At 53.0% G+C, this 134,021-nt stretch overlaps 8 protein-coding genes, 1 long non-coding RNA gene and 17 other non-coding genes across 30 annotated transcripts; 19 read left to right on the top strand and 7 right to left on the bottom strand.

Moving 5' to 3' along the window:
• The first annotated feature begins 990 nt into the window (after positions 1-990).
• On the top strand, positions 991-13,116 carry MMP25 (matrix metallopeptidase 25). The gene is made up of 10 exons (XM_026485574.4): positions 991-1,316; positions 1,703-1,835; positions 2,783-2,924; positions 3,000-3,292; positions 7,617-7,793; positions 7,886-7,970; positions 8,149-8,231; positions 8,515-8,667; positions 8,739-8,996; positions 9,106-13,116. Exons 1-10 carry the CDS (start codon positions 1,227-1,229, stop codon positions 9,375-9,377), a joined length of 1,686 nt encoding a protein of 561 aa, XP_026341359.1. The 5' UTR covers positions 991-1,226; the 3' UTR covers positions 9,378-13,116.
• On the bottom strand, positions 3,449-8,490 carry LOC113245430 (uncharacterized). 2 transcript variants are annotated; one of them, XR_006408245.3, is made up of 5 exons: positions 8,131-8,490; positions 7,634-7,788; positions 6,594-6,960; positions 6,292-6,499; positions 3,449-5,266 (listed from the first exon to the last, which is right to left on the bottom strand). It is a non-coding gene; the product is annotated as an uncharacterized LOC113245430 (long non-coding RNA). The 2 variants fall into 2 exon arrangements; XR_003312694.4 differs by lacking the exon at positions 8,131-8,490 and having other exon boundaries at positions 6,594-6,982; positions 7,634-7,721.
• Positions 13,117-14,027: 911 nt separating the features above from the next.
• IL32 (interleukin 32) lies at positions 14,028-17,603 on the top strand. Of its 2 annotated transcripts, XM_026485575.4 has the most exons (7): positions 14,028-14,131; positions 14,245-14,287; positions 15,848-15,886; positions 16,039-16,098; positions 16,483-16,509; positions 16,687-16,746; positions 17,201-17,603. In XM_026485575.4, exons 2-7 carry the CDS (start codon positions 14,273-14,275, stop codon positions 17,513-17,515), a joined length of 516 nt encoding a protein of 171 aa, XP_026341360.1. In that variant the 5' UTR covers positions 14,028-14,131; positions 14,245-14,272; the 3' UTR covers positions 17,516-17,603. The 2 variants fall into 2 exon arrangements, with proteins under 2 accessions (XP_026341360.1, XP_044235033.1); XM_044379098.3 differs by lacking the exons at positions 14,028-14,131; positions 14,245-14,287 and adding an exon at positions 14,948-15,523.
• Positions 17,604-20,893: 3,290 nt separating this feature from the next.
• On the bottom strand, positions 20,894-24,504 carry ZSCAN10 (zinc finger and SCAN domain containing 10). The gene is made up of 4 exons (XM_026485164.1): positions 24,222-24,504; positions 23,458-23,522; positions 23,223-23,280; positions 20,894-22,455 (listed from the first exon to the last, which is right to left on the bottom strand). Exons 1-4 carry the CDS (start codon positions 24,472-24,474, stop codon positions 20,894-20,896), a joined length of 1,938 nt encoding a protein of 645 aa, XP_026340949.1. The 5' UTR covers positions 24,475-24,504.
• A 12,616-nt stretch (positions 24,505-37,120) lies between these two features.
• ZNF205 (zinc finger protein 205) lies at positions 37,121-47,205 on the top strand. Of its 2 annotated transcripts, none has more exons than XM_026485577.4 (7): positions 37,121-37,226; positions 40,008-40,145; positions 42,962-43,175; positions 43,491-43,582; positions 43,972-44,092; positions 45,624-45,722; positions 45,977-47,205. In XM_026485577.4, exons 2-7 carry the CDS (start codon positions 40,089-40,091, stop codon positions 47,041-47,043), a joined length of 1,650 nt encoding a protein of 549 aa, XP_026341362.1. In that variant the 5' UTR covers positions 37,121-37,226; positions 40,008-40,088; the 3' UTR covers positions 47,044-47,205. The 2 variants fall into 2 exon arrangements, with proteins under 2 accessions (XP_026341362.1, XP_026341361.1); XM_026485576.4 differs by lacking the exon at positions 37,121-37,226 and adding an exon at positions 39,260-39,376.
• A 6,531-nt stretch (positions 47,206-53,736) lies between these two features.
• Positions 53,737-59,652, top strand: ZNF213 (zinc finger protein 213). Its single transcript, XM_026485578.4, has 6 exons — positions 53,737-54,730; positions 55,874-56,385; positions 57,109-57,232; positions 57,416-57,486; positions 57,690-57,813; positions 58,834-59,652. The coding sequence occupies exons 2-6, from the start codon at positions 55,987-55,989 to the stop codon at positions 59,568-59,570; spliced, it is 1,455 nt and encodes a 484-aa protein (XP_026341363.2). The 5' UTR covers positions 53,737-54,730; positions 55,874-55,986; the 3' UTR covers positions 59,571-59,652.
• A 295-nt stretch (positions 59,653-59,947) lies between these two features.
• LOC113245433 (caspase-14-like) lies at positions 59,948-70,379 on the top strand. 2 transcript variants are annotated; one of them, XM_026485580.4, is made up of 12 exons: positions 59,948-61,871; positions 61,957-62,097; positions 62,202-62,397; positions 62,509-62,597; positions 63,478-63,585; positions 63,713-63,880; positions 64,436-64,658; positions 65,013-65,129; positions 65,546-65,620; positions 66,122-66,228; positions 66,836-68,914; positions 69,875-70,379. In XM_026485580.4, the coding sequence occupies exons 1-11, from the start codon at positions 61,797-61,799 to the stop codon at positions 66,947-66,949; spliced, it is 1,413 nt and encodes a 470-aa protein (XP_026341365.2). In that variant the 5' UTR covers positions 59,948-61,796; the 3' UTR covers positions 66,950-68,914; positions 69,875-70,379. The 2 variants fall into 2 exon arrangements, with proteins under 2 accessions (XP_026341365.2, XP_044235095.1); XM_044379160.3 differs by lacking the exon at positions 63,478-63,585.
• Positions 67,783-67,855, top strand: TRNAR-CCG (transfer RNA arginine (anticodon CCG)). Its single transcript has one exon. It is a non-coding gene; the product is annotated as a tRNA-Arg (tRNA).
• On the top strand, positions 69,387-69,459 carry TRNAR-CCU (transfer RNA arginine (anticodon CCU)). The gene has a single exon. It is a non-coding gene; the product is annotated as a tRNA-Arg (tRNA).
• Positions 70,380-77,769: 7,390 nt separating the features above from the next.
• On the bottom strand, positions 77,770-77,842 carry TRNAK-CUU (transfer RNA lysine (anticodon CUU)). Its single transcript has one exon. It is a non-coding gene; the product is annotated as a tRNA-Lys (tRNA).
• A 1,095-nt stretch (positions 77,843-78,937) lies between these two features.
• TRNAP-UGG (transfer RNA proline (anticodon UGG)) lies at positions 78,938-79,009 on the top strand. The gene has a single exon. It is a non-coding gene; the product is annotated as a tRNA-Pro (tRNA).
• A 3,158-nt stretch (positions 79,010-82,167) lies between these two features.
• On the bottom strand, positions 82,168-82,240 carry TRNAK-CUU (transfer RNA lysine (anticodon CUU)). The gene has a single exon. It is a non-coding gene; the product is annotated as a tRNA-Lys (tRNA).
• A 2,990-nt stretch (positions 82,241-85,230) lies between these two features.
• On the bottom strand, positions 85,231-85,302 carry TRNAP-AGG (transfer RNA proline (anticodon AGG)). Its single transcript has one exon. It is a non-coding gene; the product is annotated as a tRNA-Pro (tRNA).
• A 222-nt stretch (positions 85,303-85,524) lies between these two features.
• TRNAK-CUU (transfer RNA lysine (anticodon CUU)) lies at positions 85,525-85,597 on the top strand. Its single transcript has one exon. It is a non-coding gene; the product is annotated as a tRNA-Lys (tRNA).
• Positions 85,598-88,775: 3,178 nt separating this feature from the next.
• Positions 88,776-88,847, bottom strand: TRNAP-UGG (transfer RNA proline (anticodon UGG)). Its single transcript has one exon. It is a non-coding gene; the product is annotated as a tRNA-Pro (tRNA).
• A 1,350-nt stretch (positions 88,848-90,197) lies between these two features.
• TRNAK-CUU (transfer RNA lysine (anticodon CUU)) lies at positions 90,198-90,270 on the top strand. Its single transcript has one exon. It is a non-coding gene; the product is annotated as a tRNA-Lys (tRNA).
• A 3,937-nt stretch (positions 90,271-94,207) lies between these two features.
• On the top strand, positions 94,208-94,279 carry TRNAP-CGG (transfer RNA proline (anticodon CGG)). Its single transcript has one exon. It is a non-coding gene; the product is annotated as a tRNA-Pro (tRNA).
• A 6,240-nt stretch (positions 94,280-100,519) lies between these two features.
• TRNAR-CCU (transfer RNA arginine (anticodon CCU)) lies at positions 100,520-100,592 on the bottom strand. Its single transcript has one exon. It is a non-coding gene; the product is annotated as a tRNA-Arg (tRNA).
• Positions 100,593-101,403: 811 nt separating this feature from the next.
• On the top strand, positions 101,404-101,476 carry TRNAK-CUU (transfer RNA lysine (anticodon CUU)). Its single transcript has one exon. It is a non-coding gene; the product is annotated as a tRNA-Lys (tRNA).
• Positions 101,477-104,930: 3,454 nt separating this feature from the next.
• On the top strand, positions 104,931-105,002 carry TRNAP-UGG (transfer RNA proline (anticodon UGG)). Its single transcript has one exon. It is a non-coding gene; the product is annotated as a tRNA-Pro (tRNA).
• Positions 105,003-106,340: 1,338 nt separating this feature from the next.
• Positions 106,341-106,412, top strand: TRNAP-AGG (transfer RNA proline (anticodon AGG)). The gene has a single exon. It is a non-coding gene; the product is annotated as a tRNA-Pro (tRNA).
• Positions 106,413-110,198: 3,786 nt separating this feature from the next.
• TRNAK-CUU (transfer RNA lysine (anticodon CUU)) lies at positions 110,199-110,271 on the top strand. The gene has a single exon. It is a non-coding gene; the product is annotated as a tRNA-Lys (tRNA).
• Positions 110,272-110,746: 475 nt separating this feature from the next.
• Positions 110,747-110,818, top strand: TRNAP-AGG (transfer RNA proline (anticodon AGG)). Its single transcript has one exon. It is a non-coding gene; the product is annotated as a tRNA-Pro (tRNA).
• Positions 110,819-113,485: 2,667 nt separating this feature from the next.
• Positions 113,486-113,558, top strand: TRNAR-CCU (transfer RNA arginine (anticodon CCU)). The gene has a single exon. It is a non-coding gene; the product is annotated as a tRNA-Arg (tRNA).
• Positions 113,559-119,938: 6,380 nt separating this feature from the next.
• Positions 119,939-120,877, top strand: LOC125283445 (olfactory receptor 1F1). The gene has a single exon (XM_048224914.1). The coding sequence runs from the start codon at positions 119,939-119,941 to the stop codon at positions 120,875-120,877; it is 939 nt and encodes a 312-aa protein (XP_048080871.1).
• Positions 120,878-128,343: 7,466 nt separating this feature from the next.
• On the top strand, positions 128,344-129,279 carry LOC113249936 (olfactory receptor 1F1-like). Its single transcript, XM_026491376.2, has one exon. It carries the CDS (start codon positions 128,344-128,346, stop codon positions 129,277-129,279), a length of 936 nt encoding a protein of 311 aa, XP_026347161.2.
• Positions 129,280-134,021: the final 4,742 nt, after the last annotated feature.

Here is a 134,021-nt window from a genome sequence, read left to right on the forward strand (position 1 = left end):
ACGTTGCCGGTCCCTGGATCTTGGATTTCCAGCCTCCAAAAATAAATGTCTGTTGTTTCCGGCGCGGAGTCCGTGGTATTTTGTTAGCGCAGCTGGCGAGGACGCATACAGGATTTCAGTGTTTTAGTTTGTATCTCCTGCTCGCCAATTCTGCTCATTATTTATTTTATCTAAAACGCAGGGGGCCCCATCGCTGCCCTGCTGCAGACAGAGCAGCTGGACTCGCACGCACCTCGCCGCTCGCGGGGAAGTCCCCCCCACCCTCCCATTCCTCCCCGTCCTTCTCCTGCTGCAGGGCCTCCTAGCGCTGGGCTTCCCCGGCGGGGGTGAGGCGTGGCTCTGCGGGTCCCCAGGTCTCTGCGGGATCCGCTCCCGTACACCCCCTCCTCTGTCCCGCGCGTCTAGCACCCGCGGAAGGGGGCGCAGCCCACGGGGCTCGGGGAACGAAGGCGGGGAGCCGGGCAGCCGCACCGCGCACACCCGGGCGCCAGCAGAGCCGGGCGAGGAGGCGGCCTGGGACCCCGCAGAGAAGGGAAGCGTCCCAGCCTCCGGCTGCCGGCCGCGGGGTCTCCGGGAAGGGCGGCGGGGGGAGGGGCGCCCCTGAGCCTCCCCTCACCCGCCGGGCTGCTCGCCTTGCAGAAAGCAGAAACGAGAGCCGTGCCGCGGAGAGTCCCAGCGGAGCCGGGTTCTGGGAAGAGAAACTTGCGGGCGCGGCCGGGGGACCGGAGGCGGGGGCGCTTGGCAGGGGTTCCTCGCCGCCCCCCGCCGGCGCCGCCCGCGCTCTCGGAAGCCGGCTCCCCCCTGCTCGCTGGGCGTCCGAGGGCTGGGGCATTCATTGGCCTCGCGGGGCCGCCGGCGCTCATCGGCTGCAGCAGCCCTGCCCCGCCCGGAGGGAGGGGCCGCCCGTGCCGCGCGGGGTCCAGCGGGGCCGGCCCGGGACCCAGAGGCCGCGGCCGTGCACCCGGAGCCTGCACCTCCGCCCCCTCCCGCGCCTTCTCAACCCTCCCGGGATCCGCAGCGACCCCCGGCCCACCTGGGCCCTCCGCTGGACGTCTCCGGGTCCCCTGCATCGTGCCTCCCAGGGTCCCGGACTCGCAGCGCGGCCCCGGGTCCCCCCGCCCACCCCTCCCACCTCGCGCAGGGATCCCCGAGCTTCTCCGAGCCCCGGGCCCCCTCCCCCAGGTCCCCAGAGCGGCCCTGGGCAGGCCCCCTCGAGCCCTGCGGGCATGCTCCGGCTCCTGGCGCTGGTGCTCCCGCTGCTGCCGCCGCCGGGACGCACCCGGGAGCCCTCCGCTCAGGACGTGAGCGCAGGAGTGGTGAGTGCCGGGGTCTGCGGGCTCCTGGGATCTGTGGGGTGGGGGTGGGGTCCGGACGGGGCTGGGGGCTGATTCAATTGTCCAAAGAGTGACTGGGGATGGGGCCTGGGGACCCAGATTCTTGGACCCATCAGGTTTGGGTCTGGGATTTGAAGATCTGTTGAGGGGTAGGGGTGGGGAGGTGGAGGACAGGACAGTTGGGTCCGAACACAACCCAGGGCTGGAGAGCCCGGACTTTGAGATGGGCAGCAGGCAGTCACTGGGACTGGGCCCCCTGGGCTCCAGCTGCCTGGATGCCTGGCGAGAGGTGGGGCTTCCAGGATGGTGGTGGGAAGGGGGCATCTCTCCAACTCATCCTGCTTCAGGGGTTCCCTCCTATGGTCTAGGACTGGCTGACCCGCTATGGCTATCTGCCACCACCCCACCCTGCCCAAGCCCAGCTGCAGAGTCCTGCAAAGCTGAGGGATGCTATCAAGGTCATGCAGAGATTTGCTGGGCTGCCTGAGACAGGCCTCCTGGGTAGGTAGACCCCCACCCCTCCCCAGCCCCGCCTCTGCACCCAGCCTGATCATTAGCCAGCAGTATCTAAACCTCAGCACGCACCTGAATCACAGGAGCTATGAAATGCTGGTCTTGGGGCCAAACCCAGGAGATTCTCAGGCATTCCTTTTTCAATAAATATTTACTAAGAATCTCTTACGTGTAAGGCCATTTCAGGCTCTGCTGGTGCAGTGATGAACAAAGCAGAAAAGGTCCCTGCTCTCATAGGACATACACACAGATCAAGAACAAAAATATGCAAGATAATTTCAGATAGTGATTCGTGTTTTGAAGAAAATAAAATGCTGGTCAGGGCAGATCCCTCTGAAAGGTGTCCTGGGGTGAGAGGAGCTCAAATGACACAAAGAACTCAAAGAACACAAATAGGAGGGGCCAGCCATTTGAAGATGTGGGAGTGTCCCAGGGAAGTGCAAAGGCTCTGTGGTAGCCACTAGCTGGTGTGCTTATAATGAGAGAAGGATTGAAGGCCGGAGACCCAGCCAGCCTGGGGGCTTTGGACTTGAGGATGTGGTGAGGACTAGGGATATAGGGTGTGAGGTGTGAGTAAGCAACCTCCCAGGGGGCTCCGGCCTCAGGGAGAGGAGCCTGCACTGCAGCCCCCTTGGCTCCTTTCTCCAAGTCCAAGCACCAGGGCTCAGGGAAGCAGGACCCCCAGAGTATGGCAGCCCGCCCATCCAGGGCCAGGTGAAGAGTTTAACACTGCCCTGAAGAGCAAGGTCCTAATTTGACCTGAGCTGGCTACCAGAACTGGATAGCCTGTGTTCAAATCCAAGCTGCGGGGCCTCCTTGGGCCAGTTGTTTAACCTTTCCGAGCCTCAGTGTGTCTGTGTAGAAAGGGAGCTGGTACCATGATCAGAGCAGGTTGTCCTGCTGCTGATCCCCTCCCCCTACAACCTTTCCCCCAGACGCGGTGACGATGGCCACCATGCAGAGGCCCCGCTGCTCCCTGCCCGATGTGCTGGGGGTGGCAGAGCTGGTCAGGCGCCGCCGGCGCCGCCGGTATGCTCTGAGCGGCAGCATGTGGAGGAAGCGAACCCTGACGTGGAGGTAGGTCCTGGTGCACACCCCACCCTGGCCTGCCTGCTGGGCCCTGCGTGGAATGGCTGCCTTCTCTCTCCCCAGGGTCCGCTCCTTCCCCCAGAGCTCAGCACTGACCCAGGAGACGGTGCGGACCCTCATGCACCATGCCTTGGCCACTTGGGGCATTGAGTCAGGCCTCAGATTCCAGGAGCTGGTTTCTCAGGACCCGGCGGAGCCCGACATCCTCATCGACTTCGCCCGGGCATACCACCAGGACAGTTACCCCTTCGACGGGCAGGGAGGTACCCTAGCCCATGCCTTCTTCCCCGGGGAACACCCCATCTCTGGGGACACTCACTTCGATGACGAGGAGACCTGGACTTATGGGTCAAAAGGTACAATCTCCCTATTCTGAGAGGTCCTTTCCCCAGGTCTGTCTGTCCTTAAGAATTCGGTTTGAATCATGTGTCGATGGGGCTGTATCAGTTGGCCTTCTCCGGAGAAACAGAACCAGTAGGATGCACGCGCGCGCGCGCGCGTGTGAGTGTGTGTGTGTGTGCACGCAAAGTGATTTATTTTAAGGAATTGGCTCACAGGATTGTGGAGGCTGACAAACCCAAAATCTATAGGATGGGCCCAGAGGCTGGAAATTCAAGTGAGAGTTGATGGTGCAGTCCTGAGTCTGATATCTGCAGAGCAAGCCAGGTGGCTGGAAACCCAGGCATGATTTCTGTGTTGCAATCTTGAGGCAGAATTCCTTTCTCTCTGGAAACCTCAGGTTTTGGTCTTCGGGCCTTCAACTGATTAGACAAGGCCCACCCACTATGGAGCATGATCTGCTTAATTACAGTCAACTGATTGTAGATGATAATCACATCTACAAAATAACCTACACAACAACATCTAGACTGGTGTTTGATGAAACAACTGGGCACCATAGTCTGGCTAAATTGACACAAAAAATTACCCATCACTGAGGCCTCTCAGGCCTTCAGCTCTGAGCTGCGGACTTAGGTGAAAACAGCTCCTTGTGGCAGCTGAGTCAGAAGAGTAACCGGCAGTTGCTACACACGGTGACACAACTTGGGGGAATCCTAGCAGGAAGTCCTCCAGCCTGTTGTGCTCAGAGGAGAGACCTACCCAAAGCCTTTGACTGACAGGGCTTCCTAGAAGTGGTGGCTTTGTTCATCCCACATGTGTATACTGAGGGCCAACTAGCACACGAGGTCCTGCTCCCCTGGGGTATGTGGGGCAGGGAGGACGCAGAGAAAGGCGCAAGCCAATGAGCTACCTGAGTCCAGGGTCATCAGGGGTAGGAGCACAGGGGGACATCTGGGGCTGGAAGGCTGAAATGTGTTGGGAGCAAGACTATAGAGGACAGATGGTGTGTTGCATAACACAGAGGGCTGTGGAGGCACGGGGACAGAATGGGGAGGGTGGGAGAAGGGAATGGGAGCCAGGGAAGGCTTTGCATTGTGGAGCTGCCCCTGGCTGCAGGGTCCAGGAAAGAGATGGTGCTGGGGGGGGGGGGGGGGCAGAGGACAGTTGAGACTTTGAGGGCAAAGACTGCGATCTAACCAGACCCTGGGGGCAGAGAGGATGGGGAGGAAGGGGTGATGGTTAGGCTTCTGACTTGGGCCCCTGGAGCAGGAAGAGCAGGCTCTCAGATGGCAAAGGGGAGTTCAGGTTGGCTGTGTATTTGTAGCGCTTGTGGGCCGTTCAGTGTGGGCAGAACATTCGCGGTCGAGCGCCTCGTTCTAGAACTGAGACTTCTCGGACTTAGGTCAGGTTCCCCATAAGTGAGCTTGAGATGAAAGTTCTTGTGCAAGCAGTTTTTCAGGGTATGTTCTCTTTCTCAAGAGAAAGGGAAACAAGAGCGGGCTGGGGAAAGCAGCTAAGTCAGGATGCGGTTTCTGCTGAGAGGAGCCTGAGCCCCAGGGCTGGTCCTGCCTGGAGGCAAGGGGTCCAGCTCTTCTAGTCACTTGGCAACTCTCCATTGGCTGTGAGCTGCCACAGGGAGGCTGGCCAGGAGGGAGAGCTTTTTCTGGGGAAGGAGGGAGCCAGGGGATGGGCACACAGGCTCTGAATTAGGCAAGGTGCCCATAGCATCCACAGAAGTGAGGCTGTGTAACGCAGCATTTAAGCATGCCGGCTTGAAGGAAACTGCAGTCAGGGCTCCTCCGCTGCTGCGATGTGCTCAGTTTCGTCGTCTGAGAATGGGGATTATAATGGCACCTGCTGGCAGGTACGCTTGTAATTCACCTCCAGCTGTCAGCACAGGGCCCGCACACAGTAGCACTCCGCTCGCTGCCAGCTGCTATGAGCTGGGCCTGGTGGCGCTCAGGGGTTGGTAAGTTTCCGGGAGGAGACTGTAGAATGGAAAGGTCAAGCACAGAGCTGTGGAGAGCCCCGCAGTTAAGGGGAGGGTAGAAAGAGAGGAAGAACCAAAGGAAATGCAGAAAGAACAGGCCCACAGGTGACCAAAAACAAGAGTGAAGAAGGAAGCAGGCAGCAGTGGGCAGGGCAGCAAGCCAGTCCACTAAGTTATATGGGCCTGGATCTGATCATCCGAGGACAAAGTGACCTTGGCGCCTACAGACTTGGTGGATAGGGGAGGGGTCCCAACCACGGTGAGGTTAGGCATGAGAGGGGCTGAGGAAATGAAAAATGAGTTTAGACCACTCACCACAGAACTTGCTAGGGAAGGAGAGGTGTGTGGATGGGGGCAGATAGGTACTGGGGTGGCTTAAGATGAGGGAGTCTTGAGCACTTGGTGATGCTGGATGAGCCAACAGAAAGAAAGAGATGGGGGATGGATGCATGGATTCATGCATGGATAAGTGGATGGATGGATGGATGGATAGATGCACGAATGGATGGATGGGTAGACACATGGGTGCAGGGATGCAGGGATGGATGGAGGGGTGGGTGGGGCATTGTCCTTGTCCTTGAGGAGGTAAGTGAAGCAGGATCCTTGCACAGGACAGGGCAGGGCAGGAGGCAGGAGGGGAGCATGGGGGAGGTGGAGCTATCTGCCCAGGCACGCAGGAAGTTACAGATTGCATCGGATGGCCTGTCTTGATGAAATAGGAAACACATTCATCAGCATTTGTCACCTAAGAGTTGGGGGCCAGAGCTGGCGAGCATCTTGAGGGGCTGTGGGCCTGGAATTGAGGATAGTGGAGAGTGCAAAGGAGCTGTCTGTTGAGGTCTAGAGCAGAGCTGAGAGGAGGTACTGAGGAGCCCGGAAGACTGGCTGCTGGGGAATCTCATGGGCTAGGGCTGCAGTTGTGTGTCTCGCCCCGGCTGCAGAGCGTGAGAAGGGTGCAAGGAAGGGTGCGGCCTGAGGAGACGCAAAGCAGGGGAGGAGGGGTGAGGGATGAAGGAGATCTACCTGATGTAGACACCAGGCTTCCTCCAGTTTCTCAGAAAAAGGCCTCAGGGCAATAAGGAAACCCACAGTCAACGACGAAATTCATCAATACATGTGCAGTTTGACCAAGACCGCCTGAAGTCGTGCTGAATGGCAGGACAACACGGCCAGAGTACTTGGCTATACTGCCATTTGACTCGACCTCCTTGTGCCTCAATGACAGTGCCACCTGTCAAATGAGGACAGAAGGAAGAGGTTTTATGAGAGGAGAATGAGGGCAAGTACTTGCTACTCTCCCTAAGACTCACTCACGCATCTCTTACACTTTCATCCAGCAGCCCTTGGGGCTGAGAGAAATGTGCTTTTCGGATCACCAGGTCCCTTCCAATAAACCCACTTTCAACAGTGATGGCCTGAGTTAGAGATTTCCATGCAGCAGATCAACATCTGTGGAGATGGTGCCTCCTAGGGCAGCTGCTGCCTCTCTTGCTGTCTTGCTCTCTTGGCCTCTCGGCGGCTGGAGTAGGAGCTGGCAGGTGGATCGATGAGGAGCTGGGATTTGGCCAGCAATGGGGAGCGTGAAGAGGCTCACTCCTGGCACCCAGGCTGGTCCCCAAGGAAGAGGCTGTGGTCAGAGAGGCTGGGAACGAGGCCGGCCGCCAGGGCCAGCAGGCTGTGGTCTGAGAGTGCCTGCCCGAGGAGACGGATGGAGCTGCAGAGGCAGGGAGGCAGCCGGGACCTCAGGGAGGCAGGGGAGGGGTGGAGGCTGTGGGAAGGGGAAGATGGGGGAGGGTGACCGAGGACTGAGGGGAGGGGGGCACTGAAGGGGTGCACATGGAAGGAGGAGGGAGCACCCTGGGGGTGGGAACAGGGTGAAGGTCTTGAGAACCCAGGCCAAGGAGCCCATGGGTGGGGAGTTCTGACCACAGGCTGGAGCGGGGAGGAGGGAAACTCCAGGGACTGGGGCTTCCTCGAGAGAGAAATACATGCACCCCCAGGTTCCTGCTTCCCCCAGAGTGTTTCCCTACGCGCAGGCTTCCCTGCCTGGGGGCCAGCGCTACACCAGGAAGGTCACCCCTTCCTCTGCCCTGACTGTCTCCTCCTGCCCCTTCCTTAACCTCTTCAGCCCCGTACCCAAGTTTCCAGAACTGCCAAACAAGGCTACTCAAAAAAATCTACCAAATAAGTGAACGCACACAGGCAGGACAAAGTGGGTCACGGAAGGGTCTGGGTATAGCCATCCCCGGAGGGTCTCCTGGTTGCTCCTGTCTGCTGGCAGGCCCCACTCCAGGGGGCCTGGTGCGGGGCAGGGGCACAGCTCTAGCCCAATTTCCCTCCTTCCCCAGACGGTGAGGGGACTGACCTGTTTGCTGTGGCTGTTCATGAGTTTGGCCACGCCCTGGGCCTGGGCCACTCCTCAGCACCCAACTCAATTATGAGGCCCTTTTACCAGGGCCCAGTGGGCGACCCGGACAAGTATCGCCTGTCCCAGGATGACCGCGAAGGCCTGCAGCAGCTCTACGGTACAGGGGTTCGGGAGGGGTGGTTGGCCCTGTGGCCTCTGCCACAGCAGGGTCAGGGAACTCACGCCTCTCCTCTCCGACTCTCTCCACAGGGAAAGTGCCCCAAACCCCATATGATAAGCCCACAAGGAAACCCCTGGCTCCTCCTCCCCCACCCCCTGCCCTGCCCCCCGACAGGTGAGTCCCTCTCCAGCTGTATGATGGGGGAGGGGGGGAAGGCCCCTAACCCTCGGTGTGGTCCTTGGTGAGATGGGCACGATGAGAGTCCCTACCTCACAGGACTGTCCGAACCGAGGTTAAGCAGAAAGACCAGGAGCCGGGGCCCCTCTCTGCTCACCTCTCCTTCCCTTTGTAGCCCCTCTCTTCCCATCCCTGACCGATGTGATGGCAGTTTTGACGCTATCGCTAACATCCGTGGTGAAATCTTCTTCTTCAAAGGTCAGTCACTCCAGATCTCCCCTGGCCACATAGAGTTGGCTTCCTACCCCCTCAGGATGACCCACCAAGCCTGTGGGGTTCCCCAGATGCGACTCTCTGTGCTAAAAGCACAAGGCAAGGTCTGGGAGAGCTGACTCCAGGGTCACTGCATCCTTGAAACCCAGACGGCCTTGCTGGGCCAGCGGCGGGAGAGAGAGCCAGCACTGTCTCCCCGCCCCGAGCTCTGAGGCAGAACACCCCTTGCCATCTCACGCCCCCACGCCCGCCCCTTGTTCCGCCACAGGCCCCTGGTTCTGGCGCCTGCAGCCGTCGGGACAGCTGGTGTCCCCCCGGCCCGCCCGGCTCCACCGCTTCTGGGAGGGGCTGCCCGCCCAGGTGAAGGTCATCCAGGCCGCCTACGCGCGGCACCCGGACGGCCGCATCCTCCTCTTCAGCGGTGAGTGGGCGCCGGGGCGCGGCTGGGCCCGCGCGGGGGGCGCGCCTGCTCACCGGCCGGCTCCCCCGCAGGCCCCCAGTTCTGGGTGTTCCAGGACCGGCAGCTGGAGGGCGCCCCGCGGCCGCTCACCGAGCTGGGGCTGCCGGCGGGAGAGGAGGTGGACGCCGTGTTCTCGTGGCCGCTGAACGGGAAGACCTACCTGATCCGGGGCCAGCGGTACTGGCGCTACGACGAGGCGGCGGCGCGCCCGGACCCCGGCTACCCCCGCGACCTGAGTCTTTGGGAAGGGGCGCCTCACGCCCCGGACGATGTCACCGTCAGCAACACAGGTGGGAGAGGGTGCGGGGGGGCTGGAGGCCTGAGGGTTTCGGAGAGACGGGGCGCCGCGGGAGGGGCAGCCTGAACCGGCCCCCGAAGTGTCTCCTCCCTCCCCCGCAGGTGACACCTACTTCTTCAAGGGCGCCCACTACTGGCGCTTTCCCAAGGGCAGCGTCAAGGCGGAGCCCGACTCCCCCCAACCCATGGGCCCCAAGTGGCTGGACTGCCCGGCCCCCAGCGCTGGCCCACGCGCCCCCAGGCCCCCCAAAGCGACCCTGGAACCCGGGACTTGCGATTGTTCGTGCGAGATCAATCAGGCCTCAGGGCGGCCGTCGCTGTCCTTCCTGCTGTCCCTTCTGGCCCTGCTGGTGGGGGACGTCGCCTCCCGTTAAGGGGGACGGGTCTCCCACCGCGGGTCTGTGTGTGTGTGTGTTGGGGGGGGGCTGAATCGCCGCGGAGGCGCGTCCTCTGTTCCCAGGGGCGGGACTGCGGGGACGCAGCTGGGAGCATGTGGGTAGAGCTAAGCCCTGGGGACCGGGGACAAGCGGCTGGCGCTTAGACTGGACCAGTCATGCGCTCGGCGTCGCCTCCCCCGCCCCCACCTGCACGGTTACTTTTCCCGCAGGAAGCTCCTCTTCTCGGAAACGCTGGTGTTTTTGGGAGCGCAGCGGCCAACTGCCGCCTGCCCCCGCCTGGCAACGCGGGCCCCCAATGGCGGTTCTGGGCTGTTGGGGCTTTAGAGGAATGTCCTGACTGGGGAACTTAACTCGAGGCTCTGTCTCCACCCTCTGCTCCGAGTTTCCCAGGACTGTCCCACCCTGTCCCGCTTCCATGACGTCCTCAATGCCCCAGGGATGGGGACCCCAGACCCAGCCCTGAAACTACCCCTGAGCACCCATGGGCGTGTCCCATGTCTTGGGTGACATCAGTGGCCACCCAGATGACCCTCCACAACCTAAGCCCTGTGGACCTGCTTTCTGGTCACCACTCTGGACCCAGTACTGTCCCCGTTCAACAGAACACCCTCCTATCCCTACAGATCCTCTCAGTGCCTCCATATGAGTGTCCGCCACTTCCTTCAAGGAGAACTCGTGGGCTCTCCTCAGTTCCACGCGGTGGGAGGATGGTGGACTCAGTTCCCCTCAATCCAGGGCCACTGCTTCCTCAGCACCCTGGGTGAGGAGTGGGTGGGCCACCCCATTCACCCCATGCTCCCCGTGGAATTCATGATCTAAACCAGTGCCTCTGGTACTATACTTCTGGAATATTCCACATCAGCATCACCTACTGAACTTAAAAATGCAGACCTCACGCCCTCACCCTGAATGAGGGTGGGGGCAAGAGTCTGCATTTGAGTAAGCTTGGGGGGTGGGCAAGGGAGCTGGGACAGCAGCTGTCAACCCTGTTGTGTGGTTTTCCTGTGTCTCGGCCATGTTCTCCCTCCTAGGGGCCAACCTCTTCACATTCTTGGTAGAGTCAAGTTGATGGCCCTGGTCTATGAGTGGAGCAACTTAGCAACTATTTCTTGGGTTGCCATCCAGCCCACAGTGCTGCCTGGGGCAGGGGCCACGGGCGGAAGTCCCTGCATGCAGGGAGATTGCCTGTCATCAGTGGGTCGCAAGGAGCTGACCAGTAGGAGGGCAAAAACCAGAGGTCTTCAACCAGTCCTGACCTGGGAATCCTAAGCTGCCAGAAAACCAGAAATCTGGGCCTCTGTCAGGATCCCTTCAAAATACGTGGAGGAGGAAACTTTGTGTTTTAAAAGCTTATGAGCCCCAGACAGGAGGACAAGGAAAATGATTGGACGGAAAGCCCTTCATTGCTTCTGTGCACACACGGACCTGGGGTGAGTTTGGCAGCAGGAACTTGACAGACCTGAATCGCTCTGTTTTGTAGAAGAACTTGGGGCTCAGAGTTGATGGGCACTGGGGTGGCAGATGGAGAGAAAGACTGCGGGAAGGAAGCAGAGAGAGGAACCCTAAAGTTGGCTAGGGGAGCTCAGAGGAGGAGCATCCAAGCTGAAATCTGGGGCTCCTGTCATTCCTCCATGGAAACTTCTCCAGCCTTTAAAAATATACTAAGTATGCTATGGAAAAATGCCATGTCAAATTGATGAATTTTATTTTTAAAATGGTATTGTCCCATAATCAAAATGTAAAACATTTGTGCTTCAAAGGACACCCTAAAAAATGAAAAGACCGCCCACAAAATGGGAGAATACATTTGCAAAGGACATATCTGATAAGAGACTTGTATCCAGAATATATAAAATACTCTTATATTTCATAACAAGAAGATAAATAACCCCGTTTAAAAATGGGCAAAGGATCAGAATAGACATTCCTCCGAGGAAGATATACAAGTGGTCAACAAGCACAAGAAAGATGTTCCACATCACTAGTCCCAAGGGGAATGCAAATCAAAACCACACCGAGATACTGTTTCACACCCACGAGGGTGGCTAGACTCAAAACAACATCATCGTAAGTGCTGGTGAGGAGGTGGAGAAATTGGAGCCCTCACACACTGCTGCTGGGATACAAAATGGTGCAGTAACTTTGAAAAACAGTCTGGTGGTTCGTCAAAGAGGTGAAAACATAGTTACCGTATGAGTCAGCCATTCCACTCCCAGGTGTTTACCTAAGAGAAGGAAAAACCTATGTCCACGCAGAAACTTGCACACATGTTCATAGCAACAGGATTTGTAATAGCCAAAAGGTAGAAACAACCCAAATGTCCCATCAATAGGTGGACGTATACATAAGGTGGCATACTCATGCACGGAATATTATTGAGCCATAAAAAGGAATGAAGTTCTTTTCTTCTTCTTTTTTTAAGATTTTATTTATCTATTTGAGAGAGAGCACACGGCAGAGGGTAAGGGAGAAGCAGACTTCCTGCTGATCCAGGAGCCCACTGCCCCCGGGATCATGACCTGAGCGGAAGGCAGAGGCTTAACTGGTGGAGCCACCCGGACGCCCCAGGAATGAAGTTCTGATTCATGTTGCCACCAAGATGGATTGAAAACCCTGTGCTAAGTGCAAGGAGCCAGACACAAAAGGTCACACAGTGTGACCATTTCCCTGTGATTCCATTTATGTGAAATGTCTAGAACAGGAAAATCTGGGGACAGATAGTAGATGAGGGGTTGCCTAGGACTGGTGCAGGTGGGGTTTTGGGATTGGGGGGTTCCGGCTAAGGGGTATGGGATTTCTCTTTGAGGTGATGAAAATCATACGCTTTGGTGGATGAATTGCGTGTGAATTATTTCTCACTAAAACTATAAAGAAAATGGTACACTTCGCAATGAAACACAAAATGCCTACAGATGGTGGTCCTTGTGAGACAGTCATGGAGAGGCCAAGTGTCCCATGGGGTCGGGGAGCTGGCGGTGCCCTGATGAAGCCCAGAAGTATTACTTGCAGGTGAAGCAGGAGCAGCTGTCTTCTCTCTTCCCACCTGGAATTTCAAGATGGCTCAGGGAAAGATCTGGACTCCTAGATGTGCAAAAGGAGTTTCAGGCCATTGATGGGCTCCTAAGGGGCAAGGAGATGCCGGCCGGGGTCTAGTGAAAGCAAGTGAGACTTTCACCAAGGAAATGTGCTTTATAGTTCTGTCCTTCTGGTGGCCCCCCGGGAGCCCAGGTCCTCTTTGAGGATGTTAGGGGCTGAGTTGTATCCCACAAACTCAAGTGTTGAAGTCCTAACCCAGCACCTCGAAATGTGACCTGATTTGGAGATAGGGGCTTTACAGAGGGAATCGAGGTAAAGGTCATCAGATGGGCCCTAACCCAGTAGGACTGGTGTCCCTATCAAAATGGGAGATTAGAGGACAGACTCACATACAAGGAGATCGACTTGGACATGAAGATGGCTATCCGCAGGCCTGGGAGGGAGGCCCTTCCCCCAAGGCCCTCAGAAGGAACCACTGCTGGGGCCCCTGGGTGGCTCAGTCGTTGGGCGTCTGCCTTTGGCTCAGGGCGTGATCCCAGAGTCCTGGAATCGAGCCCCAGATCAGGCTCCTCTGCTGGGAGTCTGCTTCCTCTCCCACTCCCCCTGCTTGTGTTCCCTCTCTCGCTGGCTGTCTCTCTCTCTGTCAAATAAATAAATAAAATCTTAAAAAAAAAAAAAAGAAGAAGGAACCAGTGCTGACACCTTGATTTCTACTTCCAGCCTCCAGAAGTGGGAGAGAATACATTTCGGTGGTTTAGGCATCCAGGTGGTGGCACTTTGTTGTGCCAGCCCCGGGACACCAAAACAGAGGGCAGACAGAGGCTGTGCTGAACTGGGAGATAGGGGTAAGGGGGGAGCTGGGGGTGAGGCTGTGTGAGTGGAACCGTGTGAGGAACCACTGGCCTGGACCTGGGAACACCCCCACCCCCATCACACACAGGTGCCTGAGGGTTGCAGGACCGTGGAATCCCTCAGCCCCAGGAGGGCTCAGGATAGCCTGGTCCGCTGGGCCTAGGCCGACAGCAGGCCAACCTCAATGTACCCTGTCCCCTGGCAGGTAGGCATCGCCTCCAGCCACCCCGCAGGGGCGCATGGGGCAGTCTGCTCAGGTGCCCCACCTGGTGGGCCCACCCTACAGGTCTTGCGGGTCATGCTACACTCTGGGACAGGAGGTTCTTGGAACCTTCTCTGGACTTTGGAGCTGAGATACACTCCGTTCCAAGTGACCTGGCCAGCATTCCTCAGGACCTTGATCCCTGCTTCCCCCCCGCCCCTCAGCTGGATGACTACATTTTCCACAGCTCAGGGAGCCTCTCGATCTGCTTTCCCAAGTCTGGACTTTCCCGCTGCCCCTCCCCCATATCAGGCTGATGAGGGTGGGGAAGAGCCTGTTTCCAGGCTCCGACATTTCTGCCCTAGCTCAGAGAGTGGAGCGGCCACAGCCAGAGCCATGCCCACCCCCTCCCAGGCCCTTCAGTCTGTCTGTCCTTTGCTTCTGTCTCTGTCACACACACACACACACACACACACACACACACACACACACAGAGCCCCACATCCTGCCTTTGGGGCAGGCTCCACCCTCCCCCAACCCGTCCCTTCTCCCTCCTTCCTCCTCCCCCCTCCCTCTTCCCTCTTAAAAGAGCGACTCTCTCTCTGGAGCAGAAACCTCAGCTGGGAGCATCTGTGAGAAGGTGATGGCTCAGTGGAGGCTTGGGGACAGAGCTGCAGCCAAAGGGACTTTGTTGGGGGGGCGGGGAGGCTGCTTCTCTGAAGACTCTTCCTTACACCTGTTCCTCCTCCCTAGGTCACAGCCCCTGGAGCCCTGAACAACCATGTGCTTCGCCAAGGTGAGGGAGAGCGAGTGGTGGGGGGCCGTGGGCCCTGGATACCATTTCCGCCCTGTGGGTCCCCCTTCTCCCACCTGCACTGGCCCTGGACCTGCTGATCCCTCCACATGCGCCTGGCTCTGTCCCATTCTCCTAGGCCAATGGGGGAGTCCCCTGGGGAAGCAGGGGGTCTGAGGCACTCAACAGGGCCCCAGTCTCATAATGAGCCTGAGCTTGCTTGGTCGAATGCTCTGCCATCACTGTCCTGAAATTCTGAATAATTGTTGACAAACAGCTTCACAGTCTCGTTTGCTTTGAGTCATTCACTTTATTATTATTTTTTTTAAGATTTTATTTATTTGTCAGAGAGAGAGAGCACAAGCAGGGGAAGCGGCCGGCAGAGCAGGCAGAGGGAGAAGCAGGCTCCCCGCTGAGCAGGGAGCCTGGTGCTGGTGCCGGATGTAGGGACTCGATCCCAGGACCCTGGGATCACGACCTGAGCCGAAGGCAGAGGCTTAACTGAGTGAGGCACTCGGCGTCCCTGAGGCATTCACTTTATAGAGCAGGTCCTGGTTGTGGGGCCAGATTTCCTGTCCGGGGGTAAATCATAGGGGGGGCAGCTCTGTGTGTGTGTGTGTGTGTGTGTGTGTGTGTGTGTGTGTGTCCTGAGGAACCGTGTGTGCTGTAGGACAAGGGGGTTACTCTAGGAGTTAGACCCGACATGTTTGTGGGGCAGCTGGGGAGGGCCAGAGGAAGCACCAATCCCAGTAGACCCTGTATGCCCTGGAAACCAGGGAGGGGTTGGAGGGGCAGTGCTTTCCTGCAAAGTTTTAAAATTCCTCTCAGGTGCCAGGACCTGCAGCCCAAGACCTGCATCAGCCTCGGTGTCCGCTCCTCCCTTTTGGGGTGCCTTGTAACCTCCCCCACCCTACCCATTCCCCTGCCCCAATTGTAAGGTTGACCAGATGCTCCAGGCCTGTCCGGGACTAGTGACACTGGGATTATGCAATGACTCCAGGCTCAGTGGCCAGGCCCTGTCTGGGAGGGTGAGTTGGAGAGCAAACTGTTCCCACAGGCCAGCTGGGTATTTCTTTTGCCCTATATCATGTGACACTGGGCTCACAGGATGGTGCCATCACTGACTCAAAAAGTATGTAGACCGATGCCCCACAAAGAATGTTTGCCCAGGGCCCTGCACATTCTGTGCTGACCCTGCCTGCCTAGTGACACGAAGCCAGCACCAGACTGGGCCCTAAGGTAGAGACTCGTGAGGGAGGCTCTGGGGTACCTCGCACTTCCGTGGCTGAAGCCAGGAGTCTGGGCAGGGGAGGTGGGGCTTCAGAGTCAGGAAGAGCTGCAGGCTGCGGCGCCCCAATCCTTCCCTTGGCCAACCGTCAGCCGGGACGGAGAGCTCGCGTGGAGGTAGCACATCCGACCCTGCACTCTGCAGACCTGTGCTCCTACGTGCAAGTGTGCGTGTGCGTGTGTGCGTGTGTGTGCGCGCACGCGCACACACGAATACAGCAAGTGGTGGGGGGGCAAGGTCAAGTGAGCCTGAGTAGATCACTGTTACCTCCACAGACAGGCAGAGGTCCTACTGAGGACTTACGACTCAAAATGGTAAGAAGCTCTTCCCAACGCATGGCTGGGGGAGGGCGGGGCGGCTGGGTCTTGCTGTGCGGTGCTGAGAGCATCCGGCCCCCCTGGGACCCCGGGCGGCGGTGGGGAGGATCAGGCCTGCCTTTCTACCTCTGCCTCTCCTCTCCTCACAGCACCAGATGGTGGACAGTTTCTGTAATAATCATCAGAATCAACCAGAAGGACAAGAACAGGTGGGTCACTGTGCCCCCACTCCCCGGCTCTCTACAGTTTGGCTTGGGTGGGTGGTTTCACGATGCTGCTGGTGATGGGGAAGATGAAGATGCTGCCCCAGGGTTGCCCATGCCTTCCCCCGACACGTCCTCACGATGTGTTAATCTCTCAGCTCACACCTGAGTGGCAGGTGTGCGCACAGGTGAGGAATGCGGAGGCCCGGGGAGGCTTAGTCCAAGTCCCTGGGCATATTGATGACAGGGCAGGGATGCCAGACACCTGGGCCCCCGGCCCCAGCTATGGGGGCTGGCCAGCAGGGAACAGCGCGGGGCTCGGGGATGAGACCGAATGTGGGAGAGACGGGGGTGGGGGGTGGATTTTAAACAGGTCATTTTCCCCCACAGGAGCAGGTAGCGCTGCTGCAGCTGGAGGTGAGTTCGGCATTGCCCTGCCTCCAGAGCCCAGTCCGCAGAGCGGTGCTCAGCCTTGTTGTTGGGTCTGGGCTCCTGGCTCCCTGCTGACTCACCTGGACCCACGGAGGTGGCAGGGGACTGCAGACTGCAGCAGGCAGGAGCAGGTCTGTAGCCTCCGCGCCCCCCTCTCCCCAGGACGACTTCAATGAGGTCTTGCTCGACACCGTGGATCTGCACTATCAGAACAGCAATCAGGTGCGTGCGAGTCGCCCATCTCGGCCCTCCTTGCTTCCCTTCCCACCTGTTCTCTCTTGATTTTGGTGTTGCCATGTATGGTGTTGCTGAGTGCAGGGGGAAGGGATGCCCCCCCCACAAGACTCGAGACTTGGGAGATGGCGACCTCCCGGCACCGGCCTCCCCGCCCAGCACACAGCGGCCAGAGCCCCCACCCGTGCTCTCAGTGCCGCGTCTGATGGGCCCTGAGGGCCAGGTGCGGGGCTCCAGTGCTGGCCATGGAGCACACATGCACGACCATGGTGGTTCATGCCGCGGAAAGGAGGTGTGAGGGAGAAGTCTGCGCGTGTGCGGAGCTGTTGGCAGGACAGCGGGCAGCTTCTGTCTGCGGGCATCTGGCTCCCAGATTCTCATGAAGGTTGGGAGGCCTCAGCCTGGGCAGGACCTGAGCAGCCCTCCATCCCCGTCCCTGCAGGAATCCGCTCCGTTACTTCCTGAAGTGCGGCAGGAATTGCGCTCCAGGGTCCGGAGGTCCTCTGTCCCTTCCCTGGAAGATGAAAGCGTGGAGGTCTGGGATCCCAGGGAGTCCTTTTATGACAGAGCCCTGAGGTTGTTCCAGAGGCTGCTGTGCTGCCTGCAGCAGAAGTGGCAGGCCGTGCTGGCTTGGGTGCGGAGGATGGTGGCTGCTGGCATGCAGGCCCTTTGCAGCGCCGTGGAGACCGTCTGGAGTGTGTTTCAGGATTTCTGCTCCTTTGTGGCACAGGTCCTCAGGAGTGCCATCCAGGCCTAGCCAAGCTCCCCTCCCGCCGACGGGTTTCCGGCCCAGGTCTGCCCCATTGCTCTGCTATGGTGTCTTAATAAAAGTTGGTCGAACCCAACCAAGTGCCTGTGGTGTCGGGAGCGGGGGCGCCGGTGGCTGGGGGGGCATGTGTCACATGGACCCGGGCTGGGGTCCACCTGACCTCTCTAAGCTTTATGTGGGACACCGGTGTCCCGTGTGGTCGCGGACTTGTGGTGAGGGCTGGAAGGCGGATTCCCCGCATGATGCATAGTAGGGACTCCATAAATGCTGCTCCCAGAGCAGTAGGGAGCGCAGGCCTGAGGAGTTTCAGCCATCTTTTCTTCTCCTTCGCTGGGCCACAGAAGCTCCTCAGTCAGTGGGGGAGGGGCAGAGAGAGACTCTTTCTCGAGCAGACTACTGGCTGAGCGTGGAACCCAATGCCATGCGGGGCCTGACCCATGAGATCATGACCTGATCTGAAACCCAGGCACCTGAGTCGGAGGCTCAGCTGACTAAGCCACCAGGCGCCCCTCTTCCCTTCCCCCAGGCGCCCCTCCCCCCACTGACTTCCTGCTTCAGGCAGCTGCACACGGATTTTGCATTGGGAGTGTCTGGCCTCAAACAGCAGCTGTTGAGGTGAAGTTGAGGAGGGGGTTCCAGGGGCCCCCGACCTAAGAACAGAGCAGGAAGGAGGAAATGGGCCTGGGGCAGGGGGCCAGGGTGGGGGCCCACTGTCTAAGAAGGAGGCCGAGGTGGGAGAGGCATGTGGGGAGAACTTGGGAGCTGGGAGGCCTCAAGGACTGGGGGCATTTCTGTGAGTCAGCAACCCCCTCTCCTGTCCGCCAGCTTCTTCACACCCTTTTGGATCATAGGAATAAACTCTTGATTCTTACAAAAATCTCCTCCCTGGGGGCCACCTGTGAAACCATACCCTGCCCTCCAGGAGAAGGAGTTGGGGGAACTTCTTGGCCCTGGCCTTTTCTTCCTGAGGCAGAAGGCAGCCCAATATGGGGGTTCCTTTCTGCAGAGGCCCGTGGCGGCCCACATCTTCTTTCGCTTGCGGGGGATCCTTCTGATAGCCTTTTACACTGGAAGGCCCATCTCAGGCCTGAGTCCCCAGCTCCAAGGGGCCACCCAGTCCAGGGCCTGCCCCAGTATTTACTTCCCTTTGGCCATGCCCTCTCTTCCCACTTCCTGTCAGCCTTCGGGTTGTTTTAGACCCTAACCCTAACCCTGCCTTTTCAAGTGAGCCTGTTTCCAACTGCCACTTGTGACTTCTGCACTGATTTCCCTTGAGAAAACCCTCCTGTGCTGAAGCCGTCAGGGGCTTTTATGACCGCATGGCCCCATCAAAGTTACCATCATCCAGAGCCTGGACAACTTCTAGGCTCTTCTAATTTTTCTTTAAAGATTTTATTTATTCATTAGAGAGACAGAGTACACGAGCAGGGACAGAGGCAGAAGGAGAATCAGACTCTCTGCTGAGCTGGGAGCCCAATGTGGGGCTCTATCCCAGGGCCTGGAGATCATGACCTAAGCCGAAGGTAGACGCTTAACCATCTGAGCCACCAGGGCGCCCCTTCTAGGCTCTTCTGGTTGGTTTCTCTGGTCTTGCTTCTTTTAAGCCAAACCTATTTAGCACCAAGGTCAAAATAATTTCATTGCAGAATGAAGTAACTCCCTGCTTAAAACCCTCCCCTCTTGCCATCATAAATATACTCTGACCTTGGCCTCTAAGGCCCTGTGTCTTCAGGTTCCTACAGAGCTCCCTTCGGGACAGAATTCTTCAGCTGCCTGCTCAGCAGCTCAGGGCCTTTGCACATGCTGTTCCCTGTGCCAGGGATGCCCTTCTCCTGGTTCTTCTGTGGCTGCCTCTCCCTTCCATTTCAGGCCTTGTTCTCCTCAAGAGCCCAGCACATTCCCTAGTACACAGTAGGTGCTCAAGAAATAATAAAGCCTCCAAATGCTGTGGGTTCTCCCAACTCCTTATTCTCTTAGTGGACTAAGAAAATGTCCTTGAAATTTTCTTCTCTGGGGTCTTCCACGAGTCTTATTTGTTTTGTGACATCCAGTGACTCTTGGTACCCTACCTAATCTTCCTCCCAACCCCCCAAAGCATAGACCTTCCCCAGGCTCAGGGCTTCCCACTCAATTGTGCCCAAGAACCATCTCTACTTTCCCAGATCGGGGAGCGGATTTTCCCCAAGTCCTATGAGCCCTTGTTGACAAGTTTACTTCATGTTCGCAAGCATCTGCTACACAGCAATTACATGCCAGGTTGGAGGGACAAAGAGAATTTAAAAGAGTGTGGGTAAAAAAAGCCACAGACAGAAGCAGGAAGGGTGTGTATGTCCTCTGCAGCTGAGGAGGGCTGTTTTCTTTCCTGCGGTCTTCACAGAAGTCACATGATTTTAAATCTGTCCATTAGTTTGGAAAAAAACAATCTGTTCTCTAGAGTGGAGAACAGGCCAAGATTGTCTGGTAGGTAGAAGTGGGGAAATCAGGGGCGCCTGGGTGGCTCAGTCATTTAAGCGTCTGTCTTCAGCTCAGGGCATAATCCCGGAGTTCTGGGATCGAGCCCCACGTCAGGCTCTTCTGCTGGGAGCCTGCTTCTTCCTCTCCCACTCCCCCTCCTTGTGTTCCCTCTCTCGCTGGCTGTCTCTCTCTCTGTCAAATAAATAAAATAAAATCTAAAAAAAAAAAAAAAAAAAAGAAGTGGGGAAAGCCCCCCAAACAGCTCTGGGTGTACAGGGTTCGGGGTCATGAGGGGTCTTCAGCTGACAGCCCTACTTAGCCATCAGGCAGGTTTCATCTGCTGGCACCTTCAATTAGAACTAGTTACCCACGTTCCAAAAACAAGATTTCCCGTAAGAACTCAGAATCTGGGATTTTAAATTTTATTCTATTTTAATTAATTCGAGCAGTCACATATGGCTAGAGATACTGTATTGGACAGCACAGGTTGGGGCACACTCCAGTGAAGGAAAAATTCCAGGGTGGCACTCCGTGGCCTTCATAATCACAGCTGGCTCTGACATTTGGCATCCCTCTGACACCCCCCCCCCCCAACTCTGGGCCTTTCTGTGGTGTACATGTGTGGGTGGGACTCTCTCTGGGCCTGCTTCTATCTAGAGTATGTGGAAGGAGCTGGGGTGTAGGGAAGGGGAAAGGCATCCCTGTCACAGTGGTGAGGGTAACACAGCGTTTTGGTGGATCTCAAAAAAATTAAGGAGTCGTTTTCAAGAGGGCTGTTTCACTTTAGGTACTTTGAAATACAGCCCTGAGGCCAGGGAGAGATGCCTGGGGGTGGGGTGGGGTGGGGAACTAACACAGTGGGGGTCCAGGACAGCGGGCAGAGGCTCGAAGGCCCAGGGGATCCGGGTGAGGCTAGTACAGGGTCTCCCGGGCGTGGGTTCGCAGGTGGCGCAGCAGGTGAGAGTTGCGGCTGAAGCTGCGGCCACACTGTGCGCACGAGTAGGGCCTGGCCCCGGTGTGCACCAGCATGTGGCGCAGCAGATTACAGCTGCGGCTGAAGCTCTTGCCGCACTCCCGGCACTCCTGGGGGGGCTCGGCCTGCCTGGACGCCGCCTCGGTCCCCGCCCCCGCGTGAGTGGCCAGGTGCCGCTGCAGGTGCGCGTTGCGCCGGAAGCTGCGGCCGCAAGTTGGGCAGCCATAGGGCCGCTCGCCAGTGTGGCTGCGGCGGTGGCGGGCCAGGTTGGAGCTGTTGCGGAAGCGGTAGCCGCAGGTGTCGCAGGCGTGGGGCTTCTCCCCGGTGTGGATGCGCTGGTGGCGCGCCAGGTGGGCGCTCTGGCTGAAGCCCTCGCCACACTCGCTGCAGCGGCAGGGCTTCTCGCCCGTGTGGCTGCGCCGGTGGCGGGCGAGGTCCTGCGTCTGGCTGAAGGTCTTGCCGCACTGGGTGCAATGGTGGGGCCTCGGGCCGCCGTGCGTCAGGAGGTGGCGGGCGAGACCGGCCCGCCGCACGAAGCGCTTCCCGCAGTGCGGGCAGCTGTAGGGCTTCTCGCCCGTGTGCACCCGCTGGTGGCAGACCAGCTGCGAGCTCTGGCTGAAGCTGCGACCGCAGACCTGGCAGGAGAAGGGCCGCTCGCCCGTGTGCACGCGCCGGTGGGCCCCCAGGTGCTCGCTGCGCCGGAATGCCTTGCCACAGTCGCTACACACGTAAGGCCTGCGCTCGGGGCCCGGGCGCACGCTGCCTGAGCACTCGGAGCACTGGTGGCCCTTGTCCTTGGCGTGGATCCGCAAGTGGCGCTTGAGGCTGGAGCGGCGCTGGAAGGTTTGGCCACAGTGAGAGCACAGGACGACGGTCAGCTCGCGCGCTTCGGACTTGGTCTCGGGGACGCATGGGGACTTCTGGTCCTGGGCGTGTGCCAGCAGGTGCTGCATGAGGTTGGCCCGGCGCTGGAAGCCCTGACCACACTCGGCACACAGAAAGGCGGGCTCAGAGGAGTGAGTCTGAAGGTGTTTGTTCAGATGTGAGCTCTGGCGGAAACGGTGGCCGCAGAGGTGGCAGGCGTGTGGCCGCTCGTCCGTGTGCGTGCGCATGTGCAGCTTGAGGATGGAACTCCGGCCGAAGGTCTTCCCGCAGCACTGGCACCGAAAGGACCGAGCGCCGGGGTGAGACCGCAGCTGGTGTGCCTCCAGGCGGGCCAGCTCTCGGAAGCTCACCCCGCAGTCTGTGCAGATGAATTCCATCTCTGGCTCTGACCTGGGGGAGTCCCCAGTCACTCTGACTTCCAGAATGTCGCTCCTGCTGGGAGGGGACCCTTCTTCACCAGTGCAACTCACTTCAGGGCCCGGCCCCAGCAACTGAACATGGGGCTCTTCTGCCACCCCAGGACCACCTGCCTCAGACTCTGTTGAGACGGCAGCAGGCCAGGCCACCACTTTGGGCTCCTCTTTAAACTCCTCATCAGGGGTTCTGTTTTCAAATCCTGGGAAAGAAGCAGAAAATGGGGACGGGCAGGTGTATTCTTAGAGGCTCCCAGGAATTGCCTAGAACCTCAGTGCCTCAAAGCAGAAAGAAACCCGGGATCCTGCAAAGCTGGTGGGTGGGCAGGTGAGGGTAAAAACCAGACAACATAGAATTTACCATAGTAACCACTTTGCTTTTTAAGTAAATTTTAAGTAGGTTCCACGCCCAGGGTGGAGTCCAAACTGGGGCTTGAACTCATGAGCCTGAGAGCAAGACCTGAGCTGAAATCAAGAGTTGAAAGCTTAACTTGCTGAGCCAGCCAGGTGCCCCAGTGACTACCCATTTTAAAAGCTCTAAAGTTAATGGGGCTGATGATTAGATCAGACACAATGAGCCTTTAAAATAAATGAATGAATAACTGAACGAAGGAAAAAATGAATGAGTCCTCATCAAGATAGCCCATTTTCAAAAGATTTTATTTATTTATTTAAGACAGACAGAGAGAGAGAGAGAGAGAGAGAGAGATCGCACAACCGGGAAGAGGGGCAGAGGGAGAAGCAGGCTCCTCTCTGAGCAGGGAGCCTGAGGTGGGGCTTGCTCCCAGGACCCCAAGATCATGACCTGAGTGGAAGGTGGACACTTAACTGACTGAGCCACCCAGCTGCCCCCACATAGCCCATTTTTAGCCAAAGAGGCCAAAAGTCAGGTAGGATCCGAGCTTCAGGGACTAGTCCTGAAACACAGAGAAAGAGCCTTCGGTGGTTGTAAGCTGGAAGGGCCTCTTACCCAGAGGGTGTGCGGGCCAAGCCTTCTTTGCTGGGACGTCTTCAAAGGTCAGGGACTCCTGTAACGAAAGGATGGGCAGAGACCCTTGGTGAGAGAGGAATGGAGCTCTGTGACTTGAGGGGGGACAATGAGTTTTTAAGGTTTAAATGAAGGAAGATACGGATTTGCTACAACTGCAGAGGCCAAGAACATCCGGGGCAGAACAATCTGGAGTGAGGGTACTGGTCCAGCTCACCAGCACAGCTGCCAGCTCCTGATCTCGGGAGTTTTCCTCCAGCCACAGGACAGGGCCCTGGGGGACTGACAGCATGGGGCGGGGGGGGGGAGAGAAAGCTGTTAGAAGGCAGACTTACCCTCCATGTGGCTACAGGGAGTGCACCCAACGCTAGGGCCCCAGGAGAGACACTGGCTCTCTCCCATCCCTGTCAAAGAGGGAGGCTGCCTGCGTCTCAGCCCACGCTCACATATGGTGCCCCCCAGCTCCCACTTTCCTGGGGCACCAGCTCCTCACCAGTCTCTTGCATGGCCTGGAATGTCCTCTTGGGACCTGGGCTCAGTGGCTGCTTTGAACTTGGGGGATGTCTCCAGGTCTCCAGCTCAGCGGGCTTGGAAGGCCCTGGCTGGGATGGTAGGGGTTCCTTCGGTGGTTCCAGGGCTGGAGGTCCTTCTGAAGGCACTTCCTTTTTGGGGCTGTGACTGGAGACCTGGGAAGAGCCCCCCTGTTCCTCCAAAGTGATGTCTGCACGGGGACAATTCTTGCCAGTATTAAAACTGAAATCCTGTTCAAAATACATCTATGTTAGGCAATGGACAGGACAGGGGATAGTCCATGTCCTACTGACTCCCAAGGGAAACGCGACTAAGGAAAGGTGAGAGTCAGAGGAGTGAGGAGGTTAAATAGGAATTATCGGGGGGAGGGAAACAGAGTAAATTCTCATGGGGCACTAAGTCCCTGTCTCCCTACCTGCTGTCCAGCCCCCCTGGCCAGCACCCTCTTACCAGCGGCCCCACGGTGCTGGACTCCCTCTGGACCCCCTCCAACAGCAGCACCACCTCCTCGCCGTCCCTGAGCTGCTGGCCCTGCAGCCGAGCCAGGAGGTGAGGGGGCAGCACGCTCAGGAACTGCTCGAGCACCAGCAGCTCCAGGATCTGCTTCTTGGTGTGCAGAGCCGGCCGCAGCCAGTGGCTGCAGAGCTCCCGGAGCCGGCTCAGGGACGCCCTCGGTCCCATGTCCTCCTGATACTGGAAGCATCTAAAGAGCTGGTGGGCCACCTCGGGCCGAGGCCTGGCCTGTGCAGGCCTGATGTCCTCCTGACCAGCAGCGTCCTCTTCTTCCAGTTTGACCGCTCCAAGCTGCTCTGGCTCTCGGGCAGCCGGGACGGGCTCTTCAAGCATCCTTCAGCTGGGGGGGGGGGGGGCTCGCTGTAGCTGGTCCCGCTCTCGGGTCGCTCCCTCTCTGCTCGCACCGGTGCTGTTAAGAAATGCCTGAAGATGTGGCCTCCAGAGGAATCCTTTCTCTCATCAGTCACACATAAGGGCCCAGAGAGCAGGGCAGCCCAAGGCCCCAGGCGGACCGAAACACTACAAGGCAGAGAAGCCCGAAAGTTGTGCCGTTCTGGGCCCTCCTGCAGCATCTAGAACTTCACAGAACTTCGCCCCAGTGATCACAGCTGGCCTTCCTGAGGCAGGACAGTTGTTTCCCTGCCTCTCGACACTGTGCCACGGGTAGTGTGCGACACCAGCAAAGATGCGCCCTTGCCAAAAACGTTTCGTGGCAACACATCCAGCTCCACTTCAGACCCTTGCACTGCAAGGAATAGGAACAGGTGGGGCTGGGGGCGTGGTGGATAGAGTGATGGTGTTTAAGGTACAAACTTGTATTAGGAGTAAATAATCCACAGAGATCTAATGCACAGTATAATGAATACAGACAGTAATACGGTGCTATAATTATGTAATGTGGTAAATATCACTCCACTGGCAATCGATTTACCACATATGAATGTATCAAAGTAACATGCTGTATACCTTTAAGGTACACAAAGTACATGTCAAATTTATTCAATTAAAAAAAAAGAATGGTTGGCTCGGGGGCGCAGGCAGTTGACCACCCGACTCTCGGTTTCGGCTCAGGTCATGATCTTGGAGTCGTGGGATGGAGCTCAGCACCTGTCGCAGAGTTGGCCTGTGTTTCTCTCCCCTTCTCCCTCTGCTTCTCCCACTCGTGCTTTTTTTCTCTCTTTAGAATACATAAGTAAATAAATCTTAAGAACAAACAAACAAGTGAAACGATCCCTCAAGGAAACAATGGAACATATTGCAAATTTGGAATATGCCAGCGAACTGTTTCTTTAGTGTTATTTTAAAAAGCGCCTGCAGGGGGAGCATTGCTCTAGAGGAAACTAACAGCCGCACAGGCAAAGGAATGATGAGCCTTGACTGGAGCTGGATGTTTTTATTTTATTTTTTAAAGTATTTTATTTAGGGGTGCCTGGATGACTTAGTCGGTTAAGGGTCTGCCTTCGGCTCAGGTCATGATCCCTGGGTGCTGGGATTGAGCCCCCATCTGGCTCCCTGCTCAGCAGGGAGTCTGCTTCTCCCTCTCCCCTCTCCCTGATCATACTCACTCTCTCTCTCAAATAAATAAATAAATAAATAAATAAATAAATAAATAAATAAATACATTTTTAAATGTTTTAAAAGATTTTATTTATTTACTTGAGAGAGAGAGAGAGAGAGAGAGAGAAAGAAAGCATGAGCAGGGGAGGGGCAGAGGGAGAAGCAGGCTCTCCCTGAACAGGGATCTTAACATGGGGCTCGATTCCAGGACACCTGAGCTGGAGGCAGCAGACGCTTAAGGGACTGAGTCGCCCAGGCGCCTCTGGAGCCCGATATCCTTAAGGGGGGGGGGGCGATTGGAGGGGGGAGTAGAACGCTCTAATAAAAGATGTTCTGCAGTCAGCTGGGGAAATTGGAATATTGATGGGGCACTAGATAATGGAGATGACTTAATTTCTGAGATAGGTTTCCAGTTTTGTAGGAATTTGTAGGAAATGTCTTTATTCTTAGATGTTGAAGGGTTTGGAAGTAAAGGGGCATGAGGAGTCAGCCATATTTATGGATACGAAAGGCAAATGTGGCAAAGAAAAATAATTGCTGAATCTGGGAGATGGGTGTATGCATGTCTATTGTGTTGCTCTTTCTTTCATTTTTAAAGAACTAGTTATTTATTTATTTATGGGGGGAGAGCAGAAGAGGGAGAGAGAGAATCCTCAGTCAGACTCCCTGCTGAGCCCGACACGGGGCTCAATCCCATGACCCCGAGATGATGACCTGAGCCAAAATCAGGAGTCAGCCGCTTATCTGACTGAGCCACCCAGGTGCCCCGTTGTGCTGTTCTTTCAGTGTCCCTGAAAGTTTGACAGTTTTGGAGATAACAGGTGTGCATGTGTGGGCGAGGGTGGGGGGAGTTCATGCATGTGATTTCTCCTTGACCAGACATCTGGACTCTCACTTTATGGCTCTGGAGGTTGGCTCTCAGCAGTCAAGGCCAAGGCCACCCAGGTGGTCAGTGCAGGGCTGAGCACCTACCTGGTGTCCCAATCTCATCTTCCGGTTTCCACCAGAGACAGAGAGCCGGAAGGGGTGGCTGGGTCTCACATGAGCGACTAAGGCTTACCATTTGGAGAAATTTGTGACAGATGTGTTCCCACGGCCAAAGTGGCTCTGCCCATTTCAGAGGGTACACTCTTGGGTGCTGGGTGATGGGGAGGAGACACAATTGTTTCTCTTTCTTTCCTTTTTTTTTTTTTTTTTTAATTCTAGATTCTTCCTTGGTCTACCCCTCTGCAAAGTATCCATCCCCAAGTAGCAATAAAAAGTGTTAACTGGCCACTAGGGGGCAATGGTTCCACAGACGGACAACCTCCCCGGCTCTCCCCAAGCCTGCACCAGCCCCTCTCCTGGCGGAGGGTTCCGTGGGGCTACTCACTCTTTCCTTGTGGGGCCACCCAGATGCCCAAGGAGGTAACCCAGCCCTGGCAATGCAGCCAGGGAGAAGTTGGCCAGGCCGAGAGCTTTGGACAGTTTGTTGAGACCCCTGAAGCTCCTGTTCAAGGGGGGGAGTGAGGTGTGGCAGAACAGAGGAAACTGAGTTTTAAACCTGGCTGAGCACTTCCCACCTGAGGAGGAGGATGGGGATGCTGAAGACCCAGGCTTCCATCCTGGCCACCTGACCAGGCTGGCGCTCATCTCTCCAGCCTCCCTCCCCCTTCCTGCTTCTCTCCAGTCTCCCGCTCAGCCGCAGAGCCCACATTCCTTCTCGCATTTGGCATCTGACCCCGCATGGGCACTTTCCACCCCTTGGCGCCTCTCCTCAGGGACTCCACAGCACACCAGCAACCTTTCTCTCCCTGTCCACTGTCACGCTGTGCCACAATCATGGTTGAGTGTGCCTCTCCCCTAGGCAAGTAGGAACGGCGTCTTGTTCAGAACCATTCCCCTAGCTCCTGAAGGGGCTTCAGTGTTTGTTAGCACAAATAGCGAAACAAGAACGATAAGGCCTACCTGGAAGTCATGCTTACTGAGGAATGCATGCAAAAATGTCAGGTGCAGTGTTCAGGAAAACGGGCTTTTGTTTCATTATGTTTTGGCATGAGCAAAATAATAGAACCAATCACGGGCGATCATCAGTCTCCTTGCAATAATAGCAGGCAGGCGCCTAGCGCTAGTATGCGCGGGCTCTCGGCTCAGGGTTGCTTAGTCCCACCCCAGCCCACGTGGTAAATTATAATTTCTCCATTTGACAAGGGTGAAGACCACGCTTGGAGAGGATAGGTGACTTGCTCAAGGTCACACCTGGTGGAGCCAAGATTTTCTTTAAGGTGAGAACACTGACCTTGACCACTATACAAAAGCTCAGAAACAGAAAAGCACCCAATTTCTCTCCCTCCCTGTGCAATTTGCCTAGTTTTAGCCAGAATATCACAGCATGAATCGGGGGGCAGGGGGGAAGAGAGAGATTCCAAAATTCTAGCCCTTGGGCCTAGACACACACAAGGGCCCCCAGAACCTCCAGGTGAGATCTTGCCAAAAGGTTTGAAAGAGACGGAATTTAAGGGAAGTTGGCCTGAGAGCCTCTCCCTCCCCCCTCAGTCTCCAGGACAAAAGCTCTGTTCATATGCACATCTGTGGGGGGTGGGAGGCCCTTCAGCCCTCCAATATTCAACCAGCTTAATCTGGAGCCCAGAGAGGTGGGGAGGCAATGGCTGGACCTGCCCAGGGTGGAGGTGCTGCTGCAAGACCCACCTGGAAAGCAGGAGATCCCAGAGCCGGGAGCCTCGGCCGGGAACCCTCCCTTTCTCCCTGCACTCAGCTGGCAGGAGATAGACTGGCTTGTTTTTGTTCACCAGGCTCCCTTGCCGGTTTTGGGGTGAGTCGCTGAGGCCGGCCGGTCCACCCGGGGACACATGCAGCCTCCCCTGTGGGAACAGCAAGCCCAGGCGACGGGAAGTCCCAGCACCCTGCTTGATGACCCCCAGCTGCAGGCCAGAGTAGCTGGCGCGGGGCTCCCAGCATAGACGACCCACATCCTCCCGAGACTTCTTTCCAGTTTCCTAATCCCCCATGCCATCGCAGAGGCCTGGGGCCCCCTTTTCCCTCCAAGCTGCCAGGAACTCCTTAGATCTGCCCTGGCAGCCTGCGCCCCAGGCTTCCCTGCAACTCACCACTCGGGTCCCCACTCCAGAGGTGGACGTGCCTGGGGTTCTTTGAGGGCCCCAGGGCCAGAGCCAGCCTCGGCCAGCCTGGGAAAGGACTCCCGGAAAACCGAACAGGAAGTTCCCTGCTCTAGTCCCATCCAGGTAATGAGGGGGCTTCCTAGAGTTAACCCTTAACCTCCCAGTTTGGGAGTGGGGTGGGGAGGGGTAGGGGGCGGGGCCAGAGAAATGAGGACTGTGGCTGATCCAGGCTCCAGCCTAGGACCGAGAATGAGTGTAACTACCCCTCCAGGTAAGAACTGCCCCCCTCCTAATCAGGACTGTGCCTGTTCTCTTTGGGCAGGTCTGTCAGCCTGTACTTTCTGGGGGGACCAGAGCTGCCATTTTAAAATGCCTGTTGTGCGCTGGGCTCTTTGCTGGAATTTCATTCATGAGACAAATCTCTGCCAAGGGTCTGCTGTGTGCCAGGCACAGTTGCAGATGCTGAGGTAAACAGGACCTCAGATGGCTTACACGCAGGTGTGCCTTACACGCAGGTACGCTGCACCAGTCCCAGGGTAGGAAAACAACAGGACCACGTGATGGGGGAAGAAAGCCCGCCACCAATACCACCCAGGCTCTTCCGGAAGAATCTTGCCAGGTGGCTTTTGTCCCAGCTTTCCTGAAGAGAAAGCAGGGCCTTCCGGGGGCGGGGGGATGTGACCTTCCCACTGGCCTTGAGCCCAACTCGACCTCCAAAGTCAAGGCTTTCCCTTTGCTCTAAGATGTCTTTTTGGGTCGTGCGCTTGGCTGGTCACAGTCCGGAGGGCGCTTTCTTCAGGGGCACCTGCGGTTCAGAGCCCGTGGGCACTCTCGTGGCACCACCTGTCCTGGGCACCCAGGGCCACCTACTCGGTGGCCGGAGGCTCAGCGTTGGCCAGCCCTCAGCCTCGGCGGTGGATCGGTCGGGGCCAGACCCTGCGCTGGCTCCGGCTCCCTCTGCCGGGTCGTTGTCTCCCTGCACTTGGGACCTGGGCTTTCTTGTTCCTTTGCATTCATCGTCTAGCGTGGGCCTCCCTGCACCACAAGCTCTCCGTGGACAGCGGTGTTTCCCATGTCTGCGCGGATCCTCCACACCTAGCCCAGAGCTGGCGTGTGTCAAGACGAACGAAATGGCTTAGCAGCAGGCTCGCGAGGCCCGCCGCCCTCGGGGGTGTGCAGCGTGCCCAGCCCCCGGAGCTCCACCGCGTGGACTCTACTCGCCGCCCTCACCGGCAGCGGCTGCGAAACCCCACCTACCCGACCAGGCCTGGTAACCCGACCCGGGGGCGGAGCCTGGAAACCCCCTCTCCTGTGCGGGGCCCGGTAACCCCCACCCGTCGGGCTGAGGCGCCTCCCACACACCCAGGTCTGGACTCCCCCCGGCGGGTCCCGCTCCCGAGACTGACCAGCTCCCGGTGGCTATGGCCTTGGAGGTCGTGGCCATGTCTGAGCCGTGGCAGTGGGCGCGGCGCACTGCGGGCAACGGGCCCGTACGGATACGGTGGAGGGGACCCGCTGGAACGTGCGCTCCCCGGGTAAGGGTCGGAGTGCGCAGTGAGGGCCTGGGGGAGCTGGCTGAGAGCGCGGCGGGAAGGCTCGGGGTTCGCTGTTAGCACTGATTTCCAGGCTTCCGACTCAGAAGTGATATCTTTGCTAGAAATGTGTCAGAAAAGCAGAGACCGGCTTGACCAAGCCACCAGAAATAGCATCCAGGCACAGGGGCTGGCGCCTGCGTTGACACGAGAGCAACACTAACTTTTGGTCTCCTTCGTTCCAAAACCCCTGCCCGTGCTTGGGCTTGGCCAGTAACCCCGCTGCCGGCCCGCCGCATGCGGGCACCATTCATTCATTCGGGAAATGTTTGCGTCCCCCCGTGCGTCTGTGCTCTCCCTGCCCCTGGACACCCAGTGCTGAGTGGAGTGGACACGTGCTGCCCCCGTGAGGCTTCCAGTCTGGGCAGCACCGGGTCACCGAAGCTGGGATTCCTTCTAACTTCTATTAACCAAAGTGACTTTGCAGAGAAAAGGGCTTAATGAACCTTTAAGTCCCTTCAAGTTCTTCCTGATCTTTGAAAATACACTCCCCTCTCCCAGCGTTACCTCCTAAACAGATGAAAGTTATTGTGAAGTTGCTGGACTGTTACCTATTTCCACAAGTGATAAACACACCTCCAAAGGAAAGACTTTTACTAAAAATCTACCTATTTGAGGTATATTTCAGTATCTCCTAAAATTTTGCAAATGCACACAAACTATTCTAGGTGTTACCTTAGAATTTTTTTGAGTGGTTGATGTCTAAAAAAAACAAAAGCAAAAAATCTAACTTTTTGTTTTTGTTTTCTGATTTAATAATTCTTTTTTAAATTTCTGTAAATATTTTATTTATTTATTTGACAGAGAAAGAGAGAGACAGAGAGAGCACAGGCAGGGGGAGCGGCAGGCAGAGCCCCTGAAGTAAAAAACTTAATTAAAAAAAATATTATTAGGGGCTCCTGAGTGGCTCAGTCAGTTAAGCATCTGCCTTTGGCTCAGGTCATGATCCCGGAGTCCTGGGATCGAGCCCCACATCAGGCTCCCTGCTCAGTGGGGAGCCTGCTTCTCCTTCTCCCCCTGTGTTCTCTCTCTCAAAAATCTTTTAAAAATAGTTTTTAAAAGTTTTTAAATTTTAATTCCAGCATAGTTAACACACAGTGTTATATTAGTTTCAGGTGTACAGCAGCTTATCGAATGTGAGGAAATTTTAAGGCTACTGTCAGCCAGTTAGAGCACCTGACGGACGGGAGTCTTCCTCTCTCCTCTTTCGTCTTTTCAGAGATGGCAAAAAAAAAGACAAGTTTTGTTTATGGATTTTTTTAAACTATTTTTATTTATTTATTTTTATTATTATGTTCAATTAGCCAGCATATAGTACATTATTAGTTTTTGGTGTCGAGTTCAACGATTCATTAGTTGCATATAACACCCAGTGCTCATCACCAAAAAGACAAGTTTTTCTGTATTTGCTGTTTCCATCGAATTCGCCCATTTAGAATAATTCAGGGCAGTGGGAGGAATCCTCCTCCAGCTCTGGGAAAGATTACTATAAAGATGTCTGTTATCTTTTATTAAATAGCCTCTGGTTATTCCAGTTGCTCAAATGCCTGTCCCCAAATCATGTTAGGTAACATCTTTCCCTGTAGCTGGGAGCCCAGCGTTTTCCTGCGGTGCTCACAGTGAAGGATTGCAGGGTGTGGAGGGCACAGCCCTCGCTGAGGACCAGCCCTGGGACAGAGACACTGGGGATGGTGAGAACATGAGGTGAGCCTTGTACCTGACCCCATATTTCTTTGGTGTCTGTATATTTGCGGCCCCCAAGCCTCTCGTCTGGTCTGTCTCACTGGCTCCAAGGGTCGGGCTACGGCTCAGCCTTGCCATTTGCCGCCATCCGTGTGCCTTCAGCATCATTTAATGGAATCCTTTCTCTCTGCCACTCAGAGTTCCTCCATGGCTTCCCCCCGCGCGGTCGAGCTACCTGCAGGCAGCTCACCCCCGGCGCCCCTCCGCAGTTACATCTCCCGCCCTCTTCCTTCGCCCTTCAATCTCCGAGCACGCCATCTCGATCCCCCTTCACCACCCTGGCCTGGAAAGGATGCTCTCGCCCCCACCCCCATTTCATTCGGAAATGTCAGTCAGTGGTGTCAGTCTCCTTGTGGAAACTACTTCTGCCCACTCTTGCAACAGCATCTGTCCCCTCTGTCCCCTCTCCATGCACTCTTGTTCCCTCCTGGCTCATGCCACAGTCTCTGATTCACTTGTCGTTTTTTTGTTTGCTTGTCTTTCGTCTGTCCCTATGCGGGACTGTCAGCCCCAGAGCGTGTCTCCGTGGGTCACGGGTTTCCCAGTGGACTTCTCAGTGGGTTTGATCTTCTCCTCCTTCCTTATCACCTGTCTTCTCTTTCTCCATTTCTCCCGTAGTCTCTGCTCAGCCTTCTTCACCAGCCTCAGCTCCTTGGTCACACCCTTGTGGAAGCCTCTACCTTTGTGTGGGGGCTGGATTTAATGATTCTCTTCTAATAAACAGGATCGAGTAGGAGTGAGGGGGTGTCACTTCTGACATTAGGTGGTAAACGGACTGTGGCTTCCTCTTGGTGGCCCTCACGCGCTCTCTCTCTCCATGTCCTGCTGGCTCACGCTGGGGGAGCCATGTCTGAGCAGAGGCCCTTGTGGTGAGGGACCAAGGCCAATCAACTTGGACCCTCTCCCACAGTCAAGCAGATGACTTGACCACAGCTGTTGACCTGGAGCTGGAGGCACCCAGCTAAGCCCTGTACGGTACAGAAACCATGAGATAATACGTATTTGAAGCTACAGTGTTTTGGGATCGTTTGTTACACAGCAGTAAATAACTAATACACTTCCCTTGCTGGGTTCACAGCCCCCGCGGCCTTGATAGCCATTCTCAGTACCAATATCCCTGTATTTGTATTTCGTTTCTCGACTCCGTGCACTTGATCTTGCTACCTGGACATCTCATAAATGCCCCAAAGGCTTTGTGTTCAAGGCCAGACTCAACGCAGCCACTTACAAGCTCCATGCAGTGGCTCTGTCGCTGGTCCCCGGCTGCGTGCGCAGTGCCCGGCACATAGCAGATCCTCACTACGTGTGGGTCCAGTGAGTCCTCCACATCAAAGATTCGTGTCTCTGGTATTCTCTAGTGTGGTGAACGGGACAGTCCATTTAGCCACTCAAGTCAGACACTGGGATTTATCCCGGATCTTCTCACTTTACCTCATTCTCACATCTTGTCAGTCTCCAAGTTCCGTAGGGTTAATATTCTAAATATTTTTCAAATCTGCCTATTTCTCTACTTCCACTGCTTGTCATCATCACCTGCCAAGGTCACAGCAATGGCCTAACTGGTTTCTCTCTCTCTCTCTTTTTAAAAGACTTTATTTATTTGTCAGAGAGAGCACAAGCAGGGGGAGCAACAGGCAGAGGGAGAGAAGCAGGCTCCCCCCTGAGCAGGGAGCCCGATGTGGGACTCCATCCCAGGACCCCAGGATCATGACCTGAGCTGAAGGCAGACTCTTAACTGACTGAGCCTCGCCAGGTGCCCCTAAGATTTTATTTTTAAGTAATTCCTAAACCCAAGGTGGGGCTCTAACACAGAACCCCAAGATCAAGAGTCGTATGCCCTACCGACTGAGCCAGTCAGGCACCCCAAGAAATTCTTCATCTTGCTTACTCCACAGTGGGAGACCCAATCCATGTGTTGCTTGTTTCCTGAATGCTATTCCCGGTTGCATTATTTGTTCATCCCACCTACCTAGACAGTGGGTGGTCTTCAGGTTGGGGCTACATGTAGTAGTTCTTGTATGTCTCTGGTGACCATGGATGTGAGTCACTGCTGGTTTCTACCCAGGATGTGTGGGTGTTCAGTGTTAGACTATCCTGCCACACACTTGTCTGGAGAGCTTGCGCTGTTTCCCCTCCCACCATCTACAGATTCATCTTGTGTTTCTTGCCCTGATCGTAGGATCAGCCATTCTTCCAAAGGCCCTGATTCTTACCATTAGCTGATATTTTTTCCCCCACATTATAAAACATTCATGAAGGGCTGCCAGAGTGGCTCAATCAGTTAAGCATCTGACTCTTGATCTCAGGGTTGTAAGTTCAAGCCTTGCACTGGGCACGCTCAGCGTGGATTGGAGCCTACTTTAAAAAAAAAATTCACAAAAATTGAATTTTTGAAAACATAAAGTAAAAACAAATGGAAACTCTACATTTTTTTTTCACACCCAGGGAAGTAAAAATAATATGGCAGATTCTGTGCGAGACCACAAGACCTGTAGAGGGAGTCTGAGGGCTGGGGAGTGGGGGAGGGCGAGTGCAGCAGGATGAAGGGCTGTGCCACTGCCATTTGCTCCTGTGAGGGGCCCTTGGTAAGGGTCCTCCGGAGCTGAGCCAGGCAGGATGCCTTCTGAGTCCCCCTATCCCCACCTGTTTCAGGCTTGCGTGAGTGAATGTAACCTGAAACTCTACCCAAGACTGGGGGACAAGGTATGAGATAGGAGGTGGCAGCTGCAACAAAGGATATTTTGGGATGATGACACTCTCCTGGTTTCCTAAAGATGTACCAATCTCTAAAGAAAAAGTAACTTAATTCACTCTAATTTCCACACCAAAGGACCAGCTGGAGTGAGTCTTGAGCTATCCAGCCTAGTTTCACTAGAGTGTCCCCTCCCTGCCTGTCCTGTGAGCTGCCTTTAGCACCCAGTAAAGACAGTGTTCTCGAAGTTGGGACGTGGGTGCTCGGGGAACATATCCAGTCTATCCTATTAAGTTTGGGGGGTTTCTGGTCTTGGAGTCCACAGCTTGCCTGGCTGAGGCTGAAGCTGCTAGCCTTGACAATAGTGCAAGGAAGTGCTCGGTGTTGCTGCCTAGGAAGAAGCCGCTTGGCTTTTTCTGGAGCTTGCCCAGGGCAGGAAAAGGCCATTTCTGCTGTGATGGGCGGGCTGCCGGGTCAGCCATACGAGGGAATGTGCGTGCCATAGCTAAAACTCCAGCGCGGAGACACTTGACCAGACTCTAGCAAGGCTTCCAGCAGCATACGGCTAGGATGACCCCAGCCCTGCCCAAGAAAGCTCAATGCTGCAGGGAGAATCTAGTGTTTGTTCCAGCCAACAGCTGACCTCCCTTTCTCAGAGCATTTACTAAAAAGGGTTTATTATTGCGAGTCTGTGTCCCTTATAACCGAGAAGCACCTGTCATGGGCCTGAGAGCCATTCTCTTGGAAGGACCTGGCCTCTGTCTCCCTTCTCCGTGGGAGGCTAGACTGCTGACTTCCATAACTGCCAGCGGCACACCTCCTGGCCCGGTCACACCCACACTGACGGGCTCCCTGTGACTGTTCACGACCCTGACTCTCGTGGGCCCTGCTCTCCCCCTCCCTCCTTCTCCCTTTAACACCCCAGTCACCTCTGCACAAACCAGACGGAGCTCAGCTCTTTCCCCTGCTGTCAGCAGTTACCGAATAAAGTCTGCTTTCGCTGCTTCGACGAATGTCTGGTGTTTTGGTTTTGACACAGCATGCTTTTTTCCTCTGTGTTTTTTTATATTGAACAAGGTACGTGTCACAGAGGGGGCAGGTCAGCAGCATATGCTATACTCCCGTTTTTGAAACAAAATTCAGAACAGGTGAGTGTCGGGGGCCGGGGGGCAGGACAGGGCGCCGGGCCCTCGCGCAGACAGCCTCAGTTTCCCCACGGGGGACGCCGACTCGAGGGTTCGTGGCTGTCCTCACCGTCCCGGCTGTGTCCGCGCACGATGCCCACGGGCGGGCGCCGCGAGAGAGCCGGGAAACCGGAAGTTGAGATGGGGCAGCCGGACGGGAAACGCAGGAACACCGGCCAGAGGCGGGCGGCAGCCGCGTGACCCTCCCCCTCGGCGGGGCTGTCCCTCGGGGGCGCGGACGAGAGCGCGCAGGTAAGGGCGGGGCCTTGGACAGGCGCACGGGCCAAGCCGTCGGGCGCCAGCCAATCACCGGTGGCTCCCGTGGGCGCGGGGGCGGGGCGGCGTCGTTGCCTGGGCGACGGGCGCCCGCGTCGGTGTTCGGCCGGCTGGGGGCTGGACCGTGCGGGCTCGTGGGCGTGGGGCGCGGGGGCGTCCCGCGGCTGGAAAGCCGGGCTCGTGCGGCCGCCTGGCGTCAGGGCACGGGGCCTCGGGCTTGCCTCGGCGGTGAGCGGGCCGCTGGCCGCGGGGGCGCGCACGCCCTGGTCTCAGGGGCCCTGGGCGTTCTTAGTTATTTTCTTTAAAAAATTTGTATTCCTGGGGCCACACCTATCTGGTTTCCCCACCTGTCTGCTTTCCTTTTTTTCCTTTTCTCGTGGTTAACATTTGCTCTGCTGTTTACTCAATTATTTCTGTTTTTCTTGGCCTCTCTCACGTTCCTTTATTTACCCTTCTCTCCTTACCGCCAGAGCTCTGCATTACCCTGTCTCCAGCCTGGCTGAACGGCCTTAATTAGTCCACGCCCCCCCCCCTTTCTTTTTAAACATTTTTTCCCTTACATCTGGTGATTCTTTTTTCTAGTTTTTATGATTCTGAGCGTTTTTGTGGGATCGGAATCAATTCTCAGGCCAATCCCTGTGGGTAGATCATGATTTATTTACTGCCAGTGACCTCTTCTCAGGCTCAGTGAAGCCGCCAGATGCGGGAGGCTTTGCCCCGTCTGAAGCTCAGATAAGCGCCTCCACCCATCGTAGTTATCCTTGTGACAGGCCGCTGAGGTGAGTACCTCCCTGAACTAACCGGTGGCCCGCGAGCTAGACAGCAGGGGTTTTCTGCTGAAGTTGTATGGAGTTCTAAAATTTTTTATTTGAATCATCAACGTTTAAAAGTCGGGATATTTCACATATAAATCTAATTTTTTTTTTTTTGGCTTCTCTTGAAAAATCTTCAAGCTCTGGCAATATTGAGCCCCCAGCTGCCCCCTTTGAACAAAATAGGATTTCTTGAGGCCTCTGCGGCCCCTCCCCCACTACCAGCTTGCACCCAAATCACTGGTCATTTGTGGTGCTGCCTGCTTGCTGGAGGCATTTAGGTTTTTGGTCTCTGCTTTCCTTGGTGCCTTTCTTCTTTTAGGGACTGCAGTTCCCACACAGCAAATGTGAACACCCTTCCTCCTAGACCTTCTCAGTCCTAGAGCCAGCCCTGGACGTGTTTCCTCTCATCTCCAAGAAGGGGCTAGTGTCTCAATATTGAGACTTCATTTGGTCTAGTTTAGGTGATCTCGTGGGTGGGATCTAAACTGCTGGGCTTCCCCAGCATCCCTGAAGTGGCCTTTTGTCTAGTAGAGAAACATTGGCCCAAGAATCAGGACACACCCACTGTTTTGGTACTCAGTGCACACCTGGAACTGACGTGGACTGACATGGCCCACCTCAGGAGTGAGTCCCCTTACTCTGGACACATGTTCCTTTTTGATGGAGAAACATTCACACACTGAGTAGTTGATCTTTTTCACAGCCCCCTGTGACTTCTCAGTTTATAGCTCTCTGGCTTGACAATAGTATTGACTTTTGCTACAACTCTGGACATCCCTCTTTACCTTGAGGATTAAAATGCCTGGAAATCCTGACCAGAGGCAAACCCCAAGGGTAATATTTTTTGTTTATCAAAGTGACAGTAGGATAGATCAGAATCCTAAAACATGTTTAACTCCAAAAGCAGAGTTGCACATTCAAAATGCTGCAGGGGCAAGTGGGGACTAAATGCAGCTATGGGACAGCAGCCTCCAAGTGTGGGGAATAGGGTTGCCCGATGTTCTGATTTTTCAAGAAAATTGATTTTATGAGACCTTTACTAGTTGTTAAATGTTGGAAAACTAAGTTTTAAAGAAGTTAAACCCCTGTGAGCCCACACAGCACACCTGTAGGCCGGCACAGGGCCAGGTGTGCCTGTCTTTCTGGGTGATTCCTGTGTCAGAGGATTCTGATGGCGGAAGGCCACGGGCTTGGGGAGGTTTCCCGGAATCTGACTCCAGAGCTGGCCCCACTCATCTCCTGAGACCCATCCCCTGTGCCCTGCTCAAGGGGGGAGATGGGTTTTTCACCGTAGAAATGAAGCAGTCTCTGCCCTCCATTTTGGGAGCCTCGGTTCTCAGGGTCCGAAGGGAAAGCCAAGACTGCACGGTGGAGTCTGGGACCCTACTGATGGCTGGGTCAGACCCCGTTACCCCTGTACACTCCCCAGCCTCGAGACAGAGCTGGAGAGAGGAGGTCTAGAGGAATTAGATAGGTCCCACATCTTTTCAGGGTGTGGGGCACAGGGGTGGGGGTAGGGGGGAGTTCCCAGGCCTCTTTCCTAAGTTTGCTCTTAGGGAGACAGAACTCCATGCTAGTCTTGGGGACAGCCCAGAGGACCTGCTCACCAGCCTGGGGGCCTTAGGTGAAATCCAGGAACGTCTCCACGGAGACACTGTAAGATCTTCAGAAGCCCTGAGTGTCGAAAAGGACCATCGTGCCCCTCTACCCGGGAAAAGTGCCCTTCCTTCTGTGAGAACAGTTGTAGTGCTCTCTTTGAAACGTCCAATGTCAGCATCCTTCTACAGAATTTATTTCCCCATTTTGGCGTCCCTGCTTTGCTGGTATCACAAGTGCACGCCAGGTAAAGCGATCGTGAGCTGGCAGTGCAGATCTAGGACTCGCCTCCCGGCCGAGAGCAGGTGCAGCTCCGCTCAGGACCCCAGACCCGGAACCCTTGAAGCTGGGAACCCTGTAGGGCTGCAGCTGCGTGGGGAACGGGATCTGGGAGGGACTTCCTGTTGTCCCTAATCCCAGTCTCCACCCGGCTCCCCGGCCCGGTGCTGGCTGTGGAGTCTCCCTTCCCAGGGGAGGGGGCCCCCACCACCCGAGGTGCCCCCTCCACCTCCACCTCGGTGAGAAGGGCACTGGGGAGGGTGCCTGGATCCCGAGATCCATGCGGGTGGCCGGCTGGCAGGAGGGGACGGGGTCAAAGGTGGACTGCTTAGGCTGGTGGGGAGAAAAGGGGGCCTGGACCCAGGTTCGGGAAGGGGAAGGACATGGCCCGTCCGGGCCCGTGGGCAGGATGGACCTGGCGGGAGGTTGCATCTGCAGGCTGCTCAGATTCTGGATCCCAGGCGGGGCCAGTCACGTTGAGCCCTGGGTGTGTGTGTCTTGCGCCTGGGAGACAGTGGGGCCTCGATTCTCCCGCTGAGCTGGCTGTGACGGGTACGGCCACACCCAGCACCTGTTTTGTAGGATGTCTGCAGACCTTTGGGCTCCTGATGGCAGGAGACAGATTCCCAGTCAGCCCTGGCTTTCCCTAACCGGGCTGCTCTGAGATGCAGAATTCTGGCTTAAAGTGACAAAACAGCATTCTGTTGAGTGAGGGACCAGAAAACATCAGAGAGAGTGAGGTGGTTGGAAGACATCTAGGAGGTTTTATTTCTGATTGGGACTAAGGTTGGATCTGGTCCTGCATGGGGATTTTCACAGTGCTTTAGCGGTGCCCAGGAGACGCTGGCTGATTTCTTCCTGCTCTTCCAGGCTCCTGGCCAGAAGCTGGAGGGGGCTTGGCCAACGAGAGGGAGAAACAGTTCAGCTGTGCTTTCTACCTCTGAGATAGAAATGTCTGCAGACGGCGGAGGCACCCGGGCTGCCCAGGACAAGGAGAGAGCTCGAGAGGTACGGACGGGGCGCTGGGTGAGGGACGCATGTCCTGGAAGGACTCGGAGCAGGAGGGGATTTTCAAGGCAAGGTGACTAGACCAGTGGAAGAGTTAGGCTCGCTGGGGTGCAGGGCTGGTGGATGGGGGTGATGGGAAGTGTTGAAGAGACGGTGGTACGACAGGAAGCGCCTTCAACCTGGGAATCGACAGCTACCAAACCGCTCTGCTTTGCCTGGCGAGTTCAGGTGTCAATTGGCCAGAGGCCACACAAAATAGCAAGGAGGCTGCATGGGTGTCCTCCTGGTGGGGTTGCTGTCTGAACAGTGCCCAGAGCATGCAGGGAAGCCTCAGTTTACCCTCCCTTCTGCTTAGGACCCCGTCTCCACTCTCTCTGGCTCTAAGTACCTTGTCCTTCATGTACCTGTTGCCCACGTCTGTAATTACAACCTCCAGGGGGTGGGGGGGAACCAGGGCCAATGGGCTTGGAATCAAAGGAATATGACTCAGCTGCAGCCAGGTGTGTGACCTTGGGCAAGTCCCCTGCCTCTGGGAACCAGGCGTGTCATCTATAAAATGTCCATCATGCGCCAGTTGTTCCCACCTGTCTCATCCAGGTGGTTGGGAGGCTCAGAGGAGGTAATTATTGTAACATGTAACATATAACACCCACAGCAACTAGAACCTGGGTCAGAGAAGCCTATAGCACCTCAGCTAGTATTTCCAGGGGTTGTAAGTTCAAATACAAATTAAGTGCAGATCGTCCTCGATTTAGGATGTGGTTCCAACCTAATAAACCCATTGCGAGTATCAGAAGTCGAAAATGCACTTAACACAGTAACTTACTGAACATCATAGCTTAACCTGCCTCCCTCAAACGCACTCAGAACACTCGTGTCAGCCTACAGTTGGGCAAAATGGCCTCACAGAAAGCCTATTTCACAATGAAGTGTGAAGTTTCTCATGTATTACACTGAATACTGCACTGAAAGAAAAATACAGTCAGTGTGTCGGTCGTTTACCCTCATGACCGAGTGGCTGACTGCGAGCTGCGGCTCCTGCCGCCCGGCATCCCCAGGGAGGACCATGCTACAGATGGCTGGCCCAGCGGAAGATGCAAACTCATAATTGGAAGTACGGTTTCTACGGAATGCGTATGACTTTTGTACCATCGTAAAGTTGAGAAGTGGTTAAGTTGAGCTGTTGTAAGTCAGGGACTGCCCGTGTTAGTTGTCCCGTTTTCGTACCATAGAAGCACAAAGGAGTGTGAGCACTGTTTGTCGTCCCTTCCACTATGCCCTTGTAGTGCCCGCTGGGCCTCATACGTCCCTGACATTCTCTGCTGCTGTTGGATTCTGTCAACTCACACAGCAAAGTAGTAGTAATAATTATTGGCACCACTCTGTGTTTATCCAGAATGTTCCAGAGTGCACAGCTCTTTCTCACAGGTTATCTGTGCATGAGGCCGAGCAGCTGAGTCTCAGGGGCTCCCTGGCCTGAGGGTCTTTCCCTTTGAGACCCTGACATAGACGGAGGTTGGGGGTGGTGCAGGGAGAAGCCTGGCCAGTCCCTGTGCAGTGAGTGGATGACACCTGAGGCCTCACCAGGGGCTCCCAATGCAAAGGGAGTGGCTTTCCCAAAACTCTTGAGGTTTGTGGAAAGGCAGTGTGTGCTCCGGGTTGAGCAGCTAGTGAGGGGCCGGCCTGGGTTTGAGTCCTGGTTGCCTGACTCCAAAGCCCCTTCCTCACCGTCCCAGGGGGCTAGATCGGAGGCTGGTGTGAAGAAGTGGGGACCGGGTAGGAGGACCCTGGAAGTGCCATTGTGGGTGGTGCTGAAGGGTGAGCTGGGAGGTTTTCCTTCTGTTGGACCGAGGTGGACACGGGCCTTGGTACAGTTAGCAGTACCCTTGGGCTTTTTTCTCCAAACCCAAAAACTCAACTTCTTTGACCAAACTGAGTCAGGCTGGAAATGGCCCAAGGCCACATGCTACCTCCCTGTCATCTCCAAGAAATGGTGGCCCTGGGGTAGACTTGTGAGTCATGTGCCCTTGAGTTCCACTCCCGGCTGAGCGCTCACGGGCTCTGTGATCTTGGGTTGTTGTCTGATCTCTGAGCCTGGATACATCGGTTTCCTGTGTCTGTGGAACAACCAGAATTTATTCCCTTAGTTCTGGAGGCTTGAAACCCCAAATCACAGTGTTGGCGGGGCTCCCTCCCCAGCCTCTAGGAGGACAGTCCTTCCCTCTCAGCGGCTGGTGGCTCCAGGTGTTCCTTGGCTTCACCCCAGCTCTGCCTCCCATCTTCATGTAGCTTTTTCTGGGTTTCTGTGTCTTTTCCTCTTACAGGGACACCCGTCATTGGATTTAGGGCCTAGTCTAAATGCAGGATAATTTCATCTCAAGATCCTTAACTAATTACATCAGCAAAGACTTTTTTTCCCAAATAAGGTCATGTTCTGAGATTGTGAGCAGACATGAAATTTGGGGGGACACTCTTCACTCTGCTGCACTCGGTTTCCTCAGTGTTGAACAGTAACAGTCCCCACTGTGGTGGGAGGTGTGAGGCTGGACTTGAGAAGAGGTGTCTGCTCTGTGGGCACCCGGCCAGCCTGCCCCTGGCCTGACCTCGAGCCTGCCTCCCTTACCTTGCTGCCCCGGCCTTGTGGAGGTAAACCAGGGATGTGGGGGTCCCCAGGGCCAGGAGAAGGAAGCGAGGCCAGTCCTTCGAGCTTTGCCTGGCATTTGGGCATGTGTGGCCCCTGCCAGGACCCTCAGGTGTGGAGCTCGGCTGTGTCTCCCGTTCTCCGCCCAGGTGCTGATGGGGGCTGTCATTCCTAGGTTCCAGGTCGTGGGCATCCTGGTCAAGAAATGCTTTCTGAGTCGGAGGAGATGGTGCCTTTGGGAGGTGCTCGGGAGTCACCCCACATCAAGACAGAGCCAGAAGAGTCACACCCTGAGGGGGCGTCACAGGGGGATGGCGCTCCAGGAACGCCAGGCTGGCTGTCCCTAAGCCAGGGCTCTAAGGAGAAAGCTCTATTCCTGCCTGGTGGAGGTGAGAGGGATGGAGAGGGACGTGGAGAGAAGCGCTGTGTTGGGTGGCAGCTGTGGGGAGAGGCGGAGGCTCACAGCATAGGTGGGGAGGGCATGAGCTCTCCTGCCATGGAGATGCCCGGATGGCTGCCCACCTGCCCCTCAGAGGCCACTCCTGCATAGCCTCCGAGCCTACTGACTCCCGCCTTGGGTCAGGTCGGGGGTGGAGTTTGAGGCAGCAGTGGTGTCCCCGGTAAGCCAGGCATGAGTCCGCTCGGGGAGCGGCAGGGCCCCGCAGGATGAGGTGGCCGCACTGAGGATCTCTCTCCTCTCTCAGCCCTCCCGTCCCCCCAGATCCCTGTGCTCTCTCGCGAGGGGAGGACCAGGGACCGGCAGATGGCTGCAGCGCTTCTCACCGCCTGGTCCCAGGTGAGTGTCCCTGTTCAAGTGCAAGGCTGGAGGAAGAGCACAAGGATATGGAGGGACAGCATCTCAGATTGTGCGTCATCGTCTGGATCTGAGCGCCGGACCCGAGGGTGGGGGCCGGCGGGGGTGCGTGGAGGTCCCGAGCTTTGGCTGCAGTGCTGGAATGGGTCCTTGTCTTTGTCTCGTCTCTTCTGTTGTACACAACTGCTTTGTTATTGCGCCCCTGCAAAAGCCACCCTTGGGCGGCTGTCCCGCTTCACCATCAGATGCGAGGGCAGGCCTCACTCAGGGCAGTGGGTTGGGGCCTGGGGGGTCGCCCTCCTCTTGGAGCCATTGAGCCCCTCCAGGGCATCCGGCCTGCCCTGGAGAGTGGGTGTTTTGTGTTGTTGCAGATGCCGGTGACCTTTGAGGACGTGGCTCTGTACCTCTCCCGGGAGGAGTGGGGGCGGCTGGACCATGCGCAGCAGAACTTCTATAGGGACGTCCTGCAGAAGAGGAACGGGCTGTCCTTGGGTAAGGGCCCGAGGTTGTGCCGGGGCGGCCACTTCCCAAGGCCCGATGCCAGAACCGGGGCCGTCCCGCCATCACCTCTCTCCCCGGGGCTTAAGCTCCTTCTCGTTGTTCATCTGGGCCGCTCTGTCCTGTAACTCCTTCCTGGTGAAGGATGTGTGCTCTGTGCTGACATGGGGACCAGGAGCCAGGTGTGGCTGCTCAGCACCGGAAAGGTGGCTGGAGCTCCTGGGGTTTGTATTTTATTTCATTTTAACTGGCTCAGATTTGAATTGCACTAGCCCCACGTGGCACGTGGCTGCTAGGCCGGGCAGCGCTGACCTCGAGGTGCTGCCCCTCGGTCCTTCTACAGTGCTTAGTCTGCTCCTCGAACCCCACCTGAGAGGTGTGTGCGCAGAGTGCTTGGCTGCAGGGCGGGGCTGCCTGCGGGGGGACGCGGGGCCTGGTGCCAGCTAACCTCTCCAGGCCCTGCGCTGTCCCACCTACCCCGAGGGGCCTGTCCTCCTTTCAGAGGGGCCTTGGCTCCCTCGTTGTTTCTCCTGGTAAATAAAGTCCCAGCACTCTGACTTCTCTGTTTCAGACCCTGCTTTTGTTGGCAGAATTTAGTAGGAGGTCTTATGGAGAACTCCTGGGGCTCATTCACTCATCCGTCCAGTCTGTCTGTCTGTCTGTCCGTACGCACCAGGGGCACACTTGCTAGTCCAGGGGAGCCGGGGGCTCGGTCACTCCGCCCTTGACTTCGGTGGTGGGTCTCAGAGTCAGGATGGCTTACTCCTTTAATTATCCCAGGTTTTCTCACCACCCATCGTTAGCACTCCCCAGGGCCCAGAGAGGCAGGTCCAGGCAAGTCCTGGGACATCAGAGGGAACTCAGCACCCGTTTGCAGCCCCACGGCGAGCCTCACAAATGTCCTAAACCTGGTGGTGGGTCCAACACATTCCTTCCCTCCTGCAGGGTGTGGATCAGGGCATGGAGGCTGGGCCTCTGCACTCTCACTGACTTGACCAGAATCCCCAGGCCCTTGCCCCAGGGGACCTTGCCAGGGGGCTTTGGTCCCTGACTTCTGGGTGGCTGGCACCCCTGGCCTCTTCTCCCAGGCCCTCCCACTGGGTTTTGCTCCACCCACTGCCCCTCCCCCAGGAACCCTTTTTGCCCCTGGCCTGGGAAGGTACAGGACTGGAGACATTGCTGGGCCCACTGCTGGGGGCCTGTGTGATGAGGGGGTGGGGGGTTGTTGGCAGCTGACCTCCTGGCCCGTCTCTTTGCTCCTGGTGCTCGTTCAGGGAGATGAGATGGAGCCCAGCTCAGCCTGGAGAGAGTATGTCTGGCAGTTACCCTACAGTGTGCTTCCTACAGAGGGTTGGACGCCTGACCCCAAGTGATTTTTCAGCTTATGTTGTTTTATCCCATGTTTGCAGAGCTGACTCCCTACTTCTGCCTCTTCACTTGGCAGGTGGGGGCGGGGGGTGTCTGTTGCTGTGCAGCCTGGAAGTTCCGCGATTGAGTGCAGCATCTCTTGTCTCTTTTTGGCCAGGATTTCCCTTCAGCAGACCTTTCTGGGCCTCCCAAGGACAGGGCAAGGGTGAGACCTCGAGCTCGTGCCGGCAGATGGGAGATGAGGAGGAGATGACAGGTACGTGCAGAAGTGGCAGGTGGGCAGGCGCCATGGCACGGGGCAGTGGCGTCATTGCTGCCACTCCCGGGTGCCCCTTGTCAGCACGGGCTGTTTTCTGGGGTGCAGACGCGTGCCAGGGGCAGGGCTGCCAGCTTCCTGTCCTCTCCAGGGGGTGGCTTTTCCGTCCAGGATCCTCGCTCTTATCTCCTTTCCAGAATTTCCCTGGGTCCCTCACGGAAGTCTCTCTCTTGCTGGAAACTCTCTTTCTCTAGGAGCCATTGAGGTGGGCAAGGAGGAGCCGGCCCCATCCCTGGCAGCCCTTGGGGACGTGAAGTCTTTCAGAAGCAGGGTGGGGAGAGCCCAGGGGGATGTCCTGCAGTGCGGGCAGCAAGCAGGCAGAGGCCAGAGCTCAGGGCCAGCCAAAGACGATGGGCAGCCGGGTCCCCCGGAGGAGAGACAGGCGAAACTAGCCCCGCCCGACGCCAGCCTCACCAAGGCCCAGGAGGGCCACCTCCCAGAGAAACCCAGAGAGGAGCGGACGGGCACCCCCGAGAGCAGCGAGGAGGGCCTGGCCCCCGACGGTGACGCCAGCAAGAAGACCTACAAGTGCGAGCAGTGTGGCAAGGGCTTCAGCTGGCACTCCCACCTGGTGACCCACCGGCGCACGCACACGGGCGAGAAGCCCTACGCCTGCACGGACTGCGGCAAGCGCTTTGGCCGCAGCTCACACCTCATCCAGCACCAGATCATCCATACGGGCGAGAAGCCCTACACCTGCCCCTCCTGCTGGAAGAGCTTCAGCCACCACTCGACGCTGATCCAGCACCAGCGCATCCACACGGGCGAGAAGCCCTACGTGTGCGACCGCTGTGCCAAGCGCTTCACCCGCCGCTCGGACCTGGTCACCCACCAGGGCACCCACACGGGCGCCAAGCCCCACAAGTGCCCCATCTGCAGCAAGTGCTTCACGCAGAGTTCGGCCCTGGTCACCCACCAGCGCACCCACACTGGGGTCAAGCCCTATCCGTGCCCCGAGTGTGGCAAGTGCTTCAGCCAGCGCTCCAACCTCATCGCCCACAACCGCACGCACACGGGCGAGAAGCCCTACCATTGCCTCGACTGTGGCAAGAGCTTCAGTCACAGCTCACACCTCACCGCCCACCAGCGCACCCATCGCGGCGTCCGGCCCTACTCCTGCCCCCTGTGTGGCAAGAGCTTCAGCCGGCGCTCCAACCTGCATCGACACGAGAAGATCCACACGACGGGGCCCAAGGCCCTGGCCATGCTGATGCTGGGGGCGGCGGGGGCTCTGGCAGCACCCCCGCCTGCTCCCACTTAGGAGCCCAGGAGGAGGGGTGGGCTGTGGGGGAGGTTCGAGGGCAGTGTGAGAAGGGGCGTGGGAAGGGAGTGGGAGGTGCTGGCATGGGGTGGGGCATGGCAACACAGGAGTGAGGGCGAGGTGCGGGCACGCTAGCTACGAATTAAAGGCCTTGGAATTCCAGCCACAGCTTACGCTCTGTCTTGTGGGGCCCTGGTGGTGAGTCTGAGGTGGGGGCCTCCAGGGTCAGCCAAGTCAGCATGGCTGAGGCGTCTCTGAGTCACTGCTGTTGGGCCTTGGGTACTCTCCTTCCCAGCCTTGACCTGACTTGGGGCCATTCCAGAGCCATCAGGACCATAAGTCTACCAGCAAAGTCTTCTGGGCACGGAGAGGTTTCCAGACCTGAAGCCAGCCAGCCACTTCTGAGGCTGTGGATCCCCTTGAAGGGTCAGCCTGCTACTACTGCTGCCATTACCGTTGTCCCCGGGGCATTGCCCACTGAGCCCAGGACCCTCCTTTGGCTCTTCTATTTGGGAGCTGGAGCAGGGCTGAGCCAGCTGGGAACTCATGCTCTTTGTCTGCAGCCCTCACTGTCTCTTGTCTCACGCACTGGAGGCCTGTTTTGTGACTGGACATTTTCCATGTGTTTCCACTGGGACGCAGCCATAATCCAGTGAGGATTCCTCCTTTACCAGGGACCACTGTCCCTCCTGGTGCCTTCTGAGGCTGCCGCCAGCAACCTTTGCTACTTTTTACTTCCTTGGCCTCTTTGTACATGTCCTTTATAATTTGCCCTACCTGCCCCTGTCTGGCTTTTTTACTCTTGGCCTTCTGTTTTTTGACCTCTGTACTTCTGTTTCCCATTTTCTTTTTTCCTGGGGTGGGATGGGCTCAGCCTGCTGCTTATCCAAGATTTGCATCTCGGCTCCTAAGATGACATTGGGTTCTGACACCAACTGACCTTGGGGACATCTGCATGTGGGAAGCCGTTGAGACTCCACCTGCCTCCCTGGATCAGGGGGCTGGCAGGGTGGCTGCAGCCCCAGCTGGCTCCTGGCTCCCAAGGGAGTTTGAGCAGGAGAGGGGACTGATGATAATAATAGCTGCCAGTCGAGCAGCTGCCTGGCCAGGTGTGGGGCCAAGTGCCACGTATATGTTGCTTCTAGTCTCCACAACTCTGAACAGTGGACTCCATCCCAGTCTTACAGATGAGGAAACAGCTGAGAGAGAGGTCCAATAACTTAGCCAACAACCAGAAAGCTGGAAGCTGGGGTTCAGGTCCGGGGATTTCATTGTGTAAAGAATACCCCTGTTTCCATGCACCCCAATCACTACTGTCTATTGCATGTTACGAGGTGGGGGCTGTCTAGAAAGAGTAAGACAGACTGTAGACTTGACCTTCAGGGCTGCTGGACTCAGCCGGAGATGGCAAGTTGGGGAGCACGTCATCAGCCAGATGCCAGGCAGCTGCTGACTAGTGGGAGCCCAGGCAGAGCTTGGTTATGTCTGGCAGGTCTCAGTGGGATCTAGGGTTGGGTTGCAGGCAGGACTGGTTGAATTAGATGGCTGTTTCTTGAAGACGTGAGAAAGCTGTTTCCTCCTTTCAGCTTGTCTTCATAGCTCCGGTCTCTCAGTCAGAAATGGTATTTCTCAGTTGGCTCAGTGTAAGGGACTGAGGGGGGGGGGGTTGTTCGCATAAAGCAGGCTTGCTGCTTCCAGGAGCTTGTTTTCTGATAAAAGATGCAGGAAGGACACTTGCTGTAACAGTACTGGGAGCTTTGGTCACTTGGTACACGCTTAGCCCAGAGTACTTATTTGCACAGTGGGTATTCATTTGCTTCCTTGCCTTTTGGCCAGTGTGCCAGGACTTGAACCACTCAGAGATCTGTCGAGTGAGCCAGGGTATCATTTAAAGACTCTACTCTGGCTTCTGAGGAACTTAGAGACCTGGAGAAACTGTTCCCCTTTTCATAGCACCATGGAGAGGAACATGATTCCAAGGACCCCATGGGTCTCAGTCCACTTCTCCCTAGAGACCCATCCAGAGGCCACCATTCTGGGATAGAGCTGGCGAGAACATTTTATGAGCGGACCTTGGGAATTTAGGAAACATCTGACAAGAACTAGGACCGCGGAGGTAGTGGAGATGTGGAAGGGCCTAGCGTGTGAGCCTGAAGGGTGTTGTGGCTTGGTGGGTGATGGAGACGTAGCTGACTGGGCGGAGGGACACCAGGGAAGGGTCTTGGTGTCTCTGGCCTGCCTCCTCCCGCCGTCTGCTGACACCTGACCTCCCAGCTTCTTGGCCTTGGAGAGCCCCACCTGGTTGCTCACGCTTCACCTGCGCCTGCGCCGTCAGAGGGAGGGCGAGGGCAGAGGCGGGGAATCTTCCCGGTGGGCTGCCCACCCGCTCCCCGTGCGGCCCCAAGGCACAGCCCAGGTCCTTGCAGCAGGGGCTGAGGGCCCACTGGCCCTGCTGCCCTCCCCGGGCCGGGGGCGTCTCCCGCATTTGGGTGACTCCACGGGCTAGCGAGGCGCCTCGCAGCGAGGAGGATGGGCTTCCGGAAGGCCCCGCCCCACCAGCTCCGCCTTTCGCCGATCGGGGGCGGGGCGGGGCGAGGGGCGGGCTCCAGCAGAAGCAGCCAATCACGACTCATATTCTCCCCACCACTCCCCAAGCTGCACGGTTGCCAGGCAACATCCGAAAATCTCCGCTAGACGCTTTCTCTCTTCCCCTCTGCCCGATGGCACTTGCCGAAGGGACCAACGACGCGGGGCTGGACTCCTGACCTCGCCAACCCCCTAGCCTTCACAGCCGGCCCTGGGCCTACCACAGAGATGCCAAGCCTCCTGCGGTTCTAGAGGGGCGCGGGCGAGGGGCGGAGGGCCCCGGCCAGAGCCGCTTCCGGTTTCGAACTCCCAGCGCCGGCACCTGGTTGCTGGCTGGGAATTCGAGGAGCCCGATCCTGGCAGCCACCTATGGCCCCTACACACCTCCCGCCGGCGCTCTAGCACCTTCCGAGCCCTGGAGCAGGGCCTGACAGTGGTGCTGGGGAGAGCCGGGCGCGGGAACGGCCTGGAGGGAGACCGCGGGCCTCTTGGGGGCCGGGGGAGCCGGGGAAACTGAGGTAGCCAGTGCGGGGGGAGTGGGGGTGGCTCTGTGGAGCGTGCGGAGGGAGGGAAAGGGCGGGGAAACGTTAAGTAGAGGCTTTGCTGAGTTCACTTACTCGTTTTTCAAATACGAAATGAATGCCTGCGTTCCAGGTTCTTTGCTAAACATTGAGGACTGCGCGATGACAAAGCCAGACAAGATCCTCGCCCTCACGGAGTTCCGGTCTGGTGAGGGAGACTGATAAGCAGATAAGTGACACAAACATTGCTTTCAAGTAGTGACAAGTTCCAAAAGAAATGAACGGGTGAAGCGATGGAGGATGTTAGGAACGGAGTGTCAGAGAGGCACCTTCAAGGCGGGAACAATTTTTTTTTTTTAAAGATTTTATTTATTTATTTGACAGAGAGAGAGGGAACACAAGCAGGGGGAGTGAGAGGGAGAAGCAGGCTTCCCGCTGAGCAGAGAGCCTGACACAGGGCTTGATCCCAAGACACTGGGATGATGACCTGAGCCAGAAGCAGATGTTTAACCAACTGAGCTACCCAGGCACCCCCCCTTTTTAAAATATTTTATTTATGATTTTTAAAATTTTAATCAAATGGGAATATTACGTACAAGTTTATATTGATAAATTTGAAGTTGTAGATGAAAGGGATGGTTTCCTAGAAAAATTACCAAAATTTAGTCAGGATGACATGGAAATCTGAATATCTAATATCCTACAAGAGAAATTATAAAAATAAATATTTTTATGTTCTATTTTTAAAGCCTTATTTGTTTTTTTGAGAGAGAGAGAGAGAGTGCACAAGCGGGAGGGACAGAGGGAGAGAGAATCCCAAGCCGACTCCATGCCAAGCGCAGAGCCTGATGCTGGGCTGCTTTCACGACCCTGAGATCAGGACAAGAGCTGAAACCAAGAATCAGTCGTTCAACTGACTGAGCCCACCCAGGTGCCCCTTAGGTTCATTTGTTTGTTTGTTTGTTTTTAAAAGATTCCATTTATTCATTTGAGAGAGAAAGAGAGAGCGCGAGCGCACAAGTGTGTGGGGGGAAGGGCAGAGGGAGAGTGAGAAGCTGTCTTCCTGCTCAGCAGGGAGACCGATGTGGCGCTCCATCCAAGGACCCTGGATCATGACCTGATCTGAAGGCAGATGCTTAAAGGACTAAGCCACCCAGGTGTCCCCCTTATATTCTATTTTTAATGAAAAAAAACTCCTAGTAAGCAGTAATTTAGTTAGGGCATACACTCTGTTTGTAATAGAGGTTCAAAATAGCAGTGGCTTAAACATGGTATCCATTTCTTTCTCACATCACTGCCTGGGTATAAATCCCAGTTTGGTGGCTCCACAATCCTCAGGAATCCAGGCACTTCTGTCTCATTGCTTTGATACCTCTGGGTGTTACTCTCGTCCGCAAGGTCCACGCCACTATGTCCAAATTTCTTTTAGCAGCTGGGAAAAAGAGAATAGGAAGACAGGACACATCCCCTTCTAGTAAGATACATACATCACGTCTGCTCACATCACATTGCCTTCAATTTAATTACATGGCCATGGTTAGCTGCAGAAGAGGCTGGGAAATCCTTATTCTTTTTTTTTTTTTTTTAAGACTATTTATTTACTTGAGAGAGAGAGAGAGCATAAGCTGGGGTGGGAGGGCAAGGGAGAGGGAAAAGCAGACTCCCTGCTGAGTGGGAAGCCTGACATGGGGCTTGATCCCAGTACCTTGAGATCATGACCTGAGCTAAAGGCGGGCACTTTAAACCGACTAAGCCACCCAGGCGCTCTTACTCCTTATTCTGAATAGCTATGTGCCTGTTGAAAAATTCTTACTATAGAAGGAGAAAACTGATACTGGGAACAGCTAGTAGTCTTTCTGCTGCAAATGAGAATAGATACTCCTTAACATGAGCATGGATCTATATCAGGGACAAACAATGGATAATTGTAAATCATTAAAACTATTTTCATTAAGCAAGACAATGATGCCTGTTGTCCTCAACTTTTTACATTGTTTAGAGAGTTCTGGACTAAGACTAAGAAAATAATGAGTATAAATTCTGGAAATGAATATAAATTTTCTGGAAAGAAAATTCTGACTTTTTCATTATTTATAGATTCTATTTCCTAGCTAGAAAAATAAACTAAAATACTTTCAGAAAGAAAAGAAGTGTTATTGGATGGTCAATTTCAACGTAATCGTATACAAATAACTTGTCACTACCTGAACTGCCCAATAAAATATATGGTAAGTGTGCCAGTTATTAATTTGTTATTTCTCAGCCCACTGTACACACATTTTGTCCCACTTTGTGGTACTAGAGCCTTTCTCCTTTGCTAGCCAACTTTATGTGAGTCTTTGCCAACAGAGGGCGATGGGAAGAACACTGTAAATCCGCACCTAGAAAAAATGGACTATCAAGTTCCTTTTTCCCTGTGCAGTTTTCCACGGGGCCAGTAGAGGGAGGGGAGGGAGCCCAAGAGCATCCATTTGAGCAGTTCTCACAGAACAGTTTTGACTCATGCCCTCCAGCAAATTGTTCAAGCAAATGCTGGAAGGTGGGTGTTTGTATAAATGCCTTGCAATTACAGAAAATTGCAAACAATCTAAATGTCCAAGAGTAAGGAACTTTAAATACAATATGGAACTTCCATACTATGCAATACTATGCAGCTTGCAAAACAGATGCATCTTATTTATACATGGTGATATGGAAAGATATCCCCCCCCTTTTTTTAAGGTTTTCTTTATTGGGGCACCTGGGTGGCTCAGACGGTTAAGCGTCTGCCTCCAGCTCAGGTCATGATCCCAGGGTTCTGGGATCGAGCCCTGCATCGGGCTCCCTGTTGCTCTCTCACTATTTATTTGGCAGAGAGAGCACAAGCTGGGGTACTGGCAGGCAGAAGGAAAGCGAAAAGCAGGCTCTCCGCTGAGCAGGGAGCCCAACGTGGGGATTGATTCCACGACTCTGGGATCATGACCTAAGCTGAAGGCAGACGCTTGCCAACTGAGCCACCCAGGTACCCTAGAGATATCCTTGATAGACTTTTGAGTCACCAAAACATTACTTACACAGAATTATTCCACATTTACATTAGAAATATTCACAGACGTAGAAGTGTAAAAACAGACTAAAATATTAATAATGCTCACTTCTGAATGGCCTTTTTAGGATTTTTTTTTTTAACCTCCAGTTATTTTTTGCCTTCAGTTAGTCAACAAATACCGTGCCAGGCACAAATCCAGATGCTAGGAGTAGGGCAGTGAAAATGCTGACCTCACGGAGCTTCTAGTCCAGTAGTGGGGGACAAATATTACACAAGTATGTCAGGTAGTGATAAAAGGAAGAAAAATAAGGTAGGGCAGAAGCATCACGGGGGTGCTGTTTACATAGGGTTAGGGAAAGCCAATTGGAGGGAGCGACATTTGAGCAGATCGAAGGTGCTAGTTTTGTGGACATAGCTAGCTTTATGATTTTCCATACTTTAATTTTTTCCTACACTAGGCACGCAAGACTTGCATGATCAAGACAAATCAAAAGAGAGCTCTTTATATTTCAAGAAAAGATCTGCAGCCTCAGATCTCCAGGTAAAGTAGTAAGTAGAGTGTGGGGGCAGATACAAATGCATGGAAAGGAGAACCCAGAGCTCCCCGGCCCCAGGGACCCCGCCGCCCCGCAGACGAAGCTGACGGTGGGAGAGCTGGGGGCTCCCCGGGGTCAGCGTCCCCGCACGACCCCGGACAAAGGCTCGGTTGCGAAGAATCGCCGCGGGAGGCTCCGCGTCCCTCACTGGACTGCATTTCCCAGGAAGCTCCACGCCCCGCTAGGAGCCGCTAAAGACTTTGGCTAGGGCGGGCCCCAAAAGGCTGGAAATGAGTATCCCGGGGCCGAGCGGCGCGCCTGTCTTCGGCCCTCCGCCCTCCACCCACTCAAGGCAAGCACCGGGGCCGGAAGGAAGAGTCCGTTCTCAGCAGATCCCTTCCGGCGTATAGGGCACTCTACTCGTGGCTGGCGGTTTTGCCTTTTCGTCCTTAACGGACCAGGACCGCAGAGAAATCTGAAAGAACGAGCGTAGAAGCGGACCTCAGCTCGGGGCATAGGTGTTGACACGCAGGGCGCCGCTGCCTCCTGATTGGCCAACTCTGGGAATTCTCCCCGTTCATTGGCTATCCGTCAGGGAAAAGGCGGACTCAATGGGCAAAAGGCTTTCTGGGGCGTGTAGTTCCGATGCTTCCTGCGACTCATGCGCCATGTTGTTTCCCGGCGAGCCCCGCGCGAACTTCCGGCGCAGGGACCTAGCGGCGGAACTAGGAACGCCTGGGCGGTTGTGGGCGGTGTGTATCCCGGGGGCGGGACCGGCGACGCGGGCTGCGGAGCTGCGAAATCGAGCGCGGTGCTCCAGCCGGCAGTGGCCGCCGCCCCGAGACAGAGGGCGGAGGGGGCGCGCGCTGCTGGGAAGTGCCGTGGGTGGGGTCGCCTGCGCCCGCGTTGCCCGCCAGCCGCCTCTCAGCAGCGCGCAGGCGAGGCTGCTGGGGTCGGAGCGCGGGGCTCCGGCCAGGTCCGCGTTCCCGCCCGCCGCATCCTGCCGAGCGACCCTGGTGAGTCCCTGGCCCTGTGCGAGCGGAGCCTTCTCCTCGGTCACTGGAGGATGAGAATGGAGCGCGTACCTTTCAGGGGTGTTGTGAGGAGTGGAAGAATAAAGTAAATAAAGTGCTTAGTGTGTAGTAGAGAAGGACTGGAAACAAGCTGAATGCCTCACTCGGTACCTGTTAAGAAACTGGAGCGCATCCACATCGTGGAATCTCCAAGAGCGGCTAATGAAGAAGCGTTGTTAGGTGGAAAAGCAAGATATAAAGTAGTATGTGCAGTAAGACCTCATTTACGTAAACCACACAAAAACACTTGGTTTTCCCCGTTTCTGTGGATACATTTTCAGTAAATGGACAGGGAAAAGTCCAGGAGGTCACTTGTCACACTGTTGCGGGGCGGATGCAACTGCATTTGGAAGGGAGTTTCTATTTTATGTGTTTCTGTATTGTTTAACCCCCCCCCTTTTTATTATAACGGTCTGTGTCATTTTTTTGTTTTTGAAACACAAGAGCAATTAAAGAAAATTTCAACATATATAATTTTCAGGACTATTGTAAGGAGTAGCAATGTAAGGTATAAATATGTGTCATTCGTTCATATGTACCTGTGGATAAATGGCTTAGCCTGGTGTGTGTGGTGAGCTCTTCGCTGACACCCCAGGGCCAAGATGTGTTTTGAAATTCAGAAGTTTTCAGATTTGAGGAGGGTAATACAGTACACATGGTATATCAAGTAACCCCACCAGCAGAATCTGCAGCAATACTCAATAATCAAATGTACCAACTCCATTTTTTACCAACTGTAATACACATACAGAAATACACATGGTAAGTACAGCTTGGTGAATATTTACAAGCTGAAGAAACACATGAATATTTTTTGCTGTAAAACATATAAGCATTTACATTAGTGTGATAAGTGGAGATGATGACTAGGCTCACATCAGTAGGCCAGGTCTTAAAAACCTGGGAGTTTTGGATTTCAGAGCTGAGGATAAGGGGCTGTAGACCTGTATTGGTAGAACAGTCACATGAGCAAAGCATTACGGGACAGCCTAGAAAAGACTCAGGGCCAGGAAAGGACAGGAGCAGGCTGGCTGGTGTTTGCTCATATACTGCCCCCCCCCCTCCTGCTTTTTGCTCTTTCCCCAGGAGTGCGTGTGCAGATGCCCACCCGGCTGCCACAGGGGATCCCTCTGGGAGACTGAAGGGCAGGCTCCCAGGCCAGGTTGAGGCCAGCTAGTCCTGAGCTTTAGGCCAGGGGAATGGCAGCACCCCCGGAGCCTCAGGATGAGGCCTCTGGGGAGGGAGAAGGGCTGCTGATCGTGAAGGTGGAAGATTCCTCCTGGGAGCAGGACTCTGCCCAGCAAGAAGACAGCAGGGATTCTGAGGCCTGTCGCCAGCGCTTTCGGCATTTCTGCTATAGGGATGTGGGCGGGCCCCACGAGGCCTTCAGCCAGCTGTGGGAGCTCTGCTGCCGCTGGCTTCGGCCGGAGCTGCGCACCAAGGAGCAGATCCTGGAGCTGCTGGTGCTGGAGCAGTTCCTGAGCGTGCTGCCCGAAGGCGTCCAGGACTGGGTTCGAGAGCGGTGTCCAGGGAGTGGCGAGGAGGCCGTTGCCTTGGTGGAGGTCCTGCAGAAGCAGCCAGTGAAAGCGTGGCCGCAGGTGAGGGGCCCCTCCCATACCCAGGGGCACCTGGCTGGCCCCTGGCTGAAGAGCGGTGGCCATCTTCATAGAAACAAGTCCTCCAGGGGTGGTGGGGATGCAGAGCCAGAGGGAGCATCAGCAGGTGCGCCTCATAACAGGGGTTCCCTTTCTGAAAGACACTGTCCAAATGAGTCTGGTTTCTTCTTGGTGGCTTAGGAGGGCAGCAGCAGGACCAAAGTGGGCGTGTTCCAGGAAGGCAGTTTTAGCTCCACACAGGTTCTGTAAATATTTTTTTGTGTTCTGCAATAGGCCAGGCCCTGGGGATACAGTGATATGTATGATGAGAGCAACAGAGTAGGTATGAGAAGGTAGCTGTCCACGTGAACCGTGCTCGCTGTGGGGTGTTGGATTCTTGACCTTGGGGAGGTGCTAATGAGTGGCTGGGGTGTGGAGTCCCACCCTTGGCATGGAGGTCTGCCCCCACGCCCCCTTACTAAGTGGCTCTGTGATTTGGCCTTTGGGAGCTGTTCTTGCCTCATGCTTGATCCGGGAGTGTCCTTGGGCACACAGCACTGCCTGGTGTCACCTTCCTCCTCTGGATTTTTCTGGGACCCCGTGTGGTTCTCCTTCCCCACCCCCTTGCATCCTGAGGGACGTGTCCTGTGTCTCCTTCCCAGGGATTAAGCTCTGTCTCCCCCATCTGGTCTCGGGGCTGATGAGCATGTTGTGGTTCCTGCACAGGAAGTGCCCTCAGAGGAGGCGGAACCCGAGGCTACAGTCCAGGGACCCCAGGCCAAGGGGCTTCCCATGAAGGTGGGGGCACGAGGCTGGCCACCCGCACCTTGGGAGCAGCACAGCCATGGTGGTGAGTAAGCTTGTAGGCCACAGAGGGCTGGGCAGAGGCTGGCTCCCTCTCGGGCGTGGCCTGGAGGGTAGCAGGAAGGGTATTTCTGTTCTAGGAAGACTCGGAATGTGTGTGCTTGTGCGTGTGTGAGATCTCATTCCTGGCCTGGGCTGGCCTCTGTGAGGCTCTGTTCTTTTCCTTCAGCCCAGTTTCCTGCTCTTAAAGAAGGGAGTACCCGAGAGACGACCGACCCCTGCTGTGCCTCTGAGGGCCACGTGAGTTACCAGTCCATTTGTCCCCTCCAAGGCCCTTGGTGCTGTCTTGAGTCCCTAAAATGGGCCTTGTGTTTTCATCAAGGCCTCTTCCATCCATCCTGCTCCTGCCTGGACCCATCCTGTTCCCCATCCCAAGGGGGAGTTCACAGTGGCAGTCCTGAGCCAGGTGGTTTGTTTTTGTTTTTGTTTTAACCTCATTCTAGGGACCTGTGACATTTGGAGACATTCCCTTCTATTTCTCCCGGGAAGAATGGGGGTCTCTGGACCCTGCTCAGAGGGAACTCTTCTGGGACATAAAGCGAGAGAACTCCCGGAATGTTGCCCTGGGTAAGCAGTGGGTGTAGACAGGACCCTTGGGGTCCTTGGCTCCTCCAGACTGGAAGCAGCAGCCTTCTTGAGGGTCCCAGTGACAGAGGGTGGGCGCAGGCAGGCCATACACCCCTGTATGTCCCTGCTGGAATCCTCAGTCTTCCCATCTTCTCCTTAGCTGGCTGGAAAGTGGGCTTTTGCTGGGTCTTTTCAAAAGCCCTGGGTGATTTTTCCTTTGTGTCAGTGTTCATTTTTCTTTGCCTATAAGTGTGTGTTACCATATGATGGGTGCTTGCAACGTGCCAGCACTATGCTGAGCTCTCATACGGGCATTTTCTTGTGATTCTCACAACGTGCTGTGTAGAAGTGTTGTGCCGGTTCACAGACGAGGGACCTGAGTGTCAGAGAGTCAATGGGACTGAGCTGGGACTCTGTCCTTGCAGTAGTTGTGAGGTCCCCTCCGTCTGCCCTGCGAAGAGGGGCTGACAGAACACCTGTTGTCCCTGCACCAAGGCCTGGGTCCTGCTCTTCGGAGGCCATCCTCCTGGAGCTCCTCTCCGCGCTATAGCCTTTCCGAGCACTGTTTGGGGAGCCTCTCATTTAATCCCCGTGACCCAGTGGGCGGGCTAGGATCATTCCCTGTCCAAATCTGTTCTTGAGTTTAGGGGACAAGAGCTTGTGGGATGAGAGCAGCCATGTAGGCTGAACTCACGTAGGTTCTCAGTTTCTGGTAAGAAATACTGAGGGTTTGGATGATTTACAAATACCTGAATTTATTCAGTTTTGGAGTGTGAATAGCCAAGGTTCAGAGGGAGACACAGGATGCCAGTGTGGACACGGGTGTGGAAGGGTTGGGCTTATAATTAGTAAGCGTCTATGCAGGCAGGATCAGCCCAGCTGGGCCCCTTGCCTCTATCTCTGAAGTGTTTCTCTGCTGGCATTTTATCTTGTCCCTGTTTTACGGTGGAGGAAACCGAGGCTGGGGTCTGTGCAGCCCAGGGCTTTCTGGACCTGAGTCCTGTTTCTGCCTCGCCCCAGCTCTGGTCCCAGAACCCAGTGGAACTGAAGAGGCCGCCCCCTCTCGGCTTGCGGGTTTGGGGTTCAAGAGCCAAAGCGAGCAATCTGGGCTGGAGGAGGCTGTGACGCTGCCGGGCCAGGCCGGCGGCGGCGGCGGCGGCGGCGGAGGGCGCGGCGATGTGACTGTGTCCTGGCGCCCCGAGGAGGCCGAGGCCTGGGAGGGCGTGGTCCGGCCGGGGGCGCCCCTGGGCCGCGCAGTGGGGGCGCGGAGGGGGCGGCCGCCCACGCGCCGGCGGCAGCTGCGGGACCTGGCGGCCGAGAAGCCGCACAGCTGCGGCCAGTGCGGCAAGCGCTTCCGCTGGGGCTCGGACCTGGCGCGCCACCAGCGCACGCACACGGGCGAGAAGCCGCACAAGTGCCAGGAGTGCGAGAAGAGCTTCCGCAGCTCGTCGGACCTGGTACGCCACCAGGGCGTGCACACGGGCCAGAAGCCCTTCTCCTGCTCCCAGTGCGGCAAGAGCTTCAGCCGCAGCGCCTACCTGGCCGACCACCAGCGCATCCACACGGGCGAGAAGCCCTTCGGCTGCAGCGAGTGCGGCAAGAGCTTCTCGCTGCGCTCCTACCTGCTGGACCACCGGCGCGTGCACACGGGCGAGCGGCCCTTCGGCTGCGGCGAGTGCGACAAGAGCTTCAAGCAGCGCGCCCACCTCATCGCCCACCAGAGCCTGCACGCCAAGATGGCCCAGCCCGTGGGCTGAGGGCTGGCGAGGGCCCTGCGGCCCACCCGGGGCTGGGGCGGGGTGTGGTCTCCCCAGGGCGAGGCAGCCGCCCCCGGGGTTCTCTCCGCATCTGCCGCCTCCATCCCGGCTGCCCGGCCCTCTCCCTGGGCCTGGCCCACACTCCCAGGGAATGTAAAGCCCCGAGCACCTCGCGGCCATTCCCCTTCTTGCTTTCGGGGTTTCTCTTGCCCTCTGGCTTCCTGGGGCCCCAGCACATTCCTGGCCCGTGGCCTCAGCCTGGGAGAAAGGCTTGGGCGTCAGAGACATGTGAGGACTCTGGCAGGGCCTGGGGTCCCCCCTCCCCAGCCTTGCTTGCCCCGTGGCTCTTTCTTCCCTGCCCTAACGGCTGAGTCCGTGGGCCTGGCCCTCTGCCCTGCCAAGCTGTGCCTTCCGGTGGGTGTGGAGGACAGGCCTTGACCTGCAGGCTGCTGCTGGGCTCTGGGAGGGACAGCCGATCGATGGCTGTGAGGATCTGGGTCCTGGGTGTGGCCACAGGGGCTTTCCAGCCTCATCCCCTCCCATTTCCAGGCCATGACCACTTTGCCCCATCTGGAGACGTGGAAACTGCCTGCCTCCGCTCTTAGCTGACTTGCCCCCCCCCCCAAGTGAGTCCCTGTGAGAGACCCCCTGCCAATCTGGTGAGGGTGGTGGGGGCTCAAGGGACAGGAGGCCCACACTGAAGACCAAGGACAGGGCTGGTGGAGGCTGGCTGCTCCCCGCTCCTCCCCTCTCCAGAGGTGTGGGGTTTGTGACACTTAACACTAGCACTCTGTCAGCGCTTGGTCGCTGACTCCCTAAGCACTGCGCTCCACGTGCCGTCCGCATCGTCTGCGGATCGGCATTCACAGGGACAGACCACAGGCTCCCCAAAGGAGCTCGGCTCTGCTGGTCTCAAAAGGGCAGCAGAGGACGTTGAATAAATAACGAAAACTTCCTCTAGGTGGTTCTGTTCTTTGTGTGGTTGCCGGGCGGGGTCGGGATTCCTGTCTCTATGCCCTCTGGTTTGGTGGTGCCAGGTGGTCACCAGGTGGAGCCACATCCTTGGCTTCCAGGTTGTCTGGGTCCCAAAGGACAGCCTTGAGTCTCAGACTCTTATCAGCCTGTGTCAGTCAGTGTCTGCCCTGGACCGGGGGCAGCTCAGGATGGGACAGTTGGTGGCACCCCTCACCACCCTGGCAGGACAACGCAGGAGCTGAGCAGGTCTTTGCCAGGCCAGTCCCCTTCTCCTCAATGGCCACCTGAAGAAGCAGGCTTGGGTATGGGGTGAGTGGTGGTGGTGGGGGTGTGCTCTTGCTGCTCAAGGGGATCCAGAACTCTAAGCTGGTCCCTGTCCTCAGATCCCTTAGCGGGAGAGGACTGCTGGGTCAGAATTGCCCCTTCCCCATTCCCCACCCCGCCCTTGACATCTGACCCCTCCCCTGCCGAAGCCGCAGCCTGGAGCCTGCACAGAACTGGTGGGTGCACGGTCAGAGGTCCTTCCACCCCCACAGAACCCTTCCCAGTTTGCCTGGTAGTAGCCTCACCGGGCCGCCTAAAGGGTGGTGGGAGCAGACTGCAATAGAATGTTCTGTCCCTTAGTCTGTGTGCCAGCCTCTCTGGCCCCAGGGCCCTTCCTCAGCCAGCCCCCCATTTAACACTTGCTTCATCCTGAGCTCATTATGATGGACCCCACTTTCCAGATGAAGCATCTGGGCTCCATTGTGGACAGATGACTCCAGTTGGGGGTTTCTACCTGTGAGACAGCACCTGTCACCGTTCCTCATACCCTTGTGCTCAAGGCCTCAGTGTGCATATGTGTGGGTGGTGGTGTGGGTGCTGTGCAGGAGTGAGGAAAGGGTGGTGGGAGCCTTGCATGGACTTTTTTGGTACTGGTGGCCAGCTCAGTAGGGAGATACTCCTGTGAAACAAGATCAGATAGGAGGTGGGCCAAGAGCTAAGAATAGGATTGGGCATAGGCTCCTGGCTCAGGTGGGGGTGTGCCAATGCCAGCCAGGAAGTAGCCTGCTGGAGCAAGAGAACAGGACAGGGACTGAGGCAGTGGGGCCCAAGACCCAGGGTTCCAGGGAAGGAGCAGAGTCCAGCTCAGCTCATAAACAGAGCTGATAGGCCAGGGCTCAGGGCAAGGGCAAGTACTGGCACCCAGGGCATTGGTACCGGGGTCAGGAGTTTAGCTCGGTGCTCAGAGGAAGCCCCCACCCGGCCCCCATGGCCTTCCTGGTGGCTGGGACCCTGCAGGTGGCCTCGAAGATGGCAGATGCTCGACAGAGTCTGGAAAGAAAGGTAGTGGGAGGCACTGCCTGGCCCAGCCCATTCCTGGCTCTCAGCTGAGCCCCACCCTAGCCCAACTCTGGCCTTGCCTCCCCAGGGGAAGTACGGCTTGCAGGGTCCAAGGGTGGCCCTGACACTCTGCAGCCCTGAGGTGTCAGCGTCTACAGTTGCTGTCCTGGAAGGTGTGTTCCGGACCCTGGGCTTTGAGAGCTGCCAGAGGAGGGAGGCCTCTGTCCAGGTGAGTCTTCACCTGACTCCCACCTCCACCCTCATCCCAGCACCCACCCCCAGCCCCACCCTGGGGCCTCCCTGGACTCAGGCCCAGCTTTGCTCTTGCCCTAGGGCTTCCTTGGGGAGCTGGCTGGCTTCCGGGAGCAGCTGGATGCCCTTGGGGGCCCTGTGGGCTGTGCCTTAGTGGCCTTGGTGGCCCCCCGTGGGCAGCTGAGGCAGCCCCAGCAGCTGGTCCAGGAGCTAAGCCACTGTAGGGCCCTGTGGGGCTGCCCCAAAGTTTTCCTGCTGCTCTCAAGCGCTCCTGGGGGTGAGTGGGCTGGGCAGGGACACTGGTTGTGGGACGGTGCCGAGCAGGGGTGGGGGTGGACAGGAGGGCCAAGACCTACCCTCCAGGCCAACGTACTGTTTCTCCACCCAGCTGCCTCTGAGCCTGGAGCTTTCCTCACTGTCCTGAGCGAACTCTGTGGCCGATTTCCTCACTGGTCTCTGCTGCAGCTACTGACAGAGGTGGGGGCTCCAGATGGGGAGTCCCTGGGAGGGGGTGTGCCAGTCACTTCCCCTGGCTCTGCTGTGCTCTCCTGAACCTGTTTGACAGTTCGATTCATCCCCCCCATTCATTGTACAGATGAATCTTTATTGTCTATGCATGTGGTATCAGCCTCGAGCCCTTGCATCCCACCCCACCCATGCCCCTCCTCACCCCACTCAAGATCCCCCAGACACTCTCAACTGCTTCTCAGCTCCATGCCTTTGCCCACACCACTCCCTCCGGCTTGCCCTCCTGTTGTCCCAGCCAGCCTCACACATTCCCTTCCAGGCTGTCAGTGATGCCCTTTCTTGAGCTCCCCGAGTCAGCACCTATCCTTCTGCCCAGCACTGTTCACATTCCCACAGTGCCTGTCCCATCAGACTGCAGGTCCCTGAAAGCCAGAGTTGTGAATGATCCAGTTCTGGTCTGGGCTGGAGGCCCAAAGGTCTCACTGGGCAGTTGGGTGGCTGCTGGTGACCCTGGAGGGTCAGGGTCAGGACCCAGGTGGTACCTACCGTGTGAGCCTTCGCAGATGGTCCCCAACCTGCTCTAGGGAGCGCCCCAGCTCTGCGCACACTCATTCCTGGGGTGGGGAGCGGTGTGGTTAATGGCATGGCCGCCATCCACTTAAGGACATCCATGTCCAGGGAAGCCATGACATTGAACCTGAACTAGGACACCCCCTTCATGCCCTCCCCTTGTTTTGTCTTCTCCTCCCTACATTCTGGCAGGGGACCCCAAAGACCCTGCGATAGCCATGAGCTAGTCAGGCTGTACCCTGAAGCCAGTATCCTGTTCCCTCTCCAAACTGCACCCCCGTGGAGCAGCCCCCTAGGGGTTTCTGGTACCCCCCCCCAGGTCTTCTACAGGACAGCCAAAGAGTCAGAGGCCACCTACTGTCCAGTCCTCTGGAGCTCCTTGCGGGGTGCACTGTTCCTGGGGGACGTGGAACCCTGGGAGCCCCAGGTGAGGGGAACAGGGTGGGGTGACAGCAGTTGCAAGAGGGACAGAGGCTCAGGGAGACCTGAGATGGGGGACGTGAGGAGCTGGGAGGTTCTCAGACCACTCTGAATACTCCTTAACTTGTCTGTAGCTGGAACCCAGCCCCAGCACTCAGTATGACCTGTCTGGGACCAGGGCCGCGCTCCTCCTGTCCGTGGTCCACGACCGGCCCGGGGCCCAGCATGATGTGGAGGCGCTGGGGGGCCTGTGCCGGGCCCTGAGCTTCAAGACCACCCTAAGGACAGACCCTACGGCCCAGGTGAGGTGAAGGCCAGAGCTCTGGTGGTGCTCTGAAGGAAGGTCACGCCCCACCCCAGGACCCAGTGGACTCTCTCTGAGGCCTCTCATCCTCCCCACCTGCCGCCCCGCCGTCTGTCTGGCTTCCATCCTTATCCTTCCTGCTGCATACATGCGGAGCTCACACCCTGGGCTCCTGCAGCCTACCCTGCTGTTTCTCCATTCCCCCAACTCCAGGCTCCAGCGGGACCCTCCAGCTTTTCCCGGGAGGGTCTCGGCTTCCTTCCCAGACACCTGCCAGCTCATTGTCCTCCCCTCACACCTCTTCGCTTTTTGGAGCATTTTCCCTGCCCTGGCCAAAGGCCCACCTGCAAGAGGCTAGATCACATGTCCCCTCCAATTAGGCCATGCCAGCTTTGCAGTAGGGGGGTTAGAAAAAGGACTTCCGCTGTGGGCCTGAGGCTGGCAGGAGGTGGGAAGTAGGGTGGGCAGGGGCTGGAGAAGCCTCCCTGGAGGACCACCAGGCACGGGGGAGGCCAAGCCCCGGGCCCAGGCCTCAATCTAGTCCCCACCCCAGGCTTTCCAGGAGGAGATGGCCCAGTTCCGAGAGTGCCTAGATGCCCGCAGGGCCCCAGTGAGCTGTGCCCTTGTGGCCCTCATGGCCCATGGGGGGCCACAGGGCCAGCTGCTGGGGGCGGACGGGCAAGAGGTCCAGCCAGAGGCGCTGGTGCAGGAGCTGAGCCACTGCAGGGCCCTGTGGGGCTGCCCCAAGATCTTCTTGCTCCAGGCCTGCCGTGGGGGTGAGTGGGGCCCAGGCCCCCCCGCGCTGAAGGCCAGGCCAGGTCCCCGCCTCCCTCCTGCCTCCTCCTGCTGTAGCTTTGCACATGCAGTCCTCAGCCTCCCAGGACTTGCTGTCCACCTTCTCCAGGAGGCCTCAGCGCTTGTGCTTCACCTGCCCCATCTCCTAGCCTCTCCTAGAAGTCAAGTCCACCCACTTGAGCACTTCACCCTCGGTACATGCTGTTCTGTGCTCCGAGTGCTTCCGGCCTGGCAGGCCTGCCCTAGGCTTCTGGGGGCTGGGCTGTTGACCCCTGGGGGCACCCCCAGGTATCTGCTGAGCAAAAGGATCTGCGTATCCCCCCCAACCCTTTCAGGGCAGAGGGACGCCGGTGTGGGGCCCACAGCTCTCCCCTGGTTCCGGCGCTGGCTGCGGGCCTCACCAACCACCCCCTCGCATGCCGATGTCCTCCAGATCTATGCTGATGCCCAAGGTGGGTGTGCCTTCCTTCTGGAGCCTAGGCTTGGCCGGGACTGGTGGGAGGGCTGTCCGGTGTGCCTTTCCAGGGCTCTGACCTGGGGTCCTGCTGCTACCTGCGTCCTCTTTGCCAAGAGGATGGGAAGGAAAACTTCCTAAATTGCAAGGACCTTTGAAAATCGAGGGCTTCTGCCCCTGCCTGAGCCTCAAAACAGCCCTGGAGGCGGGAAGATGAGATAGCTTTCCTAAGGGCACAGCTGAGAACAGAGTTGTTGTTGTTGATGATGTTGAGATTTGAGTTCTGATTTGCCCTTTCTGTCCTGAGCTCATTCCACTGACTGCCCTGTGTGCCCTTGAGTCAGACTTGGGGGGACGCCTGGGGCTGGCAGAAGTCCCAGGATGCTGGGTAAACGCAGTTGATCCTTCTTGCAGGCAGCTCCTCTGCGGGCCCCGCTCCGGGGAGCCCTGACCAAGCAGACGTCCTGATGGTCTATGCAGCTGCCGAGGGTAAGGGGACGGGTCATCGGGAAAGCCTGCTACACAGGGCCCTGCATCCTGGCTGGACATCTGGAGTGACTTTAGGGGAGCCAGGGCTGGGCAGGTGGGGTAAAGGGACACCAGCTCAGTTACAGTTAACCCGTCCTCCTTCCATATTTACGATTTATAAAAATAGTAACGATGGTGAGCTCACGTTGAGGGCCGACTGTGCCGAGCGCTGTAAATTCCATGAGGGATCTGCCTCAGGCCCCTGCTCAGCGCCCGGCACAGGGTAGGTTCACAGTGAATGTGTGTTCCATGTTTAGTCGGAATTGTATATTCACTCCACAAATACAAGCAACAAGTTGTTCCAGAAGCCAGAAGTTCCTGCTCTTTGTACCATTCCCTTGCCTGACCCCTGAGGTCCTGTCTCTTTGCCCACCCATTTCTACCAACAAAGAGCCCCTGGGGATTGGAAGGCAGCAGGCAGGGGCCCAAGTCTGACACTCTGACCCTGGTCCTCTGGCCTAGGCTGTGTAGCCTATCGGGATGAAGAGAAGGGCTCAGACTTTATCCAGACTCTGGTGGAGGTCCTCAGAGCTGACCCCGGGGCAGAGCTCCTGGAGCTGCTGACTGAGGTGTGTTGGGGTTAGGGGCAGAGACCTGGCGAGAGGGGCTGGATTCATCCTTCTCCCCAGCCCTGGTGTTTTGATCACCTCCCATTCACCCTGTGGGTGAGCACACACAGGGTGTCAGGTGCTGGCCAGTGAGAGCCTCAGCAGTTCTTAGCCGCATATACTCCCTGCCGGGTGGGGCATGGTGGTGGGGTGGAGGAGGACACTGCAACCACGCAGGGCCGCTGGGGGTTGCAGTTAGGAACAGAGTGGACCAGCAGGGGCTGTGACCCGCAGGCTCTGTAGTAAGAGTGGGTGGGCTGCCCCTGGTTCCTGCAGCAGGATGTGATTGGCTTGTTTGAATAATTTCAGAGGCTGCCAGGGAATTGAAGCCCCTCAGACTGAGGACAAGTGGAGTATGGAGGAACCAGCTGGGTGGGGAGCCTTTCCTGCCCTGTGGGGGGCACATCTGACAGGAGCAGGGGGCTCACGGTTAGGCCTCGGAGGTCCTGTCAGGGCCAACGATGGCAAGGCAGCACTTGAAATTTTAGGCCTTACCATCCACGGGGCTCCAGGCTGGGTGCCAAGGGACCTGGGAGTCCTGGGCGCAGGCTGAGTGTGGTCCTCGCAGGTCAACCGACGGGTGTGTGAACTGGAGGTGCTGGGTCCCGACTGCCAGGAGCGCGTCAAGGCCTGCCTGGAGATCCGAAGCTCTCTTCGGCGCCAGCTCTGCCTGCAGGCCTGACTGCGCCCCTGCCGCCCGGGCGGGGGTGGGGTGGGGTGCCGACAGTGGGTGCTGCTGACTCCATCCACTCTACCGGCTCCTTTTCTGTCAATGGGTGCAGCAGCGCGGGCGCGGGGCTAAGGGAGGGGGCGTGCAATAAACTTCTGTGGATGATCGCTGTGCTCATGAACAGTGCCTGCCCTCGGAGGCGAGACAGTGGGAGAACGCATGCAAAGTGCCTGGCACTCCGTAAGGGTGCATTTGTGCTCCTGGGAGCCGGAGGCTGGGGCTTCCGGCAGGCGGAGGGACCGAGGAACCCTGCACGGGCTAGGCTGGGCTGGATGTTCCCAGAAGGGGCAGCCGGTGCCCACACCGCTTTCTCAGCTCGTGCACCCCGCCGGCGTCCCGCGCTGGGGCGGTGGGAAAGCGGGAGATGCGGTCTCGGCCTTCACGCAGGTCAGAGTCCAGTCTGGGACCACAAGACTGGACAGAGCACTGCAGGCTGATCGGTGCTGTGATGGGGACAGCACGGGGGCGCGGGGGCTGCGGGAGCAGTGGGCAGCCTCTCACCCAGCGCGCTTCGGGGCCACGTGGGGGAAGAGCTCCCAACCCGCCGGTTAGGACAGGAGGAGCCGGCGCGGCCTCGTCGGGGCTCGAACTCGGAGTCCAGTTCTCATGGACTGTCCTCGCGGAGCGGGCGGGCCTCCTTTCCGCGCGGGGCTCCAGCTCGCAGCCCCGCCCCCACAGGGCCCGAGGGGCGGAGCTCCTCGCCGGTAAGAGCATGCGCATTCCGGCACACCACGCAGGCGCCTTCAGCAGCTTTATGAGAGAAGCTGTGGAAGTGTCACTGGTGGGGCCGCGTGGCCTAATGGATAAGGCGTCTGATTCCGGATCAGAAGATTGAGGGTTCGAGTCCCTTCGTGGTCGCTGCAATGTTTGCTTTTCTCCCTCGCTTTTAAATTTTCCCTCTGTCGGGACGGCGCCCTCCGCGGAGTCTTAGGAGGCTCGGGCGGTGTCCCCGTCGCGCCGCCCCGCCCTGCCACACCCGGGAAGTCGCCCAGCTCCTGCAGGCGCGGAGCCCGGGAGCTAGGGCCTGCTCTGCACCCCTGGCGACACCGAGGGAGCTGCGGGGCCCAACGCAGGCCAGAACCCGAAGCCACCGCAGCGAGTCCGAGAACCTCAGACGAGGCGGGTATAGTTCAGTCGACCAGAGCTGTGACAGACGAGGGGAGGAGTTGGATTGTTGCAGGGGGACGGGGGGAGTTGTCCCAAGGTCAGAGGACAGGTGCGTTTCAAAATATAATAGATTATTGTGATAAAAAAAAGTTTTGGAAATAGTGATGACAGTTGGATGATACGGTGCATGTAAGTGATGCCACCGAATCATACACTTAAAAATGGCTTAATTGCCCAGTTTAACGTCATATATAAATATATTTTGTCACAGTAAAAAATGTTTTAAAAATCTTATAGATTATTTCGATTTCTGGCAATGGTAGTGTACCTAAGTGACTTGTGTGAGTATATATTTAAAAGTTTAAATACAGAGACTATGCCAAGGATTGGGTCTTCATTTTACCTGGGGGAAAATGTCTTTACCTGAGGAACCAAGTTCTCTCCAAGGGATTCCGGCTAAGCCAGGTGATGACCTAGGTGATGTAACCTCCTCCCACCCGGTGACCGCCGGGGCAGTGGCAGCCGGAGCCCTCATACTGAACGGTGCGCGCAGGTGACCTGGGGTCCTACGGGGTATTACTTTATCGTTTTTGTGATGCTTCAGCGGTTTGAAGTTCATTAAGGTGAACATTTCGGAGATGGGAAAGAACACCCATCCGCTGGTGGGAAAGCTAACGCTGGGATCTCTGACCGTGAGAATCTCATACTCCACCGACACAGCTAGCCGGAGGAGAGCCATTGCGGAGGGCGCTTGGGACAGAGACCTCAGGCCCCTGGGCTCCGTTGAAAGCCGCGGAGACCTGAACCCAGGTAACACCTCCTGTCTACGGGGCAGTGTAGGGAGGAGGACAAGGACAGGGATGGCACTTTTCCCAGTCGCCGGGCTGGTACCCCTCCTCTCTCCTCTCCCATATTTTGCGTAGCCAATTCCTTCTTGCTAGTAGTTATCACCGGATCCTTATTCTGTTTCAAGGAGAAGGAAAGGGCTCGCCCAGGATTTGATCCCCAGGCTTCTCGCACCCTAAGCGAGGATCACACACGAGTCAAACGAGCTGAGCGACACCTGTGGCCCCAGATCTTTGGGCTCCATCTGCGCGTGCGCGGTCCCTCCGGGGTCGGAGGACGCTCTAGGCCCCGGCCCCGTCGGAGCGCAGGCCGAATGCGGGTGTTGAGGGACCGGAGAGAGTCTGGGATGGAGCGGGGAATCCGTGTGTAACCGGCGGGAACCACGGGGAGGTGACAGAGAGACTGGTTTAGGACCATTGCGAGACGTCCGTTGTCGGCCCCGGTGGCCTAATGGATAAGGCATTGGCCTCCTAAGCCAGGGATTGTGGGTTCGAGTCCCACCCGGGGTACGTGGGGTTAAGTTTTAGACTTCTTCTGAGGAAGAAATGCAATCCCTCCTCCCCAGTGGAGGAAGCCAAGTTAAGGGTTCTTGGAGGCTATCCAGATGTCGTCCTATGCTATTAAATTGGTTGCGACTTAATTTTCTAATAACGGGTGCACGTTTCCAGCTTTCAGAGAGGAATACTTTCATCATTCCCATTTTTAAAATAACCACCCATTCTACTTGATGATATAAAGGAATAATTGTTCATTTTTCCAGTATATTAATTTTATTGTGGTTCCGTATATTTTTAAAAGTTCTTAAAAGTTCTTTTATAAACAGACCCAATTATTTAAAGATTAAATTATATGACAGCTGTCGTGCTTTAACACAACGGGCTGAGTGCTGACCATGGTTATTAATACGGTATTGTATACTTGCAGGTTGCTTTGAGAGGAGAGCTGAAATGTTCTCACCACACAGAAAAGGTAACTATGCGAAGGCTGGATGTGTTAACCTGACTGTAGCAAATATTTCACAAATGTATATGTGTATCAAATCAACACATTGTGCACCTTAAATATATATCATTTTTATTTGTCAATTATCTCTCAACAAAGCTAGGGAAAATATAATGGGTTGGTTGGAGGTGTAGATAAAACAAGGTTATCTGTCAGTTGATAATGGCTTAAGCTGGGGGACATGAGGACACATTAAACTATTTCTCTGCTTTCGTGCATGTTTGAAGTAGTCCGTAATAAAGTTTTCTTTCTTTTTTTAATCCATGCAATCCCTGTCTTCATCCTGGAGGTAAAAATCTCCCAGACTGCCGGGCATGGTGTAGAGAACAATCAGAAACCTTCTATACCACATGCCCAAAGCAGGGAAGACCACTGGAGCTTTGTCATATACACATATAAAAATACAGTTCTCTTTTGCCTTTAAAAACCATGAATGAGACTCTTCTGTTCCTCCAGCTCTGGCCTTACTGCTCCCGCTTTCCCAAATACCTGGAACCCCATTATTCCCACTGGAATCAACAACGTCATCTCAATGCAGTGTCTCCCACCATTGTGGGCTACCTGAAGGGAATGGGGACCACAGAACGATCCGGGGATGCTGGTGCTTCCCTGGCCAATGTTGCTCAATGCCTCATTGAAAGGGAAGTCCTCTGGGCGCTGTCAGTGGATGGCGGGTGTTCACATCATGTGTGAAAGATCCACTCCAGCATCCCCATCTAAGTCTTTGGCTTTCTTTCTCTACTCGATGCCAGGGACGTTCTCACATCTCCATCTCATTAAACATAGGGTACCACTGAGTTCAATGCTCAGCCAACCAACCAAGACACTTGGCAGACCCACATTCAGCGGCACAAAATAACATCTGAAATACAGGCTTTCCGGGAAGTGCTCCCGGGTTGATAAATTCACCAGATGCAAAAGCATATCTCAGCCTCCTCACTCCAACAGCCTCAGGTTCATTCCCACATGTGTTTCCCGGGTCTCTGCCGGCATAAATGAGCCCCACTTGCAGTTCTGTAGGTGAGTAAGCTATTTCCTCCCAGGTCAGCCTTTGTACTCACTGCCCGCAGTGTGCTGATCTGGCTGTAGTCATGGGGCCAGTGCTAACGAGGGTAGGTGGTGTGGTCTTTGTGGAGCACTGGCATCCCCTTGGAAGACAAGCGCTCCAGGTGAGATTAGTATAGGACATTCAAACACGGGAAGGCTCCTCTTCGCAGATACCAGCCTGATTTTGCTGGCAAGGAAGCTCCGAGTGACGCAGGGATTCGAGATTCTCAACTTTGTCTGAGCCCACCCAGAGGTCTCTATGTCTTTGGCCCCACTCCTTCATAATCAATGCCATTTCTTTCACATGAGAGATTTCCTGAGGCTGTGAACTCAACTTCCAATGTCATTCCACGACATGCATCATTCGGTGATGGGTTTGATCTTTAGCGATATCAGCCCTGCAGCTCTAAGGTTATTTTATGGTGGCCATGAAATGTCTCTGTGCCTCTGAACATGACTCAGGCTGAAAGTTCAAAGGCCCAGTCTTGCATTTCCTTTTGGTGAGCAAACCAGTGCCCCCAGAAGAATCCCTTCCAGGCCACAATCCATAATCACCTTTACTGCCATGCCAGTCAAGGGCAGCAGCCACGTGGTCCTGCTGGGCACTGCTTCATCATAATCAGCCAGGTTGATGCGAGGCTTGATCATGATGTCACCGTGTGCCGTCAATGACCCGCGTCCCGTTTCCCATTGGCAAGGACCTCGGCTGTGTTCAAGCCCAAACCCACCACCAAGTCAAGGTCCAGGCAGCAGTCAGAAAACCCATCCGTGGGTGTTGGGGGAAGCGGGGAAGGTTGGTCAAAGGGTACAAACTTTCAGTTTTAAGATGAATGAGTTGCAGGCACCTAACCTACAGTAAGGCGATGATAGTCATACTGTCTCGTGTGCTTGAAATTCACTAAGGGAGTAGATCTGAAGTAACCATGTGAGGTAATGGATGTGTTAATCAGCTTGATTGTGGGAATCAGTTCACAATGTATATGGATATCAAATCACCACGTCGAACACCGTCAATATGTATGGTTTTTATTTGTCAATGATAGCTCAGTAAACCTGGGGCAGAAAAGAAAACCCATCCCTTATTTTAACAGACTACTGAAAGAACAAGGATTAACTAGGTAGAAAGAGTGGCTAGTGAGGCAGTGGGGGCGGCGGAAAACGGCTGCCAGCTACAGGGCTGGGGGACCAAGGGGAGAGCTTGTGGTTATTAAAAGTCAGAAGCATGGAGAGGGCCTCCGGGAGCTTGAGAGCAGATCTCGGAAGAAGAGTGCCACTCAGCTAGCCTGGGTGGCTCTGAGTTCCGAGGAGGGTCCCACGGCAGGCAGCTTGCGCCGGAGCCTCTCAGGAGCCGCAATGAAATGGATTCTGTGAGTGTTGGGAAATTTCGAACTGGATTCCATTGCTATTCCTGGAGTGAACTGTTGCTGCATGGGTAAGGGGGGCGGGCAGCGTGGCGGGAACAGAAAACAGGAAGCAGTGAATCCATTCCTCCTCCTCCAGCTGCTCAGTCTGTGCCTCCTGGCAGCAAAACCTAACACAGGCCAGCTGGCAAAGCAGAGGATCACCTGGTAGGGTCTAGAAGGGTGAGCTGGAAGCCCGGAGATGAGTGTCATAAGTGGTGCACTTGCCCTCTCCTGTCCCCCTCCGCCCCGCCCCCCCCCCCCCCCCCCCCCCCGCCTCCTTACAGGTGCCTGCTGAGTCCCTTCATGCATCGATTACACAGAAATCCTTGCCTCAGGCTTGTTCCTGGGAACGTTGTCCTTCAACAGCTGGAACCAGACTCTCAGAATGAGATTCTGAAGTTGGATCACCTGCCGGCTGTCTGGCAGGGAGGGCCACACCCCCCGCGGTGGGGGGAGTTTTGAAAAACGCTGGTGTGCCGGAGCGGTGCAAACATTCAGACCTTCGTCCGGGTTGAACTGGGATAGACCGGAGGAGTTGGGAAATGAGCTGCCCTTGTCCCATGTCTCTGGGCACCTCAGGGACACAGCGGGAAAGTTCTGGTAAGGACTGTGGGATGATGTGGCTGCTGTTGAGTATCTTTTTTTTTTTTAAGTTTTTATTTTAATTCCACTTAGTTAACAGTGTTATATTAGTTTCAGGTGTACAATATAGTGATTCGACACTTGCATACACCACCGGGTCTCATCACAGGTGCACGTCTTCATTCCCATCACCTATTTCACCCCCGCCCCCACTTCTCCAGTAACCATCAGTTTGTTCTCTATAGTTAAGAGGCTGCTTCTTGATTTGTCTCTCTCCTATCCTTTCCTTTTGCTTGTTTGTTTTGTTTCTTAAATTCCACATGTGAGTGAACTCATGTGGTATTTGTCTTTCTCTGACTGGCTTATCGTGCTTGGTGTTATACTGTCTAGCTCCATCTGTGTTGTTGCAAATGGCAAGATTGCATTCTTTTTCATGGCTGAGTAATATTCCGTATATACATATATACCACATCTTCTTTATCTTCATCAGTCAATGGACACTTGGGCTGCTTCCATAATCTGGCTGTTGTAGATAATGCTGGTATAAACAACCAGGTGCGTGTATCCCTTTGAATTAGTGTTCTTGTAGTCGCAAATACTCAGTAGTGTAATTGTGGGGTCATAAGGTGGTTATTTTTAGCTTTTTGAGAAACGTCCATACTGTTTTCCAGAGTGGCTGCACCAGTTTGCATTCCCACCAACAGTGCATGAGGGTTCCTTTTTCTCTGCATCCTTGCCAACACCTGCCGTTTCTTGTGTTGTTGATTTTAGCCATTCTGACAGGTGTGAGATGATACCACATTGTAGTTTTGATTTGCATTTCCCTGATGATGAGTATCTTTTCATGTCTGTTGGCTATCTGGATGTCTTCTTTGGAGAAATGTCTGTTCGTGCCTATTTTTTATTTTATTTTTTAAGTTTTTAAAATATTTTATTTCTTAAGTAATCGCTACACCCAAGTGGGACTCGAACTCACAACCCTGAGATCAAGAGTCACCTGCTCCACTGACTGAGCCAGTCGGGGGCCCTGTGATCAGTTTTTAATTGGATTATGCCTTTTTTGGGACGTTGAGTTTAATAAGTTCTTCATATATTTTGGATGCTAACCCTTTGTCAAATACGTCATTTGCAAATATCTTCTCCCATTCCATACGTTGCCTTTTAGTTTTGTTTCCTTCACTGTGCAGAAGTTTTTACTTTGATGCAGTCTCAATAGTTCATTTTTGCTTTTGTTTCCCTTGCCTCTGGAGACATAGCTAGAAAGATGTTGCTATGGGTGACGTCAAGGAAATTACTTCCTATGTTCTCCTCTAGGATTTTTATGGCTTCAGGTCTCACATGTAGGTCTGTAATAATTTTAAAATAAATACAATAAAATAAATTTATTTTTGTGTATGGTGTAAGGAAGTGGTCCAGTTTTCCAAGCAGTTGGTTGAAGAGATGGTCTTTTTTCCATTGGATATTCTTTCCTGCTGTGTCAAAGATTAATTGACTATATAATTGTGGGTTTATGTGGGGCACCTGGCTGGCTCAGTCAGCAGAGCATGTAACTCTCGATCTTGGAATCACGAGTTTGAGCCCCTCCTTGGGGGTAGAGAGTGCTTAAATAAATAAACATTTTAATTGTGGATTTGTTTCTGGGTTTTCTATTCTGTTCCCTGATCTGTGTGTCTGTTTTTGTGCCTGTACCATATTGTTCTGGTCACTACAACTTTGTCATATAATTGAAGTCTGGAATTGTGCTGCCTCCAGCTTGGCTTTTCTTTTTCAAGATTGCTTCAGCAAGGGGTGTCTGGGTGGCTCAGCTGGTTAAGCATCTGACTTGATTTTTGGCTCAGGTCAAGCTCCACGTTGGGTTCCGTGCTCGCTCATTGTGGGGTCTCCTTGAGATTCTCTCTCTCCCTCTCCTTCTGCCCCTCCTCCCTGCTTGTGCACTCTCTCTAAATGAATAAATAAAATCTTAAAAAAAAAAAAAAAGGTTGCTCTGGCTATTCGGAGTCTTTTATGATTCCATACAAATTTTAGGATTCTTTGTTCTAGTTCTGTGAAAATGCTGTTGGTATTTTGATAAGGGGTTGCGTTAAATGTGTAGATTGCTTTGGGCAGTGCAGACATTTTAACAATATTCGTTCTTCTAATCCATGAGCATGGAATGCCTTTCCGTTTCTTTACGTAGTCTTCGGTTTCTTTCTTCAGTGTTTTCTAGTTTCCAGAGTAGGGCCTTTCACCTCTTTGGTTAGGCTGTTGTCGAGCATCTTTAACGCACTGAGACCAAAGAATAGCTTGCTTGTGCCGACGAGTCACCAATTCACAGCACTCCGGCAGCCCTGAAAGCAGCCCACGCATCCTTCAGCTGAAGGGCCTGTGAAGCTGAAGGCCGGGCTTGGGGCCTCAGAGTAAAAATAGCAGATGTTGAGAAAAAGTTGAATTCTCACCCTCGGCAGATCTCTTATGCCCACGTCAGGGTGCCGAGAGGGAAGAAGTGGGACCCGGAGACTTGGAATGGGGTGAGCTGGGGCGATGTATGGAGACCCGGGAACCCTCTGGGCCTGCAGATGTGGCCCAGGCCTCCACCCCGCTTGCTGGAAAGACCCTCAGATGAGGCAGATACTTAGGAGACAGTTTTCATCTCTTCAGGATTCTACTCCTCCTCCAGGCCACCCGGCTGAATACCAGGGTTCCATCTCAACCGAGAAAGCGCGGCCCTGCTCTGAAGGAGGGGACCTCGAAACCGAGCGCCGTAGCACCTGGGTGACGAGTCAGCAGTGACGCGTGCTGGATCAGGGTGGAGAGGATAAAGAGCTGGAAAGGGAAAGATCATGCGTATGGGACTCTTCCTTGACACAGGCCTTAACACCCTGGCAAGGGTCCGTCCACCCGGTGAAAACACACAGCTGGCACGGCTTCATGAAATGAAGTTCTTCAAGAACTGTGGAGAAAGGAAGCAGAAGGGACAGAGACACAGGCATGCTAGAGTGGTCCTACGTCAGGGCAAAGACCCGCCATTGACTGTGTATCTGGGCAGCGCCTGGAGGAAATAACGCACGCGCCCTGGAGGGGAGGCGCCGGCATCTTTGAGAAGCTTGGGAGTGACTGTTCTCTGGTCGGGCGGGAACTGTGACGTGTCCGAAGTAGCAGGTAAGCTTGTGTACCTTGCATCCCCTATTATTAAGAAAGAAGCCTAGCACTTGGTAGGACCCCATAATGGTTAATTTGTATCCACTAGGCCAGGCTATGGGGCCTAGGTGTTTGGTCCAACAGGAGTCTAGAAGTTGCTGTAAAGGTATTTTTTTCTAGATGCAATTAACATTTAAATCAGTAGACTTGAGTGAAGCAGATTCCCTTCCACAATGTGGGTGGGCCTCATCCAATCATTTGAAGGTCTCAGGAGCAAAGACTGCTCCCCCAAGAGGAAGGAATGCTACCTCAGGGAACTTCCTACTCAAGACGGCAGTATCTGCTTTTGCTGGAATTTCCAGGGGCCATCCTGTGAGCCAATTCTTTAAAATCAATCCAAGTGTCTGTCTCTTCTGTCTTTCTATGTTCTGTTTTCCCAGAGAACTCTGATAAATAGTCTCTCTTCCTCTCTCTTTTTAAAGATTTATTTTTTTATTCGAGAGTAAGAGAGCGAGAGAGCAGAGCGAGCAGTGGGGAGGGGCCAAAGGAGAGGGAGATTCCCAAGGGGATTCCGCACTAAGCACAGAGCCTGACCCGGGCTTCCCTCTCAGAACCCTGAGATCCCGACCTAAGCTGAAACCAAGAGTCAGTCGCTTAACTGAGTGAGCCACCTAGGCGCCCCAAATACAGTCTCTTTTGGATGGGTAGGGTGTCCTGGCCCAGCCACCAAGAGGTACCCAGCAGGTGCCTCCTCACTCCCTAGCCCACTCCCCACCCCCATGGAAGGGCGGGTTTCCTGGCACGGAGCCAGGACATAGAGAGGCTGCATGCTGAAGCAGCAGAGTCCCCCCGGAGGAATGGACCCCTGGAAACCCAGATTACCCAGACAACCTGACATCCTGACTCACGGATGCTGAGCCTCGGGATCCCGGTCACTACATTCGGGCTCTCCTACCCTTTCACAAAAAGGAACCCACAGTTCCCTCTCTGCTTGCTTCTCAACGAGTGGACACACTAACTTGTACTCAGGGCACCCCACGATTTCTGATTTTCTTCCTACTTTAGAAAGGGGAGAGGAGATCGGACAGGGCTGCACCACCGCTTCTCTGTCCCACCAGGGAGGGAAGCCTGGGCGGGGGCACAGTATTGGAGAAGGCGAGGGTCTGGGAGCGGGAGCACCCTCTGATACAGATGGGACCCCACGTAGGTCCCCAGTCAGGGCCAGAGTAAATGAGGTTCCACCTCTGTTGGAGCTCTCCTCCAGCCCGTAGAGCTGAGACTTAACCGCATAAGGAGTGGGTTTGAGTCCTTAGTTGGGCGATATTCTTGGATTGGCCTGGTTAGCCCCTGCCCAGATCTTGCCAACTTCAAGGAAATTCCTAGAAGGGGAACTCCTCGGAGAGGCGTCCCACCTCTGTGTCACTGTACCTGGAACTTTTGCATAAATTTCAACTTTTTAAAATTACAAAGTATATATAATAGAATGTAAGAGAGGGAAGCCTTTGCCTCGGTGAGGTTGAGGTTGGCTCTCAGCGTCCTGGCCGCCCTGGACTGGGTACAGATTTCCCCTTAGTAACAGAGTTAGTTGTAATTTATGCAGACCCGGTCACCGGTTTAGCTGTAAGCTCGGTCACCGGTTTAGCTGTAAGCTCGTCTGGACAAAAGCCACGCCCAACGTGGGGCTCGAACCCACGACCCTGAGATTAAGAGTCTCATGCTCTACCGACTGAGCTAGCCGGGCAGGTGTGGGACGGTGCCACGGCTCAGGCTGACTGCGGCACTCAGGAACTTTGCTGTCCTGGGACTGGTAAGGACAGGTCCTGCGTCCTGTGCGCACTGCCTTCTGGGCACTGCGACGCTGAATTTGCGGTCCTTTCCTCAAGGAGTGAGGGGGCGGCCAGGCCACTGTCTATTGTCCTGTCGTGTCCGTGGGTCTGTGTGGCCCAGCAGCTCAGGGGAGCCGGAAAGTCTGGGGCGAGGGCATGGGCTGTCACTGGAGCTGGTCAGTGAGGAATGCGGTGTGATCCTCGCTTAGGGTGTGAGAAGTGTCAGGTTCCATTCAGGGAGGATCGCTCACTTTCAAGTTGTCCCCCCTTTTTAGTGAGCAGCAAGAAGCGAATCAGGAAGACTCCAGGGCCTTGCCATGGGGACTAGCCGGAAAAGCCTCCTCCCTCCCCAGGTGGGAGCTGGACCCCCTATTAGCGCAAGAGGAAAGAGAAGTTGGGGGCGTAAAAGTTTGGAGAGTTTGTGCAGCTGCGCATTTGGGAAGAAGAATACCAGTTCTGACCCCTGCCTCGGGGTTCCACAGTTGCGAGGGGCTTCTGGGGCCAAGCCCAGGTCACGGCGGGGCTCGACTGAGGGCAGGAGCCCCGGGGTCCTTTCCCGAGTGGAGCTTCGGCCGGGCTGGCTGGTTGGGAGACAGCAGAGCCTCCTTCTTAGGGTCCTGGACTTGTGTCCTACGCTGGGTGAAATTTCTGGGCTGGGGCCCCCATGAGAGACCTCCCTGGTCACCCAGGCCACACAGACTCCCTCCGCGGGATCACCTGCTGCCTCCTCTGGTTGCTGGGAGCTGGGTGGCCCTCGCCAGGGGCGGGGCCATCGTGCTCTGGAGGAATGGGGTGCGGAGGGGGACCCTGAAGGTCTGGGGCCAGGCGGGCCATCGCTCTCTCTCCTGCCAGGTCGTGGCTGCACTGCACCCCCTCCCCTTCTGGAATCGAAACCGAAACTTCCCCCGTGCACCTTCCTGAGGGATCAGGAAGCCAGGACTCATGGGACGGGAGTGCCGAGCCAAGGGCACGGCCTCCAAGGACAAATGTCAGCAGTGCTGCCCGAGGGCGGCTCGTTGGTCTAGGGGTATGATTCTCGCTTTGGGTGCGAGAGGTCCCGGGTTCAAATCCCGGACGAGCCCAGCTTTTAGAACAGTGCCTGAGGTCCTGGGCCAGAGGAAACTTGGTCCCCCACTTGGTCCCCCATGCGCAGTCTGCCTCTCGGAGAGCAGGAGACCTGGTCTGTGTGCCTGTGTGCACACCAGCTAGTCCCAGCCTGCGGGGTGACAACCCAACTTTCTCTGGGCACCTTTTTTTTTTTTTTTTTTTTTTTTTTTGCTTTGGGGTGTGTAAGGTCGTTTGCAAACTTCTTTTCCCTTCTTGAGGGGCTACCAGAAGGACCTTCCACAGACAAGGGAAGGAAGGAAACCACAGTGGAAATTGGGCATGGGGAGGAACTAGGCCTCAGCTTTGGGGCCATGAAGGGCACAGGGCCCCCACAGGCGCCCCAGCCACACTGGAATAAGGGCAGTATTTCAAGAGGTTTTATTACTACTCAGGTATGGTGAGCCCAACCCATGCAGCCATTGAAAAGATGGCTTGTGACTCACAGCTCCCAAGCAGAGGGATGAGCCTGGCCCCAGGGTGGAGGGGTGGATAGGGGTGGGGGTCGGAATGGCACAGGGGAGGCACTGGGTGGTCTGGAAGCAGAGAAAGCTCCGAGAAAGTGCTGTTCAGAGCCTTTCTTGTGGTTTCTATGAAGGTGAGACAGGTGAGGCAGAGTGAACAGGTTTAGACCGGTCAGTCTGAACTAACTTCAGCTGCTTCTAGAACAGAACTCTGTCCCTAGTTGTCTGTTTCCTGGCCTTGGGGTGATCCTGGCAGGTGGATAGTAACCCCAGTGTGCGAGCCTGCTGAAAGAGGTGACTGGGGGCTGTGGACCCTGGAATGGTTAGTTTGCATTTGAAATGCCCTGTTTGCTCTCTAGGAACTGGCCAACCCTGGGAAGGAAAATCTCTCCAGGGTCAGCAAGGCTCTGATGTCGAGGTATCAGAGTACAGAAGATAAAAGACATGGTTAATATGGGTAGGGCCGGAGGCTTTGGTGGACACTTCAGGGGCCCCCAGTCTGGGAAGAGTTTCCTGATCTCAATCCCAGAGTCAAACCCGGCCTCGGAATTACAGCACAGAGCCCGAGCTCCCCGCATGTGCAGAGCAGTTGGCCTCATTTCTGACCCTGGTTTCTTCACCTAAGCCCCAGGGTGGTGCCCCTTTTATGCCTCCTGATTCTGGAGTCCCTGAGGGGAGCAGGTCTGTACAGACCCTCGGGCCCGCTGGGACACCAGGTGAGGCCTCTCCAGACCTGAGGCCTGGTGGAGGTCAACCGGGGTAATCGAGCTCTCTAGCCAGCACTTCTTCTCCTGTGGCCAGAGATCTTTAAGCCTTTCCCATCCCTTAAGGGGAAACCACTACCACCTCCACCAGCAGGATGATTCATCTCCAAAATCCTCTTCCGAATAAGCAGCCTCCCTCCCTTGGGGTCTGCCCCTCATCTTTACACCCAGCCCTGGATTTAGCCTTTTTTTTTTTTTTTTTTTTTTTTTTAGATTTTATTTATTTATTTGAGAGAGAGAGAGCAGGGAGAGGAGCAGAGGGAGAAAGAGGCAAGCAGACTGGCTCCCCACTGAGCAGAGCCTGATGCGGGGCTCGGTTCCAACACTCTGAGAGCACCACCCAAGTGGAAACCACGAGTTGCATGCTCAGCTGACTGAGCCCCCCAGGCGCCCCTTTCCCTGGGTTTAGCTTGAGCTGGGGTTCAGCAGAGGAAGGTCCCTGGGGAGGAGAGCACATTCTTCCTTCTGCTTCATATCCCCAAGGAGCCCACAGTTGGCTTTTTCCAGTAATTTCAAGGCATGAATGGAGTGTCCAGCAGAGCTGAAGTGGGGTCTTGGCCTGTGTGGATGGACCAGAGACAGGCCCAGTGTGCAGCAGACCCAGATCCCAGCTGGACCCGAGTGGCTGGATCAGGTCTGGGCCGCCAGGTGTCCAGGTGCGCTCAGTGGACAAAGAGGCACGTTGATCCCAGTTATGGGCAGTGGCAAGGCAGGGTGTCTCCCCTGAGGGCTACTCAAATTTCTTCATGTCCTACCTCATCCTTTCTTCACATTTGGACACCCACTATCCCTTAAGATCCTTTCCGACTGTGCCTGTGCTGGGATGTGCATCTTGAACTCCAGGAGTTAGGTCCCTGGGCGGAAGTGGGGGTGACGCTCAGGTTAGAGTGGTGGGTCCCTCCAGTGTGTGGCTTAGGAGGGGTGGGGTCCTATGGGAGAGGGTATTCTTGCCCTGGGCGGTGTTGGGATGGGGGGAGGGTGTCCAAACCCTGCTCTCAGCTGCATTCCAGAGCTCAGCCCTTAGCCTGGTGACAGAAGGAGGACCAGGGGGAGCTTTCCCAAGCATTGGCCTCAGTTTTCCACCAGAGGGGAAGAGCAACGGAGCAGTCACCCCCAAAACCCGGACTGGGGACTTGCTGAGTTGGAGTCTTAGTGTGTGGCAATGCTGACCACCCCTCCCCCCATTCTCCTCTTGTCCATAGAGACCGGAATCAAATCCTTCCCAACACCCACAGGAAAGAGGGACGGTCCCCCGATCAGTGAGGCCAGAGCCAGAGGGGATGGCCCGTTGGTCTACGGTTATGATTCTCAATTAGAGTACGAGGCTCACATCCTGGACAAGCCCTCCTTTTGAGAGTGTTTGGCAGTTGTGGTGTTGCATTCACCGGGACATGGGGTCATGCCCACCTAGATTGTCACCCTCACCTAGTCATAGGTCTGGTGCCCCCTGTCCTGGCGGTGTCCCCATGTTGAGTGATGATATGCCCTGGATCCCAGGTACACCCTGACCCCCAACGGGACCACTTAGTCTGGCAGCAGCGTCCTTTAGCCGCGCAGATAAGAGTACTGGCACCTTCCCTTGACCGAACCCAAGAGAAAACTGGGATGGGTGGCTTTTCTGCCCTAGCTAGGTCCAAATCTCTGGCGGACCCCTTTCTAAGGTTACTTTGCTCAAAGAGGAAGTTGAGGTGTGCAGCGGCTGGAGAGCCCAGTGTAAAGAGGGCATGTGATTCATCACCTCTGATGGCTTCGGCAAGGGTGTGGTGCACTGTGACAGTGACAGTGACAGGCTGCCCCTCCCCATCCGCCCCCCCCCCCCCCCCCCGTTGGTGCGTCTAAGAGGTTGTGCCTAAACCAAACAGGCCAGGAACTGCACAGAGATGTGTGCGAACTCTTGGTTCAAAAGGACGCCCAACGTGGGGCTCGAACCCACGACCCTGAGATTAAGAGTCTCATGCTCTACCGACTGAGCTAGCCGGGCAGGTTCTGTGAGAGTCAATTGGCCCCACACAATTCAAAATAGCCGGGCAGATCCGGTCCTGGGGATGGCGGGGACGTGGCCGCCTCTGGAGGCCCTTCCGGGCACCCTGTGTGGGGGAACTGCTTGGAATGGGCCCTTCCGGGCGCGGCGGGGAGCGGGCCCCAATGGCTGGAGGCTAAAGTGCCACCCTGACCCACAGACGGTCAGGCTCCGTGGCCGCCGGGGGCGCTGCTGCGCGGCGCCACTGGGGCTCAGATTCGACCCGCGGCCCCTGATCGCGCGGCCCCTGGACGTGCGGCGCGGAGGTGGGGAAATGTGACGGGACCCATCCTCCCTTACGCAGTCAAGCAAACCTGTGTATTTAAAATAATTATTAGGCCCGCCAGATTCCACTTGTTTGCACGAAAACTCCTGCTTCCTTGGAATGATCCAAAATCCATATATTTTTGTTTAAAATTCTAAAAATACATATTTTGCCCCATGCCTTCTTGATCTGCCCTTGCGCGATCCTGAGCTGCTGGAACCTGCCACCTGGCAGTGGATGGAGGAAGGCTCTGGAGACCCCGGGGTGCCTGCCGTGACACCTGCCTCCTGCTTTCTGCCTCTGGATCCAGTCTCCCAGGATTCAGGGGCGAGAGCGAAGGCGTCCCTGGAGGGAGAGGGTCGGTCCTTGTGGGTCTGCGCGCCTGAGCCCCAGGTGGGTTTGGGTTGGAGCAGCCCCCACTGCACCCCGGTTCTGGCTTCGCTCTCCGGAGCAAGGAGGAGCTTCAGGTGAACAGGCTGGGAGTGGGACCTGGCAGTTCTCTGCTCCTCGCCTACCGGAAGCTCGGGGCTGGTTTGCCTCAGTGACTCTACTGAGGATCCACTGAGATTTCAGACTCCCCACTGCCCTGTGGGCACTTGGCCTGCATCCCGAATGCAGCCAACCAAGTGCAGAGAGGAGAAAGGAGGCTGCGGGAACCTGCACACAGACCAGGGCAGAGACTACGAAGCTATCATCCTAGATGGTACTGGATGTGTGCACGGCACTGAGGGTGTTTTAAAACAAAAGGACTTTATCTGTAGAGATACTTGACCCCCCCCAAAAGTGAAAAGCACTTATGGGTGAGGCAATACTATATGTGCTTTAAAATAAAAAAAAGTGGGTGGAAGGTGGGTTTTAAAAATACGCGGAAATGGGGGAGGCTGTTCATGTTCAGGGGCAGTTTTTGAGAGTTCTGTATTTCTGCTCAATTTTGCTGTGAACCTAAAATTGTTCTTAAAAACAGTCTGTTTAAAAAAAAAAAAGAAAACAGACAGGGGCACCTGGCTGGTTCAGTTGGTAAAGCATGTGACTCCTGGTCTCAGGGTTGTAAGTTGAAGCCCTGCGTTGGGCCTGGAGCCTATTTAAAGATAATTATAAAAAATACACAGATAAAGTTCTGTTTCTTCCAATACATTTAGCCCCATCTTTCTTCTCTTTTTGTGTCTCAAGCAACTCCAACATTAGATATTTTGTTAAAGTCCCACAAATCCTTGAGGCTCTGTCCTTCCTTCCCTCCTTCCCTCCTTCCCTCCTTCCCTCCTTCCCTCCTTCCTCTTTCTCTTCCTTTCCTCCGAAGTCTATTTTCCGTGTTCTTCAGATTGGATCATTTCTATCATTCTATCTTCAAGTTCACTGATTCTTTCTTCCGTCTTGTCTATGTGTTTGCCATTAGGCTTTTCATTTCAGTTACCACATTCCTCAGCTCTAAGTTTTCCATGTGGTTTTTTTTAATATCTTCTATTTCTTTGAGACTTTCAACTTTCAAATTTGTTTCAAGCAGGTTCTTTAAAGCTTCTTCAAACATTTTTAGGATGGCTGCTTTCCCAACTCTCCCCTTCCTTTCAAACAGTTCCAAAATCTGTGTCCGTGTCTTTCAATCACCTTTTCTCCTTCAAGTTGAGATTTTCCTGGGTCTTAGTATGACCAGTGATTTTCAGTTGCACGGTGGACATTTTCGGTATTATGCTTTGAAACTCTAGATCTTATGTACTTCTGCGTCCCCTGTGGTGGGAGACCCTGTGGTGGGAGAACAGGACTCCACCTTTTTGTTTGGGGGGATGGGGAGCAATTCAGACAAGGTGGGGCCTCCTGATTGCTGGGCGGGAATGAGAGTTCAGACTCCCCACTAGGCTTCTGCTGTCACCCCCTGGCTGGGGGGAGGTGGGACACCCTACCAGGCAAAGAGAAGGTTGGGGCAACGTTATAGGCTATAGTGAAGGAGAGCGTCTGAGGCTGCTGCTGGGCACTGGGTCGCGGGGAAGTGGCCGTGCAGTTTTTGATCAGGTCCCAGGAAAGGAAAGGGGAGGTGAGGAGAACCTGGGACTGAAGTCAAAGTATCCATTTCGTGAGCTGCACGGTCAGGGCAGGCCCTACCCAGTCGCCTTATTCTCCCCTTCTGCAGTGGGACCACCGGGAAGGGTGCGTGTGTGGTGGGGCGGGGGCGAGGGTTCCCGGACGCTCCCTGAACCCTCACTGGTCATTAACACAAGAGGCAGTGCGGGCCGTCAATCAGAGTCTGGCTCACTCGGAACATAGTTAGGGGGCTTCCCGGCCTGGTTTGGGTCCAGCTGCCTCTCCCGGGGGGGAGAAGGTCGTGGGCTTCCCAGCCCAGTGGTACTGGCTCAGCGCTCCCCCTGGCGGCCAGGCAGGGAAAAGCACCTGAGTGCAGGAGCTGCAGTGGGGTGAGCAAAGGGCGAGGAGCCCCGGGCTGAAGCTGCGGCGCCCCGCTTCTGTGTGGTCGGGCTGCTCCTGGAGAGCTCTCTCTGCAGGCCCCAGCTCCCTAAACTCAGTGTGGAGCCCAAATTCAGGCCTTAGAGATTAAGGAACTCTGGCTCTTCCGATCCGGGTGCTGGGCTGAGGGGGCAGTGGTAGGTCAGGGCGATTTTGTTCCTGCAGGTGTGGCCCGGGGCCGGGTACCCAGAGCTTCAGTGAGGCTCCGGGAGAGTTTGTGAGAAGAAAAAAGGTTGGGCTCGTCCGGGATTTGAACCCGGGACCTCTCGCACCCTAAGCGAGAATCATACCCCTAGACCAACGAGCCACCCCTAGTTACTGTCTACTTCTACTTATTTCTAGTTGGTCCCCAGGCCCTAGTTAACTGCCTCCCATCCCCACGCCCTGGTTAAGCGCCTCCTACTCCCCTGCGCGGGTGGCAGTCGCGCCTGCCCCACCTCTTCCAAGGCAGGATGCACCTTGGCCTCTTTTTACAGCACTTGCCTTTGGTACTTAGAGTAGCAGGGACGTAAGACCAATTTCTGTCTTTGCCCGGCTAGCTCAGTCGGTAGAGCATGAGACTCTTAATCTCAGGGTCGTGGGTTCGAGCCCCACGTTGGGCGTGTGGTTTTGACTGCCAAAGAGGCCTTAAGACGGTGCAATGCAAGGAAAGTATTTCCTATCCTTTACAGAGGCTTTTAACAATCTAGGCCGGTAGCAGATGCTTCCAGGGAGACTCGTGCGTCACGGTGTGGCTGTCCGAAGCCTCGCACGCCTCGCACTTTCTCAATGCTAGAGTGAAGTGATGTAAATATTTGGGGCCACCCAGCTTTCGAATACCTGGCCCGAGAGAGACACAGCTGTATCTTTTCCTACATGAGTAATCCAAGAATGCCCTGCATCTCCTCATTTGACTGGGGAACAGGATTCAAACCCAGAGCTCCGAGTCTGTGTGTGTGTATGTGTGTGTTGGGGTGTGTCAGGAGGGGGCACGACTCTCTGGGTCCTGAGGGGGCTCCCAGGAGGAGGCTCCCAAGCAGGGCCACCCCAGTGCCTGAGGAGGGACTGCTCAGAATTTCCCTCCCCCACCCTGGCCTGGAGGTCGGTGGCCTCACATTTGGAGGGGTTCTCAACTTTGCTCCACCCTCTCCAGGGAAAGGGAAATGGAGGCAGGGAGTTTTGTTTTCCATTTTGGGGGGAGAGGGAGAAGGAGGGTATAGGGTTCCCTTCAGCTGATTTTCTTCTGTTCTCTTGCAATGGTTTATGCTGTTAAAAAGTTATGTTATGTTAAAATGTTATGTTATGCCTGGTTCAATGTTTGATAGGACCGGGTTTTCTTTTTTCTTTTCTTTCTTTTTTTTTCTGGTGGGAACTGAGGCTACTCTGGGAGAGACACCACAGCGGCTGATTCACCCCTGCCTTGGACCCTTGGAGCTCCCAGTCCCAGGCCTGTGGCCGGCATGCCTACCAGGAGTCCCCACATCTCTCCCTTCAGGGCACTGTCCGTCTCCAGAATCTTTCCTGGTGTTCTTAGGGTAAAAGAAAGCTCAGTTTACTGGGTAGTTAGGTCCCTACATCTTAGTTGCTTTTTGGAAAAAAAGTCTTACCAACCCAGTACCTCTGTTAATTTCCTGTGGCTGCCGTAACAAGTTACCACAACCTGAGCGGCTTAAAACAACAGAAATATATTTTCTCACACTTCTGGAGACCAAAATCTAAAGTCAAGGTACCAGCTGGCCACCCTTTCCACTCTTGTTAATGACTCTGGGGAAGAGCCCTTCCTTGCCTCTTCGAGCTTCTGGTGGCTCGGGCCATCTTTGGCTTAAGGACCCATCACTCCAGTTTCTGCCTCCGCTATCATATAGCTTTCTTCCCTCCATGAGCCTCTGTGTTTCATATAATCATGTAATCTTTTTGTAAAGACACCAGTCATTAGGGCAGGGCCCACCCTATTCGAGGATGATCTCACCTTCACTAATTCTATGTGCAAAGACCCTACCTTCTGAGGTTCTGAGTGGCCATAATGTTAGGAGAAAACCATTCAACCCTATACATTACCTTTTTAAAAAAGATTTTATTTATTTATTTGACAGAGAGAGGGAGAGAGAGAGCACAAGCAGGGGGAGTGGCAGAGAGAGAGGGAGCAGCAGGCTGCCCGCTGAGCAGGGAGCCTGACATGGGGCTCGATCTCAGGACCCCAAAATCATGACCTGAGCCGAAGGGAGACACTTAACCGACTGAGCCACCCAGGCACCCCATACATTACATTTTTGAAAAAAAAAAAGTAATTTTACATTTTTTTTAAATTAAAAAAAAATTTGCTTAAGTAATCTCTACACCCCAGAGTCAAGAGTCAGATGCCCTCCTTATTGAGCCAGGCACCCCTACCTTCTTCCTAAATAATAACTGTTTTCTACCAGGATGTGTGCACTTGGTGGGCCCTGTACTGCTTCTCCCGCCTTGAATCAGATGGCTAGTCTCCGAGTTCCTATTCCACATCGATTTTCTTGCACTGTTTGCACAAATACTGCAGAAAACCCAGCTTTGCAAAAATATAGCATCATCAAAAGTTGAAACTCGACTGCCTTGAGCTAGTAGTTCCCAAAATATGGTTTCCAATGGATGTCGAGTATGGCTGTTTCCCTCAGAACTTTAAGATATCCCTGGGAATTTTAAAATACTATAAAGGGGGGGCGCCTGGGTGGCGCAGCAGTTGAGCGTCTGCCTTCGGCTCAGGGCATGATCCCAGCGTTCTGGGATCGAGCCCCACATCAGGCTCCTCCGCTGGGAGCCTGCTTCTTCCTCTCCCACTCCCCCTGCTTGTGTTCCCTCTCTCGCTGGCTGTCTCTATCTCTGTCAAATAAATAAATAAAATCTTTAAAAAATATATTTAAAAAATATTTAAAATACTATAAAGGGGTCTCCAGACACAGTTGGGAACCACAGAACCAAGCCAAAGGCATCGGCCTGAGTATAGAGGTTGCCTGCTTTCGGAACAGAAGTAGCCGGCATCAGAGCGAGCCTGTGCAGGTGGTCCCTTGGGCGGCGGTCTGGGGGTGATTGTTTTGGAAGTGGCTGGACCCTGAGCGCAGTCCCACTTGAGGGTCCTATCAGTGTCTGAGTGACACCTTGACCCAGGCCAACCTTTTGTCAAGACCCAAGGCCTGCCGAAGGCGTGCTCCCTCTCGGTCTGAAAAGGCACCGCAGCCAGGCCCCGCACTGCCACTTCAGCCAAGGAGGCCTCTTAGGGTTGAATTTAGGACCCCTCACATCTAAAACAAGAAAAACATCCTTATGCCAAAAAAGTCCCTTTGGTTGGTGGTCCTTGGTGGCTCTAACGTCTTCTCTCCCTCACTTGTCTGACATACTAACTCGATATCCCTTCATGGGTGAGACGGGGCTTGGCCAGGGAGGAGTGTGCCCATCTATCTGGACTCTGGGACGCCAACTAGGGATCTTGTTTTAAGACCGGTCGGTCCCCCGGAGATGCTCCCTGTGCCCTGCAGCTTCCCTCCACCCGAGGACACTGGGATCCGCTGTCAAGAGAAACATCATCTCTCTCCCCCCCACCCCCGTGCCAAATGGTGGGGAGGAGGGTAGGGGTGGGGTGGAGAGGACAGAGGGACAGTCTAAGCAGACAGCAAGTGCAGGTCCAGGCCTGCTCTGCAGACTGGAAGGTCTTTTCATCCCCGTCATAATGATGGGTCTCTAGGTTCCCGTTCCTTCCTGGCTTTGGGTGGACTTTGACCCCCTTAGGGGGCAACAACCTGGCCATCTGGAGAAGGAAAAGGACCAGAGAGAGGGCTCGTCTGGGATTTGAACCCAGGACCTCTTGCACCCAAAGCGAGAATCATACCCCTAGACCAACGAGCCAAACTGACCCTATGCTTTGTTATTGATTCTGTCCACTTGCTTTCCCCAGCTCAGGGGCAGCAGTGTCCCAGATGCCCACCCCAAGGCAGGAGGATTCAGCTCACCTTCCAGCAAAGAGTGAGGTTCCACACTGCCAGGCCCAGAGTCCCAAGGGCCAGTTTCTCCTGGACCAGGAGCTCCCTGGCACCAGGGACCTCCCTCCAGGGCCGAGGCTCGGGAACTTGGGCCGCCTTGGAGCTGGGCCCGGCTCCAGGACTGCGTGGGGGGTCCCTGGGGGACTCAAACCCGAGACTAGGGCTTCCCGCCTTCCCATCGGGGAAGCACGGGCCGTGGGCCTTGGGCCAAAACTGTGTCTCCTCTGTTAACAGAAAGGGGGACTAGGGTCCAGGGCAGACTCAGAGGCTCCTGTCCTCGGCCAAGCCCATCCTCTTCCGGGCTCAGCCCCTAAAGCGACCGTGCAGTTCTGAGTCCCCCGAAGTTCCTTTCTTTGTCCCGGCGCTGGGCACAGTCTGGCAACCTTCCTCCCACAGTGGCATCCCGGGGCTGGACGGATGAGCAGGTCCTCGAGGCGCCACACTTATTCTCCCTCGTGGATGGGTGGTGGTTCTAGAAACTGACAGGAAAGGAAGAAGGTGGCCCTGACCCGACCTTGCACAGTATCCCCGGGGCACTGGGGGTCCGCCCCTGCAGAGGGTCCTCTGGGTCTTCCTGGTTCATGCCCCGAAGCGAGGAGTGTGTGGGGTGGAGAGTATGAGGGGTGGGGACAGGGGGAGGAGACCTTGAGAGTTTGAGACTCCTTCACGATTTGGACCCACAGACCAATGCTGTGGGGGGACTCATGCTCTAGGGACCACTGTAGAGAAGGGCATCTTGTTCCACTTACCTCTAATGACCTTGACCTCCATGACCCTGTCCTCCCAGTCTACAAGAGGGTGCCAAGCTTCCCTTGTCCGACCGGTTGGGGGGAAGCCTGGATTCCCATTCCAGAGCTGGGAGGGAAGACAGCGCTTTCTCACTGTCCTTTCCTGTGTGCTGGATCCAGGGCAGAAGGACCATGGAGTTTCGGGGATTCGGTGCCACCCAGGAACCGGCTTCCCAGTGCTGCCGGGGCCCTGGGCCTCCTTCGGTCTGTCCCTCTGGGTCAGTGTGCCCCCTTTCCTGCCCATGTCCCTGAATTTCAGGCCAGGCGGTCCCGCCCCCTCGCTGCTTTCAGTCCTGAGGTTCTCAGCCAGTTTCAGGCAGGGGAATCCTATTGGAGACAGTACTGACCATGGGGGAGTTCAGTGGGGGAGAGGTCTTCTTGCCCCACCACTGCCCCCCTTTCCTATTGAAAGAGAGAAGGGGTAGTGTGCCCAGCTAGCTCAGTTGGTAGAGCATGAGACTCTTAATCTCAGGGTCGTGGGTTCAAGCCCCACGTTGGGCGTATAGCCTTTTACAAGCCTGGGTGAACAGAAGTAATGGTTTCAGGTGCTTAGGCCTTAACCTCAAGTTAGCACAACTCAAGATTTCAGGGTCTAACTCTGGGGAGACCCAAAGACCAAATCCCTGTGCTGGACTTGCAGCTGCCAGGAAGACCCCCAGCCTGGAACAGGTTGAAGGTGAGGCATGAGAGTTGCTCAGGAAGGGGTCTACATCTAGTCCCTTCCACACAGATTGTGGACCTGAGTTGGCTTTTGTATTATGAGATTTTAATGTGTTTCTAATCCATGGAGGCGTGGCAGGAATAGCGTTGCTATATTTAATGTGTTTCTAATCCATGGAGGCGTTGCTGGAATAGCTGGGGAATCATTCCTGCAATTCGAGGATCTCACACAGCATGCTCAGATGCCCACATACCCCCGCCCCCCAACATGGGTGAGTGTGTTTCCTAGCTATTTTGAAGAGACCAGGGCTGCCCAGTTGCCTGGTCCCCTGGGGTGGATGTGGTCCTTGGATCTGACTCCTTGGACCTTCCCAGAGTGGGTGCAGATGTGAATTAAATGTAAAGGAGCCAAGTCCCTTGCCTTCTGATCCTGGGCTTCTGAGTTCACTAGAGACACACAGGCCGCAATTCTCCCTTCTCCCCAGTTCACTCATAAGTGCAAGGAATTCAATCCTGTGAAAATAACCTTGAGTTTCAATCACAAACTGAGGACAGCTTGCCAGCTCCCAACGCGGTCTTTCCCAGCTGGGGTCAGGAGCAGGGCCCTGGTTTCTCCCAGGTGGTGGGGATGGGATCGAGAGACAGGGAGGGGCTGGAGCTATGGAAGGATGGGTGACACACCAGCCCTCATGCTCAGGGTCACAGAACAGAGTCCACAGGTGCAGGCAGCAGGAGTTTTTGCACCCACGAGTGTCTGTCTGCTCATCCCTAGACCAGGAGAAGAAACCTGAAGTCCTTCCTTTAGCATAAGTTTCAAAATTTCCTCCTCCATCCCAGGAGACCCAGTCCTAGGGTGGCAGGTGTCCAAAGTGGCTGGGCAGCTGGAAAGTTCAGAGAAAGGAGAAGGGCTCCCGTTCACCTGAAGCTGGATCAACATGGAGAGAACCCCTCCAGTCTGCTTCACAGTCTCCAGCTAACTCATGGGACAGAGCACTGAACTCCTGATCCACTCCCTTTGACAGAAAAAATCAGGGCTTTAGAAGCCAGAGTGGAACTTCATCATAACCTCCTTGCTGTTGGGTGGTGGCCCTTGCTGTAGCAACCAGCCTGTGGAGAACCAGATGTTTCCATGTGCATGAGTGCAGCTGATGTAGGTTGGACGCAGAGGGGGTCCCACAGGACCAGCCAAGAGGGTCGTTGGCTCCGTGCAGCCTAGAAACCAAACGTGAGCAGAGAGGAAGTGAGAGCAGACTTTGATGAAGACATAGAGTAGGTCCAAGCAGAATGTCTGGCAGACTCAGAAGGGAAAGAAGAGTGAGTCTTGTCTTTGCTTGGGGCCTAGGGTTTTTATTGAGGATGGTGGTTCCCTGCACGTATCTTCTCAGGCATCCAGGAACACAGAGGAGTGTTTAGGGGTTCCCCGTAAGTAGCTTATGCCTCGAAGCCAGTGCTCTTGATGAGTCAGTGGTCTTGGAAAACATTCGTGAGGACTCCCACTGGGGCGGAAACATCTAAGTTTCACTCCTTAGATGTTGTCTGTTGTGCTGGAAGACTCCAAAGAAACCATTAACTCCTTGACCTTTACAAGGAGAACATACATTATCTGTCCTATAAGCTGTGTGAGGCGGGGGTGTAGGTCCTAGCAAGAATGCAAACAGGAAAAGGACTGGAAAAAGCAGTTTTTCGTGGGTCCCTTTTAGTTTCTCTGTCTCGCAGCCATCCAGGTGGCATCCCCAGGCCTCTAAAATACCTGGTGGAGCCCTAACCAGCCAAGGTATGACCAGGGAGCAGGATTCAAACATCGATCTCAGGGGCTTTGGAGTGGCTCCGGATGCATTTTCCAGGAGAGGCAGGGGTGGGGGTGCAGGGACAGAGGACGCTGGGCCGGAGGCTGGGACAACCGGCTGCATGTGCTGCACCAGCCCCACGTCCTGATGGAAAGCCTCTGGTCGGAGTCTGTGAAACTGTGCCCCATAGGGGTGATGGTGTTAAAACTGTCACCAGCAAGACTCCCAGTGACAGCCAAGAGCTCCGGCCAGTTTAGACCAGTTTGAGCTCCACCACTGATTCACACCTGTGCAGACAGACCGTGGAGTGCATGGCAGTGACCTCTGCCTCATTATAATGTTACACTCTGGGCCCCAGGAGGAGCACAGCTTCATTCGTATAACATAGGACACAGTATAGGTGTGTTTTCTAAGTACTGCTACACAACCTTATGCCTGTGCGCCTCCCCCCCCCCACTCCGCCATGTGGGGATTAAGCTCCCCTTTCTGAACATTTATCCTAACCCTAAATAGAAGAAACCCACTCACCCCCACTTGGGGAGTCATGGCTTTGGAGATGACTCCCCATGATCTCCTTATTTGCTGCAAATAAAGTTTCCTTTACGTGACAACTCCCGCTGGTGTAGGGTCTACCTGTAACTCACCAAAGAGCCAACTCACATGACCCTGTGTCACCGGAACACATGGGGAATGGAAGTGGGGGTCACTAGTGTCCTTGGCCTCTGACAGTTGCAGAGCCAGGGTTGAGCTGGGGGCCAGTGCACCCTCTTCTGTCTCAAATTAGCCAGCCTGGGGGTTTCCCAGGGAGAAAGGGCCATCACTTCCCCAGTGTGATTGTCCTCACTTCTTTTAAAAAGATTGGAGCAGTAAAATACGGGCTGAGCTGATTTATTCCAGGAATGCAAGGTTGGTTTTATGTTCAAGAAAATCTATCAAAGTAGTCAATCGTATTGATGGAATGAAAAAGAAAAGTCACGTGATCTTCATAAATGTTTGTAAAAACACTTGATGCCATTCACACCTGTATTATCACACCTGGTTTTTATTTTCTGTATTCCACGAAGGTTTGACGTCTGGGGAGGGGGGCGCTTGCTAGCTGAGGAGAGACTGCCCCTGCTCCCCAGCTAGCTAATTCCTAGAGATAATAAACAATTTGCCTGCTAACAGGCTTTTCATATGCAAACCAACCCATTTTGAGTCCATACCCCACCCACCCCCCTCCTTAACTGACGCACCAGCTCGTATTTCCCCTGCTCTAAATCACCCGGGGTCAGATACGAGACAACTAGGGACAGCCCCTATGTCCCATATCCCACTGAATTATCCAATCTAGCCAGCCCTAAACTGTTTACCCTGCCTTGACTTGCCTTTCCCACGGTGACACTTTGCTGAGAACTGCGGGAAGTTCCCAAGGGCGTCGTCACCCACCCCGTGGGGCTTGGGGATCAACAGGGAGAACCAGAACTCGCCCCGGGCACTTCCTTCCCCCGCACCCAGACTGGCAGCCCAGGAGCTGGGCGCATAAAATGGAACCATCGTCTCTTCCTTCCACTTTCCTCCTCCTCAAGAGATTCGAGGGCACACGCCTACTTGACGCTAGTCCCCTTCCTCTGGTCTGCGCCCCAGCCACCATCCACAGTCCCCACAACCCGCACCTCCTGAAGACTCGGGTTTCCCTGCAGAGCGAGTGCTTTTTCAGCTCGCGGCCTCCGGCTCATCCGAGCCCCTCGTCTTCCCCTACCCCACAATATGCTCCCAACTCCCCCGCGGGCAAGAATCGATTCCACATCCTGCTCCGCGAATCCATCGTCCTGGGACTGGGCCGCTCTGCCTCTGCCTACCTAGGTCCCCGGGGTCTCCCCACGGCCACCCCAGCGCTCAGCCTCCCGCTTGGCTTCCAGGAGCGACTTGTGCCTGCCAGGGAATGAACCGGGGTCACCCGCGATACAAACAGTTGTGAGAGAAGTATTAAGAGTCACTATTGTGTGTGAGGCTCGTTGGTCTAGGGGTATGATTCTCGCTTCGGGTGCGAGAGGTCCCGGGTTCAAATCCCGGACGAGCCCGAGGTATGCATCTTTGCTCTCCGCTCTTTTACCGGGTTATCTCGAGCTCAGAAGCGGAGCCTAGGCTCTCATCCAGCCTGGCGTCCTGGGGACCAGACGCAGCCGGACAGCTTGCTGCTTGTGGGTTTTGGGGGAGAGCGGCGAGGCTTCGGGGTACAGGCTGGCCACTTTGGGTGGGGAAGAGCCACGGTCAGCTTGGCGGTCAGCCGGCCTGCGTGCCTCAGGAGTACCCCGGCCCGCGCCCAGCTCCTCTGCGCTCCGTGGCCCTAAGGGCGCTCCTCCCCTCGCTGGACACCTGTTTCCTCCCGCCCTCCCCATTGAGACGTGCTGCTGTAAATGTATAAAATGCACGTCGCGTTTTGGAGACCTGTCACCAGAAAAGTAAGATATCTTACGTGTTGAAACGATATTTTGGATATACTGGCTATGTAAAATACATTATTACCATTAATTTTACCTGTTTCTTTTGACTTATTGTTAATATTTTTTTAAATGTGCTGCTAGAACATCATGAGCTCCTATTAGTGGCCTGCAATAATGGACCGCGCTGGGCCAGACGCATGACTCTCCTTGCGGTGGATAGAGGTCCTGGGTGCAAATGCTGACTGAGTTCATGATTGTTCTTTCTGATTTAGGGACCACAGCCCCGGGATGGCGGTGGTCTAGGCTCTGGACAAGATGCTTAGCCATGCGGGCTTCACTTTCAACAACTGTTAAACGGGTTCTGATTCAGAAGGATTTATTTAAAAGATTGTCTTTTCTGCCACCGATTTGTAGTGCAAACTTTTTCACAAATTAAGAGTCCAGGTATATGTTGTTTTAATACTTCACTGCTTTGTTCCATGGTCCGTTTATGCTTTTGCCCAAATCAGTTTAGCTTTGTGGGCAAGTCTTGATATCCAGGAGTGTTAGTCTCCCAGATTTGTTTTGTTTTGTTGGCTCTTGGCACTTTCATGTAAGTGTGAGAATCAGCTGGTCAGTTTACACAACGATAGTGATTGGGATTTTGATTGGTATAGCACTGATTCTGTGGGTCAGTTCTGGGTGATCTGACATCATTACAATATTGAGTCTTTCAAGCCATAAGCATGAAGAAGCTCTTCTTTATTAAGGTCTTCTTTAACTTATAATAGTGTTTTATATTTTTCTGAGATAGCTTGTGTACATCTTTCCTCAGAATTTTTACTAGGTATTTGATGTGGTTGATACTATTGTAAATTATATCGCTTTGGATATAATTTTCTATTTTTTGCAGATATATGAAAATACAATCAATTTTTATGTATTAATCTTGGATTCAGTGACATTGTGAAACTCACGTGTTATTTCTAATCCATAGAGTATTCTATATATTCAAGCATGTCATCTGTGAAAAATGGCAGTATGACTTACTTCCCATCCTTATCTGTACCTTTTAATTACTTTTCTTGTCTTATTGCACTAACTAGAACCTCCAATAAAATGGAGATGTGATAGAAGGCATTCTTGTTTTGTTCCAGAATTTGAAGAGAGAAGCTTTCAAAATTCTTCTATTAACTATGTTTGCTGCCTTTTATTTTAATAGTTACCATTTGACAGTTATGGTTGCTGTGTAACACTGCCAAGCTTGGTGGTATAAATATGTTTTGGAGCACTTGGGTGGCTTGGTCACTGAGCGTCAGACTCTTGCTTTGCTTGGGTGGTGATCTCAGGGTCCTGGGATGGAGCCCTGCCTCTGGCTCTGTGCTCCCCTCCGCAGGGACTCTGCTGGAGATTGTTTCCCTCTCCCTCCCCCTCTGCTCCCCCACCCCACCCCGCTGTCTCTGTCTCTGTCTCTCTCTCAAGTAAATGGGTAAAATCTTTAATGAAAATAAAACAACGTTTTTATCCTTATGGATTCTTTGGGTCAGGAATTCAACAGGGAATCGCAGGTATCACCTGTTTCTGTTACATTGGAGTTTGGGAAAACTTGAATTCTAATAGCATCTGTAGACTCCTTTATTCACATGTCTGTCATGTGCACAGCTCAGCTGGGACTGTGGAATGGAACACCTACACATGATTTCTCCATGCGGCTTGGACTTCCTCATGGCACAGACGCTCCAGGCTAACTGAATTTCTTACCTAGCAACTTTGGGACTCCCACATGCTTGTTCTGCACAACAAGATGGAACCTGTGTTTCTTTTGATGACCCAACCTTGGCACCTCTACAGTTTCACTTCTGCTATATATTTATTGGGTGAAGAAATCACTGAGACTCAAGGGGAAGCGATACAGACCTCACCTCTCAGTGGAAAGAGTGGCAAAGAATTTGTGATCGTTAAAAAAACCCAAACCAGCTTTATCAAGCATAGGTGATGTGTAACAGACCGCACACATTTAAAGTGAACAGTTTCGTAAGTTGTGACATTTGTGTTTACCCAAGCCGTTACCACAGTCAAGGTAATGAGCATATGCCTCACCTCCAAAAGTTTTTTTATGACTCTTTCTTATCTCCCCTCCTACCTCTCAACATTAGTTTGCTGAAGTGTTTGTTTGTTTATTTTTTTTTTAATCAGGAAAAGACATTGAGTTTGTCAAATGCTTTTACTGCATGTGCTGAGATGATCATGTGGTCTTTCTTTTTTTAGTCATAAAACGTACATTGATTTTTTTACATGTAAACATTCTAGATTCATGGGTTTTTTTTTTTTAATGTCAGAACTTTAAAGATTTTGCTCCTCTGTCTCCTAGCTTACATTATTTCTGAGGAGAAATCAGCTTTTATTATTACCATTCTTCCTCTGTAAGTAACATATCTCATTTCTCTGGCTCCTTTTAAGATTTTTCTCTTTATCACTCACTTTAAGCAATTTGATAGTAATATGCCAAGGTGTAGTTCCCTTCATATTTCCTGTGCCTGAGGTTTGTTCAGTTTTTTTAGGGGGAGAGTTCTGTGGATTTATGGTTTTAGTCAAATTTGGAAATATTTGTTATTTTTTCAAATATTCTTCTGTCTCTTCCATTTACATGTGGTCCATTTATGCACATTAGGCCACCTGAAATTTTCCCACAGCTCACTAATGTTTTGTTTCCAGTCTTTCCTCTCTGTGGATTTTATTTTAATAATTTCTATTGCTATACCTTCAAGTTCACTAATCTTTTCTTTTACCATGTCTAATCTGCCACTAATCTCAGCCAGTGTACTTTTTACCTCAAATATTGTAGTTTATCTATAGAAGTTAATTTGGCTATTTTTTGTTTATAGCTTCCACGTCTCTACTTAACATTTTCAATCTTTTCTCTAGCTTCTTGGGTATGTAAGTGTATTAATATCCTTGTCTACTAATTCTATCATCTGCTTTATTTCTGAATAGTGACTGTTAATTTATTTTTTCCTGACTTTGGGTATATTTTCCTGCTTCTTTTCATGTATGCTAATTTTTTATTGAATGCCAGATGTTTATAGTCTTACTTTGTTGGGTGCTGGGCATGTTTATATCCTACACATGCTCTTGAGCATTTTTCTAGGATGTGGTTAAATTTCTTAGAAACAGTTTTATCTTTTGTGGGTCTTGCTTTTATGTAATTATTTTTTCAAGACTTTATTTTTTTAAGGTATTTATTTATTTATTTATTTATTTTATTTTTTAAATTTTTATTTATTTATTTATTTATTTATTTATTTATTTATAGCATCTCTACACCCAACACGGGGCTGGAACTCATAACACTGAGATCAAGAGTCACATACTCCCTGAACTGAGCCAGCCAGGTTCCCCTAGGGCCTTGCTTTTAAACTTAGGTAGATGGAACTAGGAGTTGGCCTAGGAGAGGGTTTCTCTTTGCTTCATAGACTGCCCAGGGATGGAAACCACAACAAGCAAGGACCCAGACACTCAATATTGGGGTCCACAAAGGATGGATGTCCTCAGCAGCCATAAGCACAGTTGGTCCATGGTTAGACTTTGCTCAGGTTAAGCAAAGGATTTGAGTCTGACTCCAGGACTTTGCTTTTCTAGAGGGAGTGAGGCTGAGGCTCCTCCTTGTCCTAAAGAACCACAGAAAAGTTCCCAGTGTCTGGCTAGTGCACTCGATAGACCGCAAAGCTCTCTCCCAGTCTGGGTTTGGAGCTCCACGCTGGCCTTTTTCCTGGGCTCATTGGCCACAGCCTATCCCATTTTCTCCAACCTCAGAAAGGGTTCTCAGTTCCAAGCACCCGCATCAAGATCTGCATTGACAGTGCTTGGCCCATTTATTGCTCAGAGTGCTAGGGAATCGCTGAGAAAATCAGCTAATGGAAGAAGGCGATTCCCATCCCCCCCTTCCTTTCCGGGGTCATGTGCCCGCTGTGACTAGAGGACCTAATTGAGAGCTACCGAGAGTGGTGCTGCCTGCATTATATTCGGGGACGATGCAAATTCCTGACAATTCTTTCATGGCAGTCTTGCGGCGGGTGCGGTACGAGAACGATCGATCAGGCACCCTCTCCCGGGTCAGGTCTCTCAAAATGTAGACTTTGTTCAGGGCAAAACGAACCAAGAGCCGAGGTCCAGCGTGGGAGTCTCTGGCCTCCGCCAGCTGTGAGGGTCTTTGCAGTGTGTGTGTGTGTGTGTGTGTGTGTGTGTGTGTGTGTTGTGAAAACAGAAGACCCTCCCTCGCCTCGCCGGATATAGACAGGTGTTGGATCCAGTAGTTCACAGAAGCACCAAATCTGAGGTGTCGGCATCCACAATTGGGGGATTGATTAACGTTAAAGTCGGCTGATCAGCAGCAGCATCCCTCAAAATCTAATGTCCAAGGTGGGGCTCAATTCTACAGTCTTGAAGCGAAGGGTTTAACCGAGCCTGGAAACTTCAGCAACCCCCACCTAATCACAGGACTTAGGGAGGCGCCAAAAAGTCCGGGGCGAGTCAGGCCTTGAGAGAGGTGTGGCGGATCCTGGAATCTACCCCTCCAGGCACAGAGAGCCTCAGTGCAGCCGGAAAGGTCTGGGGTTGCGGACAGGTGGCCCCACGACCTCCTATCCCGCTCCTCCCCCACCCCCATCATCCCAGACAAGGCGTGAGGAAATGGGCTGCCACCCGGGGTTGGTATAGACAAAGATGCTTGGGGCCTGGCGGGGGGGGGGGGGGGGCTGCTGGGGAGTGCGTGTGTGTGTGTGTGTGTGTGTGCGTGTGTGTGTGTGTGTGTGGGGCGCCAAAAAGGGTTGCGGCCGGCATTGATGTTCGGGGGTGGACCCGGATCCACTCCGCGGATGGCTTCGTGGCTGGTTTGTGGCCGAATTGGTCCCCAAGCCTGAGGGAGGGAAAGACAAAGTCTCCCCCACCCTCAAACTTGATTCGAATAAGTCATTAAGTGGACACTAATTGTGAGTTCCAGTGTTCTGATTTCTGTCAGGATGACTCACTCCATGCTTCTTCTGAAATATCAGAGGTCAGATCATGTTCCCGCTTGCTTCTTGTCACCACCAGGGTCTGGCCCTGTGGTGGACACCTGAAATTTCGGGACTTCTGCATCCTCGGTGCCACACCCCACCCCACCGGCGAGACTTAGGGACACAGCTCTGCTAGGGAACACTAGAACCTGGTCCTGGTCCAACAAGCAAGGCTGTTGGTGGAAGAATTTTCCTCGGGGTCCGGTTGTCGTGTTTCTCAATGAAGAGAGCCACCCGTGGTGGATCCTCCTCTAAGGAGTTGTGGGGTTTTGGGGAAGGGAGTCTAGAATTCGCTCTTGGGATTGTTACTCTGGGACCCCAGAGTAACAGAATTTGAAGGTATGTATGACTGTCCTCTTCTAGATGTTTCTTTCTTGAATTGGGGCCCAGATTGGGAAGAAGATCTGCCAGGTATGGTCCATAGGTCTTTCTCCACTCTCTATTAACTCTGTTCCTGCCCCCCCCCCCGAAACCTCCAAAGTGCTAGAAAAGCCACCCCCCCATGCAGGTTCCATGGATTAGGACCCATTCCTCAGCCCTTTACCTGGAAGCCGGAAGAATTAATCCAAAGGGCTGATGGGTGGTGGGCTCAACTCCGCCCATCAGCAGCCAAACCAGCCTGTGATTTCCACTCTGTGAGACGCCCCTCACCCCCCCCCCCCCCGCCCCCGAGCTAGCTCCGGTGGGCTCCCTCCCCGACGCCCACCAGGTCCCTCCTTTTATCACCTTCACGGGTGTAAAGACACACCCGTGCGCCAACCTCAGGCGTCCTAGGAGGTGCAGCGCTCAGTCGTGGCTGACAAGAGAAACCACCCAGCACAGGAGTGCCAAAATAGACTCACCCTACCCCGGGTGGGACTCGAACCCACAATCCCTGGCTTAGGAGGCCAGTGCCTTCTCCATTAGGCCACCGGGGCGTGCTCCTGGCGCGCAGGCTTCCGCGTCAGGACCCGCCCCCTTCCTCACTGAAGCGAGGAGCCCGTGGGCGGCGCCACGTGTCTCACGCGCGCAAGCTGCGAGGGCCCGCGCGCTCAGGGCGACGTCTGTTACGGCGTTTGGCTGTGCGGCGTCTTCGTTTAGAATTTCCCTCAGGTCCCTTCCCCTGCGGCGAGGTGGGCGAGGAAGAGTCACCAAGGACAGAAAACGTCGTTGTCTCCTGGCTCTTTGGTTTAAGGTACGGTGCTTGTTTTGGGGGCGACCGTCCGTGCGCCCGAGTCTTGGGCGTCCCCAAATGTCCAGATTCTGTTGGCTTCAGGTGGAGGCAAGCCGGGAAGGTGTCCCAGCACAGGCTAGGTGGTCGCTGAGGCTTTTTCCTGCTGGGGAGAAGTGTCCCTCACTCCGCGTCGCGCCGAGGGGGCAGAGGGACCCTGGTGGGAAGGACCCCGACACCTGCGGACAAGAAACGAGGTGGGGGGATTATTGGGAACCTCCGCCCGCGCCCTCGGACTGGCGCGGCCCCGTGTCGCACCGCAACGTGCCGACTCGGTGAGCCCAGACCCCAAACACAGCCCGCGAGCGCGCCGAGTCTGTCCGAGCTCGGAGGGGATGGCTCCGTTCCTCCGCTGCGGCGGCGGGGGCGCGTCGTCTACGGTTCAGTGATTGGAACCCCGTTCCCAGACCTGGGGGGGCAGGTCTTCCATGTCCTCGGGTCGCACCCCCAGAAGCTCTGCAGCCAAGTCACCTGAGGCCTCAGAACAAAGGACAGAGCGCCCGAGCTGCGTGCATGTCGCCCGGCTAGCTCAGTCGGTAGAGCATGAGACTCTTAATCTCAGGGTCGTGGGTTCGAGCCCCACGTTGGGCGGGGTCTACATTTTGGGCGACAGCAGGCTTTCAACAAGTCCTAACCCTGTTTAGAGAGATCTGCCTGAGAAAACAAACTTCCTGGTTGCTCTTTCCATGAGGAGAAGAGAACACCGTGTTTGCGTGTAACTCTTACCTTCAAGGGAGACATTCTGAGGGACTTTCTCTACCTTGGGAGTTTGGTTTTTTAGGGGTTACACCCAAGTACCGTGTTCTCTTCGCCTCATAGAGGAGGGTAAGGAAGGTGGGCACAGAGGGAGTAGGGCCACCTGCATGTGGGAGGGAGATCAGAGGGCCCCAGAAATTGGCGCTTGTCACTGCGGTCAGATTTAATTTTAAACGTACCCTTTCCTTATTCCCTGAACTGTCCTCACCATCACCTGGGCTCCTGGCTTTCTCTCTCCATCCCTGCAGGGCCAGGGGGTTGCACAGGGCTACTGGGGGAAGGGGAGGCAGCCCACTCCTGTGGGTTTGAATAGAATATATCTGGAAAATGCTAGGAGGCCACGTCTTGGGGTATCATCTAGATTATTTTCTTTTATGGGTTCCAGGTTGGTGTGGGCCTCACGATAGATGGTAAGATTTGTTCAAGCTGGGAGCTTGAACAGAATGTCTAGGTGAAGGCCTCAGTTAAACCCACAGGTCCAGGGCCCTAAAAGGTGCGCCCAAGGTGGACTTCAAGCCATGTCTCTGAGATAAGAGCCTCAGCTCACCCTTTCCAAGGGCAGCAGCCTTAGTGGGGATAAGAGTAGTGGAGTCTCAAAAGGAAGCAGAACCGGCCGGGAAGCAGGGGGACCAGGGAGGACCCTCAGCCCCCTCCACCTGGTTCCCACCTTGTGGGAGTGTCTAGGGTCAGGGGTCCAGGTGTGAGTCCATGCTGGGCTTCAAGGCTTTGGCAGACAGATGCTCAGGGCCCAGGCCGGTTGGGAGGAGCAGACTGGCCGCTGTCCTTTCACTGGGGCTCTGGAGTCAGGGCTGCCGACATTTGAAATCTAAGTCTATTCCTCTGGCAGAAGCAGGGTGTGACAGCAGACCCTCAGTTAGTGGGACAATGGAATACTGACTCCTGGGTCAGTGGCCCCTTCCTGCCTGACCCTGTGCCCACTCCCCTTCTCCTCTGGAGACAGATCATCTCTTCCTCTGGGTTCCCAGGTGCAAGTTCTGATGCCTCCCCCCCAACACCCCCATCTGAGCCTACCCTGTGATATGACAACCTTATCACCCACCCACAGAGAAGGTGTAGGATATGTGTCTCATTTAGTATGAGAGGTGCAGGAGGCCCTACCGACTGATCCTGACTGACCCAAAGCGGACTCGTGCCTATGGGTGAGGCAGGGAGACCCAGTCCCTAAGGGAAAAACCTTGGCCCCACCTATATGGACCTGCCCCTCTAGGCTTGGCTCTGCCTGTCTATGCCTTCCCCTAGATATGAAAGGTGCAGAAGGTGCAGAACACAAATCTTGGGCAGTTCTTTTAGGATTGCAGGAGGGTTATAGGACTAGACTCCACTCTTTCTGGTTGGACTCCACAGATCTGGACCCACAAAACCCAGCCTCTCAAGGACATCAGTTTATCCATCTGTTAAGTGGGGATAATCACAGCTCATGACTCAAAGGTTTTTTGGGATATTAAATTACTTCTATTTTGTATAAAGCACTTAGAACAGAGCCTTGAGACTGAAGCATTGACTCCTGTCTGAGCTTCCAGCCTGCTTGCCCACCCCCCACCATCCTGAACCAGGCAACTCTGGGTTAGGGGAAGCCCAGGTGTTCTGGGGCCCCTCTTAATTCTCTCCTCTCCTGCCTCCCCACTTCGCACTCCTCCTGAGCCCTCGGACCTGAGTGGCCTCTTGTCCCAAACTGGCAGACCCTGGCTTTGTGCCACTCCCTGCGAAGGAGCTGGATCCCAAGGGCTGACCTTGGTGTTGGAGTTCAACAAAATATTTTGAGGGAATGAGGGAGGACTTGAGGAATCAGGCCTGTTTTCCATCCCCCTGAGAAAGGGGCTCAGGCTTCCATATTCCTGGAGTGGCCTCAAGCTGACACACCCTCCTCCTGCAGCCTCAGGGTGTGCTGGGACTTGGGGGCATCAACAGGTGAACCTTAGATTTCATCAAGGCACAGAGAAGGACTGGACTCCAACTTGGCGCCTTGCACCATCAGGGGTCTCAGCCTGCGTCTGACCTTTGGGGTCAGGGTCGAGGGTGATGTATGAGGCTGGAAATGTTGTCCACAGTCTGGTCCAGATCCTAGTGTTGTCCACATTCGAGACTCAGCTTTAATGCAGAGATTCAGCAAAGACACCCATATGGTCACCAGGTGAGCTCCGCTTTCATCTCTTATTCTCAGGGTCATAGCTTTGAGCCTCACATCAGTTAGATCTTTTATTGCCCGTTGTGGTCCACTGAAGGCATTGAGGATTCCCGCCCACATGGGTTGTTCCTCTGCTCCCAGCTATCCACTCCTGCCTGAAAAGTGCCCTGTTGGGTGCACAACGTGTGAGGTGATAAAAGCAGATTCCTGCTCAGCCAGGAAGCCATGCTTGGTTCCTGCCCTCAAAGCATGTGCCCCTCTGGACCCCCGTTCCTGAGATCAGGGAGAGTAGCCATTCCAGCACCCATACCCAGGACAGGGGAAGGACCAGTGCACTTTAACGCTGACACCAAGGACTTCCTCGCTCCCTGTTAGCAAGGTACCCGGGAAGGAATTCCACAAGGGTTTTCCTCCTCTGGGAACACAGCAGGCTGTCCCTAATTAAAAGACAAGACAGTCTGAAAACCTAGGCTCCTCTGGGATTTGATCCTCTTGCGTTCTAAGCGAGGATTATAGTCCTGGAAACTCCTTTTGCTGCCAACCTCTCCTCTCTCAGCAGCGCTGCCCACGCTCCAGTCCTCATGGGGTCTTAAGGGGGGAGAGTTTGATTCAGTTATCAATGAAGTAGAGGGATATAGGGGGTCCCAATTCCCAATATTCGGTAGTTTGGGAATTCCATATTTGTTCTGTCTCCCGGTCCTGGGCCAATTTAGAGGGCTTCAGCCCAGGAAGATAGGCGCTGCCGATTGGGGGCAGAGCAGTGTGCCCGGTTTGCGACCGACTGCGGGCGAGCTGTGCCCCCCGCAGTTCACCGTGGGCACTGCTGCGATTCTCTCTCCTCTGGGTCCCAGCCTGGGCTGCGCGCTGCAGTGATCAGGACGCGTAATTGGGAAGCGGTGGGTTGTAGAGCTGCGGCTGGGCGGTCTTCCCGCAGCTGGGCCAGCTCGGGGCCGCACGTGGATTGGTTCGTGAGCTTGTTGATTTAGGTGGCAGAAAGAACCCTCTGAAACCTGACAGCAGCTGCGAACCCGCGAACGCCTAGAGCCGGCTTCACAGGCGCACACATTAACAACTGAGCTATCGGGTGCGGTCGGCCTTTCCGCGTGCGTCAGCTGCACAAGGGGGGGGGAGGTAGAGTGTGGCGGCTCGTTGGTCTAGGGGTATGATTCTCGCTTTGGGTGCGAGAGGTCCCGGGTTCAAATCCCGGACGAGCCCCTGCGTCCATCTTTTCCCTTCCACGTTTTCAGCGGAGGGACCTAGGGCTCCCAGTAAGAATCTCCGGAGGCTGGGATCCCGCGGTAACCGGGTTAAAGGGGACTACTCCGGGAAGTAGGAGGAGGTTATTTAAAAGACGGGAAAATGCATCGTGGGCTGCTGTAGGGATACGGATTGTCTTAGTTCGAGATGATCCCCGCTTAAGTCCCGGGTGAGCCCTACTCTTAAGTTGCCTTTTTTTTTTTTTTTGGTGGGAGATGGGAGAGAGGGAGCGAGACCCGGGATTCTGCGGGTAGAACTTCGTTCCCCAGGGCCTTCCCAGATGAGAGCGCTAGGAAATTCGCGCCATGGATCCGGAGGGGTGATGGTCAGACAGTAGAAAGCGAACCCGGTCGTCCAGATTTGCCGGATCCTCGCGGGTTGGGTCACGCCTGGACACGGGGACGACACAGAGACAGCAGAGTGCCTAGAACCCGACCCCCGACCGCGGGACGCAGTCCCCTGCCCCGAGGGCGGGGTCCTTGTCCTCGCCACTACCTGAGGACCAGAAGACCCGCCTCGTGCCCCTGCTGAGAAGGGGCGGGCATCACTACGCCGGCCTGGGGCGGGGTCTTATTCGTGGCCTGATGCACCTCCCTCCAGGGGCCAGCGCCTCCTGTCGGATGGCACCTAGCGCAGGACGGCTGGTTTAGTCAGCATAACAAAGCGACTCTTAGCGTCAGCTTCGGGGGTTGTAGGCCCCACGTCGGAAACTGGATTTCTCGGTTTGATCTTGCCAGTGGCGGGAGAGGGGAGCGCAGCCTGGAGGAGCGGGGGCAAGAGGCGGAGGCAGATGGTGGCGGCTGTTTCTTCCATGCACTCCGCACGCCTTTAGTAAGCACGCACTGGGTGCCACACCGTGGGGGTGCGGCGTTTTCCAAAGCGGGCTTCCTAGTGACCTGGGCTCAGCACCCTCCACGCGCCGCCGCTCCGCCCTTGAGCGGTCCAGCTGCCCCGTCCGACGGGAGCTCCTCACCGGCCTCTGCCGCCAGCGCGCTGGCAGCCGGGAGGAGCGTCTGCAGCGGACCGAAGGGCGAAGGGCGGCGCGGGGACGCCTTGACATCCTGCCGGGTGGCCGCCCGCCCTGCAGCGGCGAGGCCACCGTATAGGCGGCCCGCGGGACCCACTCCCCACTTTGTGGGCTCAGGGAGCGCTGGGCTCCCTTCACGCGCACGGATTCTTCAGCTTCGCCATTCTTCGCTAGTCTGAAACCCAAGTCCCCTCCGCGCGCTGCTCTGCGGGTCCCGCCCCGGATGCCACAATGGTCATAAAGGGAAATCTGGAGCCTAACTTCAGCGTGGCTCGTTGGTCTAGGGGTATGATTCTCGCTTAGGGTGCGAGAGGTCCCGGGTTCAAATCCCGGACGAGCCCTCCTTTTTGTGGGTCAGAGCTCTAACCTGAGATCTCTGCGCCACACGCCGAAGCTCCACCCCGGGAAAGGTAACTTTGAAAGGCCTCAAGCTAGCAGAGTGCCGCCCACCGCTGCTTTTAAAATTTAATTGCGGCCCCGTCGCCAGAGCCTCGTCTCCAGATACTACTTTGTCAGTGGAGTTCGAGGCACCGAGGTGGGAGAAAGAGGTTTTTCCTTCCTGTGCACTGGGAGCCCATTCTTCTCCAGACCTACGCCTTTGGCGCGGCAGAGTCCCGGGCTCAGGAGTCCAGGAGCTTGAGAGGCCGTGGACTTTTGGCGTTTGCAGCCTGGCTGGAGGGGCCTACAGAAGCCAAGCCCGGCACTCCTCAGCTGGGCTTGGCCTTCTGGGGCTCTCCCCTGCCCCTTCTAGGGCCCTGACCCTCAGTGCCAGGCCCCGTTGGGGTCCCCTCTGCTCTTTTCTGGGGCTCCAGCTGTGTGGACTGGGGTCAGCTATGCAGAGCGAGAAGCGGACGGGGTCCCGCCAACACAGGAAAGCTTGAAAATCTAAGCACTTGAAGAACAATAGTGGATATGTTGTTGGTCTGAGGCTATGATCCCATGTAGTTATATCCCCATTCCTTGTCGCATCAGCCCAAACGTCAAACAGATGTTAACACTTTAAAACTGTGTTAGAGAATCTCTCACACATGAGACTAAACCCTAGCAAACCATGTTCAAAAGCTCTACAGGGGTGGACATCTGTTCTGCTGAACCTAGAGGCTGCAATGCATCCAGACATCGAATTCCTATAAAACACTCCCTCAGTACCTGGGGCTGAGAGGAAAGTGGGACTCAGGGGAAGGGAATTAACTCCTCCAGCCTTTCCCCCTTGTCAGGCCCAGGGGCCCAGGGAAAGTCCTCCTGTGGAGTCACAAGCACTTGCAAGCAGATGCCTTCAGCGTGTGTGTGTAAAGAAGAATGCCAAGGTGTGCCAAGAGCATCTGCCTCCAACAGGATCGGAAGGATGGTTACGCTGGAGAGAAGGAATCAGAAGAATGCGGCAATGGAGAGGACCATGGTGTTGCACAACTGTTAGTGGCATGGTCTTCCATTTTGTTTAGGATGGTGAGTTTGAGAGTGTTCCATGAACTAAGGATCATGAATGATCCAATTCTGTGTACTTGAGGACCAACTGGAGGGGAAAAAAAAAAAAAAACAACCCTCAAGTAGAAGATTTAATTTAAACGGTAAATTAACGAATGATGTGGTAAGTCCTTGAGCCCCTGGCAGAAGTAAACAATTGTCTGTGGAGAAATACACTTTTATTCTAGATCTCACAGAAATCCCTACACTACGAAATTTACAAGGAAAATGGGCAATTCACAAAACAAAAACAACAAGGAAATAAGGCACCATGGGCAATAACCAAGCAACAACAAGCAATGGAAATAAAACGGCAAAGATTTTAGATGCTAAGATTACTAGACACAGACTATAATACAACTATTCTTACTATGCATAAATAAATGAAAACTAAAATATCTTTGAAAACAGAAGCTATGTAAAATGATCCAGAAGACTGCAAAAGATCTAAATTCTTCTAAAAATAAAAATACACAAAAATTGAAACAAAATTCAATAGATGTGTATAACAGTTTAAAAAGATGGAGAAAAACTAAGACTAGGTCAGAAGAAATAATACAAAAATAAAACCCTAAAATATCCCAATATGATCGCAGATTAAGCAACACACTTCTAAAAATTCCATGAGTTAAGGAAGAAATTACAATGAGATTTAGAAATACTTGGAAATAGGGGCGCCTGGGTGGCACAGCGGTTAAGCGTCTGCCTTCGGCTCAGGGCATGATCCCGGCGTTATGGGATCGAGCCCCACATCAGGCTCCTCCACTATGAGCCTGCTTCTTCTTCTCCCACTCCCCCTGCTTGTGTTCCCTCTCTCGCTGGCTGTCTCTATCTCTGTCAAGTAAATAAATAAAATCTTTAAAAAAAAATTAGAAATACTTGGAAATAAATGATGAAAACACTGCATACCAAAACCTGTAAGATATAGCTAAAGCTGTAGTTAGAGGGAAATTGATAGCCTTAGTGCATATAATAGAAAGATTGAAAACTAATGGCAAGAAGTTAGAAAAAGAACAGCAAAAATAAACCTAAAGAAGTTAGAATAGGGAAAAAATAAGATATAAAATTAATGAAGTAGAAAACAAGCATACTATAGAGATTAATGACACACACTCTGTAGGCAAATCTTGGGGCAAAGCTTGGGTTATTGATAAAACTCTGCAAAAAAATGATTAAGAAATAAAGGAAGAGACACGCAACACAAAGCAGGGCTAAGAATGACTTCACAGTCATTGCATAACTTAAATAATGAAAGCATATGCTAAACACCTTTCTGAAAATTTAGAGAAATACATGTTTTTTTAAATTAAAAAACATGCCTTCATGGAATCAAAATGGAGCAAGAATGTAAATGATCTTAAAACTAATAAAGAAAGTGAATCAATAGTCAAAAACTATCCTCTAAGGAAGGTTCTCGACTCAGATGGCTTCAGTGGAGCACGCTACCAAACATTTAAGAAACAAAATTTTTATCTCACACAAAATCTTTCACAGAAGAGCACAGAACCCCACAACACATTTTAGGAGGCCAGCACAACTCTGGCATCAAAACTAAACACAGGGACCCCTGGTGGCTCAGTATGTTGTGCATCTGACACTTGATCTCAGAGTTGTGAGTTCAAGCACCCTGCTGGGTTCTGTGCTGGGCATGGAGCCTACTTTAAAAAAACAAACCATAGACAATATGCAAAATAGTTTTAAAACCATAGTCTATAATCTCACTCATGAAAATGGATGTAAAATCTTAAAATATTAGCAAACCAAATCTTATGACATATAAGAAGAAGAATATACCACGGCCAAGTCGAGTTTATCCTAGGGAGTGGAAAGTTGATTTGACATTAGAAAATCTATTGCTATCGGCAACAAATTCAGGAAAAGTATTCAATATAATCTAACTTCCATTCATGACTTTTAAAATGCTTAGTAAACTAGCAAAAGGAGATAATACCCATAACTTACCAAAACCATCTACAAAATACTACAGTAAACTTCATAGTTGATAGTGAAACCTTGAAGTTTTCTTTGAGGTTGGAGATGCAACAAGGTTGCTGATGCTCTTTCTATTGAACATTTTCTCAGACAAACTGGGTTACTCATGGGTTGTTGATGGGAATGTAAAACGGTCCAGCCACTCTGGAAAACACTGTGGCAGTTTCTTTAAAAAACCAAGTCCCATAACTACCATGGGACCCAGCAGTTGCACCTTTGGGTATCTGTCCCAGAAAAATGAAGACTTATGTTCACACAAAACTCTGTACTCTGATGTTTATAGCTGTTACATATTTCTAACAGCCAAAAAAAACCTGGAAATAATCCAGATGTCCGTCCAGGCGTCAGTAGGTAAACTAACTGGTACGTCTTGTCCTAGGCCTTCTCCCCTGTGCCCCTCGCTCTGTCCCCCCTGCACCTAGCTGCTGGGGCTGCTCCTCCTGCACCTGACGCCAGGTCTGTCCCTGCGGAAACCGGGCCCAGGCCAGTTCCCCAGCTAGAGGCCATGGGAAGGTGAGGGAAATCCTGGATTTGCAGCACACCCTTGCTGCTGCGGGGAGCTCCTGTGGGACCCTACTGACCCGCCTCTGGTGCGCAGGTCCAATTCATTACTTAGCATAGTTCCCATCACCTTCAGATCAGCCCACCAGCTACAGAAGCCATCCATGGGTGCCCGGCTAGCTCAGTCGGTAGAGCATGAGACTCTTAATCTCAGGGTCGTGGGTTCAAGCCCCACGCTGGGCGGTTTGTTTTCTTGGTTTGGAGCGCGAAACTGGGCAGAAGACGATTAGGGAGCAGTTTGGGTGCGCCACAGGACGGCAGCGTTTCCACGCAAGGCGTCCCAGTGACCTACAATCGAAAGACTGGCAACGCTGCCCCGGGGACAGGCTGGCTTTTGCCCCAGAGTGCGTGTGAGCCGCATGCTCGCGACTGCTAGGAATGTCTAAGAAGTGACCCCATGACGGTGCAGGGACGCATGGACCCTCTGCCTGGCTGGGGGCTTGTTGTTCTGTGAGCGCTGGGGCCACCAGATTGGGGGGCACAAGCGGGCTGCTCCCCACTCTGTGGGCTTCTTCTGCGCCCACTGGCTCCTGAGCTCAGCCTTTTCCTGCTGGTCTGAAATCTGAATCTTCTCCCCGCGTCACTTCCTCAATCCTACTTGTCCCAACCCCCGGGTCGCCACGAAGTCATAAAGAGAGCTGGAAGTACTTACTTCCATGGCTCGTTGGTCTAGGGGTATGATTCTCGCTTAGGGTGCGAGAGGTCCCGGGTTCAAATCCCGGACGAGCCCTGGCTCTTTTGGTACAATAACTTCATCCTACTAGAGATTGAGGAACTGTCGGCAGACCTCAGCCTTTGCGCGACGAAACAGGACAATGCAAGAAAAGATTAGGACAATGCAAGAAAAGATTAGAAGAAAATCTTTAAAACCCTCCAGCTGGTTCCAGGTGCTTTAGAAATATTTAATTGGAGTCCTAGGACTCCAGAAGTGCAGGTAACCCTGGGGCAGGACACTCCTCCCGGGGCTGCGTCAGGTGTAGTCCAAGGCCGGTTTGGGGAAGGGGAATCCAAGAGAAGCAATGCTTCCTCGAAGTCACCCCTTTGAGGGTTCGAGTCCAGCACTTCCCTGCTGAGCACCTGGGAACTTATCCGCCAGCGCTACTGGGGGCGGGGGGGGGGGGGGGGGCGTGACCCACTTTGAGGAGGTGCCTGGGCCGTCCTCCCCTCTTCCCTTTTCTTTCCACACCTCCTCCCTCCATTTTCCTGTCCTTGCCACCTGGGCGTTTCCAGGCCTGCCCTGGTCCTGCTACGGCCTGGGGACCAAGTGCGGTCAGGACTAGGGTCCTGCGCCCCTCTCAGAACGTCAAGCTCTGAGGTCCAGGAGATTGGAGGTCCAGGTAGGGTTTGACTTTGACCCCTAAAGAGTTTCAATCCTTGAGAGTTGCTTTCCATACAGGGCACAGGGTCCCCGCTTTCCCGGCAATGGTGGGCCGGGGGTGTAGCTCAGGCTGAATGTCCTCTTTCTTCCAGAGCCCACGCAGGCCCCCGAGGCTGCCTGTCGAGTTAGATTTCCCAGGGAACCATCTCTGTCCTAAGTAGTTGTTGTTCTTGTTTTTTAAACCTTTACTTATTGGTTTGAATAAATTGTTAACAGCTTTAAGGAATTACTACGAAGAAAAACATTCCAAGAAAGACTCATGATTTCCAGTAACACAAATGGGCGGGATTTGGGGGACCAACGTTTTAGCTAAAAATAGTGGAAAATGTTGGCTATTCCAAACAAACAAGCACACTTAAAAGCAGCGAGAGGGGGGGAAAAAATTCCTGGCTACATTTAAATGGAGGTGGAAAAGCAGAGGGGTGTGCGGATCCCCAAGCCGCGGTCACACCCAGGGCATTTGCCAATTTCCACAAACCGGCGAGCCGAAGGCAGAACCCAGGACCTGCTCCTGAGATCCTCCTTGAATCTGTGCCCCTGAAAGATGAGTATGCACAGAAATACACCTGTCCCACCCCCACGGGCCTCCAGCTGCTTCTGGAAAGCGTATTGCTTTGGGCCTCCTTCTCCCGCCTGCTGCTAAAACGCGGATTATTTTAAATAAGAGGTGAGCGAATGCGGAGACCTTGTGCACCAGAAGGACAACGCCCCCTCCCAACAAGGACTCCGCGTCTACAGCGTCCTAGTTTCTCTCAGTGGCGGTCCCCTCCCTCCCAGATCAGCTCCTCTGAAGTCTCACGGATGGCAGCTCTAGCCCCTTGCCTGCCGCTTCCTCGTTTGGGCCTGTGGTCAGATTGCCAGGACCAGCGGCACAAAGGACATTAGAAGACATGACCACTAATGCAAAGTGTGCTCTCAGGGCGTTATTGGAGGAAATTCAAATATGGACTGTGCGTTAGATAATCTTGTTGCAAGAATGATAAAGGATAAATTTGGAGGTGTGGCAAGGGGAGGCTCTGAGGTCCGGGGAATTCTTAGGGGAATGGGGAGAGAATTTTAAGGGGCTTCGGATTCTGCTGATTGATTGATTTTTTTTTTTTTTAAGATTTTATTTATTTATTCGACAGAGATAGAGACAGCCAGTGAGATAGGGAACACAAGCAGGGGGTTGGGAGAGGAAGAAGCAGGCTCATAGCGGAAGAGCCTGATGTGGGGCTCGATCCCATAACGCCAGGATCACGCCCTGAGCTGAAGGCAGGTGCTTAACCGCTGTGCCACCCAGGCGCCCCTGATTTTTTTTTTTTTACCATTGAATAAATTACAAACCTCAGTGAATACAGTGAATTTCAAGGAAAATTGCAGGGGGTGTGTCCACGATACTCGAGCTTTCAGCTTCAGACAGGCCCCAAGGGGCTCTGGCACCTGAGCCTGGAAATGCGAGGTCCAGAGAAGAATCCTCCGGGCTCTCTCCGTCTCCTGGACATTGGCCAAGCCTGGAGTTGTGGTGCCCAGCCCCGGGCCGCAGTGTAGGAGGCTCTGACTTTGGCCTGCCGGTGAGCCTCAGGGGTCTGGAGGGGTCATCTCCCCACTGCACGTTGTGTGGGTCCTGCACCCTCTTCCTCCCAGCCTTGCGCTCTGCCGGGTCATTGGTCAAGCTGGGCCTGGAGAGGACCGAAGGCTTATCAGCCACGCAGCCTGGGGGCCGGGCCGGATGTTCCACTGACTGACCCAGCCGGAGTCCCCTACTGCTCTCTAAATCCATTCATCCGAAGGAGAATCCAGTGCATTTCTGAGCGTGGGACTTCTGGAGGAAACAGAAGAGCCAGACCATGCGAAACCGGTGCGCGAAGAGCCGCAGGAGCACAGGCAGAGGAGGGCGACTGCTCGGTCTGCACAGAAGCTCTGCGGGGAGGGGGCATTTGTTGGTTTGATTCATTCACAGCTGTTCCTGGTTTTGAGTAGGTACCCAAACCTATCTCTGGAACCCTTTCTAGACACTAAGCAAGTGGCCTGGCAGCTGCCCCAGTGGCCTAATGGATAAGGCACTGGCCTCCTAAGCCAGGGATTGTGGGTTCGAGTCCCACCTGGGGTAGTAGGGCAGGCCTACCCTTTAGGTGTGTGGTGGGTGTTTTAGAACAGGAAGACCTACAGAAAGGGGAGGGGAAAACCTGTGGAACTCAAAGGAGTTTCCACCATCCTTAAAGTAACAGTGAGAGGTTTGCTTGTCTTCTCCCCAATCACAAGGGAAAGAGCAATATACTCCTATGTCTGCTCTCCACACTGTACTCCTGATGTACTATCCACACTCTGTAATCCCGTGTTGGATGTAGTGACCCGTGTGCAAGATTAAGTTGGCTAAGTATACTATGCATATTGTTGAACCTCGAAAAGAATCTCTGTCTGTTGACCTGAGATATCCCACCAGGAGAGGCGTGTGATTCAATTTTTCTAAAACAAACAGTAACTACCAAACCCCAGTTGTTTTTGCATGAGTGCCCAGAAAAGAAATGGGTGTGAAAGGCTGTGACCGCTCAGGGCCACACAGGCAATCAGAGAAAATAGAGACTAGCAAAATGCTAAGTATCCAGCTTAAAAGGTGAACAGAAAATGTGGAGAGCAGGGGTTGCCCCTGTGAGAGGTGAATGTTGGAACTGAATGGGCGTCCGGACAGAATCCAGATGACACGGCCCAACGATAGGGTTGACTTGACCTGGGTTAAGACTGTGGGTGATTTTCTGCCTGGAGTTCTGTTGTTTCAACATAGTTAGTGCTGTGACTTTTTATACTTCCTCCAGGCCCTTGTTAGAGTCTTGGTGTCAGTCCAGGATTTTGGTGTCTAGTCAATGCTGTCTTTGCCGTGTAACCCAGCACTCTGGTGACCCGAAGGTCCGGTGTCCTCAGAAACGCCATGCCAGGCTTGCGTCCTTGCTCAGGTGTGCGGGGTCCAGAATCAAATCTCAGAGCAGCCACCTCCAGTGCTTTTTTTTTTTTCTTTTCTTTTAATAGTGAAAGTGAGCAGCGCTAGTATCAAACCAGGGGAGAGAGGTCAGTCAAACGGGAGAAGGCGCCTAACGCATTTCCTGTTCAGGTTAAATGTTGGTGTGCTCTGTTAAGCTGTAGGCATCGAGCCTGGTGAGGAAGAAAACAAAAATGAAGAGCAGCAACTTCCCCTCATCTGGAATCCGACTCCCTTTCTTCTTCTGTTTTAAAAAATCCATTTTGTTAGCTGCTGTTTTGCCAGTAGATACTTACAGTAGGTGTTCAGTGGGTGAACGAATGACTCTGTGAGGCCAGTGGCTTTGGGTATGTTGGGTGGGCTTTGGGACCTACAGCTTGCGGGAAGACAAAGGTTCCCAGCTGGGGGTGCGTTCCTGCAGGTGGGTTTTGCTGCTGAGTCCCGCCTCGGGATCCTGGCTGGCAGAGTCCCCGAGCCACCTGCTGACCAGGAGACCTGGGTCAGATCCTGCTTTGCTGTGGGCGCTTCTTCTCCAGCCAACAGTCCTGCTGCCCCAGCTCTGTCCTGGTGGTCGTGCCAACGGTATTTACGCTCTTCTCTGAGGAGAAATGGCAGAGTCGTGTGCCCAGCTAGCTCAGTCAGTAGAGCATGAGTCGTGGGGTCCAGTCCCACGGTGGGCGTAGGTGTCCCTTCCTGCTTGCGCACTAGGCAGCAGAAGGCAGAGGAAGCCGACTTTCCTTAAATCTATGCCCAGTAGATGTCCTTGAACGAAACTTCTTAAGTTCGCACGACTCAGAAAGATGATGTGCATAGTACTGTATCATTTGAATTAGATGTATTCTGTTCTCGATCTTGGCATTTTTGACTTTGGGAGCCAGATCATTCCCTGTTGTACGGGGCCATCCTGTGCACCGTGGAATGTTTAACAGCATCCTTGGCCTTTATCTTCTAGATGCCAGTCACTTCCCCAAAGTCGTGGGGAAACTAAAAGTGTCTCCACATGTCCACTGTCTCATGGTTGTGAGCCACTGGTCTAAAGAATCAAGCCCATAAATATTGGTGCAAACAATTCTCATTTGAGATCTGACAGGAGAGCTAGCTTGGCACAGGGCCAGGTGGCAGGGCAGGGTGGCCTGCCATGGCCAACCTGGAAGGCAGCCTGGGGGTGGGGCTTCAGGAAATGGGCTGTGTGCAGAGGGCTGAACAAATACGTTAATATATTGAGGCTAATGGGAACCAGTTTTCTCATTGGTAGAACTGCAAAAAGAGAAGGCTTCGATAAATCCTATGGTGTTGCATTAGAATTAGAGGTGTTAGTGATGCTGTTTGATAACTTGGTAAAGTTTGTGTCACTGGAAAAGATAGTCCATGGTAGTGACTTTATAAAAGCAATTCTTTTTTTATAAAAGCAATTCTTTTTTTTTTTTTTAAAGATTTTATTTATTTATTTGACAGAGAGAGAGACAGCCAGCGAGAGAGGGAACACAAGCAGGGGGAGTGGGAGAGGAAGAAGCAGGCTCATAGCGGAGGAGCCTGATGTGGGACTCGATCCCGTAACACCGGGATCACACCCTGAGCCGAAGGCAGATGCTTAACCGCTGTGCCACTCAGGCGCCCCTATAAAAGCAATTCTTATAATGGTATATTCCCCCCCCTTGAATTTAGCAAGTAACCTGTAAAGTGATATGATTTGATACTATGTGAATATCCTGTTCTCCAACAACTTATTACATATTGTTTTAACATTCCTTCATAATCATTGTCTCAAACATTTATTTCTTTTTTTTTTTAAGATTTTATTTATTCATTTAACAGAGAGACAGCCAGCGAGAGAGGGAACACAAGCAGGGGGAGTGGGAGAGGAAGAAGCAGGCTCCCAGCGGAGGAGCCTGATATGGGGCTCCCACAACGCTGGGATCACGCTCTGAGCCGAAGGCAGACGCTTAACGACTGCGCTACCCAGGCGCCCCATCTTGTTTCATTTTTCTCCCCTCTCTTCCCCTATGGTCCTCTGCCTTGTTTCTCAAATTCCACATATCAGTGAGATCTTATGATAATTGTCTTTCTCTCATTGACTTATTTCACTTAGCATAATACCTGGAACTAGAGGGTATCATCTTTTTTTTTTTAAGACTTTATTTATTCATTTGACGCAGAGAGAGAGAGTGCAAGCACAAACACAGGGAGAGGCAGAGGGAGAGGCAGACTCCTCACTGAGCAAGGGGCTCCATGCGAGGCTCAATGCTCCATCCCAGGACCCTGGGATCATGACCTGAGCTGAAGGTAGACGCTTAACTGACTGAGCCACCCAGGCATCCCTCACCTTAACTTTTAAAGACAGCTTACTGATTTATCCTTTTGTCTTAAGTGTTCCTTCTCCAATCCTTTGTTCAACTCAGCTGATGGAACAACTATGGATCATAGTAACTAGATTTTTTGTTCAAGGACATTCCTTCCCATTTCCATTCTTTGTATCTGTTTGGGAAACTCCTCCTCTCCTTCATTTAGTCCTGATGATAATGTACATCACTGGATTCTCACATGGAATGCGTTGGGTTTATGACCCAGGATGACCAGAACACCCACTCTTCCATCCAGAGTGGTTGGTTCAGATTTGGGCATGAGTCCGAGAAGGAATGATCACAGCCTTGCCCAGAATTAATAAGGAAATACTGATGGGGCCCCTGGCTGGCTCAGGCTATAAAGCATGCAACTCTTGATCTTGGGGTCCCGAATTTGAGCCTCAAGTCAGGGGTAAGGTTTGCTTAAAAAAACTGCAAAGCTTCATTCCAAATCTCTGTACTTTATACCACCCCACAGTGCCTACACCCAAAAGGGAATAAATCTTTTTAAAAAATTTAAAAAGAAAACACTGGTAGAGAGAAGTTCTCTGTGCCCAGTGATTGCTAGTCTAGGAGGATGTGGGTTTGGAGCTGCTGGTGGCCATTTTGTCTGCTACATGGAGAGAGGCCGTCTGTGGAATGAAGTCAAACAGAAACAGACAAAATAGATAAGAAATGAAATACAGGTCCTGATGTCATTATTTGGGTCCCTTCATCTAGCCCCGCCTGAAACTTGCAAGAACTTTGGACTTTGCAATTACATCCACCAATAGATTCTCCTTCTCCTTAAGCTGATAGGGAGTTAGTTTCTATCACTTTCAGACAATGTCTTTAGTAATCCAGTGACAGTTGTTCCCCTCTTGCACAGATGCTTGATAATTAACATTGTGAGGTGTTTTTTGGCCTGTTTTTGGAGATGGAATGTACAGAACTTGAAAACCAATAACCTGTGTCTGATGGATACAGGAGGACTCATTATGACCCTGAAGTTCTTGGTTGAGTTAGTAGGAGTAGGTGAACGCTTATGAAGACGTCATAATCAGCACGAAGAATACATTGCTCATAAATAACCCAAAGTGGAAGATCAGTTAGATTAGCACTCTGGTTTCCAGAAGACATTTTTTTTTAGTGATTCAACTGTCACTTCTGATCGAGGTGTATGGTTTTTATGAGTAACCCTTCAATATTATCAACTCAGGAAAGTAAACTTTGTAGTGCACAAGATCAAAAGCTTTATGGGCACCTTAAAGCCAGATCTTGCCTTCAGCACTATGGAGTGATAACCATGGGACTCAGAAATTCTTTGTTCCTTACTGGCATCCACATCATACTAATTTATAAATGGACTCAACAGTGGTTCCTATTCTACCCCATTTACCCCCAAATTACATATAGAATAAAAAAAAACTTGTAACTGGCCCCTTATTAAAATGACTATGAAGATAAACACAAGACACTATTTCCAAATGACATTTATCCAGAACATAGATGATTGAGCTGAGAGTGAAGGTTGTAAATATCACTTAATACCTTTAGCTTCCATGTAGTGGACATGCTCTAAGCTCAGTGCATTGATGAGATTAGGAGTCATGAGATGTTTAACGTAAACTGCCTCATTTAATCTACACAACTGTGTCAGACGACTATTATCTTGTGATTCTGTGAAGGTTGATAGATTTCTCAAAGTCATACAACTGGTAATGTTGGATCTGGGAATTAAGTGCACGTCTGTGTGAATCCAAAGGTTATTTTCTTAATTCATATACAGCATTATGTATATTTCCTAACAAGGACACCATCCCAGCTAGGAGTGTGAGTTTTCTCTGGCAGAAAAATTGTTGCTAATGATTTTCCCCAAGATTCCATTATTTCCAATGTTACCGAGGCCTAAAACAGCAAGAACATAACTTTGATGGCAGGCCTTTATTATGGAGGATAATGTTGGATCCAAAAGAGCTCAAGAAGAAGAAGGGACAATTACTTGCTGTTTGTCTCTAATGAGGCTCTTAGGGAATATGGCCCTAGTGGCCACGGAGGCTCTCATAAAGACCCGGCCCTCTGATTCCCCCAAACATGCTTCCTGCACCAAGGGTTGAGTCTGTATACTCCAGCCCTATTCAAGGAGACTTAGCCTGAAAACTCCAATGACCAGTCTCTTTCCCTCAAACCAATAATCTCTGGCCAGGTCTGGAAAAGTGAAGCAAGCTTGGGACTTCTGGTGACTGTGATGACTGCTATTCTTTCTGGGGTAAGATTCAGATCAGTGGGACTTTATAAATAACTGATTGTTAAGGTGTAAACCTTTTGCGGGGGTGCTCCTCACTACACCTTCTTTTAAAGTGGAGCCAAGAAACAGTTCTGACACCATCAAGAGTCCCTTGCAATCACCCAGTCATGACCATATATGTCTTGTATGTTTATGAGACCTGAGCTGTGGAGAAAACCAATTGGCCAAGTTTCTGCCCATAACTCTGGGTCATTTCCATTTCCATTTTACAAGTTAGACTGAGGGAGTTCAGTGGACATAACCAAGAAGGGCTGGCTCAGAGCTCTGTAAAGTGCTCGGAAAATGTGAGCCTGGGAAGCAGCAGCAACAATATTATCATATTGATTGATCACTGATCTCATCCTCAGAGCAAACATGTTAGGAATGTGTAACATGTCCAGATTAGAGATAATGGAACTGAAAAATGTCCTCCAAGGCAACACCACTAATGATAATAATGACATCAATATCCATATATTAAGATATATGCTTACTATAGGTCAGTCTCTAGGGTAACCACTTTACTTGTTCTCCAATACTCATTGTAAATATTAACATGTCTATTAATATTCTTATATCTATAGTGATTTATGGCACTATTTAAGATACATGGTCATGATAGAAAGTTCAAACATACAAAGAATTTATGGATAAAGCCATTGTCACAATCTTTCCAGAGGCACAATGTCCTTCCAGAAGCACTGCCCTCATTTTGCTAATGAAAGAATAGTGGCACAGAAAAGGCCATAAATTACTGGCCAAACACAGGGAACAAGGTTCTAATGCCTCATCTATATCACACAGCCTTTCTCCTTGCGGTCTTCTTAGTTGCTCCACTTTAACCATCATTTTCCAGGCTTCTGAATTTTTCCTGCTTTATTTGCCTCTGGGCTCAGGCTTCCAGCCCCATGAGAGGGGCAAACGAGTCCAGGGTCTCTGAGTTCCTCCTCCTCGGGCTTTCCAAGGAGCCCCAGCAGCAGCACCTCCTCTCCGTGCTCTTCCTGACCATGTACTTGGCCACGGTCCTGGGAAACCTGCTCATCCTCCTGGCCATCGGCGTGGACTCCCGCCTGCATGTCCCCATGTACTTCTTCCTCGGCAACCTGTCCTTTACGGACATCTGCTTCTCCTCCACCACTGTCCCCAAGATGCTGGCCAACCACATTCTCGGGACTCAGACCATCTCCTTTTCCGGATGTCTCACACAGATGTATTTTGTATTCATGTTTGTGGACATGGACAATTTCCTCCTGGCTGTGATGGCCTATGACCGCTTCGTTGCCATATGCCACCCCTTACGCTACTCAACAAAGATGACCCAGCAGCTCTGTGCCCTGCTGGTCGCTGGGTCATGGGCCATTGCCAATCTGAATGTTCTGTTGCATACCCTGCTGATGGCTCGACTCTCGTTCTGTGCAGACAGTGCCATCCCCCACTACTTCTGTGATGTGACGCCCCTCCTGAAACTCTCCTGCTCCGACACACACCTCAATGAGATGATGATTCTGACCGAGGGTTCTCTGATCATGATTGCTCCATTTATTTGCATCCTGGCTTCATATGTCCTTATTACCTGTGCTGTCCTGAGAGTCCCATCCACAAAGGGAAGATGGAAAGCCTTCTCCACCTGTGGCTCCCACCTGGCCGTGGTTTCTCTCTTCTATGGCACCATCATTGCTGTGTATTTCAACCCTTTGTCCTCACACTCTTCTGAGAAGGACACCGCAGCTACTGTGATGTACACAGTGGTGACCCCCATGCTGAACCCCTTCATCTACAGCCTGAGGAACAGGGACTTGAAAAGGGCTCTTGGAAAAGTGGTTGACAGGAAAACGTTTTCTGTCTGATGAGAGAATCAAAGCTGAATTTTATTTCCATGAAAACTTATTTTTTTTTCTTAATTGATTTAAGATAGGTGTTTTGTCAAAGACAGTCTGGAAACAAACATACTGATGTCTGTGCTAGGGGCACGTAGAAGCAACAAACATATTGATGTCTGTGCTAGGGGCACTCATTACTTGTGAACTGAATTCACCCATAACCCTGCTGCATCTACCAAGTAATGAGACTTCTTTTTACTGACTAATTTTTGAATTATTTTACACCCAAGTCAAGTATTTCTTTTTTCTAAAAATTTTTTTTTTGGAGAGGTGGGTAGAGGGAGAGAGAGAGAATGTTAAGCAGGCTCCATGCCCAGTGCAGAGCCCGACACGGGGCTCGATTTCACGACCCTGAGATCCTGAGCCAAAAATCAAGGATTGACACTTAACTGACTGAGAAACCCAGTGCCCCTCAAGTATTTCCTTTTTAAGTGGTCTCTCTGAAAGGATACATGCTACACATATTTTTGAATATTAGAATTACCTGGAAGCTCTTACAATCCGCTGATGTCCAGGCCCCAACAATGACCAAATAGATTAGAATCTCTTGCGGTGGGGCCACAACACAGATTTTAAAAATCTCAGATGATTCTAATGTGCCGTCAGGGTGGGAATTGTTGGTCTGTCTTGTATTCCTTACATATCCTATGTTGGTCAGTCATAAAAATTGGGTTGCAAAAACACTCAGAAAAATTAGTTTTGAGGGGTGCCTGACTGGCTCAGTCAGAAGAGCACACAAATCTTGATCTCAGGTCATGAGTTCAAGCCCCACGTTGGGTGTAGAGATTAAGCAAAAAAAATGTTTTGAATCTCAGACAAAAGAACAGAGTAAACTATGAGGACTAAAGTGGGTAATAACATTTCAGGTGAGACTCAGAGGCCCAGGTGGGCACGTGGCCCAGAGCTTCAAGAGGTGAACCCACACAGGATGGGGAAACAGTCTGGTTGCGAGGATCCTGCTTGGCTAACGGACCTTTATGGGGTCAGCAGGGGAGTCTTTGATACCAGTGAAGCAGATCGAGGCTTGCTTTTCCCTCTGCCTGGACCAGCGCCCTCTACATTCTTCTCTGTGGCATTAAGGGACACAACACTCCCCCCACATCAACACTCTCCCACACTTCCAAGAGCCAAGTCAAATGTCACCTCGTCTCCCATGGATGCCTCCTGATTCCCAAGCTCTGTTTTTTCCTTTGGTTTATTTTCCACAACTGCAAGGGCTTTTCACAGATAATAAGCTCTTCCATACTCAAATTCACACACTATTCACCTGTACCCCAGTGTCTGGCACTGCTTCTGGACCAAAGGCCTAGCTGAAAGAAAAAAAAAAAAAGCGGATGAATGAATACTTCCTTAGCTTTTAATTTGGACACAATTACTTGAGAAGGAGTTTTTAAAATTTCTTCACTTAAAAATACAACTTTGTTATTAGATAGGTAATGCCTATACACTATGGAACACCAAAAATCATAAAGAATAAAGTTAAAATAACCTGCAGTCTTGCTGCTCCAAGATAACTGCTATTATACACTTGTGGATATAATTTTAGAAAAGTTGGCTGCAATCTTCCCATATTATTTGGCATTCCAATTTTCTACCTCCTTCTTCCCATGTCGGTAAAGGTCTTAGAAATGTGATTTTAATGGCTACATAATATTCTATCCATTCATGGATTCATTCCCTGACTCTGAACAATTTCAAGTGTTTCTGTAGTAGGAATAATGCTGCTGCGTACTTCCTGGTGTATAATTCTTTCTTTGTGTCCCTGAATCCCACACATAGCTTAGATGACCCAGTTTCTCCAGCTTGCAGTAAAAATTAAGGTCATCATTTATTTCTTCATTATTTCAGCACCACCTTATCTGTCATTTATTATCAGGGTGTCCAGTTCCTCCTTCTTTGTGTCAAAATACCCAGAAGCTCATTCAGAAGAGTCAGCCAGTCCTGCTTCCCCCAGTCAGGTAGAGAGAGAGAACCAGAAGTTGGACCCGTCCCTTGGCATGACTCTGCAAATGACTAGCACACATTGTAGCTCCTGAATCCTGATTTTTGTTTGGTCTGCTGGGGACCTGCTCGCTGTAGCGCTGGTGCTTGTGGTTCACATCTCTTTGGGGTCTGCGCTGGGACCCTCCTATGGCCTCAGGTTTCAGCTCTCTGAGCTCAAATTTACTTTATCCTACACTGAAGTCTGACTATGGGCCGCGGTGGCTTCTAGCTCCACTGTGTCAACCAAGAACACCCAGCTCATATTTACCCTTCTACCTTTGACATCCTCTCTGAATCCTTGGGGTCTTTTTATATGGCATGGACTTCAGTCAGGTTTTTTCTAAGATATGGTTATATCTGTAAAATAGAATCCAAATAAATGTATATGAAAATTATAACATTCTGGGGGTGCCTGGGTGGCACAGCGGTTAAGCGTCTGCCTTCGGCTCAGGGAGTGATCCCAGCATTATGGGATCGAGCCCCACATCAGGCTCCTCCTCTAGGAGCCTGCTTCTTCCTCTCCTACTCCCCCTACTTGTATTCCCTCTCTAGCTGGCTGTCTCTATCCTGTCGAATAAATAAATAAAATATTAAAAAAAGAAAAAATTATAACATTCTGATACTTAATGTTTTTATTGATCTGTTAAGTCTTATAATTAACATTTCAACTATTTTTTTCTATTAATAGCTTCTGCTTTTTTATTTGATGTTAGCTTTTGGAAGGCACAAAGGTTCACAAAGGTTGTAAATTCATTATGGATTGTATCTTTTAGTAACAGTAAGATCTTTGTTCTCTTTAATCCTTTTAATATTAACCAATGTATCCTTAAGGAATAGGATACGTTGGTTAATACTGAGTCACCAGCTCTACTTTTTGCTTGGCTTGTGTTGGCTCATTCTTATGGACTTTCTGAAATAGTTGACTTGGATGAAGGATTCTTTCCCTCTTTGTCAGGATATTTTTTAAGAGCTTCTAGTACATGAGAAAAAATTAAAGTCCAATCCTTTGCCTAGAAAGTATTAGTCAACAATGAATGCCTCCATCTCCTATTTACTATTAAAAAACAAATACAACTTTATGAGTATAAAATTAACACATGCTTGGTGGGAGATAGTACTCCATGGGTCTCTTGCTTTTCTGTACATTTTGTGAGCAGAGACCGTCACTACTTCTGTTCTAGACCATCTCTTCAAGGATGTTTCTGTAGTGAATGGCCTTGGAAGATGAAAATGGTGTCTTTCCAGAGCAACAGGGGGATTTCTACCACCCGGTATAATAAATATAATGTTTCCTTCTGGAGCAAATGTCAGGAAGGCTTATTCCCAATTACAAAAGATTTGATTTCCTAAGCTTGGAGTTTGTCTTCTCTAAATCATCCACTGTGTACACAGGTGCTGCCTGGTTTTATTCATGTCATTCTGGGGGAATTGAGGCTTAAGGAACTGGTGTAAATGCTGCTGCTCTGGATCCTATTATTGCTGTAATAAAGTCCTTCGTCTCTGACCCGAGAGTTTTGTGTCTTCTGCCTCCATCCATGAAATTCCCAGACTAGCTTGTTAACTTGCATTCAGGGTAAAATCTCAGACTCTTTGTAGTTCTTCACACTGCTTATTGTTGTTTTTGTTTTTAAGATTTTATTTATTTATTTGTTTATTTGAGAGAGAGACAGAGCATGAGTGGGGTGGGAGGAACAGAGTGAGAGAGACAAGGAGACTCCACGCTGAGTGTGGAGCCCGACGCAGGGCTTGATCCCATGACCCTGAGATCATGACCCCAGCCAAGATCAAGAGTTGGACACTGAGGGGCGCCTGGGTGGCACAGCGGTTAAGCGTCTGCCTTCGGCTCAGGGCGTGATCCCAGCGTTATGGGATCGAGCCCCACATCAGGCTCCTCCACTATGAGCCTGCTTCTTCCTCTCCCACTCCCCCTGCTTGTGTTCCCTCTCTCGCTGGCTGTCTCTATCTCTGTCAAATGAATAAATAAAATCCTTAAAAAAAAAAAAAAAAAAGAGTTGGACACTGAAATGACTGAGCCACCCAGGTGCTCCTTGACACTGCTTATTGAAGAAAGTCTTAGGAAAATGCAGAAAACTATCAAGAAGAAAAAAAAAAGCAGAAAACCCTGAATTCTGAATATTTTTGTTTCCCTCTTCTTTTAGCATTTTAATTATAATGATACTCTGAGAACAATAAGTATGGCTAAGCCATGTTGGCTGACCCAAACACATATGCTTAACTACAGTGCTGTATGGCATTTAGCATATTATAAAATATACTTTGAAAATGTCAGAGTTTTCTTTAAAAATATAATTTTATGAAATATGATCGCTGCCATCTAGTTCTTTTCTTAAGTTCTTTGTCTCTTCGGTATTCTCTACTACTAGGTTCTTGTGGTAGAATGAACTAGGGATCTCAGTCATTCATTCCTCTGTAATACAATTACATGTATACGTGCCCTTTCCATGGCCTCACGGCAGATGGAGCGCCCTTCCCTGACTCTTTTTTTTTTTTTTAAAGATTTTATTTATTTATTCGACAGGATAGAGACAGCCAGCGAGAGAGGGAACACAAGCAGGGGGAGTGGGAGAGGAAGAAGCAGGCTCATAGCGGAGGAGCCTGATGTGGGGCTCGATCCCGTAACGCCGGGATCACGCCCTGAGCCGAAGGCAGACGCTTAACCGCTGTGCCACCCAGGCGCCCCTCCCTGACTCTTGACTTGGTGTTTGGCCACATGAATTGCTGTGGCCAAGGGGACGTCTGTGAAGATGATCTAAGGAGAGGCTGCAGACAGGCTTGCACAGTTGGATTTGCCTCCTGCACTCAGTGCTCCACCAGAACACACTCTGGGCCGCTGTTGCCCCTTCAGCCTGAGACCCAGGAGGAAAGAAGAGCAGAGAACATGAGCCCAGCCCACAGTGTGGTGCCCAGCCCACATGATCCACAGTATGAAGCTCGGCTGACCCCCCACCAATGAATAGGTTATTGATTTTCTAAGCCATTGAGGTTGTGGAGTTTGTTACAAACTGTGGTTGTGGTAATACATTACTGATACAATTTGGGGGGGGGGTTGTTCTGTTTTGAAACTTAGGTCTTGGCTTCTGAGACACCAATTTTTACTCGTTCCCTCATTGTTTCCTGTCTTTACAGATCACATTTGCTGGCCTGTCTTCTGTCACCTCATTATATGTTTTTGTCCTCGTGGGTTTTATCCTTGGATTTTTTTCCTTCTCATTTTATTCTTTCTGTCTGGACAATCACATTCACTTTCATAACATCAAATAAACTTATGTGCTGATAACGTCTGAACCATGTGAAGCCAGACCCTGCTCTGAACAATAGGCCCCAAACTGACTCTTGGGTCCTTCCACCTGGATGTCCTATCATATAATATGTGACCTTTCCTGTCTGTCTTCTTTGACTTAGTATAATGATTTTGAAGTTCATCCATGTTGTAAGATGTATCAGGACTTCATTCCTTTTTATGGCTGATTTACACACACACATGCGCGCGCGCGCACACACACACACACACACACACACACACTACTGTATATTCCATTGTTTATCCACTCATTCACTGGTGGAACCAGTATTCTTTAAAGATTTACTTATTTGAGAGCAAGAGAGAGAGAGAGAGAGAGAGCGCGCATGAGTGGGGGGAGTGGCAGAGGGAGAGGGAGAGAGAATCTCAAGCAGACTCCATGCCCAGTGCAGAACTTGATGCAGGGCTTGACCTCACAACCCTGAAATCATGACCCGAAGCATCAAGAGTCAGATGCTTCTTTTAATGAAATCCCTTTCTGCTAAAATTAACCACAATTATTTTTTATTATTTACAACTAAGAATCCTGAGTGAAACATGCTGGAATGTAAACCAATCATCAGGAAAGGACTTGAACCCAGAATTGGAACACCGTGAAGATTTTCTCCAACTAATATCTTCTTTCTCTGTGTTTATTTCTTCAACACTTCTCTGCTTCTCAGTCCATCCGATAGCAATGCACAGGCAGAAGGTTGGATTTACACATTCCTGGCAAGCCACATAATGATAGGGACTGGCTCTCCCTCAATCCTAGTTCCAAATACCCTGGTCCAACCAGCTATGGTGAAGGGAAGAACATGTGGTACGAACATGGTGGCTGGGATCCTGCTGCTACTACTATTTGGATTCGGGGCTTCCATTCAGAAAAAAGGTAAACAATGTGAGTTGGACTCAAATCCCAAAAAATATCTGCCTTTGGGGGCTGGAGTTTGTAAATTACAGCATGCTTGTGTTCTCCTGGAGACAACTTCCCTTAGAATCAGGCTATCCTTTTTCCCAGATGTCTTCATGGTTTACTCTCAGCTCTGTAACTCGCTCTCAACATGCCCACTTGCAAAATGGAGATTTGGCATCACTAATCTTCTAGAAAGATAATTAGACATAAGAAAGCCAAGGTGACACAGAAAACACAGGAATAGCCCAGGATCTGAAAAAAGGAAATGAGAACAAGTGGTTAATAACTGAATTTTCACATCTTTGGGCACAGACCCAGATCACTCAGTTCCAAGGGAGTTTTATCTGGGATTTGTGTCTACCCAGGTGGCTTCATTTCTAATATCTTCCAAGTTCTGACCCAAGAATTACATCTAAACTTTAGATAATATTCTTTGTCATTACTGTCATTACTGTTCAGTCCAAAGGGCCAAAAATAGGCAAGACAATTATTCTTTTCTCATCTCTAATGAGGCTCTCAGGGAATCTTGTCCCAGTGGTGGTGAAGCTCCTGTAAATGCTTGCTCTGTGATTGCCCCAAACATCTTTCCTGAACAGAGGACTTAGACCATGAACCCCCACTCTTCAGTCACTCCTTACCTGCCTTTGTTTCCAAGACACTCCAGTCACTACAATGAAGAGAAGCATTGATCAGTTACAGAGCTGAAGAACGCTTGGTAGCAATAGCACCAACCTCCCCTCAGGTAAGACTGCAGTAGTAGAGACACTGATATCTATCAAGAAACGAAGATTTTTTAGGAACCTCCTCCGCTACACCTTCCAGATACAGGAAGTTAATAGTAGGAGTCCTAAATCCATCGTACGTCACTCAAGAACCCAGTAATAATCAACTTCTTCTCTTATCTCTTATGAATTCCATAGGAGTTGGGTGGGTCAGGGGGAGAATTGGGAAATGTAAGCAGAGACACATAGAGTCAGGCCATGTAGGTATCTGTCTGCTTTTCAGTGTTAACGTGTGTTTTTCAATACAAATTAAGGATCAGTGAATCCAGTAGGAGGAACATCAGAACTGTGTGTTGGAAGTTGGAAGTATAGGTTGGGTGGGCACATCCTCTTAGCACTTTTATGAACTGATGTGCAAATGTGATCCTGCAGGAGTCTGATTTGTTACATCTTAATCATCCCTGTATAGGTATCTGACTTCACTGTCGTCTGTTAATCTGTGTCCAGCCCCATGAGAGGGGCAAACGAGTCCAGGGTCTCTGAGTTCCTCCTCCTCGGGCTTTCCAAGGAGCCCCAGCAGCAGCACCTCCTCTCCGTGCTCTTCCTGACCATGTACTTGGCCACGGTCCTGGGAAACCTGCTCATCCTCCTGGCCATCGGCGTGGACTCCCGCCTGCATGTCCCCATGTACTTCTTCCTCGGCAACCTGTCCTTTACGGACATCTGCTTCTCCTCCACCACTGTCCCCAAGATGCTGGCCAACCACATTCTCGGGACTCAGACCATCTCCTTTTCCGGGTGTCTCACACAGATGTATTTTCTCTTTGAACTTGCTGACATGGACAATTTCCTCCTGGCTGTGATGGCCTATGACCACTTCGTTGCCATATGCCACCCCTTACGCTACTCAACAAAGATGACCCAGCAGCTCTGTGCCCTGCTGGTCGCTGGGTCATGGGCCATCGCCAGTCTGCATGCTTTGTTGCATACCCTGCTGATGGCTCAACTCTCGTTCTGTGCAGACAGTGCCATCCCCCACTACTTCTGTGATGTGACGCCCCTCCTGAAACTCTCCTGCTCCGACACACACCTCAATGAGATGATGATTCTGACCGAGGGTTCTCTGATCATGATTGCTCCATTTATTTGCATCCTGGCTTCATATGTCCTTATTACCTGTGCTGTCCTGAGAGTCCCATCCACAAAGGGAAGATGGAAAGCCTTCTCCACCTGTGGCTCCCACCTGGCCGTGGTTTCTCTCTTCTATGGCACCATCATTGCTGTGTATTTCAACCCTTTGTCCTCACACTCTTCTGAGAAGGACACCGCAGCTACTGTGATGTACACAGTGGTGACCCCCATGCTGAACCCCTTCATCTACAGCCTGAGGAACAGGGACTTGAAAGGGGCCTTACGAAAAATGATGGGCAGGACGAGATACTCTTAGTGATGAACGTATAATGGACCTATTATTCCCAGGCATATTAATCTTTGTCAACTCACTGAGATGTAGCTATCAAAGTGTTTGCAAGGAACTTAGAATAAATACTCTTAAGAGCGTTACGAATGAACTAAGACTTAAGTACACCCCTGCTCCTTTAAATACGTAATTTTATTTGTTTCTAATTCCTGTATTTAAACCTTCTTTGCATAAAGGTCAAGTTTTTCCTCTCTAAGTGATCACTCTAAAAATTTACGTGTCACCAAATTTGTTTCCACTTCCTTTCTGGAAATGCTCGCAGAATCTAAGGCAGTGTTTTTCAATCTCGAATACATGACAGTATCACCTAGAGAGCTTTGACACCATATATATGGTGGCTGGACCAAGCTTTGGCCAATTAAACCAGAATTTCTGGAGTGGGATCCAAGCATTAGCATTTTTTCCCCTTAGGCTCTCCAAGGGGTTCTAATGTAATTTCTGAGTTGACAGTCATGCTGCTTCGGATGTACTTTATGATTGCTCATTATGAAGAGTGAGCCTAGAAACTCAGAGGAAATCTGGTGTCTAATGAGGGTAATAACAATAGAGGTGAAAAAGTCACTGACGTTTTCTGTGGGCTCAAGTGTTCCTCGGCTGAGAGGGCTGGTCTTTTGGCTGAACTCACATTCCTGAGCCTCACGTGGAATCTAAAGAACTTTTCATAATTTTCAGTGCCCCTCTTAGTCTGTTTAGCCTGCTCTCACACAAATACCATACACTGTGCAGCTTAAACAGCAAACATTTATGTCTCACGGTTCTGGAGGCTGGAAGTCCAAGATCAAAATGTCAGCAGATTCAGTGTTCGATGAGAGCCTGCTTGTTTCTTCTTTCTGTGTCCTCAGGTGGTAGAAGGGGTGAGGAAGCTCTCTGGGGTCTATTGTATGAGGACACTAATCCCTTCATGAGGTCTCCCCCACTCATGACTTAGTCACCTCCCAAAGGTCCCACCTCCAAATACTACACACTGGGGTAAGTTAAGTTTCAACATTTTAACATTTTGGAGGGGCGCGCAAGCAGTCTGCGGCAGTGTCTCATTATCCAATTTGATTGCCTTGCTCTATGGGGGTATATTTAGCAATAAGGTGTTCCTTCGATTTTGGAGAAACAGATTAACATTTGCTTTTTTCATCTGTTCAGGATGCCTAGTCCTTCTCCCTGTGGGGCAAACCTTTTCTGAACTTTCAAGGTCCAAGCCAATATTTTCCCTATCAAGCCTTTGATGATTACCCTAGGCTGAGATTCTCATTCTCTCTCCCACAGAAAACTATTTGAGTTATTATATATGCAATACTGTGTAGTCTGTTTGTTGCAGCTTCCTCTCCCTCTTCGCCCTTAGGCGCTCTAAAGACCGTGAGATGTTCAGGGATCACATGCATAAACTATTCACCTTGGACACCCATAAAAAGCTTGGCTCCTGACACTTACTGCACGTGCAAACCATTAATACTGAATACGGGAACGAAAAGCATGTGCTTCTGGAGAACCCAATCTGAGAGGTCTTTTAGCTTTTTTTAATTTAATTTATTTTATTTTTTAAAGATTTTATTTATTTATTTGACAGAGATAGAGACGGCCAGCGAGAGAGGGAACACAAGCAGGGGGAGTGGGAGAGGAAGAAGCAGGCTCATAGCAGAGGAGCCTGATGTGGGACTCGATCCCGGAACGCCGGGATCACGCCCTGAGCTGAAGGCAGACGCTCAACTGCTGTGCCACCCAGGCGCCCCTTAGCTTTTTTTTTTTTTTTTTAATTTATTTGAGAGAAAGAGTGCGCACGTGTGTGTGAGAACATGGCAGGGGGGGCAAGGGAGAGGGAGAAGCAGACTCCCCACTGAGCAGGGAGCCCAACTCGGGACTTGGTCCCAGGATCCCGGACCATGACCTGAGACGAAGGCAGATTCTTAACCTACTGAGCTACCCGCATGCCCCCTGAGAGGTCTTTTTTTTTAAATATTTTTATTTTGTTATATTAGTCACCATACAGTACATCCCCAGTATTTGATGCAATGTTCCATGATTCATTATTTGTGTATAACACCCAGTGCACCATGCAATATGTGCCCTCCTTAATACCCATCACCGGCCTATCCCAATCCGCCACCCCCCACCCCTCTGAAGCCCTCAGTTTGTTTCCCAGAGTCCACAGTCTCTCATGGTTCATTCCCCCTTCTGTTTACCCCCCCTTCATTCTTCCCTTCCTTCTACCAATCTTCCTATTATGTTACATAAATTAGTGAAACCATATGATAATTGTCTTTCTCTGGTTGACTTATTTCACTTAGCATAATCTCCTCCAGTCCCGTCCATGTTGCTGCAAATGTTGTGTAATTGTTCTTTCTGATGGCTGAGTAATATTCCATTGTATATATGGACCACATCTTCTTAATCTAGTCATCTCTTGAAGGGCATCTCAGCTCCTTCCACAATTTAGCTATTGTGGACAATGCTGCTGTGAACATTGGGGTGCATATGGCCCTTCTCTTCACTACGTCTGTACCTTTGAGGTAAATACCCAGTAGTGCAATTGCTGGATCATAGGGTAGCTCAATTTTTAACCTTTTAAGGGACCCCCACACTGTTTTCCAAAGTGGCTGTACCAACTTGCATTCCCACCAACAGTGTAAGAGGGATCCCCTTTCTCCACATCCTCTCCAACATTTGTTGTTTCCTGCCTTGTCAGTTTCTGCCATTCTAACTGGTGTAAGGTGGTATCTCAAGGTGGTTTTGATTTGAATTTCCCTGATGGCTAATGATTTTGAACATTTTTTCATGTGTCTGTTAGCCATTTGTATGTCTTCATTGGAAAAGTGTTCATATCTTCTGCCCATTTTTTGATTTGGTTATTTGTTTCACGTGTATTGAGTTTGGGAAGTTCTTTGTAGATCTTGGGTACTAGTCTTTTATCTGTAGTGTCACTTGCAAATATATTCTCCCATTTCGTGGGCTGCCTCTTAGTTTTTTTGACCGTTTCCTTGGCTGTGCAGAAGCTTTTTACCTTGATGAAGTCCCACAAGTTCATTTTTTCTTTTGTTTCTCTTGCCTTTGGAGATGTGTCATGAAAAAAGTTGCAGTGGCCGATGTCAAAGAGGTTGCAGCCTATGTTCTCCTCTATGATTTTGATGGATTCCTGTCTCACATCGAGGTCTTTCATCCATTTGAAGTTTATCTTTGTGTATGGTGTGAGAGAGTGGTCAAGTTTCATTTTTTTGCATATAGCTGTCCAATTTTCCCAGCACCATTTATTGAAGAGACTGTTTTTTTCCCCACTGGATGTTTTTTTCCTGCTTTGTCAAATGTTAGTTCCCCAAAGAGCCGAGGGTCCATTTCTGGGTTCTCTATTCTGTTCCATTGGTCTATGTGTCTGTTTTTGTGCCAGTACCATGCTGTCTTTGTGATCACAGCTTTGTAGTATAGCTTGAAATCTGGCAACGTGATGCCCCCAGCTCTGTTTTTCCTTTTCAACAATTCCTTGGCTATTCGGGGCCTTTTCTGGTTCCACACAAATTTAAGGGCTGTTTGTTCCAGTTCTTTGAAAAATGTCATTGGTATTTTGATTGGGATGGCATTGAAAATGTAGATTGCTCTGGGTAGCATAGACATTTTAACTATGTTTATTCTTCCGATCCATGAGCATGGAATATTTTTCCATCTTTTTGTGTCTTCTTCAATGTCTTTCAAGAGTGATTTGTAGTTTCTAGAATATAGATCCTTTACATCTCTGGTTAAGTTAATTCTGAGATAATGTATGATTTTTGGTGCTATTGTAAATGGAATGGATTCCCTGATTTCTCTTTCTTCAGTCTCATTGTTCGTGTATAGAAATGCAACTGATCTCTGAGCATTGATTTTGTATCCCGCCACATTACTGAATTGCTCTCTAAGTTCTAGTAGTTTGGGGGTGGAGTCTTTGGGTTTTCTATCTAGAGTATCATGTCATCTGCGAAGAGAGACAGTTTGACTTATTCTTTGCCAATTTGGATACCTTGTATCCCCTTATGTTGTCTGATTGCTGTTGCAAGGACTTCTAGTACTATGTTGAATAATAATGGCAAGAGTGGGCACCCCTGAGAGGATAATAGTAACAACAACAGAATGACAACAAAGGAAAAGAACAGATATACCATGTTGCATAATCAAAGGTTAAGTATTAAGGTCTAGTCCATTTGCCACATTAGTGACGATTTGTTGAAACAACATTTAGTATTTTATTTGGAGATATAATTTTACAACATACAGTGTTGCTCTTCAGTCATTTTGCTTGATTTTTCTGTGCCTGTGGCATTGTTTACCACTAGTTTCTTTTTAAAACTCACTATAGCTCCTTAAACACTGATCTCTGCTTGTTTCTGTGTCTCTTTGCTGCATTTGTTTTGCCACCTCCTCCTCTTCTACCATCTTATAAATGTTTGTTTTCCTCTTGGGTTTTATTCTTGGACTTCTTTTCACTCTATACTCTGTTCCTGGGCAATTACATCTACTTTGTGTCTTTAATCACATCTGTGTTCTGGTGACTTCTGAATCCCTGAATCCATATCTGTCAGAGCTCCCCTTGACCTACATATCCATTGTGTCCAACTTGGATGTCTTCACACCCAACACTTCCTAGTGGAACCCATGGAGTCCACACTGCCACCATCACACCGTGATCCATCCCAACAAGCGCAGATGCATTTCTCTCCTGCCTTCACTGCACATCTCAATTAATGGTTCTC

The sequence above is a fragment of the Ursus arctos genome, unplaced genomic scaffold (genome assembly GCF_023065955.2).
Source record: "Ursus arctos isolate Adak ecotype North America unplaced genomic scaffold, UrsArc2.0 scaffold_2, whole genome shotgun sequence".
Classification (NCBI taxonomy): Eukaryota; Metazoa; Chordata; class Mammalia; order Carnivora; family Ursidae; genus Ursus; species Ursus arctos.

What these genes read in the sequence shown, in the direction of transcription:
- MMP25 (XM_026485574.4), top strand. Translation starts at nt 1,227, where the DNA reads ATGCTCCGGCTCCTGGCGCTGGTGCTCCCGCTGCTGCCGCCGCCGGGA. An exon ending in AGGACGTGAGCGCAGGAGTG is followed by an intron (nt 1,317 to 1,702) that starts GTGAGTGCCGGG and finishes CCTATGGTCTAG; the next exon opens with GACTGGCTGACCCGCTATGG. An exon ending in CCGCATCCTCCTCTTCAGCG is followed by an intron (nt 8,668 to 8,738) that starts GTGAGTGGGCGC and finishes GCTCCCCCGCAG; the next exon opens with GCCCCCAGTTCTGGGTGTTC.
- IL32 (XM_026485575.4), top strand. An exon ending in AGGACTTACGACTCAAAATG is followed by an intron (nt 15,887 to 16,038) that starts GTAAGAAGCTCT and finishes CTCTCCTCACAG; the next exon opens with CACCAGATGGTGGACAGTTT. An exon ending in ACTATCAGAACAGCAATCAG is followed by an intron (nt 16,747 to 17,200) that starts GTGCGTGCGAGT and finishes CCGTCCCTGCAG; the next exon opens with GAATCCGCTCCGTTACTTCC.
- ZSCAN10 (XM_026485164.1), bottom strand. Translation starts at nt 24,474, where the DNA reads ATGCTTCCAGTATCAGGAGGACATGGGACCGAGGGCGTCCCTGAGCCG. An exon ending in AGGAGCTGGCAGCTGTGCTG is followed by an intron (nt 23,281 to 23,457) that starts GTGAGCTGGACC and finishes CTTTCGTTACAG; the next exon opens with GAGTCCCTGACCTTTGAAGA. An exon ending in TTGGCCCGCACACCCTCTGG is followed by an intron (nt 22,456 to 23,222) that starts GTAAGAGGCCCT and finishes CTTCTTTCCCAG; the next exon opens with GATTTGAAAACAGAACCCCT.
- ZNF205 (XM_026485577.4), top strand. Translation starts at nt 40,089, where the DNA reads ATGTCTGCAGACGGCGGAGGCACCCGGGCTGCCCAGGACAAGGAGAGA. An exon ending in TCTATTCCTGCCTGGTGGAG is followed by an intron (nt 43,176 to 43,490) that starts GTGAGAGGGATG and finishes CTCCTCTCTCAG; the next exon opens with CCCTCCCGTCCCCCCAGATC. An exon ending in TTCTCACCGCCTGGTCCCAG is followed by an intron (nt 43,583 to 43,971) that starts GTGAGTGTCCCT and finishes GTGTTGTTGCAG; the next exon opens with ATGCCGGTGACCTTTGAGGA.
- ZNF213 (XM_026485578.4), top strand. Translation starts at nt 55,987, where the DNA reads ATGGCAGCACCCCCGGAGCCTCAGGATGAGGCCTCTGGGGAGGGAGAA. An exon ending in GGAGCAGCACAGCCATGGTG is followed by an intron (nt 57,233 to 57,415) that starts GTGAGTAAGCTT and finishes CTTTTCCTTCAG; the next exon opens with CCCAGTTTCCTGCTCTTAAA. An exon ending in CTCCCGGAATGTTGCCCTGG is followed by an intron (nt 57,814 to 58,833) that starts GTAAGCAGTGGG and finishes GCCTCGCCCCAG; the next exon opens with CTCTGGTCCCAGAACCCAGT.
- LOC113245433 (XM_026485580.4), top strand. Translation starts at nt 61,797, where the DNA reads ATGGCCTTCCTGGTGGCTGGGACCCTGCAGGTGGCCTCGAAGATGGCA. An exon ending in GACAGAGTCTGGAAAGAAAG is followed by an intron (nt 61,872 to 61,956) that starts GTAGTGGGAGGC and finishes TTGCCTCCCCAG; the next exon opens with GGGAAGTACGGCTTGCAGGG. An exon ending in GGAGGGAGGCCTCTGTCCAG is followed by an intron (nt 62,098 to 62,201) that starts GTGAGTCTTCAC and finishes CTCTTGCCCTAG; the next exon opens with GGCTTCCTTGGGGAGCTGGC.
- LOC125283445 (XM_048224914.1), top strand. Translation starts at nt 119,939, where the DNA reads ATGAGAGGGGCAAACGAGTCCAGGGTCTCTGAGTTCCTCCTCCTCGGG.
- LOC113249936 (XM_026491376.2), top strand. Translation starts at nt 128,344, where the DNA reads ATGAGAGGGGCAAACGAGTCCAGGGTCTCTGAGTTCCTCCTCCTCGGG.